At 61.0% G+C, this 116,192-nt stretch overlaps 5 protein-coding genes across 8 annotated transcripts; 3 read left to right on the top strand and 2 right to left on the bottom strand.

Annotated features, from left to right (window-relative positions):
* Window positions 1–7,138: 7,138 nt before the first annotated feature.
* On the bottom strand, window positions 7,139–8,411 carry LOC119245091 (SNRPN upstream reading frame protein-like). The gene has a single exon (XM_054695444.1). The coding sequence runs from the start codon at window positions 7,437–7,439 to the stop codon at window positions 7,224–7,226; it is 216 nt and encodes a 71-aa protein (XP_054551419.1). The 5' UTR covers window positions 7,440–8,411; the 3' UTR covers window positions 7,139–7,223.
* A 1,603-nt stretch (window positions 8,412–10,014) lies between these two features.
* On the top strand, window positions 10,015–27,150 carry ZNF10 (zinc finger protein 10). Of its 3 annotated transcripts, none has more exons than XM_037509880.2 (4): window positions 13,194–13,227; window positions 15,091–15,217; window positions 15,505–15,600; window positions 19,405–27,149. In XM_037509880.2, exons 1-4 carry the CDS (start codon window positions 13,198–13,200, stop codon window positions 20,859–20,861), a joined length of 1,710 nt encoding a protein of 569 aa, XP_037365777.2. In that variant the 5' UTR covers window positions 13,194–13,197; the 3' UTR covers window positions 20,862–27,149. The 3 variants fall into 3 exon arrangements, with proteins under 3 accessions (XP_054551418.1, XP_037365777.2, XP_054551417.1); XM_054695442.1 differs by lacking the exon at window positions 13,194–13,227 and adding an exon at window positions 13,250–14,989; XM_054695443.1 differs by lacking the exons at window positions 15,091–15,217; window positions 15,505–15,600 and adding an exon at window positions 10,015–10,508 and having other exon boundaries at window positions 13,139–13,227; window positions 19,405–27,150.
* Window positions 27,151–28,267: 1,117 nt separating this feature from the next.
* Window positions 28,268–46,390, top strand: ZNF268 (zinc finger protein 268). Of its 2 annotated transcripts, none has more exons than XM_037511355.2 (5): window positions 28,268–28,335; window positions 30,464–30,664; window positions 35,383–35,509; window positions 36,020–36,115; window positions 40,980–46,390. In XM_037511355.2, exons 1-5 carry the CDS (start codon window positions 28,303–28,305, stop codon window positions 43,358–43,360), a joined length of 2,838 nt encoding a protein of 945 aa, XP_037367252.1. In that variant the 5' UTR covers window positions 28,268–28,302; the 3' UTR covers window positions 43,361–46,390. The 2 variants fall into 2 exon arrangements, with proteins under 2 accessions (XP_037367252.1, XP_054551416.1); XM_054695441.1 differs by having other exon boundaries at window positions 28,304–28,335; window positions 30,457–30,664.
* Window positions 46,391–48,350: 1,960 nt separating this feature from the next.
* On the top strand, window positions 48,351–54,800 carry ANHX (anomalous homeobox). Its single transcript, XM_037509879.1, has 9 exons — window positions 48,351–48,599; window positions 49,766–49,893; window positions 50,422–50,545; window positions 50,847–51,045; window positions 51,342–51,456; window positions 52,008–52,298; window positions 53,918–54,124; window positions 54,533–54,623; window positions 54,714–54,800. The coding sequence occupies exons 1-9, from the start codon at window positions 48,351–48,353 to the stop codon at window positions 54,798–54,800; spliced, it is 1,491 nt and encodes a 496-aa protein (XP_037365776.1).
* Window positions 54,801–68,716: 13,916 nt separating this feature from the next.
* FBRSL1 (fibrosin like 1) lies at window positions 68,717–101,444 on the bottom strand. The gene is made up of 20 exons (XM_054694684.1): window positions 101,166–101,444; window positions 94,732–94,944; window positions 87,364–87,468; window positions 86,510–86,545; window positions 81,993–82,022; window positions 76,140–76,167; window positions 74,257–74,551; window positions 73,979–74,187; window positions 73,438–73,625; window positions 72,954–73,010; window positions 72,729–72,824; window positions 72,260–72,328; window positions 72,118–72,150; window positions 71,956–72,027; window positions 71,330–71,462; window positions 70,548–70,625; window positions 70,279–70,362; window positions 69,969–70,170; window positions 68,879–69,332; window positions 68,717–68,797 (listed from the first exon to the last, which is right to left on the bottom strand). The coding sequence occupies exons 1-20, from the start codon at window positions 101,442–101,444 to the stop codon at window positions 68,717–68,719; spliced, it is 2,742 nt and encodes a 913-aa protein (XP_054550659.1).
* Between the last annotated feature and the right edge of the window lie 14,748 nt (window positions 101,445–116,192).

Genomic DNA, 116,192 nt, shown 5'->3' with positions numbered 1-116,192 from the left:
TATCCTACTCCCCAGCCACGTGGAGCACAGCTCCTGTCGGAGTCCACTTATGATGCCCTCATGCCAGCACCACATGCACTGGGTCATGTTGAACTGCTGCTTGTTCCCGCGGCACACTTAGGGCGACTATAACGAAACACATACTTCCCCAGCCTGACTGCCGGGCTCTCCTGTCTAACCTGCATGTGAGTCCTTGAACCCTATTACACCTAAGTAGCTGTCATCTTTTCAGAGCCTTGTAGGAGTTAATCTTGTTTTTTTCCCTCGCTGCGGTCACATCTGAGCCCCAACTCTGGTCTCGCGTCCCCTAACTGCCGCCATCATGGCAGTCCTCTGTGTTCCTGGTGCCTGGCCGCATAATCCAAGCACACCTGTCCTGGACGTGGTTTCCCCGTGCCCTCTGAGATTCCTGGGGAATTAGAAACTCCTTCATGTCCTCAACAACATCCCTAAACATTCCCTCCTTTCCTGTGCATTAACATAGTTGGCTGTCCCCTGAAAGAAATGTATTCAATATAATCACATCATAGGCCGTTGGATCTCCCCCGTGGCCTAGGGGGTTAAGTAGATCTCAGCATGTCGCAGCAACAGCCTGAGTTCTATCCCTGGCCAGGGAGCTGGCCCACAGAGCGCAGCAGACCTCTCCTGTCTCCCCGCTGCTCCCCTCAGCAGTGGATTTCAGTGGATCCGCTTGCTCTGCTCCCTGCTCTGTCTCTGGTGAATCCTCTTACCCCTGCACCTCCGGCTTATACCCCAGTTCGACGCAAAAACAAAACTGGGTTCTTTCAGTATGAGGAAACGTGTATTAGATTAGCAACTATCAGTGTCTCGGTAATAGCATAGTAAAACCAACCAAGGATGTGGTGGAAGTACCCCTTCTTATAGCAAATATCAGTCCTTCTAGCTGTTCTCTTGACACCTACATCCCTGTCTCAGGGACTTCATGGATTGGTCTATCCTCCTTGTGCCTGTACGTGTAATCTGTCCATACTGGATGTCACGCAAGGATTTCCATGTCCTATTTTCTTGTATTCCCCTTGACCAACTTTCTAGCTGCTAACCTCTCTTTTTTTTTTTTTAAGATTTATTTATTTATTTCTACAAGCACTGGGTACAGTCAGAAGCGCAGGAGGGTGAGAGGATTCACCAGAGCCAGAGCGGGGAGCAGAGCAGGCAGAAGGACCGAAGTACACTGCTGAGGGGAGCAGCGGGCGGCAGGAGAGGTCTGCACGCCATGCGGGACCCTCCTCTGGTGGCCGGGGAGCAGTCGGGGATCGAACCGGCGCTGCAGAGGCTGCGGGCAGCTTCGCAACCCAGCGCTCAACCACTGTGCCACCAGGGAGGCCCTGCTAACCTCTCTTTCTCATCCCAGTCAGATGCCTTTCACGCCATCCTTTCCCCATGTACAATCTTAGTCAATGTATTGATGTTGCTCCATCTTTTCTCTCTGGTTCCACCACCTCGAGCTGCACTTCACCTGTCCACAGGGGCACCTCCAACTGCGATGTTTGCGTGGCTGTAACTACAGCCGTTGCCTCTTGCCATCACAAGCAGCACCTTTCAGTTTTAGTTTCTCAGTAAGTGAGAAGTAATCTGGTCAGTATCTGTAATACCAAGTAGCAAAATCCTAAAGGCTTCATTCAGCACGTAAAACTGACAACTTAAGAAACTACATTTCCAGTGCAGAAATGTTGGGTTTTCCTTCTTATCAATGCCCTTAGCTCCACCTCTAGCCTAACCACAAACATCCCGTCTACACTTTTTTCTTTTTCTATGTTCCTATTCAGATTTGCACATCCAACATAGAACATTTAACTCTACATGCCTCAGAATATTACACATACACACACAGTTGCTTTATTGACTAAATTAATATACTGCTTTAACAAACATCTCCAGATATTAGCACGGTGCCAGCAGAGCTATTTAAAGATGTCTTTGGGGAACCAGGATTACTTTCTTCTACACCATCTCTCGGCCATGCTGTCAGTTGTAGGAATTGTAAATTAAAAAGGCAGAAAGGCAAAGTGCAGAAGGCAAAAAGGGGAAAAAGTTTGTCTCCAGGGATATTGCCTATCTTTGATTATTCAGGAATGACAGATACAGCTACACTTTTGAGAAGGTTTTTGTAACTAGTCATAATGGTTTTGTGAACTGCAATAGCGTTGTAAACAGGGAGGACTTACCTGGATATTCAGTGGCTACTCTGTCACACAAGGCCAGAAAGTAACTGTAAAGAAAGCACCAATGAAGTAGTAAACTGCAGTCCAGATACTCTGATTGTAAGGTAGATAAATCAACAGTAAGAGATGGAAAATCTTACATTAAAAACTCATCATTCGGGCCTCCCTGGTGGTGCGAGGGGTTAAGGTGCAACCTGTAAAACTGTCTGCAGTCACTGCAGCTCGAGTTCCATCCCTGGCCACGGAGCTGGCCCACGTGGCGCAGCAGACCTCTCCTGTCTCCCCGCTGCTCCCCTCAGCGGTGGATTTCAGTCATTTCTCCTGTTCTGTTCCCTGCTCTGTCTCTGGTGGATCCTCTTACCCCCCGCACCTCTAGCCTGTACCCCAGTTCTTGTGTGTATAAATAAATAACCCTTTAAAAAAAACTCATCATTCGAAATAGTTATGGGTCAAAAGTGTCATAATGATCAAATCTTAGCAAAGAGAGACAAAGACGAAAGGTGCTGTGTAGCTAGAAGGGTGTTGGAAGGACTAGTTATCGTAAATGCTTATTTTTGAGAACAAAGGCTGACTGATGAGGCTGGCGTCCACCTTGAGACAATGAATGTGGCACGTCCACATTTAGCACTTACAGGGTTTCTTTCCCATTGTGCATTCTCTTGTGTATAGTCAGTGAAGAGCTCTGACTAAAGGCTTTTCCGCACTGAATACATTCATAGGGTTTCTCCCCACTGTGAGTTCTCACATGTCTCCTGAGGGAAGAGGAAACACTGAAGGTTTTCCTACATTCCTCACATTCATAGGGTTTCTCCCCTGTGTGAGTTCTCACATGCATTCTAAGGGAAGAAATACCACTAAATACTTTCCCACAATCGCTGCATTCATACAGATTCTCTCCAGTGTGTATTTTCTTGTGAACTTTAAGGTGAGAGCTTGTGTTGAAGGCTTTTCCACAGTCACTGCATTCATAGAGTTTCTCCCCAGTGTGTATTCGCTTGTGTACTGTAAGATAAGAGCTTGTGCCAAATGACTTTCCACACTGGCTACACTCATAAGATTTCTCTCCAGTGTGAGTGCTCACGTGAGCCTTAAGTGATGTTTTCTGACTGAAGGCTTTTCTGCATTGATTGCATTCATAGGGTTTCTCCCCGGTGTGAGTTCGTGTATGTCTCCTTAGGGTTGAGGAATCACGGAGGACTTTCCCACATTCTTTACATTCATATTGTTTCTCACCCACATGACTTCTCTTGTGTAAAATAAGATTAGAAATCCTTTCGAAGGGTTTCCCACAAAGACTGCGTGCATAATGTTGCTCTCCAGTTGGAGATTGCTCCCGTTGCTTAAGGGGTGAATGAGGACAGGAGGTTTTGTTTTTATTATATACACAGGAATTCTCCACCGTATGAAAACTGTTGCGTATAGAAAGCATGTCATGATGTGCAGTGTGTATGGAGCCCGTGCTTTATTTCTGTGTTTGATTTTTTTCAGGATGCTATAGCGCTCCATCATATCCCTGCCTTTCACAGAGGTTCTCACTTAAAGAATTTTTCTTGTAATTGTCTAGGATTGGATTATGTTTCAAACATTCAGTATCTTAGTAACACTTGCAGGAATGTTCATGGGTAGAAACTCTCTGAAAAAACAGTATTTGACCTAAATGGAGAGCTTTCCTCTAATCCCTGACAGGCAGAGAGTCTCTCCGAGATGCTCTTTTCTTGTGGGTAGATGTCACTTGCCTCCTGTTTCCCTCTGGCTCTCATGCTGCTTTCTGATCTTTTGGCATTCCAGTCTTCTCTCACTGCGGAGGACGTATCATCCTTTCTTGTTAGTTTCACCCCACTGAATGATTTTTCCCAAAAGATATTCTGCTTAGGAGTTGGTTCTTCAGCTTTAGGTTGACTCTTCCCCTCTGGACAAATGTCTTGGGGAATTCTTATCACAGTTCTTACCTCTTCTTGACCCGACGGAGAGGTCATGCCAGGGCTGCATAAATGATATTCCACTGAGGTGAGATTTAGGTAGTTTTCCAGCATCCACTTCTGCACATACTTCTTCTTCTATTTTTTTTTAAGATTTATTTATTTATACAAGCACCGGGTACAGTCAGAAGCGCGGGAGGGTGAGAGGATTCACCAGAGCCAGAGCAGGGAGCAGAGCAGGCAGAAGGTCCGAAGGACACTGCTGAGGGGAGCAGCGGGCGGCAGGAGAGGTCTGCGCGCCATGCGGGACCCTCCTCCAGTGGCCAGGGAGCAGCCGGGGATCGAACCAGCGCTGCAGAGGCTGCGGGCAGCTTCGCAACCCAGTGCTCAACCGCTGCGCCCCCGGGGAGGCCCTGCACATACTTCTTTAGCGGAGTCCATCATCATCCATTCCTCTTGGGTAAATTCCACAGCCACCTCTTTGAAGGACACTGGTCCCTGTAACCAGGATGCTGAAAGTTCCAGCACCATCCTTTCCACCTCAGTGTTTCTCGCAGAGAAACAGGCAGAGTTCAGAAGGGACTGTATTAACGGCTGCCATCTTATGAGTCTGAAAATGACATCTGTGTGCACAAAAGGGTAGAGATTGGGATGTTTCTTTTCTTGTTTCTCGGATCCAGTCAGCAGGGGTGCATTTCATTGCATGTTCTTCCTGTTGCCGAAGAGATGAGTTTAGGTAAGAGAGGTGCAAGCAGGGTCCCATTGGAGGCAAAGTTAAAAAAAAAATTGCAGCCCTTTCCCCCATTCCTGTAAGGTGTGACTAGCTTAGCGTCTTGACTGGCGCTTCTGCTGACATGCAATATAGTCATCCTTGGACCGCTTGCAGAACTGTCATCCTGGTATTTGTAAATGGCTTCTCTGCAGAATACTGCTCAGTCCTGGGTGAAAGGCGCATGCATTATTGGTACAAAAACACACAAAAAAACTAAAGCTAAAGAGAACTGGTCAAAAAGGCATGGTTGTTTAAGTAAATTTCAGGCAAACTTTGTTACTTTTTTAGTTAACTTGGAAATGGAAAATTTTCCCACTAAACATAACTGTTTTAGGTAAATTTATTCTTTCTAGATATAACTTGGTGTTTACCTCAGTAACCTTACCTATGATTAATAGGGCTGATCATTTGGCTGTTTCTCTACTTAAGAATTTTATGGTAGTTGTTAAAGGTAGACCTGTGACTTTGAAACAAATATTCATTTGATTATCTCCAATCTGATCTATCGATATCTCCCCAAGGACTATATTTTCTCATGATCATTTATTCTATGTGGAACTTGAAATCAACCTAGGAAGTTGCATGGCCTATGTTCAAGCTTTGGAAGCCTTAATACTGTTAAAAATATTAGATCATATAGTACTTCATTGAAGAGATTTTATAATGTCCTTACTTTATAACAAAATAATATATAGTATGAATACAATAGATGAATGCCTGAATTTTTTTAAAAAAGATTTAATTTTTTTTTATTTATACAAGAGCTGGGGTACAGGTCAGATGCACGGGAGGGTGAGAGGATTCACCAGAGACAAAGCAGGGAACAGAACAGGCAGACTGACCAAAACACACTGCTGAGGGGAGTGGTGGGCGAGACAGCAGAGGTCTGCTTCTCCATGTGGGCTTCTCCCTGGCCGGCCGGGATCAAACCAGCACTGCAGAGGCTGTGAGGCTGCGGACAGCTTCACGGTGCAGCGCTCAACTGCCTGCACCTCCAAGGAGGCCCTGAATGCCTGAATATTTTAAGGACCAGTATTTTGGCATTTTTATTTAGACAAAAATCTCTGGCATGCAGATTCAACCAACAATGTGTATAAATCTGCCACTTTAGGGTAAATATAGAGAAAGAGGTTTTTGTCTTGTTTGTTCATTGCTATATTCTGAGAAATTAGAATATTTCCCAGCACATGACCGACATGCATGAAATATTCACTGAATAAACTAAGTCCCCTATGACAAGGTTTTGTGGGGAAGGTATTTTTTTACTTCTAGACCCTTCTTTCAGAAGTAAAAGTCAGAAAGTTAGGCTTCCTCTCAAAAAAAGGAAGTAAGTTTGCCTTAACTTAAAATAGTTAAGCTAAGAATTGTACTCTGGGATCATTCTTTGATTCACCATAGTTTTCTTTCTTTTCTAGTTACAGTACTAATTTCAAAATCTATACAATGTTACTAAGTAGGAAAAAATATCTGACTAAATGGAGAGATTCACCATGCTCACGGATGTAAGACTCAATATTAATATTTCCATTTTTCTCAAAGTAGAATTATATCGGGACTTTTACTAATCAGTGATTTCATGAAATGTGAAAATCTGATTTTGAAAGATTTATAGAGAAATGAAGGTATCTGAACAAGGCAATTAGTAAAATAATTCTGTGCCGTACTCTATTTGAAAAAATGCATTTATAAATCCCTAGTAACTTAAAATTTATGTTTTACGTATACCTTAGTGTTAAAATTTATTTGTTCTATATATAACCAGTGTTTACCTGAATAACCTCACTGAAGATTTGGCTGTTACCCTACTTAGAAATTATACTGGTGCTTTTTTCAAAAAGATGTATTTTTTTTATGCATACAAGAGCTGGGGTACAGGCCAGATGTACGGGAGGGTGAGAGGATTCACCAGAGACATAGTGGGGAACAGGACAGGCAGACTGACTGAAATACACTGCTGGGGGGAGCAGCAGGGGAGTCAGGAGAGGTCTGCTGCGCCATGTGGGTAGCTCCCTGGCCGGGGATTGAACTCATGCTGCAGTGGCTGCGGACAGCTTCATAGGTTGCGTCTTAACCCCTTGCGCCACCAGGGAGGCCCAATTTTACTGGTGTTCTTAAAGGTAGATTTGAAATAAAAAGTCAGAATGATAGTTGGGCAATAATGGGAAATAGAACATCTCAGAAACAGGTTCATGTGTAGCTAGACATCTAGTACATAGTAAAGGCAGCACTTTATTTTTTTATTTTATTGTTTTTGAAAAATCATGGATAGTATCTTTATTACATTGTTGGCTGATTCAAATACACTTGTTTTTTGCCTGGAATCAACTACCTTGATCTTCCAATATTGCTTTAACCACCTCTTGGTGTCTCAGCTAAGAATGCCTGTCTCAGTTCTGCCTGGAAATCCACCACAGGTACTTGCTGCAGCTGTGATCGCCTTGGGTACAGCTGACACTCTTGGTTGCTCAGAGAGGCGGTCCTTCTGCGTTTGACTTGGACTTCCACCTCTGGTACGTGCTGTTCAGTTGTCCGTCTCAGGTGTAAGCGGTCTCTGGCCTGCTCCATCGCGCCGCTGGCTGCTCCTCAGAAAAGCGCGTCAGGCATCTCCCGCGGGCACTGGCATCTAGCACTTTATTTTTGTTTTCCCTTTTATTTAAAAATTTTTTACATTGATGTTCATTTTGTACAGTTTTTGATTTCTCCCCTCAGGTATAGTCCCTGTAAATACCCACCACAGCCTTATGAGCCATCACCGGTCCCATGTGCTCTTTCCCATTTTCATCCCTTTTCCTCCTCCTTCCCAGCGTGTACCCTCAGATCTATAGTGCCTATGGGTTCTGTCTTTTTTTTTTTTTGACCCTTTGTTCATTTTCCCTATATTCCTCCTATTATAAGTGATAACACCTGATATTTTTCTTTTTCTAAAGGCAGCACTTTGTAAATCAGTGAGAGAAAGGAGCTAATCATTAAGTGGTATATGGGCAAATGACTAACAGGGAAAGCCATAGATCCCACCTCATACATTCAGAAATTTCAGATGGACCAAAGACATAAATATGAATCCAATAGGAATTCCAGAAGACAAGGTCAGAAGTAGAAAAGAAGCAATGTTAGAGATAGTGGTTATTTTTATCCTACGCTGAAGTTAAGATCCTTGATCTGCAAGTATATATACCATAAGCCATACTGAATACATTTTAAAAATTCATGGGAAACACTGAATAAAAACTGTAGACTATCAGAGATAGTAAAATTTAGTTAGTAGGAAGAAATGCAAATTACCTTCAAGGGAAACCAATTATACTGACTTGAGACTTCTCAGCTGCAGAGATAGTGGCCAGAAGATCACACAATAATATCTTCAGGGTATTAAAGGAAAGTGCTGGCAAACCAAAATTCATTGGTATGCTAATATAAAAGACAGTGACATATTTCTAAGCATCAATAGCATCCTCATAAGAGAAATAAAAAGATACTGAATCAATATTGATTCCTTTAAGGCACACCTTAAAGGAGACAAATGTATGAAACTTAGTTGTAATGTAAGTCAAAGTTTTAGAAAAGAATTTTTGAGACAAAAATTTGAGCATTGCCTATATATTTGACATTAAGGAATTATTAATGCTAATTTTATAGGTATGACAATATCCTGATTATGATTTTCTAAAGGAACCCTTATTCAGAGAGGATTCTGAAGTACAAGCAACATGTCATGTTTAAGATCTACTTCAAAGTGCAGTAATAGGCACAAGGATGTTCACATTTTTTGTATATATTCGATAATTTCTAAATTTTTCAGCTAGTTCATTCATAAAATAGAATGTTACACGTTTAAAAAACACAGTAATGTCTTCATAAGTTAAGTTGCAAAAACAAAAAATTCAGAGGGCAAGCCTCCCACCCAGATGAATTACACGATCAATTCAAAGGCCCGGCGCCCCGCGGCTCACATCCCGGCAGCGGCAGAAACGGGGGGCCGGAAGGCACGCGCCTGGAAGCGGGCGGCCCCCGGACAGCCGGGCCACACCCGCGGGGCCCGTCCGCGGGGGCGCGGCGGAGGCTCCCGGGGCCGGGGGGTCGGCGCCGAGCGGGGTGCGGGGCGCGGGGCCGAGTCCGCCAGGGCATCAGAGGCCGCGCGCGCGGAAACGGCGCCGGGGGGGAGGGGGAGCCGAGCGCGCGCGGCCCGCGGACCGGGAGAGGCCGGCGCCGCCTCGCAGACCCGGGCCGGGGAAGGCAGCACGCCTGCGCGCGCCCGTCCGGACTACATCTCCCAGGAGACCCCGCGCGCCGCGCCCGGCAGGGCCTCGGCAGGCGTCACGGCCGCGGCGCCCGGCGGAGGGGCGGTGGCGGCCCCAGGGCGCGTGCGCGCTGCCGGCCTGCGTGCCTGCGTGCCTCGTGCGTGGGGCGGGGCGGCGAGGCGACGGCGTGGGCGCGTCGCCCCGGGAGCCCGGCGGGAGCAGCCGGCGGAGGCCCGGCCCTGGGCGCCCGCGCCGGCCGCAGGTGGGTGTGCGGCGGGTCTGCGCGTGCGCGCCCGGCCCTCGGCGTCGGCGCGCGTGTCCGCCTGGGCCTGGGGCGGCCGCCGGGCCCGGAGCCGCGGCCCGCGCGCGGGGCTCCCGGCGGGGACGCGGCCGGCGCGCGCCGGTGCCGGGGGCGTGGGCGGCGCTGCGGCATCTGCGCGGCTCCCCGGGCCCGCGACGTCGCGGGGCTGCGCCCACCCGGCCCGGCCTCCGCGCCCGGAGCGCCCGGTGAGGACGCGCCGCGCGCCGGGCCGGAGGCGGAGCCCCGCCGGCGGCCCGGCCCCGGGGTGGGCGGCGACGACCGTCCGCCGCGCGCCGCTGAGGAGCCGCGCGCGGGCCTTTCCGGGCCTGCCGACTTGCGTCCCGGGAGCCGCCGCGCCAGAGGCGGGGGCGACGCGGCGCCCAGAGACGGAGCGGGGCGCGGAGCGGGCGGCGGCCGAGGACTCCGCTGAGGGGAGCCCCGCCGCGGGGGTCCGCCGCGCCCTCGGGCCTCTCCCGGCCGGGGCCGAGCCCGCGCGGAGGCCGCGGACGACTTCGCCTGCTCCGCGCGGCGCCCGCCGCTGCGCCCCGGGAGCCCCCGGTCGCTGTCGGGCGCCTGGGCCTGGCCTGTCAGCCGGAGCCGGTGCTCGCCCGGTGGTGGTGTCTTTTGTTGCCGCGCTGGAGGTGGACGGCGCGCAACCCGGCGTGAAATGCCCGGGATGAAAGTACTTTCGTGTCGTCTTCACAGACGCGCAGCGGTTGCGTTTTGTGACTTGACGCGTATCTTTCTGTCTCCGCTGACCCCAGAGCTCCAACTCTGACTGCTGAGACCTTTTGCTGGTCATTCCTGCCCACTGCACGTGTGAAATACGATGAACTTCTTGCCCAGAATTTGGGGACAACGGTTCTGTTTTATCAAGAAGCGCGGGTCCCTGGCTCTGCGCCTCACACAAGACTCTTCAAATGGGGACTTGAGGGCACTATGGGAAAGAGACAAGTTATCGTGGGGGGTTGACAGATGCCGGAGTGAATATGAAGTATAAAGTAGAAATGTGTTTGCCCCCCCAAAAAAACAAAATAGAATGTGGTTATCATCTCAGTTCCGCAGAGGCTCGTCATCTCCCGAGGGAGGGGGGTGGTAAGTATGATGCTGTCAGGTAGTGTTGGGGGCTGGAAGGATGGGCAGGGCGTCCATGAAAGACGGGAGCCTTTCCGTCGAGGGGGCCGCCAGATGAGGCTGGGCGAGCCTGGGAGAAGCGCAGTGAGAACCAGGGTGGAAAGGCGGCTGTCCAGGCTCAGAGTGTAGGTGGTCACGGAGCCGGGTGCGTGCTGCCTGGATGGGGCTGCGCTGTGGACCTCTTGTGCCTCGCACAGCGCCTTGCCTCATCCTTACCTGCTAGACCGGACCTGCTTTGGGCCTGTTTCTGCCCCGGGAGCACGCGGAGCAGTGGCTCCTGAAAGATACCCTCTCCCCAGTCCTCAGCCTGGGGGTGACTTACCCTGTGTGGCCAGAGGCGCTGGGCGCATGTGATTCAACCACTGACCTTAGAGGCGGAGGCCACCTGGAATGTTCGGGTGCACCCATGTAACTGCAGAGGCCCTTCATAGTGGCCTAGGGAGCAAAGGCGAGAGCTGGGAAGATAGGACCATGGAAGAGGGGGTTCGGGCTAGCGTCCTCCTCAACTGATGCCCATCTGGGCTTTTGAGCGCATCTGTCCCTGACTTGTCTCTTGTTCCAGTTCCTCATCTGTTACTGCATCCCTCTCAGCTCTGCTCCACTTCCGGGCCCTTTGGTTTCTTCATCCTCTCATTTCTTCTCTCTCCGCCGGTGCCTTGTCCATTACTTCTGCTCTCAGCTCATCTCCCTTCCCCTTGTCTGTTCTTCCTGGCTTTTCTTTCTCCTGTCTTGTCCTTACTTTATTCTTCTCAGCATCCACACCCTCTAACACTCTCCAGTGTGACCCCAGCGCTTTTCTAGCTCACCCCTTTTTTCTTTGCCTCCAGATGTTGATACCCTCATAAGATGTTTTCTGTTCTCACCATTCTGTGGAAACTGTTCTCCCCAGATTAGCAGTTAACCTTTATCTAGTCAGCCCAGAATAACTTCATCCTTATTTTATCTGCTCTTTTAATCCTCACTGCCAGGGCATCTTCAGTTTCTGGTGTGCCTCTCTTCTGACTCCTCTCATTTTTTAGTTGGTCGTTGTCTCCTGTTGGGCTTCTTTTCCCTGTATTTGCTTCCTAAGTGGTGATTTCCCCTACGGCGTATTTTGCTAATCCGGGTCCTGCCATTTATGTCACTCTTGCAGTTACATACTCTTGCAGCTTGGTTGATACTGACGTCTTACGCTGCCGCGGTTTCATGTGATACCTTCCTCTAGCGCCCTCACATCTTACTGTTTTTTAGTGGGCTTCCGAGGAGTCTTGTCATAGGGTGTTGACAGAAAATCCTGTCCCACCAGTCTTCTCTGTCCCTCCGTGTTCACCTGCATCACACAGCAGGAGCCTGCAGTCACACTCACCCTGGCACCCACGGCCATCCCCGCCTCTTTGGCTGTCCTGTCGGGAGAGTAGCTGAGCAGCTTAGGTAGCAGAAGAGCAAATGGAGGCAGATGGCACAGCCTCAGACCTCAGCATTGGCTCTGCAGTGACCTCTGCCCAGGCACTATGTCCCACACCAATCCTACTGATACATGATTGTCCATTCGGTCACCCAGAAACTGGGACGTCATCTTGAACCCCTGATCTGTTGTCACGTCCACTGCCAATTTCCAGCACGTAGCAGTCTCCCAAATCTGCCTGCTCCACATTCCTCCTCTTACAGCCCTAATCTGTGTCCCTCTTCTGGATTACTGTGTTAGCGTCCTGCTGGCTCTTTGCAGCTGTGTCTTTTTATACCACACAAGAAGGCTTTTTTTTAAAAAGATTTATTTATTTGTGCATACAAGAACTGGGGTGTAGACCAGAGGTGCGGGGGGTGAGGAGATTCACCAGAGACAGTGGGGGAGCAGAACAGGTGGACTGACTGAAATACACTGCTGAGGGGAGCAGTGGGGAGACAGGAGAGGTCTGTGGATTGAACTCGTGCAGAGGCGGTGGAGAGCTTAACCCCTTGCGCCACAAGGGAGGCCCACATTTGTTTTCTTGTTTGTGAAATGAAGATGTTAGATCAGGCCAGACTTGATTTTTTTTAATAATTCTTTTTTTAAAATTATTTATTTTTATACAAGAGCCAGGGTGCAGGCCAGATGCGTGGGAGGGTGAGAGAATTCACCAGAGACAGAGCGGGGAGCAGAACAGGCAGACAGAAGAAACACACTGCTGAGGGGAGCAGCGGGGAGACAGGAGAGGTCTGCTGCGCCCTGTGGGAATCTCCTCAGCCACCCAGGATCAAACATGCACTCCAGAGCTGCGGACAGCTTCACAGCGCTGCGTTCAACCCGCTGTGCCACCGGAGAGGCCCCAGCCTTTGTTTTTTTTTTTTTTTTCCAACCTCAAAAAACAGGATTTGTAGTTGTAGAGCCATTTAATTCCAAAGGAAATTTAACTTGGAACTCTGGAGATTACGGTGAAAAAGGCAACCCGTGAGGCTCTTCCCTTCCTCCTGGGTCTCAGGTGCTGCCAGTGTCCTGGAGTGTCTTTCTTGCTCCACTTTGTTAGGGTGCGGGGTGGGGGCGTGCAAGTTTGTGTGTCACACCCAGCGGCGCTGCTGTTCCTGCTGCTTTCCAGTCACAGCACATTCTCCTCATGTTTGTTTCCTTTCTCCAGTGCCACCTGCCCTGGGCTTTCCCACTCCTCACGGAAGCACCAGTGCACCCGCTGTGGGCATGGCCGATCTGCTGACCGCCCCATCCCCAGTAAGTGGAGCTGCCTTGTTCTCCGTTTTCCAAATGGGAATCTCGCGTTGCCTGAGTTCTAAAGTTCCTTTGCTTGGAATTTGTACTCCTCAAGTACTCGAGGAGGCCGGCGGTCTCTTGTCTGCAGTTGCGGCTTTAGTTCCTCTTCTGCAGAAGCAGCATCTGGTGGTGACGGTGAGGTCGGGGGCGTTGGGATAAGTTCTGTGATTACCAGAGATGGACATGCAGAGCCAGGAATTGGGGGGGGGGTGCTCTGGGAGCCTCAGGATTGAGACTGGGATCCAGGCGCCTCTTTCAGCTTCTTTCCTTAGAGGATCCCTCCTGCAGGTCTGGACAGGTGGTCTGGGGCACAGGTGAGAGTGGGCTGAACTCGCCGGGTGCTCTGCGCAGGGCTCCATGCCCACGTGTGCTGGGGAGGGGTGTGTTTTGTGCAGGTAACACAAGGAGGTTTAAACAGCTGAGGGGCTCAGGTGAAAACTTGTTGAAATAACAGTTATGCCAAGACGTTAAGGATGACTTGTGACTGTCCAGGTAACTGAGAGGTAATGGACTAGCACAGGCCAGGTTGGGGGGCATGGCCTGCTGGAGGAATTAAAAGCAGCCCAAACACAGAACCCAGGGGTGTGGGGCAGAGCTTGACCTGTTGCCTGACTGTGAGGCAGATTCCAGCACCGTACCCAGGAAGCGGGCACGGTGGCAGCAGGCTAGATAGTGGGAGACGGTGGGCAAGAGGCTGGCAGAGCAAGTGTGGGTGAGCTTGCTGAGGAGACGGAGGACCTTCTGGGAGGGGAGAGCTGAAGGCAGGCATGAGCACAGGTGTCCGTGAGCACACAGGCGTGAAGTGCCAATGGAGCCAGGCTCCCCACTGAGCACAGGCCATTGTGGTCCTCACCAGGCTCTGGTGCAGACACCTCAGGGTAGAGCACACCGCCCCAGGTCGGAGGGCCCGGGACACTGCACAAGGGGATGAAGTGAAGAAGCAGACAGTGATGAGAACAGGTGGCAGCTGTCGCGTGGCACAGAGCTGAGCATGTGGGAGCCCCTGAAACAAGAGAGGCCCCAGTGTGTGCTGCTCTCGGGAGGTGAAGGAGCAGAGCTGAGAGGAAGGGAGGGTCTGAAGACTCTCAGCAAGGGAAGGTGCCAGTGTGTCACGGATGAAGCCATGACTGTGATGCAGCAATGGCCGGGTGACAACATTAGGACAGATGAGCAGTTCTTGCTAATTAAGTTTCAGAAACAAATGCAAGCGGTATGATTTACAGCTACTTCAGGTGAGGGAAAACCATGAAAAACAACGACTAAGGAACAATTCAAAAGGCTCATTTCCAACAGCACATTGGGGCACACGAGAGGCCCCCAGCCACTGTGGGGCGCTGATGCCTGGGGTCTGCGTCCTGTCCTGGGGTGGCAGCTTTGCTCCAGGGATCTCACTCTTGGTGTTGAAAATGTCGGGGCTCACCCAGCCCAAGTGCTACTTCCCAGTCCCTCTCACACCTTCCTGCTTCTGGTCTCTGCGTGACCTGCACTGTCTGGGAAGGTGCTGGCAGTGCCCTGAGAGTGCACCGGGAGCTCCAGCCAGAAGCCAGTTGCCAATTAATGGTGGGCAGCTTTCTGAGAGAAATGCACCAGATGGCCAGGCCAGGACTTGGTGGGAGCAGCAGGACAGAAGCTGAGTGATCCTGGACGGGGTGGGGAAGAGTGCATCGTCTCCGAGTCCCAGGGGCAGGTGAACCCTTCAGGATGAGTGCTGCTCATGCCAGGGGTGAGTCCTGCCCATGCCCTGGCCTGCCTCGAGCTCTGCCCCTTCTTCCTTGTAGGAGTCAGGGATGGGAGGGGCTTACGCACATGTGCTTGCTATTGCAGACACTGGTGACCTTCAAGGATGTCCTTGTGAGCTTTTCCAGGGAGGAGTGGCAGCTGCTGGACACTACCCAGCAGACCCTGTACAAGGATGTGACCCTGGAGAACTATAGGAACCTGGTTTCCTTGGGTAAGACTCACTCTGCTAGGAGACGCACTTGTTATGTGGATTTGGTTCTGGGCCTTTGGCCCGAAGGCGGGAGGCCTGGCGCCTCCTCCAGAGTGGGGGCTGCTGGTTAGGGCCTTCATTGTCTTCGGGCACAGCATGATGTTTTCACCCTGCTTTTGTCATAAGCGGGCTTGGTTTGTTGAATGTTTAAAAATGTTTATTTTGCTGCTGCAACCTCACTAGAGGGGAGTCTTGGCGCTTCCCGGTGCCTTGCCCTCACCCAGTGTTTTCTGTTTCCCTGTGAACAGGGCTTCAGCTTCCCAAGCCAGAGGTGATCCTGCGGTTAGAGAAAGGGGGAGAGCCATGGCTGGTGGAGAGAGGGGTTCCCCGCAGGATTCATCCAGGTGAGCATGGTGAGGCATGGCAGGTGCCAGTTAGGGGTAGCACCCCCCCTAGAGGGTGGACACTAGTGATCCCAATGTGCTGTTGGAAATGAGCCTTTTGAATTGTTCCTTAGTTGTTGTTTTTCATGGTTTTCCCTCACCTGAAGTAGCTGTAAATCATACCACTTGCATTTGTTTCTGAAACTTGATTAGCAAGAACCGCTCATCTGTCCTGATGTTGTCACCCGGCCTACTTCTGAGGAGCCTGAGTCACCTGTCTCCTGTGCCTCTTTGCCAGTGCCTCTTTGCCAGTGCTTCTTGCCCACTGGTCTCGGAGACAGGATCTGCTGCTTTATTTCAGACTGACTTTTTGTTGACATTCATGTTTCCAACACTGTTTCTGGTGCTTTTCTGATGATCCTCACTCCCTTATGCTCTGTTCTCTCATTTTCTCGAACCATTGTTTGTAAGCTTTCCCTTTCACGTGTTCCCTTCCCACAGCCTCAGTTTTGTTCTTTGTTGAGGCTGCAGCAACCACTCAGTGCTGCCCACTCAGCGCACCATAGTCACAAGCCTTAACTGAGCCCAGCAGAGTCAACAGCCCCAGACGCCCCGCTGCCTTGGCATGGCAGTGGGTGGGGCCTCCACACAGGGAGTTTGGCCTTGAGCAGCTGGTGTGGGAGGCCAGAGAGGACGCCACTGTACATCGCGTGCTCTGTCAGTACCAGGGGGCAATGAACAGTGGCTGCCAGAGAATCCAGAAGAGCAGGATGCAGAGGAACGTGTCTCGAACTAAAGAGCAAGACAAACTCCCAGAAAAACTTAAATAGGGCCTCCCCTGGTGGCGCAGCGGTTGAGTGCTGGGCTGTGAGGCTGCCTGCAGCCTCTGCAGTGCCGGTTCGATCCCCGGCCACTGGCGAGGGTCCCACAAAAAACAAAAAAAGAAACTTCTTAAATAGATGAGCAAATTATCTGATTAAGAGTTCAAGTTCATGGTTACAAAAATGCTCACGGAACTTTGGGAGATGATGGGGTGCACTAGGAAATTAAAAAAGTTACACAGCTGAATACAGTAGAACTGGGAAGCCCAATACAAGGATCCGCAGCCGACTGGACCGGCAAAGGAGCAGGTCCCTGAAATGACAAGGCCGCAAACTGAGGTAAGGATGAAAGTGTGAACGCCCCTTAGGAGACACTGGGGACATCAAGAGAAGCGATGCTGGTAACTGGGGTCCCAGAAGGAGAGGAGTGAGAGAAGGGCCCTGGATACCTGTGTAAGGAAATAAAGCCCAAAAACGTCCCTAACCTGGGCAAGGAAGCCAAATCCAAACAAAGGAGGCCCAGAGGGCTCCAGGGGGAACTGAGGGGGGACCTGAGGAGGCACTTCCCCGTCCCCCCCAGGAGAAGCTGGAGATGGGGCTCACGCAGCAAGAGGAGAAAGTCTTACCAGTTAAAGGGAAACTGTGAGACTGTCAGGACCTTTTCAACAGAAACTGTAGAGAACAGCAGAGAATGGCATGAAAGGAAGCACTTCTGACCAAGTGTTCTGCGTCCAGCAAGTTAATGTTCAGAATCGAAGGAGAGACGAAGAGCACCCAGACACGCAGAAGCTGACGGGAGTCACCACCACTAAACTGGGCTTGTGAGAAATAGGACAGGGACTTTTCTAAACTGAAAAGAAACACAATTAACGTCAAGAAAACACATTACCGGGCCTCCCCTGGTGGGAGCACAGCCTCCGCAGTGCTCGTTGGATCCCGGCTAGCTGGCGAGGGTCCCGCATGGCGCGGCAGACCTCTCCTGTCGCGCCCACTGCTCCCCTCAGCAGTGTACTTCGTCACTCTGCCTGTTCTGCTCCCCGCTCTGTCTCTGGTGAATCCTCTCACCCTCCCACGCATCTGAACTGTACCCCGGTTCTTGTATAAATAAATAAATAAATCTTTTAAAAAAAGCCACATTACAGGAAAAAATAATATCACTGAAAAAAGTAACTACTGTAAAAGTATTGGCTCAGTAACTTACGATGATGTAGCTGAGACAAAAGTATAAAGGGACGGAGGGAAAAATATGAAGTTTTAGAATGGGCGCAAATTTAAATATGTCAATCCAAAACAATGTCATACACATAGAAAGTTATCTCTGAATCTCATGGCAACCATAAAGCAAAAACTTAAATATACGGAACAAGATGAAAAAGGAAATTAAACATACCAATAAAGAAAACCATCAAACCTCAAGGAAAGAGAGAAAGGAAGGAATAGAGGGGAAATGTAAAATAAGCCAGAAAACAACAAAATGGCAATAAGGAAATATCAACAATCAGGCTTGAAAAGGCAGGAAATTCTGCAGTAATCTACAGCTGACCAAATCTTGAGAACATTCTGCTAAACGAAGAAGCCAGTCACAAGACGACAAATCCTTTACAAGTACAATTTAGTGAGGCACTTGCAGTCATCGGAATTATAAAAATCATAAAAACAAAGTATAACAGTAGAGATTTAATGTCACAGTTGTAGAGGCCAAATGTCTGGGATCAGAGTGTCGTCAGGCCTTGCTCCCTCCACAGACTAGAAGATTTTGCCTGTCCCGTCCAGCTTCTGGTGCTCCAGGCGTTACTTGGCACATAGATGGCTGGCTCCAGTCTTGTCCCTTCCTCTGTGTGTGTGTGTGTGTGTGTGTGTGTGTGTGCATGTGCACATGTGTGTGCTGCTCCTTAGAAAGACGCTGGTCATCGTGGAGCAGGGCCTGCCCTACCCCAGCACTACTTCACCTTAACTGAGGGCATCTGCAGTAACCCCATTTCCAGATCACATCCTGATACATTGGGGCCAGTGCTCCCGCAGAACTCTGGGCAGGGGAGGGGGCAGAGGGTGCAACCCATAACATCCCACTTATGTAGGAAGAGGTGGTATTGTGTAAGCAGTACTTTTTTCTAGGTTCAGAACCAAATATTTCACCTGAAGGCACAGAAAACAGGTTATTATGTGGGGAACATAATCTTCAGTAACAGGTAGGTATGCCTAAGCTGAGAGCAAGTGTCCAGGAGAACCTGCGTTTGGGTCCCATCTGTGTCAGTACACTGAGGTTTTCTTCCTGTTAGTGGTTATGTCTTAACGTCTCAGAACAGAGGAGTCAAAGTGGAAGGGAGGAGTGGAGACTGCCAGCAGTGGTGTGCTGTGGCCATAATGATGCAGCTCTCGTTGAGCATGTGGCTCGCGTGGGCTGATCTCACTCACACAGGCAGGTGCAGCCATTCTTGGATCGAGTTAAGCAGAGTGATTTTTGAAAAGGTGAGCGACTTGTCTAAATTAATCACTAGCAGTGATAAAGTTTAGATGACGTCTGTCCCTGGGAAACTTCTGTGCAGCTGCTCATCTAGTCTGTCTTGTGTCCTTTCTGAGAGACATGGGCCTCTGTGACCTGCGCATCAGACTGGAGACCTGGATAAAAGGCATTGCCTGATGTGGCTGTTTTCATGGTTTAGGAATCTTGAGTTGGCAGTAGTGTGACACGTGCACGTCTGGGTAAGGGCTGGTCTAAATAGATGCAATAGGTCATCAATCGTTGGATTAGTTGTTGGAAGTGTCACCCTTCGAGTGTGGCTTCATTGCCACCCCCACCACTGAGTGTCCTGATTGCAGGCATCACACCCAGCCACATGGCTTCTCCTTACTGTCCTTGTTCCTCTTGTGTACTATCTGCATCATGCATACCCTGTTTACAGGAAAGTAGTTCTACGCAACATACTTTATATCCACATACCGTCCACCCTCCCCACTAACTAATACTGTATTTAGTTATGTGAAGCTTTCTCATTTCTTTCAGACTCCGGAAGTACAGTTGACATTAAGTCTTCAGTTTTCAGCAAGAGCATTTCTAAAGGTAAACAACCTGATGGCATTAAAATGGAAGAAACGGCAAAGGATGATCTCTGGCATTTGTCATCTGAAGAAGCCTGGAGGTGTGACGACCTGCTGGACACGCACCAGGAGAGGCATTCAAGGCGAGTGTTATTAACCCAAAAGAAAGTACATATTCAGGAGAGAGTCTGTGGACATGGAAAATATGAGGAAAATTGTCTTCTTCCTGCTCAGCTAGTACTGAGAGAGTATTTCCAGAAACATGACTCACACACAAAAAATCTAAAACATGATTTAGTTTTCGGTGGTCATCAGGAGAGCTGTGCCAGCAGCAGTAATGAATGTGCTCAAACCTTCTGTCCAAGCATTCACCTTATTCAGTTTGCAAGAGCTCAAGCAGGAGATAAATCCTTCAGGTGCCCTGATAACAGTAACTCCCTTACTCATGGTACATCTGTCAGTATATCGAGGGGTGTACATAGAGAGAAACCCTACGAATGTAAAGAATGTGGAAAATTCTTCAGCTGGCGCTCTAATCTTACCAGGCACCGACTCATTCATACAGGAGAAAAGCCCTATGAATGTAAAGAGTGTGGGAAATCCTTCAGCCGGAGTTCTCACCTTATTGGACACCAGAAGACTCACACCGGTGAGGAGCCCTATGAATGTAAAGAGTGTGGCAAATCCTTCAGCTGGTTCTCTCACCTGGTCACCCATCAGAGGACTCACACCGGGGACAAACTGTACACGTGTAATCAGTGTGGGAAGTCCTTTGTCCATAGTTCCAGGCTTATTAGGCACCAGCGGACTCATACTGGAGAGAAACCTTACGAATGCCCTGAATGTGGGAAATCTTTCAGACAGAGCACACACCTCATTCTGCATCAGAGAACTCATGTCCGAGTTAGGCCCTATGAATGCACTGAGTGTGGGAAGTCTTACAGCCAGCGGTCTCACCTTGTCGTGCATCACAGAACACACACCGGGCTGAAGCCTTTTGAGTGTAAAGATTGTGGAAAATGCTTTAGTCGAAGTTCTCATCTTTTCTCTCATCAGAGAACCCATACTGGGGAGAAACCATATGAATGTCATGATTGTGGGAAATCCTTCAGCCAGAGTTCTGCCCTCATCGTGCATCAGAGAATTCATACGGGGGAGAAACCATATGAATGTTGTCAGTGTGGGAAAGCCTTCATCCGAAAGAATGACCTCATTAAGCATCAGAGAATCCATATTGGAGAAGAGACCTATAAATGTAATCAGTGTGGAATTTTCTTCAGCCAGAATTCTCCATTTATAGTACATCAGATAGCTCATACAGGTGAGCAGTTCTTAACTTGTAATCAGTGTGGGTCGGCGCTAGTCAGTAGTTCCAACCTTATTAGATACCAGACAAATCACATTAGCGAAAAGCCTTACTAATGTAATGGACGTGGGAAATTCCTCAGTAAGAGCAGTAACTCTCACTGGAGAGCTCCTTTTGGAGAGGTGTATGGATGGGATCTCTGGAGATGCCTCAAATCCTGTTACGGCCCTATAATGCACTACAGAATTGGTCCTGATGACGGGAGAACCCACAAATTACATTCCAGTTGATCTTGGTGCATTTTGATCAAGTTCAGTGTTAAAATCCGAGAAGGAACCATAAAGTAAGTGACTAGTTAAGGGAGAATGCTACTTCAAAAAGATAAACAATAGTTAACTGCTGAGAAGAATAAAAAGTCGATAAAATTATTGTGACAAACATGGAAAATAATATTTCATTGAATTAATATGCCATTTTTTTTATTTGATTGTCCTCTGGGACACTTCGTAGTGCTTAGTCTGTGTTATGTGTCAATATAACATACATTTTGGTTAACCACAGGGGAAATATTTACAGTGTAAAGCAGAGAAAGAACAACACATTTACATTACTAGTAGTGCCCATTTTTGAACACATTTGCATGTGGGCAGGAAATGGAAGGGTGTAGAAAAGGAACAAAATTGATTTGCTAGGTAATGGGTTTATGAATAAGTTTCATCATCTATTCAGTGTTACTGTAACAATTACTTAAAGACATTTTTAATACAGAATAAAAGAAGCTCCAGTTTCTCCGTTTGTCATCAAGGAAACTTGATAACCATAAGCCACTCAGCCTTCCCGTTAACTGTAAGATGTTTGGGGCTATAGAGTTCTGTTCTTTGAGACTGGGTGCTGAAGGCCCCTAGAATCTTAAAAACAGTGATTTTGTGGACACCAGTATATAGAGAAACACTCGACATTGGACATGTCAGGAGGGGCCTGCATTTGAAAGGAACAGTTACCTGTGTGATGCTCAGAGCAATTACGCTGTGAGACAAACAGCACTGCCCAAAGCCGCCTTCTCTCCAGGGTAATCTTTTCTCTTTATGATGAGGGCGTGAGCTGAAGCTCAGCTGCCCATTTGAAATCTTGCCTCTGCCCTTAACTCGCTGGGTGACCTTAGTCATGCAACCTAACTTCTTTGTGCCTAATTTATAGACACCTTCCTCTGTAAGTTAGGGGTAGTGCTGCTCACCTCATAGGGTGTGGTAGTTATTAAATGAGGAAACATATCAACAACTTAGCACTAGTGCCTGACCAACATAAGTGCTTGATAACTGTCAGCTGTGGCTTTAATGTTGCCCCTTTTTATTTTTTTAAGATTTATTTATTCATACAAGAACAGGCATACAGGCCAGAGATGTGGGAGGGCGAGAGAACCCACCAAAGACAGAGCGGGGAGCAGAACAGGCAGACAGACTGAAAACATTCCTGAGACAGGAGAGGTCTGCCACGCCATGTGGGCATCTCCCTGGCCGGCCGGGAATTGAACCTGCGATGCAGAGGCTGCGGACAGCTTCACAGAGCGGCGTTCAACCCGCTGCGCCACCAGGGAGGCCCATAATGTTGCTCTTACTAACACTGTCCCGGCATCTGTCTTTTAGTTTAGACTTGCTTGAGTGCTAATAGCTCATCAAGGCTTGCTTCCCACCAGCTGCATGCTCTTCCCTTTTCCCCATCTCAAGACTTACCCTTGGGATATCAGTTGGTACAGGATTATTTCTCAATATCAGTAACCAACTTGTAATATTGTATATGTGAGATCATTCTGTGTGTACAGAGGTTTCCCTTCTAGGGGGAAGGCCATAACCTTCAGGTGCTCTGGTAAGTGCATAACCCAAAAAATATTTACCAAAAGAATATTTTAATTTGTGTTTCATAAAACAATTTTATGTTTCAATCTATAATGGATCTCCAGTGTGTAGGGACTACTTGCCCTTTTCTAGAAAACTGTACATTAGATGCTCACTGATTTTTTTTTTAAAGATTTATTTATTTATACAAGAACTGGGGTACAGGCCAGAGGCACGGGAGGGTGAGAGAATTCACCAGAGATAAAGCGGGGAGCAGAACAGGCAGACAGACTGAAAACACCACTGAGGGGAGCAGTGGGTGAGACAAGAGAGGTCTGCCATGCCATAAGGGCATCTCCTGGGCCGGCCGGCAATTGAACCTGCGCTGAAGAGGCTGCAGGCAGCTTCACAGCACTGCGCTCAACACACTGTGCCACCAGGGAGGTCCACTGGTTTGATTCTTGAATGATAAAAAATTTTTGTTGAGAACAGCAGGACAGATTTTGATGTCTCTCCCAGGAAAAGTCTAGAAATGATTGTTAGACTCACAAGACTTGAGACTACTGCATCCTCTTCATTGTACAGTTGCCATGAAGTGAGTTGGCCCCGGTCAGTGGTCAGACCCAGAGCTCCATCCCAGGGCCTGAATGACTGCTGTTCTCAGTGCTTACATGCTGTTCACATGCGTAATATGCTCTCTTTAGGAATAGTTTTCATTATGAGAAGTAGTGCTTTGTGGGAGTAGAAAAGAAGGCCCTTAATGGGGCCTCTCGCAATTTCTGATTTGACCTGTGGTCCAAGTTTCCTCAGCTGTAAAATGGAGACACCACTACTATCTACCTCAGAGGGATGTTGTGTAAGATTAAAGGAGATGAGGTTTGTAAAGTATTCAGAACAATGTGTGCACATAGTAAGTACTGTATGTTCCTGTTAATAATGATACTACTACGTTTAGCACCCAAAGGAAAGAATAGAGTGAGTGATTGTATGAATGATCTCTGAATCTTTAAAGTGGTACAAATTTTGCATAATGGCTATAGCGTGTCATAGAACGTTAAACAGACATTAAAGTTGTGAACACAAAAGGTTTGGTAACAGGGAAAATGTTGATGCTGTCCAGTGTTATAAAAAAACCATGATAAATGTTAATATGGCGTATACTCAAATATGTAAAAATAAATGAATTTAAAACACAAATGAATCTTGCTCAAAACTCTAAGGAAATTTGGCAGATTAATAGCTCCTCATGTTCAAATTGGGAGAACAGGCATCTGCTTTTGTATGTTTTTGTACTTTCCAAAGTTCCTTCAAACAGTATATATTTTAGCATCAGCAAACCAGTCTCTTCAATGATGGAATCTTTTCTTTTGAAAAATTCACATCTACAAATAAACTTCTAGAACCGTAATGAAGGAATTTGGCAGGGCCACAGGAGACACAATCAATATATAAAAAACGGGTTTCACACCTCTGTACCAGCAGTCAATAATTTGAAAGTGAAATCAGAAAAGCCATGATCAGGATGGGAAAACTCAGTATTGTTAAGATGGCAGTTCTTTACAAATTAATCTTTATATTCAGAGACATTTGTGGAGAAATGGACAAGCTAATGAAAAATGTACATAGAAATGCAGGAGACCTAGTAAATAAGACCAAAGCCTCATGTGTTTATTAAGTACCATTGTTTTACATGCTTATTAGTATTTTGACAGTATATGGTCAGCTTTCAGGGGTTGCTTTTAAAGTTGTCTTTATCTGACCCTTTGTTTGGTTTCTCTGTTCCACACATGTGACACCATCTGGTATTTACCTTTCTCCTTTTGCCTGATTTTGCTTAGCATAATGCCATCCAGCTCCATCCATGTTGCTGCAAATAACCAGAGTTTATCTTTTTTTGTTCCAGTACTGTGCTGTCTGAATTATGACTATATAGTATAGTTTGAAGTCTGGAATTGTAATCCCACCATTTCCTCCTATTTTCTTCAGGAGAGCTTTGGCTGTTTGGGGTCTTTCATGGTACCAGGTGAATTTCAGTTAATATCTGCTCCATTTCTTTGAAGAATGCCATTGGGATTTTTATTGGGATTGCATTGAATCTGTAAATTGCTTTGGGTAGGATGGCCTTTTTGACAATGTTGATTCCTCCAACCCATGAGCAGGGAATATCCTAAAGCTGTTGTTAAAAAAGAATGGTAGAGGGCCTCCCCGGTGGCGCAGCAGTTGAGCGCCGGGTTGCGAAGCTGCCCGCAGCCTCTGCTGCACGGTTTGATCCCCGGCTGCTCCCCGGCCACCAGAGGAGGGTCCCACATGGCGTGCAGACCTCTCCTGCCGCCCGCTACTTCCTTCAGCAGTGTGCTTTGGTCCTTCTGCCTGCTCTGCTCCCCGCTCTGGTGAATTCTCTCACCCTCCTGCGCTTCTGACTGTACCCAGTGCTTGTATAAATAAATAAATAAGAATAAATCTTTAAAAAAAAGAATGGTAGAGGGTTTTCACCCTCCACCAAAAGTAACTTCAAAGCTTACAGTAGAACTACACTGATAAAATGTTCACATGAAGGCAGACAAACATCAGAAAAATAGGCTATGGAATCCAGAAGTGAGCTTAAATAAACATTTAATTTTCACACAAGTACCTAAATAATTCAGCATGATAAGGAGTATTTTTAAATGAATGGGGGTATAACTTACTGGATATCTGTAAGATAAAAAACATTCAGAAATTACCTCAAGGGGCCTCCGTGGCACGCGGGGGTTATGTCTATGAAGCTCTCGCCAGCCACTGTGACCTGGTTCGATCCCCGGCCAGGGAGCTGGCCAGGGAGAGGCCGGCACAGCAGGCCTCTCTGCCTCGCCCACTGCTACCCTCAGCAGTGTATTTCAGTGGATACATCTGTTCTGCTCCCCTCTCTGTCTCTGGTGAATCCTATCATCCCACTACACCTGCGGCCTACACCCCAGTTCTTGTATGCATAAATAAATTAAAAAAATGAACTCAAAATGTATCACAAACTTAAATGCTGAAGTGTTTAAAACAAGAGAAAATGTTTCACCCTGGACTTAGCAAAATATTTCCTACAGCACAAAAAGCATGAATAAAAAGAAATTGCACTTCATCAAAATAAACTTCAGCTCTTCTGAAAACACCATTAAGAACATAAGAACGGGCCTCCCTGGTTGCACAAGGGGTTAAGTTATCAAGCTATTGGCAACCACTGCAGCGGAGTTTGAACCCCAGACAGGGAGCAACCCACATGGCACAGAAGACCCCTCCTGTCTCCCTGCTGCTCCCCTGAGCAGTGTATCTCAGTGGACCCACCTGTTCTGCTCCCCACTGTCTCCAGTGAATCCTCTCACCCACTGCATCTCTAACCTACACCCCAGTTCTTGTATGCATAAATACATAAATCTTAAAAAAAAAAAAAAACAGCAAGCAACAGACTAGTGTATGTTCATAGCTCCTGTTCCCAACAGACACTTGTGCATTGGACATTCCTGATCTGTTTGAGTCTGTTAGAGGTTAGAGTCTCGGTTGCTGCAGTCAGCAGTGGTCCAAAAACACAATAAATAGTAAGAGATTTTGAGATGGTGGTTCCTCTTTAACCCTCAGTTGTGTTATACCCACATTTGTACAGCTTTTGGCCACAGGCCATTAAAAAAAAAGAAAATTTGGGGCCTCCCCGGTGGTGCAGCGGTTGAGCGCTGGGTTGCAAAGCTGCCCGCAGCCTCTGCAGCGCTGGTTCATTCCCCTCCTGCTCCCCGGCCACCAGAGGAGGGTCCCGCATGGCGCGCAGACCTCTCCTGCCGCCCGCTGCTCCCCTCAGCAGTGTCTTCGGTCCTTCTGCCTGTTCTGCTCCCCGCTCTGGCTCTGGTGTATTCTCTCACCCTCCCGCGCTTCTGACTGTACCCAGTGCTTGTATAAATTAAAAAAAAATAATTTGTGAGAGCACATTCATGTAAGTTTCACGATATATTGTTAAAATTGTTTTATAATTGTTAACATGTCCTGTGCTTGTGTTACCAACTAAACTATCAGGTGTGTATATGTAAGGGAAAAAATAGTATACATAGGACGTGTACTCTACATGTAATGTCGGGCATCCATTGGGGGTCGTGGAACATGTCCCTCACAGAGAAGAGGGGATTACTATATCTGGAATACAAAGAACCCTTATAACTCAAATGTTAAGACAAACCAATAAAAAGTAGAAGAGGTTTAACAGATGCTTCAGTAAGTAATACAGGAGTGGCCGGTGAACCCATGGGAAGGGGCTCAACATCACTCGTTATTAGGGAAATGAGCATTAAAACCACAGGGACACGCTACTTCAGGAAGGCTAACTTGTTAGTGAGGATTGGGACCCTTGTATATTGCAGGTGGGATTACAAAACATTACAGCCGCTTTGGGAAATAATTTGGCATGTCTTCATGCCCACGCGGTAACACCCATCAATTAATTCCACGCCTACGCATATGCCCAGGAGAATTGAACACACGTCCGCGCAGAAACCTGTGCGCATACAGGAATGTTAAGCATCACAGTGATCCAAAGCTGGACCAAATTTAATAACCACAGCCGATGTCCGACAAGTCAGAGTGGACAACCGGCTGCGATGCAGCTCTGTAATGGGGCGCCAGGCCGCACCCCCAGGCATGGGCCTCTCAGGCATTCCCGTACAAGGTCAGACGGAAGGCGCACGCTGCACAACTCCGCTTACAAGGTTCTAGAACGTGGTCTCTGACAGGCAAGGCCGGGGTGGGGGCTGTGGTTCGGGGCGGGCGCCGGGAGGGATCTGTCCACACTGGTGCTTACTGGGCCGGGTTCACTCGTGAAGCTCCTGGCGCCGCTCACCGGGCGGTGCGCCGCCCCGGGAGGCAGGGGGATGGCTGCTGGGAGGCGCCCGCGTCCTCGCCCAGCCCTCTCGAGGCACAGGGCGCGGGTCTGCTCCGGAGCCCCAGGGTCCCGCGGCGCGCGAGTGCCGCTGCCCGGCTCCGGAGACAGGACCGGCCTCTGGAAAGGCCGCGGCCTGGCTCGGCCGGGGGTGCGCGTGACCTCCGGCCGCCACGCCGCCCGAGCGCGCTGCCGGCCCTCGCTCGGGCACAGGCGGCGCCCGCCGGCGGGTTCCGTCCGCAGCGACCCGGCCGGGCTGCGCGGGGGCCCGCCGGTCTCCCCGGTCCGGGCACGAGCTCCTGCGGGGCCGCGAGGGCAGCTGACGGGGCGCCGGCGCGTCCCGCGGCCTCGCCCGCGCTGGCTGCCGGGGCGGGGGCGCCGGAGACCTGCCGGCCGCCGCGGGCCGCTCCGCGCGGGCGGGGGGGTCACCGGCGGGGCGCGGGCCCGTCTCGGCGCGTCGGGCGGCGGCCCGGCAGCCCCGGGGGAGGCGCCCCGGCGGGGCGCGCGAGACTGGACCCGCACGGCGGCGCGGGCGCGTCCCTCGTCGGGGGAGCCGCCCAGGAGGGGCGCGCCCGCGAAGGCGGGGTCCGCGCCGCGAGGCCTCGGCCCCCCGAGACCGCAGCTCCGCGCCGACGCGCGCGCCCCCAGCCGGAAGGGCGGCCCCGCGCGGCCTGCCGGGAGTCGTAGTTCGCGCGGCGCGGGCCGGTGACGCGCTTCCGGTGCGCCCGCAGGGCCGCCCTCGGCGCGCCCGGGTGCCGTCCGCCGGGGTGCGCGGCGCCCCCACCGGTCCCGGACGGCTGGGTCTCCTCGGCCCGACTCCCCGCCGGGCGCGCGGGCATGGCCTCCAGGGTCCGCACGGCGGCCGTCTGGGTGAGTCGGGCCCGTCCGCGCTGCGTCCCGACCGCGAGGGCGACCACCCGCGCCGCCCTGTCCCGGAGCGGGCGGGCTTGGGCCGGGTGTTGCGTTTCTTCAGAAAAGGCGGCGGCGCTTTGGGGGGCCGAGGCGCCTTCCCGTGCGGGGGCCTTTCCCGTTCTTCTCCATGGGGTGTCCCCGGGGCTGGGCCCTGCGGGAGCGGGACGCGGGACCCGGCGTCGGGAAACGGGCGCCGCCCCACCCCCCTCAGGGCCTCCTTCGGGCGTGCGGGGCGCGGGCGCTGTTCTCCGGCTCTCCCGCCTCCGTGTCGCCTGACTGAGTGCGGCGGGTGTGCGCGGAGACGAGCCGGCGAGGCGGGAGGCGAGGGCGCGCGGGCTTCCCCGAAACGAGTAGAGCGCAGAGAAGGTGACTTGCTGGGCTGAAGCTACCAAGAGATTCATAAGCGGTCTAAAGAGGTGACTGAGGTGAGCAGAGGGCTGAAGGTCATCCTAGGAAAAGGAAGCAGCATGTGGACTCGAGAGACTTGTATTTCCTTGTTAAAATTATATTGTTACCAGGCAGGGTGAGGGACACCCCGGGACCCCCAAACCTGTGTGCTCTAAGTGGGTTCTGCCATCGGCCCCATCAAGACAAAACATACTCTAGTGCATAAGCCCTTCATTAGAAAAAGAACTTTAATACAAATGGGGTGCATAGAGAGCAGAAAGAATATAGTTTCCAATCAAGCACCCCAAATTACCCATCCCCTCCTGGCTAAACGTCCAGCCCAACAGGATGAGCCCAGAGCAGGGCCACTGAGGCCCGAGAGCCCCCCCAGTCTCAGGCCCGTCCTGGGGGACACACAGAAAAGGGCAGAGGGGGCCAGGCGGGTCTGGGAGGAAAAGACTCAAAACCCAAGTCCAGATAAAGGCTGCCACGGTCACCTCCCCATGGGGCCCTCGCCCACGTCTCTGTGTCTTCCAGGTGTCCCTTCCGGTCCCCCAAGTCCCAGGTGCAGGTCCAGGGCCGAGAAGCCATCGTGGCTTCTTACATGTCTTTCTGCTCCTTGTGCCTCGGTGCCTTCTCTCCTGTCTCCCCTCGCTGCTGGGCTCCTCCCTTCCTTATGGTGGGGCAGACAACCTGGAAACTCACTGTGTCTGAGCATCACACTGGTGCAGTTTCTGAAATAGCTCTCCTTTGGGCCCTTCCCTCCTGCTATCCAGTAATAGCTTTCCTGCTCATGCCCTTCTTTGGGGAGGAGATTCACAGCCTGAATCTTTTTTTTTTTTTTTTTTCTATTCCTGGTCTCTTATTTTTAGCAGCTTTCCTTAAGTGAAGGTCAGTGCTTAGGGAAGGAAGCACAGGCCAATCATTCCTCAGGCCCTGGAGACCTTAGGTGACCATGGCATTGTCACTTGTCACCTGCAGGCCTGTGCCGTGCCGTACAGGCTCAGGCCCCACTCCAGGGGTGCTCTCCTGGTGGGGAGGCACATTTGTTGGTGGCTTTGGAGCCCTGCAGTATAAGGCCCAGCAGCAGCCCCCTCGCTCCCCTATTTCCGTGACTGAGAACTGCCCTGGCAGTCAGGTCATATCTGTGTGGCCTGAAGTTTGTGACAAGACCTTGTCTCCTAGTTTTTTGTGCGCTGGCTTGTAGGTTCCTGTGGGCCTTGTCCTTTATATTCTGGTAAGTCTCATTTGTTCTCATGGGGAGTTTTTTGGAGATTAAAAAACTATGCTCCCAACCCGGTCTCATCCTTCTTTCAATGTTTTAACAACAACAAAAAGACTCAGAGCAGCTAAGGGACATGTTCCTGGGCATCTAAATGGTGAGAGCTGGAGCACAGCCTTTCATGCATTCAGAAGTCTCATAATACCTGCGTTCTCCCCCAAAGCAGGTTGTTGAATCTCTAGCATCTGGTATGATTTCTGTGTAATGGCTGCCTGAAGGTTTTTAAATCTCAGGGTGGTGGTTGCAGTCTTGGGATTCTTGCAGGCCTGCACCTGTGCAGGAGGGCATGGTATGAGGGTGCTGCTTCTCCATTTTCACTTTGTCTCACCTCTGCCCTGCAGCCACACTGACACTGACTGCTCACAGCCCAACCTACCTCATGGAGTCACTAATGTAAGTTTGCTCTTGAGTCTGCAGGTCCCACCTGTCCAGGAGCAACACAGTTCTGGTGGCAGGATCAGGAATCTTCCAGGTCAGGAACCCATCCTGGGTCAAGGGACCCCCGACCAGAGGCCTCTCCCTGGAGGACCTCAGCAAAGGCACAAGGGCCGCTGGACAAAGCAGGTCCTAGAGTGGCTGCTCACGTCACAGGCGCAGCCGAGAACCACTGAGCCCCAGGTAAGTTGCAGGCTCATTCCCATTTCTTTTACTTATTATTTTTTTTCTTTTTGGCAAGGAGAGGACTGGAGGGGGGGTGTCCTTCGGTTCAAGAGGTAATATCTCCCGTTTGTGATCTATTTATCATCACTGGTTTGTGTGAAGTTCTGCTTATCCTTCTTCCTAACCCTAACCCTTGTTTTCTCGTATTTCACTACCCACCCCCATATGTTGTGTTTTATGGGTGTCCTTGTGTTTACATGTGTTTACAAAATGTGCATTGTTATTGCTCTGTGTGTATTTTTAATATATGTTTTTGGTATGTGCACATATGTATCTTGCTACATTGATTACATATTTTGTTAAGCTCCCAGGCTCTTGTACATCATTTTCTCCAACCATCACCAGTGTTTGAGTGTTCCATTTGCTTCACATCCTTAGCCAACACTATTGTTAATCTTTTTACCTTGAACCATCTTGGTGTTTGTATGGTGATATGTCAGTATGAGTTTAGTTTGCATTTCCTATTGGTTAAAGAGGATGAGTAACTTTGTTGTGCTTACTTGTCATTTTGTAACCTTTTTGTCACCATGACTTTAATTTTCCTGTTTTCTTTTTCTTCTTGATTTAAAGAAATACATTATATTCTGAAAGCTTGTTAGAAATGCAGACTCTGGGCCACCCTGGTGGCATAGGCAGTTGAGTGCAGCACTGTGAAGCTGTCTGCAGCCTCTGCAGTGCCGGTTCAACCCCGACCAGCCAGGGAGATACCCACATGACGCAGCAGACCCCTCCTATCTCGCCCACTGCTCCCCTCAGCAGTGTATTTCGGTCCTTCTGCCTGTTCTGTTCCCCACTCTATCTCTAGTGAATCCTCTGACTGTCCCGTACATTTCGCCTGTACCCCAGTTCCTGTATGCATGAATAAATAAATCTTTAAAAAAAAATGCAGACTCTTAAGGTCCCACTTCAGTCCTGTTATATCAGACTCTTATTTTTAACAAGATGCAGTCACTCTTGGATGTTAAAGTTTAAAACAAACTTGATAACCAATCCACATCAGAATTTACCTTGGGTGTTTCTTTTACTCCAACTTGTATTGGGAAAATTTTCAAACATAGGAAAACATTGAATTACAGTAAACATCTGTGCAGCCATTACCTAGAATTTTTCCATACACATTTTATTGTACAGGTGATCCTTGAGCAACATAGGCTTGAACTGAATGGGTTCCACCTATACACAGACTTTCTTCGTATTTGAAATTTTTTTTTTATTTGCTACAGTTTGAGAAAACTTACAGATGAACCATGTATACTAGAAATATTGAAAAAATTAAGGTAAAGGTAGGTCATGAGTACATAAAATACATGTAGGTAATAGTCTAATTGGTCACTAGCATAAAGCACACACAAATTTATTATAAAAAGGTAGTATTTATCAAGTCACACAAACACAGATGGTACACGGTCCCATTCACAAGAGTAAGAAACATAAACAAAGATGCAGCATTAAATCATAGCAGAACTCACTGTAGTGCATACTGTGTTGCTTTAATAACTTCATAGCCGCCACCTGCTGCTGTTGAGGTGCTCTCAGGTTTTAAGAACTTATGCCTGTGGTGCCGGGCATTTGTGTGAGCAGGTGGCTCCAGTAAATTGTGTATGACAGTCGTTTAGTGCACCGCCAGAAACCCGAAGTGACACGGGACCCATCTGAGGTGCTCCCAGTGATGCTGGAAGTGCTCCCAAGAAAAAGAAGAGTCATACTGGAAGAAAAGTCAAGTTGCTTGGTACACACCAGAGACTGAAGTCTATAACCGTGTGGCCTGTCATGACCAACGAATCGAGCATGAGGCCATTGTAAAAATAGAAAGAGAAATTCAAAAAGCTGTTACTGTAGCAGTGCCAGCAAGCACGAAAACCTTACGCTTTTTGTGAAAAAGTTTTTTTTCCCTTTTTTCTTTTATTATTTTCCCACCACCACTGTCACTGTGTCCCCTTTTTCCTTGCCCTCCCCCTTTCTTAACCTCAGAAACATCAGGGTGTTTGTTGACATCCACTGGTTTTTCAGGTGTTTTATGTTGAATTGTCTGTCCGATGTTTATTTTTATCCTTCTGACTTTTCTGCATGTAATTTTTTCAAATTCCCTCCTTTTTGTTGAAAATGGCTGCGTGTTGGGCCTCCCCTGGTCGCACAGCAGTTGAGCGCTGGGCTGTGAGGCTGCCCGGAGCCTCTGCAGCCCAATTCATTCCCCGGCCGCCGGCGAGGGTGCCACCAAAAAAAAAAAAAAGAAAGAAAGAAAATGGCTGTGTTTCATCTTCCTTGTAGCTGTGTAATACTTCATGGTTTGTATTTACCACATCTTTTTGATCCATTTGTTCTTTAAAAATTTAGATTGCTTCTGTGTCCCATTGTATGATGCAGGCTTTATTTTTTTGTTGATCATTGCATACTCTATACGTGAATATAGGCCCAAGGGTGGTCAGTGTTTCTATTTTTAACTTTTTTAAGATTTGTTAATTTATTTATACAAGAACCGGGGTACAGGCGAGATGCGTGGGAGGGTGAGAGGATTCATCAGAGACAGAGTGGGGACCAGAACAGGCAGAGTGACCAAAACACACTGCTGAGGGGAGCAGCGGGGAGACAGGAGAGGTCTGCCGCGCCATATGGGACCCTCGCCGGTCGGCTGGGATCGAACCGAGGCTGCGGACAGCTCCACAGCGAGGCGCTCAACCACCTGTGCCACCAGGGGGAGGCCCAAGATTCAATATTTTAATTCAATTTCTTTGGAAAATACTGCTGGGATTTAGTTAAATTTGTGTATCATTTTAGGCAAGATCACCATTTTGATTCTCTTGGTTCTCCCCATCCATCTCCTAATGTTATCTCAGTCGTTTAATAATAGCTTGAAGCTCTCATTGTGCACGTCTTCTACCTCCTTTGTTAGCTTGATTCTGAGATTTAATTGTTTTTAAATCCGTTATAAATGGAGTGAACTTAAGAAGAATGCGTATGCTACTGTTGGGTAGAATGTTCTAGATATGTTAGATCTAGTTGGTTCATTTATTTTTTTTTACCTTATAGTCTTTTCGGTGTTTTCCATTATTGAGTATTAGATAACAGTTGACAACTGTTATAAAACTACTTCACTTCTGTCACAGTTTACTTTGTATATTTTGCTGATCCGTTATTAGTTGTCTCACTCTTTAGAGTTGCTATATAATCTGTGTTGGACTTTAAATAATAGGTAATATTCTTTATCTTCTATATCCTCTTTTGTTTTGCAGTCTTGTCGTATTAGCTCAGCCATACATGCTCTCTTTGGGCTGTATTTAGATGGAGTATCTTTAACCATCCTTTTTCTTTCAGTCTTTTTGTCTCTTTGGATCTTGAGTCTCTTGTAAGACAGCACATTGTTGAATTGTGTTTTTATCCATTTTGCTAGTCTCTGTTTTTGTTTTTTAAATATTTTACTTTTGTTTTGTTTATGCATCCAAGAACAGGGTTATAGGCCAGAGGTGTGGGGGGTGAGAGGATTCACCAGAGACAGAGTGAGGAGCAGAACAGGCAGATTGCCTGAAATACACTGCTGAGGGGAGCAGTGGAGAGACAGGAGGGGTCTGCTGCGCAATGTGGGTCAGCTACCTGGCTGGGGATTGAACTGGTGCTGCAGTGGCTGCCAGTAGCTTCATTGTGCTGAGATTTAACCCCTTGCACCACCAGGGAGGCCCTTAAAGATTTTATTGTTATTTATTTATGCATACAAGAGCTGGGGTGTAGGTCAGAGATGGGGGGGTTGAGAGAATTCAGCAGAGACAGAGTGTGAGAAGCAGAACAGGCAAATTGCCTGAAACCCACTGCTGAGGGGAGCAGCAGGTGAGACAGGAGAGGTCTGCTGTGCCTTGTGGGTCAGCTCCCTGGGGATCAAATTCAGGCTGTAGTGTTGATAGGCTGAGAAATAACCCCTAGACCACCAGAGAGGGCCTAGTCTCTGTCTTTTTTTTTTTTTAAAAAAGATTTATTTATTTATGCATACAAGAGCTGGGGTACAGGCCAGAGGTGAGGGGGGTGAGAGGATTCACCAGAGACAGAGTGGGGAGCAGAACAGGCAGACTGACGGAAATCCACTGCTGAGGGGAGCAGCAGGAGAGACAGGAGAGGTCTGCTCTGCCATTTGGGTTGCTCCCTGGCCGACCGGGGATCGAACTCGTGCTGCAGAGGCTGCAAATTGTTTCATAGTGCGGTGCTTAATCCCTTGCACCACCAGGGAGGCCCCTAGTCTCTGTCTTTTGATTGGAGATTTCAATTCATTTTACACTAAAATTAATTACTGATGAGGGACTATTGTTGTTATTTTGCTGTTGTTTTGTGAATACTTAACAGCTTGTTTCTCTTTTACTGCATTACTATGTTGGTTTAACCAATTCTTTGAGTGAAATGTTTTTCTCATTTCTTTTGTACTTTCATCTCAGTTTCTTTGATTTCCCATTACATTTGCATGTGTCTGATTTTGCTTCCTTTTGCAATGTTGGATGCTGCTTGTGGGCATGATTGTTACCCATTTTTATATGTGTCGAATGAAAACGTGACTGATTTAATGCACATTTATGGGATGTTTTCAAAATGTTTTTACTTTTTACACACAAAGAATATACTAGACATCATTTGCTGCCCATTGTTTTCCACAAACCCAGTAAAATAATTGGAGATTGAATGGGCATATGCTTTTTCAGGGACCGTTGTCCTTCATGGATGTGTTTGTGGACTTTACTTGGGAAGAGTGGTGCCTGCTGGACTCCGCCCAGAAGCACCTGTACCGGAATGTGATGTTGGAGAACTATGGCAACCTGATATCCCTGGGTAAGTGCCACCGCCCTGAAAGGAGTGTGTGAATTCTGCAGGCTTCCTGTTCTTGACTGCTGAAGGTGGGGTGGCTTCTATGAAACATTTTAGAGGTCAGAGTTTCCTGTTCTCCCTTTGGCATTTGAATATAACAATGAAACCATCTACTTCACAGCTTTATCAGGCAGTCACTGATCTGAATCCCCCCCATTCTTTTTTTTTAATAGTTATTTATGCATACAACAACTGGGGTACAGGCCAGAGATGGGGGTGGTGAGAGGATTCACCAGCGACAGAGTGGGGAACAGAACAGGCAGTGAAGTACACTGCTAAAGTGAGCAGCGGGGAAACAGGAGAGGTCTACTGCGCCATGTGGGACAGCTCCCTACCTGGAGATTGAACTTGTGCTGCAGTGCCTGCGGACAGCTTCACAGGTTGCATCTTAACCCCTTGCGCCACTGGGCAGGCCCCCCCATACTTTAGAGATCCCGAATCTAAGCACTTGAGTCTGTGATTTTCCATTCACAGGGTATCAATGCACCAAGCCCAATATCATCTTCAAACTGGAACAAGGGGGCGAACTGTGGATGATGCAGACACAAATCCCAAGTCAGGGCAATCCAGGTAAGTGACGAAGACATTGGATCCCTTCCTCCTCCTTCGGAGTAGGTATAAACTCTCATGTGATGTTCCTTTCCTTCTTAGTTAACCTCTCAGCCAGTCTCGGCTTCCTTCTTTCCTTCCCTAGGAAGACTCATTTTATTAGGCACTTGAGCAAGCTTTCCTTTTTACCTCATTTAGTGGAACTTTTATAACCCCTGTAGTGTCTTTCTATTGTTTTTTAAAATTATATGTGTAAATGCTTTATAATCAACCTGACTTCCTTCCTTCTTAAAACCCATCAGGAGATTCTATCTCTTCTAGAGTGTCCCATCACTTTGATGTTGTCAGCATGTGCACTTTAATGCACTGTCCTTTCTAAGTGCATTCTTGCATCATTTCCTGATCAGTTACTTTGTGTGAAGCCTCCGCCACTTAGACCTTCCCCACCCCTTATTCAGGTGACACCCCACTGAACCCACTCTCACCCTGTATGATGAAATGCTTATCCCTGTATGATGAAATGCTTATCCTCATGCTTGACCAGTCTTCTGTTGCTCTTCCTCTGCATCCAGAGGAGTCTCTCTTATCCTCCACTTTCCTTTTGTGTTGTAAATCAAGAACTGGGGTAAAGGTTAGGGGGTGAGAGGACTCACCAGAGTCAAAGTAGGGAGCAGAACAGGCAGATTGACTGAAATCCACTGCTGAGGGGAGCAGCGGGGAGACAGGAAAGGTCTGCTGTGCCATGTGGGTATCTCCCTGCCTGGGGATCAAACTCAGGCCACAGTGGTAATAGCACTGAGACTTACTCCCTAGGCCACCAGGGAGGCCCTGCATGTTGTAACTTTTGTAAAACTTCTGGTATGTTAGTATTTGTGTTTTTAAAATAAGTCTTTTTGGGGGCCTCCCTGTTGGTGCAAGGGGTTAAGTGTCCATTGCAGTCTGCAGCCCCTGCAGCGTGAGTTTAATCCCCAGCCAGGGAGCTCACCCACATGGTGCAGCAGACACCTCCTGTCTCCCCGCTGCTCCCCACTCTGTCTCTAGTGAGTCTTTTCATCCCCCGCACCTCTGGCCTACACTCCAGCTCTTAACATGCATAAATAAATAAATCTTCAAAAAAAATAAAGTAAGGGCCTCCCCGGTGGTGCAGCGGTTGAACGCTGGGTTGCAAAGCTGCCTGCGGCCTCTGCGGCACCGGTTCGATCCCCGGCTGCTCCCCGGCCACGGTGCGCAGACCTCTCCTGCCACCCGCTGCTCCCCTCAGCAGTGTGCTTCGGTCCTTCTGCCTGCTCTGCTCCCCGCTCTGCCTCTATTTAAAAAAAAATAAAAATAAAAAAAATAAAGTAAGTCTTTTAAGGTTCTTCTTATCTTAATTTTCATCTGAAACAGGACAATCTTATCTCATTTTTGAATCATTCTATTTACTACCCAGTTTTGTTTCTTTTACTCTTTCTGTAATAGTTTATTGTGATGTTGCTATCAGATAGGTTATTCTGAGCATAAAATTATTCATGACAAGCATGGCAGGATAAATCAGTGGTCTTTGTATCATTAAGATTGTTTCAGCTGCAATTTTTGAATAATCCTAAATCAAACTCTAAGCAGAAGTGATTTATTTATCCCAAAAATTCCTGAAGTAGGGGATCCTTAGGGTTGACTAAGTGATTGACTCAGTAAGTCACCAGAAGTCCATTTCTACCCTGACATTCTAAGTATGCCAGCATTTTGCTCTCGTCACCTCCCTTCATGGTCTCAGACGGCTGTCACACCCAGCTGGCACACAGAGGTACCAGTGATGTACTAGGACATGACTGTTTCTTCCCGCATAATTTTTTAAAGATTAATTTATTTATGCATACAAGATCTGGGGTACAGGCCAAAGGTGCAGGGAGGGGGCTGGTGGTGGTGAGAGGATTCCCCAGAGACAGCAGGGAACAGAACAGGCAGACTGACTGAAACACACTGTTGAGGGGAGCAGTGGGTGAGTCAGGAGAGGTCTGCTGTGCCATATGGGGTAGCTCCCTGGCCAGGGATCGATCTCGTGCTGCAGTGGCTGCGGACAACTTCATAGGTTGCATCTTACCCCTTGCGCCACCAGGGAGGCCCCATAATTTTTTTTTTTAATCAGGCCTTTCCCAGGAAGCCATAGCAGATTTACCATGTTCATATGCTAGATTGTTACCCACATCCCTGTCAGAAGACTCCAATAAGGGAAATTGGGGCCGTCATTGTTTGTTCAGATAAATTGGTTGGTTCATGTTTCATCTTCTAGGATTTAAGGTTAGGGTGGGGGTGCAGGTGGATTCCCATTTTCCTTACTAAAGCTCATGACCTTAAAGATGGGTTGGGGGGGAATACCAGGTTTGTGCTCACCAGGGAAAGGGCATAAGAACCACCAGGTAGGTAGCATTATTAAACTGCAGCTACCTCTGGTTAGGCAGCACCCAGTCACTCTCCCATCTGTCCATCTTTCAGAATACTCTGCTTGGACCTCTCTGTGGCCTAGAGGTCAGTTGAGTGTCAGCCCTATCATCTCTGCAGCCTGAGTCCATCCCCGGCCAGGGAGCTGACCCATACAGCGCAGCAGACCTCTCCTATCTCGCCCGCTGCTCCCCTTAGCAGTGGATTTCAGTAGATCCACCTGTTCTGCTCCCCACTCTGTCTCTGGTGAATCCTCTCACCCTCCCGTGCTAGCTTCATTCTGGGAGTGTACCGGCAGTGCACCCAGGGAGATCGCAGCTTGCAGTTCAGTGACACATTGGGTGGGTAGCTTTGCCAGGACTTACATGGCCGTGGTCTGTTGACTTGTTGACTGTGTTCTCTGAGCATGATTTCCTTTTCCATTGTCTTCTGTGGCTAAACTCGACATGCCCATTGGAGAGAATGTTTTCTGTAGATTCAGAATATCAGAATATTGTATTTAATATAAAATTTGATTATGTTTACTCTTTACACTTAACAACTCATGTCTCCTAGCCAATGGCTTTGATACTTTTTCCTAGTATTTTGAATTTGATTAAACCCTTGAGATGCCAAGGGATCTTAATTTCTGTCACTTCCTTATTTTCTATCATTACTGGAAAGAGAAAGCTTAGCAGAAAATGCATTATATTTCTTGGGAAACCAAATGATGGAAGCCACAGATAAGGAAACCTAGCAAATAAGCATGGGTATGAACAGCAACAGAAGACTTGGAAGAATGAAATACAGGAATTATTAGAACAGCTTTAGTGTCTATGAATCCTGAGAGCCTATAGGGCACAGTACGACAACCAAACACATAAGTAAATCAGATTCTAGGATTCTAGGACAAAGATTAACTTATTAGCTGACCTGTTTTCTTCTTGATGGAAATGTTTCTGATTCGGACCATGTCATTGGCTAGTCACACTCTCCCCATTTGTGATAGTCAGAAGTTCCCATACTCATTTTTCAGTGCATTCAGCAGGAATTGTTGGGGAAAATAGAAGATTGTTTCAAAAGAATAAGGGTCAAATTACATAAATCTTTTTTTTTTTAAAAAGTTATTTTGGCTTCTCTAAAAGATTACTAGCAGTTTCTGGTCCTCTGTTCCAAAATATGATGTTTCATGTGAATTTCTTTTCTTTTTTTTTTTGAGTTTTTTTTTTTTAATTTATGCATACAAGAACTGGGGTGCAGGCCAGAGGTGCAGGGGTGAGAGGATTCACCAGAGACAGAGTGGGGAACAGAACAGGCAGACTGACTGAAATACACTGCTGAGGGGAGCAGTGGGAGAGACAGGAGAGGTCTGCTGCACCCTGCGGATCAGCTCCCTGGCCGGGTATCAAACTCATGCCACAGCGGCTGGCAATGGCTTGATAGCTCTGAGAAGTTTAACCCCTGCACCACCAGGGAGGTCCATGCGAGTTATTTTCATTTATTTGTGTGAGTGCTCAGTGTAATTTTATCACCAGGAGGAGTGGAAACTAATCTGTGATGTTTACTGCTCTTTCTCCAGAGCTCTGGTGTGCTTGTACATAATAGATGTTCAATAATTATTTCTTGAATGAATCTAATGCTTAGAGTCTTTCCTACCTTTTTATATTTTGCTCATTTTCCCTTGTACCTGCTTTGTTATCTTTATTATGCAACAATTTTATTTTATTTTTGTAAAGATTTATTTATTTATGCATACAAGAAATGGGGTACAAGCCAGAAGTGTGGGCGGTGAGAGGATTCCCCAGAGACAAGAGTGGGGAACAGAACAGGCAGAGTGACTGAAACACACTGCTGAGGGGAGCAGCGGGCGAGACAGGAGAGGACTGCTACGCTATGTGGGTATCTCCCTGGCTGGCTGGGGATCAACTTGTGCTGCAGAGGCTGGGGAATAGCTTCACAGTGCTGTGCTTAACCCCTTGGCCACCAGGGAGGCCCTATTATGCAGCAGTTTTAAACTCAGAACGTATTCATTGTCAGTTTCTAATAGCTGTCCTCTTTTTTTTTTTTTTTTTAATAAAAGGGCAGGTTTATTATAAAAAGGGAAGTCAGGGATGCTTGTCCAGACACAAGTGGGCAGAAAGAGCTGCCTCTGAAAGGGTTTGTTCGAAGAGAGGCCTATATCGTCACAGGTGGGCAGTCTTGGAGGAGAGCTGCCTATGCTGCCTTGCAAAGGAAGAAGGTTGGTGAAGGGAAACACATCTGCATAGTCACAGGCAGGCAGGAGAGCTGCTACCTGTCTTCACTTTTTGTTTAGCTTTGTGTTTGCCTGTGCCCCACAATTTGGGTATATTTACTCTTTTACTTATAATCAGACTTGGTATCAGCAAATAAAATAATCTCATGAGATGACGTTTTTAAGTGAATTTTACGCTATGCCTGCATCATATTGTTGTTTATTTACAACATGGTTAATTCTTTTCATTTCTAGACAAAGTCTGGGAAATTGATCATATGGAATGGTATCAGGAAAATCAAGGCAAGCTGGAAAGTATGGCAAAAGGCTATGAATTTACAACATTTGGAAAATTGTGTCTTCTTAGTACAAATCATGTTTCTTCAAGACAAAAGTTTTATACAGGTGGCACACGTGGAAAGAGTTTGAAATATATGGAATGCACTAGTTATGCTGAAAAGAATCCTAATGGGTTTAATATGCATAGAGAACCATTCTTCCATTCTAAACATGAGCAGACTGTTACTGGAACAAAATACTCTGAAGGTGAAGAGTCTGGAAAAACCTTCGATAGGCAGTCACAGTTAATGTGCCAACAGTTGTGTATGGAAGGACAACCCTTTGAATGCAGTTACTGTGGGAAGACCTTCAGCAGCAAGCCATATCTTGAAGTGCATCAGCAGACTCATGCCAGAGAGCAGCCTGACGCATGTAATGGATGTGGGGGAGACTTCAGCAGCAAGTCCTACCTCAGTGCACATCAGAAAACTCATGCGGGAGAGGGACTACATGAATGCTGTGAATGTGGAAAACTCTTTAGTAGAAAAGACCAGCTTGTTTCACACCAAAGAACTCATTCCAGACAAAAACCCTATGGATGTAATGAATGTGGGAAAGCCTTTGGCTTGAAATCACAGCTCATTATACATCAAAGAATTCATACGGGAGAGAAACCCTTTGAGTGTAGTAAATGTAGCAAAGCCTTTAACACAAAGTCAAATCTTATGGTACATCAGAGAACTCATACAGGAGAGAAACCCTATGGTTGCAGTGAATGTGGGAAAGCCTTTACTTTCAAGTCACAGCTCATTGTACATCAAGGCGTTCACACAGGAGTCAAACCGTTTGGGTGCACTCAATGTGGGAAAGCTTTCAGTTTGAAGTCACAACTCATCGTTCATCAGAGAAGTCACACGGGTATGAAACCTTATGTATGTGATGAATGTGGGAAAGCTTTCAGGAGCAAATCGTACCTTATTATCCACATGAGGACTCATACAGGAGAGAAACTCCATGAATGCAGTGAATGTGGGAAAGCCTTCAGTTTTAACTCACAACTCACCATACATCAGAGGATCCACACAGGAGAGAGTCCATATGAGTGCCGTGAATGTGAGAAAACCTTCAGTCGGAAGTATCAGCTCATTTCACACCAGAGGATTCATGCTGGGGAGAAGCCCTATCAATGCAGTGACTGTGGAAAAACTTTTGGTTTGAAATCACAGCTCATCATACACCAGAGAACTCATACAGGAGAGAAACCCTTTGAATGCAGTGAATGCAGCAAAGCCTTTAATACGAAGTCAAACCTTATTGTACATCAGCGAACTCATACAGGAGAGAAACCCTATGGTTGCAGTGAGTGTGGGAAAGCCTTTACTTTTAAGTCACAGCTCATCGTACATCATGGAGCTCACACTGGGATAAAACCCTATGGATGTAGTCAGTGTGGGAAAGCCTTCAGTTTAAAGTCACAGCTCATTGTACATCAGAGAAGTCACACAGGAGAGAAGCCCTATGAATGCAGTGAATGTGGGAAAGCTTTCAGGAGCAAATCATACCTCATTATCCATATGAGAACTCACACAGGAGAGAAACCACATGAATGCAGAGAATGTGGGAAAGCCTTCAGTTTCAACTCACAACTCATTGTACATCAAAGAATCCACACAGGAGAAAATCCCTATGAATGCACTGGTTGTGGAAAAGCCTTCAACAGGAAAGATCAACTCATTTCACATCAGAGAACTCATGGAGGGGAAAAACCTTATGGGTGTAGTGAGTGTGGGAAATCCTTTAGTAGCAAGTCATACCTCATTATCCATCTGAGAGCTCATTCAGGAGAGAAACCACATGAATGCAGTGAATGTGGGAAAGCCTTCATTTGGAAGTCACTGCTAGTTGTACATGAACGCACTCATGCAGGGGGACGCCCTTACAAATGCGGTCAATGTGAGAAATCCTTCAGTGGAAAGGTACATCTTATTGTGCATCAGAGAATGCACACAAGAGAGAGACCCTATGAATGCAGTGAATGTGAAAAAGCCTTCATTAGGAAGTCTCAGCTCGTTGTACACCAGAGAATTCATTCAGGGGAGAAGCCCTATGGATGCAGTGAATGTGGAAAAGCTTTCTCTCAGAAGTCAATTCTCAGCGCACATCAGAGGACCCATACAGGAGAGAAACCCTGTAAATGTACTGAGTGTGGGAAAGCCTTTTGTTGGAAGTCACAGCTCATCATGCATCAGAGAACACATGCAAATGAAAGATGTGATGAATTAAATATGGGAAACTTCCTCTCAAAAGCAAGTTCACAAAGAATGCCAGCAACTTCATATAGAAAAGAAACTCTCTAAAGGGGATTATCTCTTACACCAGAAAACTCCTACGCAATAGAAACGTAATGAATACATACCATGTGAAAAGTCATCCACAGATAGGCGTGGTTTTTTACACATAAACATATAAAACGCTCAGTAGAAACTGTAAATTCAGAAAGCCCTTAAAGGTTTTCAGCAGCAAGTCACACTTTTTAAAATGCATATATAGGTGAGGAATCATGAATGAAGTGAATGTTGGAAATTAATTGTACCAATGTAGCATTCATCAAACCAACCAAACCAAACGTAAAATACACTGTTGGACATTGGGAGTTTCATCTTATTGAATGTATTTTAATGAGTGAAAATAGAGAACCAAATGAATGGCCAAATTATTAAAATTACAAACACCTTAGGTATCAGAAGCCCATACCTTGGCAAAACCATGCTGTTACTTAGGGAAATTTTTCATTTAGAAAATGACAAGCCTCTAGCAAAATAATCCAAGTGATGACCTGTGACTGTCCAAATGGAGTAATGTCTCAGCTGGAAAGTTCGCTTCAGTATTTTTACTAGTTTTGAGTAATTCCCCTAAAAGCTATCCTAAAGGAAGTTTTGTTCCAGATATTTAAAACTCTGAGGAAAACCTTAGAGAAAGTATCAACTAACGTGGTAAGCGCGTTCATAACAGACTAGATACTCCTTTTTAGTGTGTAAATAATTGTAATTATCAGGGCAAGATGTAAATTAAATCCTTACCTAAAGTCTTTGGTAGGTTTTTAGTAACTGATAGTAAGAAAAATGGTATATAATGAAATCAGGTTCTTAAATAATGTTAATTCTTTCAGTGTTCACTGTGATCCTTTCTCAGTGTTACTGTGAACGATGTTGAATAAGGCAACCTTATTCAAGGACTTGCTACACTTTGTAGGACTTACCTTCATGTCTAGAGCTATCTTGCTCCATCAACTGTATGGCGTTTCTGTGCTCTAGCATTTTAATTATGAATGCCATATATGGTAGATAAATTAGGTGCCACACCATTTGTTAGGTATTTCTCCTTTGTAACAACATTCTCAACTAGCACGTTTTTTTAAAGATTTATTTATTTATGCATTCAAGAGCTGGGGTGCAGGCCAGAGGTGTGGGGGGTGAGAGGATTCACCAGAGACAGTGGGGAATGGAACAGGCAGACTCACTGAAATACACTGCTGAAGGGAGCAGCGGGCGAATGAGGAGAGGTCTGCTATGCCATGTGGTGGCCCTCTGGCTGGGGATCGAACTCATGCTGCACTGGCTGCAGGACAGCCTCATAGGTTGTGTCTCAACCACTAGTGCCACCAGAGGCCTTAACTCGCACATTTTGTTACTAGAATAACATCATTAAACATATTAACACATTTCAATATGACAAACCTCTTATTTTCTGTCTTTTGTAACTTGGCCAGGCAGCTATCTCTTTAGTTACATAGATCAACATTCTACACACTTACCTTTGTGTGCCAAGAACTGCTCATGTTCTTACTGGCTAGGATAGCCTGATACCCTTTAAGAGCAGTACTCCTTCACCATGTGTGCTGTCACGACTGGATCTTTCAGGTGTCCCAGGAAGTCAGTTGCATGTTCATCAAAGTAGGTTTTAGATGTTTGATATAGTCTTTTTTTTTTTTTTAGAGGCATGCTTTATTTATTTATTTTGTTTGTTTGTTTTGTTTATATAAGCACTGGGTACAGTCAGAAGCGCGGGAGGGTGAGAGAATCCACCAGAGCCAGAGCGGGGAGCAGAGCAGGCAGAAGGACGGAAGTACACTGCTGAGGGGAGCAGCAGGCGGCAGGAGAGGTCTGCACACCATGTGGGACTCTTCTCCGGAGGCCGGGGAGCAGCCGGGGATCGAACCGGCACTGCAGAGGCTGCAGGCAGCTTCGCAACCCAGCGCTTAACCGCTGCGCCACCTGGGAGGCCCCTGATATAGTCTTAAGTACAGCAAAGCAAACTGAGCTTGTATTTTCAGGAAGGATCTTGATGCACTTATTAGTTCCTTCACTTTACATTACCTAAGAAGATTTTGTTGTTTTCAGCCTTTATTCTAGTTCACTTTTTCTCTAATTTGAGCTACCTGGTATCCTTTGAAAAAACTTTAGTGATACATTTAAGTGATACTGCTGGAATGTGCATGTATAGCTGGAAAGTCAGTGTTTTGAAGTTTTCTGCCAGGTGCTTGCCTACAAAGTTTTTCTTCACGGTCTCACCAACATCTCTATGTGAATGAACACTCACCTGGAGCGTGGGGCCTTTGCAAATACATCAGGGCTATCTTGGGGGAGTATGAGGATTCACAACTGAAAATAATTCTGAAGGATTCTCCACTTTGTATTATTGAGGGGATCTCATTTCTTACCCAGAGAAGATGTTTGTTTCTCGAAGGGTTTATGTAATTTGTCTAGTAGTAATTGTGTTCAGCTCATTGAACAGGGTCAGTATTCTCACAGACACCTGAGGTGAATGATGGTTCACAGAAGAGGTTTATCTAAAGAGGGAGTTTCAGATATTTGCTGAAGTATGTCCCCTAATCGGGAAAAGATCCGTAGTATGTGTTCTGTCATTGACGTTCCAACTAAAGAGCCCGTGTAATGAACAAATGTAAGGGAAGTCTGTGCTCAGTTTGTACACTGCTGCCCTGGCACACCTAGGCTGTCGTGGCTGTGTCCCATGATGCAGCGTTCACCCGCCGTCTTGCTCAGAAGAAGGCTTGGCTTTGCAAGTAACTTCCATGGATTCTCTGGTGTAAATTTTGATTTTTTTTTAAATATTGCACCAAAATACTATCTATCTTGATGATTGAGTTTTTGATGCCTCGCCCAGCCTACTCCCTGCCTTTAAAGAAGACACCCGTGTACAGCTTGGGCCTCGCGGATCGGGGTGGCAGGGACTGGGCCCCGCCTGCTGCCCTGTGAGGTGACGTTGGAGCCCTGGTGATGGTGGGCACGGTGTGGGCACTGCTGGGCCCTGGCCCCCTGGGGACGGGTGGAGAAGCTTGTCCAGCTCTCGAGTAGGGCCGCCATCGGAGCTGCCCCAGGAGGAAAGGAGCCACTCCCTGGGCCCCTACTACCCCGTGTGTTTGCTGGCGTCGGGGCGAGGGTGCCATGGCCTGTCTTCCGCACCCGTCTGCTCAGCCCGCCGGGCGGGCAAAGACCAGCTGCCAAATCCGCAAGCTCTTGCTGACCGTCCGTCCCTCCCTCGGTGCCGCCCTTGAAGAGGTTCTGGAAACCCACTGGCCCGAACGCCGCCTCCCACAGCGATAGCTCCGCCCTGGGGCGCAGGTGGACCCTCGGCCAACCCCGCATCTCCGCGGAGGGCCTGACCGCGGCCCGGGGCCGTCCTGACCGGGCGGGAGCGAGCCCGCCTGCCGGCTGCTGAGAGGAGCGCAGCGGGGAGCGGGGCTGCCGCGGCCGAGGCCTCTGACACCGGGGCCTCCCTGGGGCGCGGGGGCCGGGACAGCCCGGGAAGGCCCCGCGGGCCCTGCGGCCCCAGGTCAGCCCCGGCGGGCAGCGGCCCACGGGCGCCCCCGGCCTCTCCTGGCCGCGCCCCCCCGCCCCCGGCAGCGGGCTCCCGTGGACCCGCCCGCTCTGCGCGCGCTGCGGCTCTGGCGGAGCCTCTCACCCCGCGCGTCTGGCCCGCACCCCAGTGCGTGTGCCCGAATCTCGGAAAAATGAAAAATCAATCTTGGAAGAAAGACAGAAGCGCCTTGGCGTGTTCACGGCACGGAGCTGGCGTGAGGATGCGGCTGCCAAGGCCTGAGGACGGCCCTGGGGGCGCGGGGGGCGGGGGCCCTTGGAGCTGCGGTGCCCGCGCGCGAGCAGCCCCCGGCTCGTCTGAGGGAGGGACGGGCACGACCAGGGCTCCCCGGCCCGCAGCGGCGCGTTCCGGAGCGGGGGGGGGGGGGCGGGGGGGGGGGATAGAACCTTGAAAGCAGAAAACCGTAAAGTTCATTTTATGAAAATCGAGAAAACATGAGTGAACAAAACGTGAATTCGAATAATTGGAAAAACCCCCGGGGGCGCGTCGCCCTGCGCTGCGCTCTGGAGACCGCGGGGCGCCCCCGGGCCGGGCATCGAGAAGCCGCACGTGCCTCCCCCGGGGCCGCCGCGCCCCGCCCCGAGCGGCGCCTCCGCGGGCCGGGCCGGGCCTGGGGGGCGCGGGGGGCCGCTGCGCAGCACGACCCCTGGCCCGCCTCGGGCCCCCCGCGCCCCGCCTCCGCCGGAACCCGCGCGCCGGCAGCCAAGGCGGGGCGGGGCGGGGGCGGGCGCGGGGGCCCATTGGCCGCGGGTGGACACTTTGTAGCGCCCCGCGGGCGCAGGGGCGGGGGGCGGAGCGCGGGGGCGCGGGGCGGCGGCGGGGAGCGGCGCGGCGGTGAGTGGGGCTGGGGCGTCGGGGCTGGGGGGCGGGGGGCGCGGGCGGGCGCGGAAAGCCCTGGAAGCCGCGGCCGGGAGCGCGCGGAGCCCCCTCGGCGGACGCGGAGGTGTCGGCGGGCGGGTCTGCGGCGCGGGCGCCCCGGGGGTCCCCGCCTCCTCTCGGGCCCCGCGGGCCCCGCCGGCCGGCGCAGGGGCGGGCGGGGCGTCCGCGTCGAGGGGGCCTGGGGCGCGGGGGCCGCCTGCTGGGCCCGCCCGCGGGTCACCTCCCCTCGCCGCCCGCCGGGCTCACTGGCCGGGTCCTCTCCCGCCGGCGGCAGCGGGCGAGCGTCGTCCGCGTTCCTCGAAGGTTTGGCTTTTCCCGAAGTCAAGGGCGTTAAACCCGCGGTTGTGCCCCGCCCGGCTTTGGCTGCCCAGCCCCGCCCCAGGTGCCCTCCAGCCGCGCGCAGGGGCCGTGAGGGCCCCCCCGGCGCTGCCCCCAGCCCCCCACGCGAGAGCCGCCGCGGCGGGCGCCCGGGAGGAGAGAGCCCCGCCCAGCGCTGCCTTGGCTTGGGAGGCGACGGCCGGGGCCACCGCCGGCCCCTGACCGCGCGCCGTTGGCCGCAGGCCCGCGAGCATGCAGAGCTTCCTGACCCTCCTGCGGGCGGGCGGCGGCGCAGGCCCGCCCCTGGCCGAGCTGGCGGCCCTGGCCGGCCGGCTGTGTCGGGACATGCAGGACGACCCGGCCCAGGTGCAGCCCTTGGTCACCGCCGTGCTGGACAGCCAGCTGCGCCTGCAGCTCCTGGACAACGTGGACGTGGCCCTGGCGTGTGCGCGTGCGCTCGCGCGGCAGGAGCAGCACCAGGCCGCCTGCCGGCTGCTGGAGGTAGGCCTGGGCCCCGGGTGCTCAGGGAGGTGTGCGCGGACCCGGCCAGGACGTCGGCCACCCCGCTAGAAACTAACCGCGAGGGTCAGGCTGCCCTGCCCAGAATCCTCCACTGACCAAATCTGAGCCGGGGGTGCTCTGCTCCGGGAGCTGGCGGCCGGCAGGAACAGGAGCTCTGCGGGGGACTGGGGGTGGCCAGGCAGAGCCCAGAAGCCAGGGGATCTCTGTCAGCTGGGGGTCACTGGAGCCTGCGCTCACTGGACACCAAAGACTGGCTACATGGGCGTGTGCCCACCTGCGGTCTTCAGCCCACGCGAGGTGCGTCCAGGCCGGGGCTGAAAGGCAGGCTCTAGCCCAGCTGCTCTGGGGCGGCCATCACGTCCTGTGCTGCTACCTCCAGCAGTGGGGGGCTCTGGTCCTCCCGCAGGCCCAGAGGCTCCCAGTCAGGGCTGGGCCTCCCTCCTGACTGTGGCACAGTCCTGGACAGTTCATGGGGAGCCCACCTTCAAGATGCTCCCTCATTCCAGCTCTGTTTCTACTTCTCCCCAACCCCATGAGGTGACTCCTGCCCACTCTCGGGCAGCGCCCAGAAGCAGGAGCTGCACAGGCGTGGGGGGCAGCCAGCGCCTATAGGGCGGCCCAGCTCCAGGCCCTGCCCGACGTGCTCCAGCTGCATCTGACCTCCTTGATGCTTCCTCTGCCTCAGGGCCTTTGCACGTGCCACTCCCCTTGCCCACTGGCGCCGCCGCCTGCTGACCCGCGGTGTCTGGAAGCTGTGGCCGGTGCAGGGGCAGACTTGGACACACAGCAGGGCCGGCGCCCCCTGGCTATGCTGGCCCCCAGGGTACTGCATGCCCCCCAGCCTCTGGGTCCTCCGCAGTCCGACTGTGTCTCCGAGTGTGGGTCCCGTGCTCTCCCCGGGCGAGACCAGGCCTCCCTCCCACTAGTCCGCAAGCGGGGGCAGCAAGGGGGCCGCCCTGGGGGGGAGGCGCTGCCCCCCTCCCCGACTGGGGCGCGCCTGGCCCTCCGCTTCCCGGGCAGCGCGGACAGGCTTGCTGGGGCCGGTGGTGGCAGCTGGGGACCAGGGCGCGCGAGTGGTGGGGGTGGCGGCCAAGGGTTCGCAGCCTCGGGGCGCGGGGGCGGGACTCAGCAGGCCTCTCTCGCAGGGCTGCCGGGCGCCCGGGGGCAGCCAGGAGCTGGTGCAGCTCTGGCACGACATCCACTACCTGCTGGCCGCGCGGAGGCTGGGCGTGCCCACCCTGACGCCCGTGCAGCGGTTCCGCTGCCGCAAGAGGTAGGTGGGGCGGCGGGGGCGGGCGGGGGGCGCGGGGCGGGCTGGGGCGGGGGGGGGCGGCCGCGTCTGCCTACGTGAAGGGGGGCCGCCGGGAGCCTGAGCCCCGGAGGCCGAGCGAGCCGGCCGCCCACCCCGTCCTCCAGGTGCTGGCGGTGCCGGGCGGCGCCCCGTGGTCGGCGGCTCTCGGGGTGCGGGGCAGCTCAGCAGGGCCAGGGCGCTGCGCCCGTAGGCGGCTCCGGGGGGCTCAGGGGGGCGGGCGTGCTCGGCGGGGGCGGGCCGCTGCGGGCCGGCGGTCGGGGGGCCGGGGTGGGGGCGCCGAGGCCGCAGTTCTGGGGTCTGGCGGGAAGGCCCCGGCGCTGTCGGGGAGAAGCGGCGAAGCTGGCCGGGGCCGGGCGGGGCGGGCCGCGGGCTGTCCTGGCGTCGGGCCGCAGGTCCTGCGCGGGAGGTGCCGGCTCGCGGCTCGCCTCTGACGGCAAAACCCAAACGCGGGCGAGACCGCGCGACCCAGGGGCCCCTCGCGCCCCGCAGGAACCCCCCGCCGCCCGCGCTCTGCCCCGACGGCCCGCGGAGCCGCACCTTCCCCAGGGAGGTGCGCCAGAAGCTGCAGGACTTCGCGGCGGGCGTGAGCGCCAACCCCGGCAAGGCGGAGCGGGTAGGAGCGCGCCCCGGCCCGGCCCGGCCCCGGCCTGCCCCTCGGCCCCACGCTCCCCGGCCCCGCCCGCCCCGGGCCCCACGCTCCCCGCCCTCCCGCCAGCCCAGGGGCACCCCCGCCGCGTCCCTGGGGCGCGCCCCCGACCCGGGCCGCCCCAGCCCCGGACGGGCGCCGCCGCCCCCAGCTTCCCGCCGGCCGCGAGCAGGGACGCCCCCCCCGCGGTGGCTTGGGGGTCCCAGCGCCCCTGGGGCGGGGCGGGCGGGGCGGGCGGGGTTCGCGGCAGCGGGCTGTGCCCGGGCAGGAGCGGCTGGCGCGGGAGACGGGCCTGCGCGCCGAGCAGGTGTCCAACTGGTTCGCCAACTTCCGGCGGCGCCGGCGCGCGCGGGTGCGGAGCTCGGAGGCCCCCGCGCCGGACCCCGGCGGTGGAGAGCGGGGCGCGGCGCCCCTGCAGCCCCAGGCGCCCCCCGCGCCGGCCCCGGGGGCGCGGACCGGCCTCAGTGGTCAGGTGAGTGGCCCCCGCCTCTGAGAGCTGCTCCCCGAGAGCCCTTGGGGTGTCCTGCGTCCGGCCCAGCTCCCCGCACCCCGCGCGCAGCCGAGACCCGCCCCCGGAGGCCGCGCTGCGCTGGCGGGTGTGGCCGGCTGCGGCCCGGGCTGGCGGCCGCCGTCGCTGCTGGGGCCTGAGACCGGCCTCGGGGCGCATGGCCGGGCGGCCCCGCTGCCCCCTCGGTCCCGCCGCGGCCGCGCTCGCGGCGGGGGCCGGGCGGCTCCTCGGCCCCATCTCACCTGCTTCCCGCAGGGCGCGAGGAGAGCGGACCCGCGCCCGCCGCGGAGCGCCCCGGAGGGTCGTGGGAGCTGCGGCCGCCGGCCCCGGCCTTCCCTGGAGCCGAGACGCTGCCGGCGCCGCCGGCCAGGTGCTGCCCCGGGAGGGGGCGCGGCCCGGAGCCGAGGGAGGGGGCGCGGCGGGGCCGGCGTGGGGGCGGGCGCTGCGGGGGGGGGGGGGCCGGGGAAGCGCGGGCGGGGCTCACCCCAGGGCCGGGCACCTCCCGCGACCGGCTTAGCGCGGCGGGGCCGGAGATGCCAGCCCCGGTCCCCCCCCCCCCCCCCCCGGCCCGGAGGCTGAGGGAAGGGGCGGGGGGCTGCGGCGGGCAGGGCGCCAGCAGAGGCTGGACACAGCCCTGGGGCTGCGAGAGCCGCGGCCACTTTCCCGCTGGCCTCCAGGGCCGGTCCTGCCGTCCAGGGCGTCCCCACCGCCGAGCACTTCACCGGACACAACCGCCCCGAGTCTGCGGGAGCAGCGTAGATGGGGCCTCTCTGGGGCCACGCAGGACGGCCGTGGGGCGTGCACGGTGCCCACTGCGGGGGGGCTGAGTCTGAACCCGGATTCCCTCGCCGGGCTGGAGTCTTCTCCAGGCCTCAGGCCCGCCCAGGGGACCTCGCTAACCCCCGCGTCCTGTGTCCCCAGGCTGTACCACGAGGCCCCTGGCCATGAGCCGGCTGCTCTCCCTCCGGTCTGCCCTGGCCCGGGCCTCTGCCCTCTGGCTGCCGGCGGTGACCTGCTGGGGCCCCCTCTGGCTGCCCCTGAGTCGTGGCTGATGCCTCTTGCTCTGGCGTCCTGCACAGAAGTCTCCCCAGCGCTGGTCCCCGGCCCTGTGTGGCCTGCGGACACCACTGCCGCCATGGCCACAGTTGCCCGGAGCCAGCTGGGCACCACAGGTGGGTCCACACAGAGGAGCTCACGAGTGCCCCAGCGGCTGTGACCACCACGGTCGATTGAGGCCGCTTGGCTGGGCCCAAGGAGGGGGTTCACCCACACACACCCCAGGCGTCCTTCATTTAATTTATTTTGCAAATTAAAGCTTGCCAGCAGCAGACTAGGGGAGGGAGGGGCGGAGCGGGGTGCTCTGCAGCGGCTGCCCAGGCGCCCCCTCCCCATCTCTCCACCCAGGGGGGCCCTGACGTCAGTCTGGAGGACACCTGTGCAGAGCGCCCGTGGGTGCAGGCCCCCCCGGGGGCTCTCTGATATCCCTTCGAGGGGAGGGCTGGGCCTGCCCCCTCACTACCCAGAGGGCTCCGTCCTGTGCCCTGTGCGGGATTTCCAGGCGTCTCTAGTTGCCCTGCTGGAGAGTCAGCTTTGCAAGGTCACCCTGGGGTCCCTGCCTGTCCTGAATTTGCCGTTGATGCCTGTGCTGTTCAGCCGTGGAGACAGAATCTGGGTCTGGAGGCGCATCCTTGCGCTGGGGGCTGATCTGGTCCTGTGCAGCTTCCTTTGGGGCTCACCTGGCCCCCTTCTTTGGGGCTTTTTCTCCTTAAAGCCTGCCGCTCTGAAATTTCACAAGTCGGTCCTAGGTCGGAAGCTTGGTAACCCGCCCAGCCGTCAGTCACTTACAGAACAACTTTAAGAAAAACAGAGCAGCCCCCACCCAGACCATTACGTGCTGGCGTGTCCCAATCCCTGGGCCAATCCCAAAATGTTAGCATTTTCTTTCACGCCTGCGTTTCGTAACTCTCCTGTCTCCCTGCGTCCCCCTACCACGGCGGACTGTGCCAGCTCTTTGGAGACAGCTCCATGCTGAGGGCCCGGCATCCTGCCCGAATCTGCAGGCGCCCACTGGGCCCCGTTCTGTGATTTTTCGCTCCAGTGGGAAGAAGGCGGGGGCCGGGACCAGGACTGGACCTGCTGTCCCGAGGCTCCCATGGGCACAGGCTCACGTCTGCCCTGCTGGCGGCCAGCCCACCCGGCACCGGGGTCCCGCACGTGTGGGGTGATGTTCTCTGAAGCCTAGGCCGCCCCCCAGGGTCCTGCCCTCTGCCCCCATGGTCTCCACCCTGGGGCTGCACTAAGGCCTCTGCTGACCTGTGGCCTCCCCTCACCAGGGCTTGGGCCTCTTTCTTCTGTCCTGGGGGCATGGAGAACCCTTCACCCACCCTGTGAGTGGGGATGCTCAGGGAGCGCAGGGGCTGTTTGTCAGGCAGTGTCCTTGATGTCTGGAGGGGTGCAGCTGGCGGGCGCCTGGATGCCCCAGGGCAGAGGTCGGGGGGCCTGAGGTCTGGGCAGTCGGCCTGGGGCTGCGGATAGGGTTGGGGGGTCACTCTGGCAGAGAAAGGGTGGACAGGGCACCCTGACCGCCTTTGGCTTTGGGCAGAGGTCGGTGGCTCCGGCCTGTCTTGCAGGGAGACCTGGGGCAGACCCGGGCGCGGGGAGGGGAGGGGGCGGCTGCGCGAGCATCTTGAGGGGGGGCAGAGATGGCAGCTGGGTGAAGGGAGAAACCCCAAGGCTAGTGGCCTGGCCCCAGGGCGGGGTGTGACCGTGGGCCGGAAACCGGGTGGCCAGGCTGCACGGGCGCGGTGTGCGGCCCCTGGGTCGGGGGACAGGAGGCCGCTGCAGTCCGGGAGGGCCCTGGACGACCGAGCCCCGCGGGGGCGGCGGGATGGGGCCGCGCTCTGCCCGCGCCCCCGCCCCGCCGGGCACCCAGGCGTGCGCTCGTCCCGTGCAGGAGCCGCGGACCCGCCGGGTGGTGGCCGCCCCGGGGCCGAGACGGGGGCCTTCCTGGGGGCGCCTGGACCCGCCCCCGGCCCGAGGTGAGCCCCGCGGTTTCCGGCTTGGCGCCGCGGGGGGCGGCCTTCCCGGTTGTGGGGGGAGCGCGGCCCCCGGGGCGCCGGGGGGGGGCGGGGGGCGGCAGCCGGGGGCGCGGCTCACCTGCGCACGCCCCGGGCGGGAGACCCGAGTGCCCGACGCTCAGGCCCCGGCGGCCCGGCGGCCCCGCCGTCCTGCGCCCGAGGCGGCTTCGGTGCTGGGGCGCCCGGCCGCCCGCGCTCTCCGGTGGAGGCTCCTGGGCGCGGCTCCGCCCTCCGGCCCCGCCGCCGCCCGAGCCTCGCTGCCCGCGCGACGGGCCCCGAGTGTGGCCGCAGCGCCGCAGGCTGAGGGCGCCCGGGCTCGTGGGGTGGGCGGCGGGCCTGTCCCCACCCGGCCCTTCTCCAGCCCCGCAGCGCTGGCCCCGGCCGCGCCCGCCCCCCGCCGCCCCGAGTCTGCCGCGGAGCCGACCCCGCCCGCCCGCCCCAGGTGAGCCCCGCCGCCCAGGTGAGCCCCGCCGCGCCCGCCCGTGGGGGGAGCGACCCGCGCGGGCCCGGGCAGGCCGGCTGCGGGCGCCCCACGGACTCGTCCCCGCAGGTGCGGTGGCCCGAGGGCCAGGCCTCCAGCGACGCCTTCTGGGGCGCCAGCATGCTGCTCGCGCTCGCGGGGGGCGGCCTGGACTGAGCCGCCCCGCTCCCGCCTCGGCTCAAGTTTGCTTTCGGCCCCGCTGTTGGGGGAGCCCTTGACAGACGCTGGGGGGGCCGGGGCCGAGCTCACACTCCGGCCCTGCGCTTCTGGGGGCGCGCGGGCCCCCGACGGGGTCTCCCCCGGGCTCCAGCGTTGTTTGTGACGCGATGTTCTGCTTGATTAAAGTCCATGTTGCCAGCGCCCCGCCTTCTCCTGCGCCCCTCCTGGCGGGACGGCCCGGCTTTGGGGTTTGCGGGGACAGGGGTGGGCGCCCCGCCGGGAGAGGGGGACGCCCCAGCCTGGGGGAGCCTGCCACCCCCGCGGTGTCCGTGGGCAGCGGGGGCGAGCCCGGCCTGGCCCGCGGGGCCCAGGGGCAGTGGCGGGGCGCCCCCTCCCGCGCTGGCCTCCCCCGCGCCGCCCGGAGCCCCAGTTCCCCGCGGGCAGGACCCGGAGCCCCAGTTCCCCGCGGGCGGGCGCTGGGCCCTGCGGCTGGACCCGAGAGGAGGGCCCGGCGGGGAGGACGGAGCTTGGCCTGTCCCGCCGGTGGGGTGAGGCCGAGGGGCCCAGCAGGGGCGGTGGCCCTGTGGGGGCTCCTGCCCTGGGTGCACCCGGCACCGGCCTGCAGCGGGCGGCCACCAGCCGTTCCTGGCCACAGCGCGACTGTGGATGAGGCCTGTTGCCCTCCCCACCCCCTGCTGCAGTCATTGAGCAGATTTGGGTGCCACGAGGCCCACGGTTCGGTTGCGCCGCGCCTGCCTGCCCCCCTGGCGGGCCTGCAGGGCTGGGGTGGGGGCAGCCCTGGTCTGGAGGCCACGGGGTCCTGGTGGCCAGAGGTGGTCAAGCAGCACCTGGTGCCTCTTCCCAGCCTCCGGCAGCCAGTGCTCTTGACACGGTGTGCGTGGCGCCCGCCTCAGGGGCACCTGCCAGACCCTCAGGTCCACTGAGGCGGTGGGGAGGGCACAGCCAGGTAGGTGCATGACCCCAGGCTGCCCCCGTCCCTGGCCAGAGGCCTCCCCCTGCCCCGGTGGTGGCCCTGCAGGCCCCCTGGGGGGACACGGAGGCTTCATGATTTTTCCTTTATTTAATGAATCCGAGCAAGGTCCAGCCCGGCCTCCTGGATCCTGGCGCTGCAGGCAGGGCCTGGCCGCCCGCGCCCGGGCAGAGTCCTGGTGTGGTCTCGGCCTTGCCTGTCCTCTGGGCCAGCAGTGGGTCCCACGGACCCGCCTGGGCTCTAGTGCAGGTCAAAGCCGGACTCTAAAGAAAGAAAAGAACGAAGACAAAGATGGGCTTTCCTTTGAACCCCTGGGGACCTGGTTGCCGACTGAGGCCCCTCAATTCTGCTGCGCCTCGTGCTTCCTCCGGGCTCCGCTGGATTCCCCGCCGGGGCCAGTTCGAGGCCTTCTGCCTCCTGCTGCTTCACTCTCCGCAGCCTCCCTCCGGGGTCTCTCTCCTCCTGCTGGGGCCACCCTCCCCTTGCCCTGGGGATCCCTCCTGCAGCATGGTTTGGAAACATTTTTGGGAAGTTTACAAGTTCATTTAGGAAGGAAGCTGGCCCAGCGCTGGCTTCTTATTACTGTTGTTTTCAGATGTTGGCAGCAGTTGGCGATCCCCTCATAAAAAATCAGCCAAGTCGTTTTGGGTAATTTTCAGACCTGTGGCGCTATGGGGAAGGGACCTTTTCCTTTAAAAATCACACCGCGCTGGGCCTGCCTGGTGGTGCAGCTGGTTGAGCGCAGGGCTGTGGAGCTGTCCGCGGCCTCGGCAGTGCCGGTTCCATCCCCGCTGGCCGCGGAGCTACTCACAGGGCGCAGCAGACTCTCCTGTCCGGCCCGCTGCTCCCCTCAGCAGTGGATTTCAGTCCGTCTGCCTGTTCTGCTCCCCGCTCTGTCTCTGGTGGATCCTCACCCTCCTGCACATCTGGCCTGTACCCCGGTTCTTGAATAAATAAATCTTGAAAAAAAATAAATAAAAATCACACTGAGCTGACCAATGCTGTTTGGGGGTAGCGAGGCAGGAAGCAAGGAATTGGATCCAGGAGGTCAGGAGCAGGGTGCCCCAGCCCCCAAGTCCACTTCTCTGCCTGATTGAGAAACGCTGGGCTGGAACCAGGAGGGTGCCCTTACTGGCCCCCCAACCCCACTGACCACCCCCCAACCCTAGGTCACTTAATAGTCTGGAGGGTCCAGGCAGCAACACTGTGGCACTGCGCTGGCATGGGAAAGGCTGCTTTCAGGAAGGCTGGCCAGGTCGTGTGGGTACTCTCAGTGGGCCTGGGTAGCCCAGGAGAACCCCACAGAGGACATGAGGGCTGAGACAGAGAAAGGGGAGCAGAAGAGGACCATGCAGTGGGCAGCAGCTGAAACCACAGTAGGGGGATGTAGGGCGCGCAGGGGGCTGGGAGTGCAGAGGGCCCGCCTCTGCGCAGGCGGCCAGCCCCACTCCGGGGGCCCCAGCGGCTGGGGTTCACTCTAAACCCCTTGCCCTGCGGCTGGGGCGCCCCTGGGCAGATGGCTGGCCCGCCTGGAGGGGCCCCCAGTTGGCCGAGGTTCGCCCTGGGGGTCTGACCAACACTTCTGGCAGCGTCAGTTTGTGTCCCCGCCGGCGCCTGCCCACGGGTGGGGGGTCTGCAGCACCTGGGGCTGCACCTGGCGGCTTCTCAGCTCTGCTCCGTCAGGTGCGGCCTGTTCCCCATGACAGGTGCCGGCGGCCCGTGCCTCTCTCGGAGTGGGGGTGTCTGGAGGGGATTTGAATTTCCTGGCAGCGGGCGCGGTCACGTCGGGCTGCTGCCCACGGTGTCTTCGGGGCTCACGCTGCTCCTGGAGGTGAGTGTGCGCGGAGGGTGCGGGTGACGCCCGCGTTGGACACACGCTGTGCAGGTACGTTTTTCGATTCTGGGGGTTGCCTTATGGGTTTTTGGGGTTTTTTTCAAGGTTTATTTATTTATGCATACAAGAGAAGCCCCGGCCCGGGGTGGGTCTCAGGCAGGCAGGCAGCCACTGCCCACGGAGGGGGAGCTGGTGGACAGGAGGACGCTGCCTTGAGTTTGTTCTCTGCATCATGATTCCAATGGCAGCGACATCTCTCATGCAGCTCAGGCTGTGCTCAGCTTCCTGACAAGAATCTGGTGACCATTTCAAGTGTCTCCCATGGGCTTCCCTGGGACGCAAGGGTTAAACACAGCACCGTCAAGCTGTCACCAGCACGAGTTCCACCTCTCCTCCGCGCCCCCCCACTCCCCCACCCCAGGAGCAGCCCACAGGGCGCAGCAGACCTGGCTGGGCATCGAACTTACGCGCCCGCAGTGGCTGCTGCTACGCTGAACCCCTGCGCCACCAGGGAGGTCCAGGCTGACTTTGGGCCTTTTTTTTTTTTTTTTTAAGATCTATTTATTTATTTATTTACACAAGCACTGGGTACAGTCAGAAGCGCAGGAGGGTGAGAGAATTCACCAGAGCCAGAGCGGGGAGCGGAGCAGGCAGAAGGACCAAAGTCCACTGCTGAGGGGAGCAGCGGGCGGCAGGAGAGGTCTGCGCGCCATGGGGGACCCTCCTCTGGTGGCCGGGGAGCAGCCGGGGATCGAAAGGGCGCTGCAGAGGCTGCGGGCAGCTTCGCAACCCAGCGCTCAACCGCTGCGCCACCGGGGAGGCCCCTGACTTTGGGCTTTTTGACTGTGATCTCTGCCTAAGTGGGGGGTTGCAAGCCAACAATGGAACAACAGCATTTAGAATAGCAAATGTCTGTCTGGCTGCAAGGTCAAAGAGCCTTCAGAGTCACTGGGAACTGCTGGCAGCACTAATAATGCATACTTGGAGATAACCTGGGTTTTTGCAAGGTCTGGATCAGAAAAATAGACTTTGTCTGCATTTGCAATGATTTGCTGTTGGTAAATTGTGGCTACATCATTTGTTTGGGCACGTTTTCCATTCCAGTTCTGGATCTGGTTGATTGCTGGTCTAAGATTCCAAGGGGGACTCCCTGGTGGCCTAGGGGTGGAGTCTCACCAATACCAACCAGCAGGCCTGATTTCTATCCTGGCCAGGGAGCTGACCCACAAGGCACAGCAGACCTCTCCTGTCTCCCCGCTGCTCCCCTCAGCAGTGGATCTCAGTGGGCCTGCCTGTTCTGCTCCCCGCTCTGTCTCTGGGGAGTCCTCTCACCCCCACCTCTGGCCTGCATCCCAGCTCTTATATGCATAAATAGATCTTTTAAAAATGATTAAATATTGTTGTTGCTGCTGTTTTCTAATACTTATGACAAATCTTCCCAACAATCTAAAGCATAATTTGGTAGTCTGTCGCTTGGTTGATCAGAGGGGATTTTGTGAAACCTCAGTAGAGCTCCTGAGACAATTGAAAGAGGTTCCCCCTTTCCTCCTGGGAAAGGCATTAGATAAATTTGTCCTATTTGGTTTACCTGGTAAAGTAAAACTAAAAGGCAAGCATTTGGTTTTCTGAAACGTGTATAAAATCTTTCAGTACCTGATCTGTATACAAATTGTCAATTTTGAGTGTTGTCCTGCAATAGTATATACTTCATGGTTTAATAGCTGGAAAAATTGTTTCTTAAAGAAATAGTTTCTAGGGTGGCACAGTTGAGCGCAGCACTGTGAGGCTGTCTGCAGCCTCTGCAGCGCGTGTTCAATCCCCGCCAGCCTGGGGAGATACCTGCATGGCACAGCAGACCTCTCCTGTCTCGCCCGCTGCTCCCCTCAGCAGTGTATTTCAGTCAGTCTGCCTGTTCTGCTCCCCGCTCTGTCTCTAACCCTCCCTCAATTCTGGCCTGTGGCCCAGGTTCTTGTATGAATAAATAAATCTTAAAAAAAAAAAGTTTCTATAAGGAGACCTCAATTGAGTCCACTTGATAGACCTTTGACAAAGAAAATTTCCTGCAAGGGACTAAATAGAGATAAACCTGATTTTGACACATTTTCCTTGACATAATACAGGTGATTTTTTTTTTTTGCATTTTGTCTTGACTTAAAGTTTCCTTGTTTTAACTGACTAGGATAGGATTCTGTAGCAATGTTAGATTTTTTTTGATAAGCAGAGCTAACTTGTGTTTGCATTTTCTCTCCCCTTAATGCCAACACATATGGAAAAGTGGTAGTAATTTTTACTACTCATGGCAGAGTATTTTTGCATAACTTCAATAGGGAATTTTGTCTGCTTCACCTAGAAAATTGGAAACATGTTTCATTGGTGACTTTGGTTGGAATTCTTCCGTAAAGTTGAATTTGAGCTGAACCAAGAGGAGGAGAACCAGCTGCTTTGTCTGTGGGTTCCAGAGGCCTCCGAAGAGAATGAGGAGGCTGCCCCCATGGGCAGGATTGAACAACCCAGAAAAAGAAAAAATCTTGGTAACCTCAAGAAAAAGAAACCCCAGGTGAAGCTGATGAAACCGACTTTGTTCCTGCAGCAGCCTGCGTGGACTGGCTGTCACATGTTCACTCTGATCCTGTATGGAGTATTCTAGCAAAGCCAGTTAAAATTGCTCTTTGGTTATTCTGCCCTGGGGATTTATGCAAAAATAGGTAAAATGGTCTGAAAGTAGATTTAGTTTACAAATATTTTGCTGGACTGTTTGATAAAATTGAGGTCAGAGTGGAAAGAAATTGTTTTCAGATAGGTTGAACCAGTTTCAAGATTTTTTCTTTCTTACAGTAATTGAGATACATTTGCTGTTTCGTTTTGGCTAATGCCTCCTGGTGCTTTTTCTTTCGCCATGGACTAATAGACTAACTCCCAGGAATGAAGGACTGTCACACTGGACATTCATGGACAATACTGGTGACTGGTTGTTTCTTCTCTAGCATACACTGAAACCCTGCAAAAAGCTGTCTCCTAAGGCTCCATCCTGGGATGTGCACTTGAAAAACAACAAAGGGGGAGTCTAGAGGATAATTTGCCCCTAGGTACTTATTCACAAAGTTTTATTTACTTTAAATTTTTTTAAAGATTTATTTAATATTTATACAAGAGCTGGGGTATAGGCCAGATGCGCAGGAGGGTGAGAGGTCTCACCAGAGACAGAGCAGGGAACAGAACAGGCAGACTGACGAAATCCACTGCTGAGGGGAGCAGCAGGGAGACAGGAGAGGTCTGCTGCGCCCTGTGGGTAGCTCCCTGGCTGGCTGGGAATAAAACCCGCGCTGCAGAGGCTGCGGACAGCTTCACAGCGCTGCGCTCAACATGCTGAGCCTCTAGGGAGGACCAACTCTTGTTATTTTAAAAGCCCTGTCTGCCTATTGCAGAAAACTCTTTGTGTTGAGGCCAGGCTGATCTCCCTGTAAAAGGGGGCCACCCTATCATTCATTATACTAACCCTTGTTTTTTCTCATCTGTGACTCTGCATAGTCCAGTACAAAAGCAAACGAAGAAGCTGTGGGAGCGGAAATAACTGAACGCCGCCGCCATATTCACTGTCAAGGCTGCATTAAAGAACAAAGAAGGGGGGAATGTTAGAGATCCCTAAGGCGGGAAGTGCTGAGACAAGGAGAATGTCGGGGTCGTGGCTGGAAGACTGGCCCGTGTCCAGACCACAATGTCCTTTCCTGTGTCGGCAAAGCTAAGCCTGAGAGGGAGGCAACATTAGACAGGGAGTAGAATATACCTGATAACACAGAGCCTTGGCGGTGAATGTGTGCCTGGACCGGCCAAACGCTGAGAAAATGCTTCACTGTCTAGTAACTAGCCAGGAGGGGAGGGGGCGGTTTGTAGCAATGAAATTGAGTTGCACCGGGCGCTAGGGACGCCTGAGCTCGGAATGAGAGGCCCAGCGTGCCCTGGGTCCTGCTTCTCTCTCTCTTTTTTTTTTTTAATAGAGGCATGTTTTATTTATTTGTTTGTTTTTGTTTATACAAGCACTGGGTACAGTCAGAAGCGCGGGAGGGTGAGAGAATTCCCCAGAGCCAGAGCGGGGAGCAGAGCAGGCAGAAGGACCGAAGGACACTGCTGAGGGGAGCAGCGGGCGGCAGGAGAGGTCTGCGCGCCATGTGGGACCCTCCTCCGGTGGCTGGAGAGCAGCCGGGGATCGAACCGGCGCCGCAGAGGCCGCGGGCAGCCTCGCAACCCAGCGCTCAACCGCTGCGCCACCGGGGAGGCCCTGGTCCTGGTTTAAGAGAACTTAAACCCTATTTTGTGTCTGTCATTTATTTCAAGGTTCTTTCGGGTTCCTCACCTTAACCCTGCTCACTGGTCTCCAGCAGTTAATGATAATAACGTCTTGTAAAACCTTCACAAGGAAAGAAGAATATTTTTGTGGACCATTTGGTTTCTTTCGTGTGGTAGCTTTAAGCTATTTGTTATTTAAATCACTATTTTTTTTAAAAAAAATTATCTATTTAGGGGCCTCCCCAGTGGCGCAGCGGTTGAGCGCTGGGCTGCAAAGCTGCCCACAGCCTCTGCAGCGCCGGTTCCATCCCCGGCCGCTGGCGAGGGTCCCACATGGCGCGCAGACCTCTCCTGCCGCCCGCTGCTCCCCTCAGCAGTGTCCTTCGGTCCTTCTGCCTGCTCTGCTCCCCGCTCTGGCTCTGGGGAATTCTCTCACCCTCCTGCGCTTCTGACTACCACTGCTTGTATAAATAAATATATAAATCTTTTTAAAAAAATTATTTATGCATACAAGAGCTGGGGTACAGGCCAGAGATGTGGGGGATAAGAGGCTTCCCCAGAAACAGAGTGGGGAGCAGAACAGGCAAACTGACTGAAATACACTGCTGAAGGGAGCAGCAGACAAGACAGGAGAGGTCTGCTTCGCCATGTGGTGGCTCCCTGGTTGGCCGGGGATCGAAGAACTCCTGCTGCAGAGGCTGGGGATTGCTTCATAGAGCAGTGCTTAACCCCTTGTGCCACCAGGGAGGCCCTAAATCACTATTTTTTAATGGAAGCAACTTGACCCAAAACCTGTCAGAAGTTTGAGACACATTAAAAGTTTAATGAGACCCCGTGTCTTCTCTTGGTTAACACTGTAGTCTAGGACTAAGATAAGCTTTCAATAAGAGTTGCTCCAAGTCCTGATGTCTCATCCTGGGTGGGAATTTTTGGGGGTTTCCTTCATTTTAAGGGAGAGAATCCGCCATAGAGTTAAATTATGGGCTGACTGCTTTTAGTGGTAGCACATTAGGACAGATGAATCGAGTAACTTTGCTTATATATAAGCTCAGGAGCGGCCAACATTTATATTGTTAAATGCCATTTTTTAAAAAAAGATTTATTTATTTATTTATTTATTTATTTATGCAAGCACTGGGTACAGTCAGAAGCGCGGGAGGGTGAGAGAATTCACCAGAGCCAGAGCGGGAGCAGAACAGGCAGACTGACGAAGAAATCCACTGCTGAGGGGAGCAGCGGGCGGCAGGAGAGGTCTGCGCACCATGTAGGACCCTTGCTGGTGGCCAGGGATCGAACCGGCGCTGCAGAGGCTGCGGGCAGCTAAGCAGCCCAGCACTCAACCCCTGCACCACCAGGGGAGCCCTTTTTTTTTTAAAATGCCATGTGTTTCTTTTAAATTTTTTTGTAGTTACATCAATATTGAGTAAATTGTTGGTATAGTGTCCACTTTTAGTTTCTCAGTTACTAGAATGTGCATCCCCACAAATAGTGAAACAGTTTATAAAGAACCTAAAGTGATATAACAGGAATATAGGGAAACTGTAGGGTAAAGAAAATGTCAGGCTTTTCTGCCCTCCCGCCATCAGGATAGATGATGGATCCTTGTCCTGAATGCATGCCTGATGGCGGCACCTGGAGTAGGGTGTGGGCCTAGGGAGATGGGATTCAGCTGAGCTAAGACTGTGCTTTTTAAGGGCGGTGTCATGGGGACGCCAGCAGCAGCAGTAGAAGCCGAAGCCGAAGCCGAAAGAGAAGCCGAGAAGCAGCAGAACCAACGCCAGAGAGCCCAGATAGAGTAAAGACTTGCTGGGGGCTGGGAGGCCTGTCAGCCTCCCAGCCCCCCAGCCAGCACCCCTGCCTGCCATATGCCTGGTGAACCCCAATAAAAGACCTGCAAAAAAGCCACTGAGGACTCTGACTCCTCCTTTACCCGGTCTGCATGGGGTCAGAGAACCTGCACCGTGTCCAGTTCTGACCCTTTACAGAAACCAAATCCATCAGTGTAAAAAAAAAAATAGTACAAAACACAACAAAGCAGAAACAGGTAATTATAAATCAGAGACATACTGCAGAGGAGGAGGAGGAGGGAGAGGGATCAGAGGGGAGGAGGGAGGAGCACAAGCGACTGTGGTGATGGTGCCGGGTGCCCTGGCGAAAAATTCTACGGGGACTCACCCTGAGGGGGGGAGCATATCATTTAAAAAAAAATGGGAAAAAATATTATGTGAAAAAAAGAACCTAAAGTGAGACTTAAATAGTGTTGAGTTAACTGCATCCAGGTGACAGGAAAAATAAAACACACTGGAAGATGGAAAAAATACTTCAGAGAAAATATTTTATACAAGTTTACGCAGGCGCGTTCTCCTAAGCACCAGGCATCATGAAGTGGTCAGTGAGCTCACCGAGAGGTCAGTCCTAATTGCTCTGGGGTCATGAAGCGGTCAGTGAGTTCACTGAGAGAGCAAATCTAATTACTTGGGGTCATGCAGAGGTCAGTGAGTTCACGGCGAGGTCAGTGAGCTTGGGAGAGCCCTCACTGAATTCTGAGTTGGATCTCCTAGTCACTGGGGTCACGCAGAGGTCAGTGAGTTCACAGAGAGGTCAATCTTAATGACTTGGGGGTCACGCAGATGTCAGTGAGATCACAGGTTATTCCTAATTACTTGGGGTCTTTTTTAAAAAAATATTTATGCACACAAGAGCTGGGGTGCAGGCAGAGCAGGCAGAAGGACTGAAACCCACGGCTGAGGGAGCAGCGGGAGACAGGAGGGGTCTGCGCGCCATGAGGGTCAGCGCCCTGGCCGGCCGGGGATCGAACTCGTGCTGCAGCGGCTGCGGGCAGCTCCACAGTGCGGTGCTTAGCCCGCTGCGCCCCCGGGGAGGCCCCTACATTTCTTTCAATGTTTTTTTTTTTCTGTTGTCACGTCCACGGTCGCCGTCAGTCGCCGCCGCGAGGCGGGAGGCCCCGGACTGCCTCCACCGCGCGTCGCTATCGCACCTGTCCTCGCGGCCCCGCGGGCCTCGCTGCCCGGACGGCGGCCCGTCCGCCTCCGCCTCCGCCGCCTTCCGCTGCTGCGCGTTCGCCTCCCTTCACAGACCGACGGGGGCGGCGTGATTTGGAGCATTTCCGCCTTTATTTTTGATTTTTAAACTACTTCACACGAGGCATCCGTCGCCACTGAGCCGGCGCCTCCACCCCACGCGGGCCGCGCCCCCCGCGCCCGCACCTCCCTCCCGAGGCGCCGAAAGGCCGAGGCCGGAGCCGGGAGCGGACGCCGCCGGGAGCGCCGGGCCAGGGGCCGCCCGCCCGCCCGCTCCGGCCCCCGCGGCCCGCGAATCCCGCCGGGGCGCAGTCGCGCTCCCCGCCTTCGAGGACCCGCCCGGCAGGCGGCGGCGGGAGGAGCGCGAGGCCGCCCCCCCGCGGCCCCCCCCCGCCCACAGGAGTCCGCGGGGCGCGGGAGCCGCGGCCGAGGAGGACCCGAAGGAGCCGGGAAGGCGGAGACCAGACGCGCCGGGGTGAGGGGCGGGCGGGGCGCGCCGGCCGGGGGTCCCGAGGGCCGGAGCGCGCCCCCGCGCCCGGCCCCGCCCCGCCCCCGGCCCCGCTCCGCCGGGGGGGACGTCGCGCTGGACACGGGCCGGCCCCGGCCGCGCTGGCCCGTCTCGCGCCGCCCTCGGGCCCAGCACCGCCCCTGGGGCCGCCCCTCGCTCTGCCCAGAACGTGCCGCCCGCGCGGGGCTCGGCCCGCGGCTCCCGCCGCCCCGTCCCGGGAGGCGCGCCCCGCGGGCCCCGAGCCGGCTTCCCTGGGCGCCCGCGTCTGCGAAGCCGCGATGGCCGCGGCCGGCCGGACACCGCCCCCCGCCCCCCGCGGGCGCCGTCGGGGCGCGGGCACAGGCGCGGGGGCCGGGGGGTTGGGGGGCGCCCCGCGGAGGCCCCGCCGTCCTGGGACGCGCCCGCCTGGCGCGCGCGGGCCGCGGCCGCTGGAAGAGGCGCTTCTTCCCGGCGGGGCGACCTCTGGGCCTGGCCTGGGGCCCCACGAGCCTCCCCCGCGGCGGGGAGGGGCGCCTCCGGGCCGCCGCCCGCCCCCAGGGCTTCTCGCGGGCGGACCCAGGCCGCGGCCCGGGCAGGGCGCGGGGCTCCGCCTCCGCCGGGCTTGTCGGGCTCCGCCGCGCGCCCCCAGCGTCCGCGGCGCGGGAGGCGACCATCGCGCGGCGAGTCCCGGGGCGTCCGGGCCCCGCGCTGCCCCATCTCGGGGTGCGGCTGTGCCCGCGGAGGCCGCGGCAAGTCCCGGCGCGGGAGGGCGGGGGCCGCGGGGCCGGCGGCGGCGGAGACGGGCAGGGACGCCGGGAGGGCCGAGGGGCGGCCGCGCCCGGGAGGCCCGGAGGGAACCGGAGAGGCGCGGGGGCGGCGGGGGGAGCCCGGCCCCGGCGGGCGACGGGCCCCGCGCGGGGGCAGCGGTTCCCGCGCCCCAGACCAGCCCCGACGGGCCCTCGCCCCGGCCCGGCCCGGCCCGGCCCGGGCGTCCCGGCGCCTCCCGGTCACCGGCGCCCCGCGGCGTCTGCGGTTCCCCGCCGGCTCGGGGGTGACCGGCCTCCCCGGGCCTCCCCGGGCCGCGCAGCCGCGCCCCCACCCCACGAGCCCCGCCCCTCCCCGCGCCCCACCCTCAGCCCGCCGGCTCCGCCCCCATTCACCAGCCCCGCCCCTAGCCACGCCCTTGCGCCACGAGCCCCGCCCCTCGCTGCGCCCCACCCTCAGCCCGCCGGCCCCGCCCCTCCACCAGCTCCGCCCCTCATCACGCCCAACTCTCAGCCCGCCGGCCCCGCCCCTCGCCGCGCCCCGCCCCTTGGTCGGCCCCCTTGCCTTGCCCCCCCAGCACACTGGGCCTGCTCCTCTCTTCGCCAGCCCTGCCCTCCTTCGGTAGCGCCGCCCATCGCCACGCCCCCGCGCCCTACTCCGCGCGCCCCGCCCCCTCAGCCCGCCGGCCCCGCCCCTTGGTCGGCCCCGCCACGCCCCCGCCCCACCCCTCGTCGGCCAGCCCGCCCCAACCCCGCCCCTCGCCCACCGGCCGCCCCCCCGCCCCCCCCGCTGGGGTCAGGTCTCCTGCCCAGCCTCCTCCCGGGCCGGGCCGGGGCCTCCGAGGTGCCGGCCTCGTGTCCTCGGTGTCGCCCTGGTTCGCCGCTCCCGCAGCACCCGGAGCCCCGCCCCGTCCCGGGCGACCCGCCTGAGCCGAGGGGGCTGCGCCCGCTCCTCAGGCGGCGAGGCCAGGACGCGGACCCGGCGGGGTGGGGGCTCCGCGCGCTGGCGCTGCCGCCGTCGGGGCGCGGCCGGGGGTGCCCTGCCGGGGCCCCGGCCCAGCGGGGCGCGTCCGCGGGGTGGGGGCAGCCGAGGTGGGAGAGAGAAGGGGGAGAGGCCGGGGAGCTCAGGGCGAAGACTTGCGGGGCCTTGGGGGCCTGCACCCCGAAACCGCCGCCCGCGGGCGCTGGCCGCTGCCCACCGGTGAAAGCCCCATGAGGGCCGGGAAAGCCCCGGGGGCTCCGCAGCCCCTTCCCCCGCGCGACTCAGGGACCCCCAACCTGCCCCTCCTGACTGCGCGGGGTCCGGGCACCGGCGAGGGCGCCCCTGCGGGAGTCCCGGGGCGCGCTGGGGAGAGCGACGAGGACACGCGGGCGCGGGGCTCCCGGGCCGGGCGTCGCCCGAAGGGTCGCCTGGAGGCCTCGCCCCGCGCCCCAGGCCGCGCGTCTTCTGGGGAGGCCCGAGGCGGCAGGGCCGGGGTCCCCTGGGGTTCAGAAAGGAGGAATGAAGCCTGGGGGGCCCCGGGGTGGGGGCTCCCCGCGCGGAGGGCAGCTCGCCAGCCGCAGGCGCCCTGTCCACGGCCGCGCCGGGCCGCCCGTGGCCAGCCGGCCACAGCAGGACGCGCCGGCGCGCCGCGGGCTCCTGGGGGGGCTCCTGGGGCTGCGCGGGGACGACGCGCCGCAGGGTGGGCGCATCCGCCGGGGCAGCGACCCCCCACGCGCGCCCGCCCGGCTCCGCGGGGGACTCGGCCTTCCTGGGAGGGGCGGCGCCCCCCTCGCGCGGCCCCGCTGCTTGGTCACGGGCAGAGCCGCCCCGCGCTCCCTGCCCCGCTCGCCAGGCCCCGAGCCGCGGCCGTGGGGCGGGCGGCCAGGCCCCCGCGGGGGAAGGCGCGAGGGCGGGCGCGGGCCCCGACGGCCCCAGGACCCCGCCTCGCCTCGCTCGCCTCACCCACGCGCGTCTCCACCCAGGCCGGCGCCGCCCCGCCCGCGAGAAACCTCCCGGGGCGGCGGGCGTGGGCGCGGCCGGGAAGGGCACCGCCCCCGGCCCGCCCCGCCCCGGCCCGCCCCGCCCCGCCCCGCGCCCGGCAGGCTGGGGCTCGGCGGGCCGGGCCGGGCCGGGCCGGGCCGGGCAGGGCGGGCCAGCGGCCCCGCGGGCTCTCGGGACGCCGAGTGAGTCCACCGGGCCGGGCACTCAGCCTTCTCGTGGCTTTATGTCAACGGGCTCTGACACTCGCTCACTGTGTGTTCAGGAACCACCGCGGCGGCAGCGCGCGGACACGCCTGCGGCCGGCGGGGCGGGGCGGGGGCCGGCTCGGGCACGCGCGCGCCCGGGCTCTCCATCCACGAGGCCCGGGCCCGGCCCCAGCGCCCGCCCGAACGGAAAAGCAAGAAGCTCTTTCCTCTGAATGTCTACAGAGCATAAAATTAAAAAAAATACAAATCTCTTAAAAACGCTCCTCACCTGCGGGGAAGGCGCGAGCTCGAGTCTCCCCGGCGCCGGGGCGGGCGCGCGCGGCTACCGCGCCTCCACCTCGGGGGCGCCCAGCGCCGGGTAGTCGCGCGCCTCGCCGGGCCCGGCCCCGAGCGGCGACGTCCTGGCGCGCGCGGGCGGCGCGGCCACCAGCGGGGGCGGCGGCGCGGCGGGCCCCGGGCGCGCGCCGTGCGGGGCGCCCCGCGCGGGCATGGGCGCCCCGCCGTCCGGGCGCGCGTCCCGCCGGCGCTCGGGGCTCCGGGCCAGGGGCTCGCGCTCGCGGTAGGCGCGCTCGCGGGGCTCCGGGCCGCGGAACGGGTCGCGCGGCGGCTCCCAGGCCGGGCGCTCGCGGCCCGCGGGGCCTAGGCCGAGCGCCGGGGACAGGCCGCCCCCCGGGGGCTCGGGCGCGTCGCCGCCCTCCCGGCGCTCCTCCTTGACCCTCGCGTCGCTCCGCTCGGCCAGGAGGCCGGCCAGGCGCAGGCCCGAGGGCGAGGGCGCACCCCGGGCCGGAGAGCGGCTCTCCTTGGCGCGGGCGCCCGCCTCGCGCTCGCCGGGCACCCCGGGCGGAGCAGGCTCGCCTTGGCCTCGAAACAGAAGGCTGCAGATGGGGTGGCCCGCCGGGGAGGCCCGACTCAGCCGCAGAGTCTTCTCCAGGAGGTCCCTGGGGAGGGACGAGACAGACGCCCCGCTCAGCCCAAGGGGGGACCCCAGCACCTCCCCACTCCCAGCTCAGCACCCAAGGGCCCCCCTCACTATGCCAGCCCCAGGCCCTGGAGGGGTGGGGCCCCTCAGCAGCCTGGCTCCCGTGGGCACCACTGCCCCCCCAACAACTTCCGGGCAGGGCCACAGGGTGCCTGCCTCCCGGTGCCCCCCTCCCGGGCCTGTGACAGCCCCTCCAGCCAGGCCCACGGCCACACCCAGGACTCCTGTGTCCCAGCTCGGGCTGGGGAGGGAGTGGGATCCGGGGCCCCTGGCGCCCCCGAATAGGAGTCCTGCCTCCCCAGCCCGGTTTGGGGGGCTCCCCACTGGTGCCCCTCCTGGCCTGGGCCCCTGGTGGTCCAGCAGTCCCCACCTGGGCAGTGCAGCACCCCCTGCGCCTGCCGCACCCCCTTCGCCACCCAGAATTGCCCAGTGTGGTGGACAAGCGCCCGCCCTGGACAGCTCCTGTCCCTCGGGTTCCCCAGGGCAGTGCAGGGGCTGGTGTCCCCCCACGGCCCTGCCCCACACTGAGGGCGCCCCTTGGGTGGAGCGGGGCCTGACCAGGGCGGGTGGGCAAGGGGTGGACGGGCCCACTCACCGCTCACGCTCCTCCCTGCACTTGTCGGGCTCCTGGTCAGGGCTGGTCAAGGCTGAGGCCCGCTCGGCATCCACGGGCTTGGGCCACAGGGGTGGTGTGGGGAAGGAGGGCGGTGCCCGGGGCCGGTCCCAGGCCTCGTGGGGGCTGGGCAGGCCGGGCAGCCCGGAGCTCTCCTTGGGGGCGAAGAGGCTGCCACCTGGAGCTGGGGGGAGGGCGCGTGAGGCCGCGGCTGCCCAGCCCCACGGGACCAGGCCTGCCCGAGGGTGGGCCAGCTCCACAGCACCGGCCGCGTGGGGCCGCGGTCACTCACCTAGTGCCGGGCTGCCCAGGCCCCCGAAGGCGTTGCTGCCCAGGCTCCCCAGGCCTCCAAAAGTGCTGGATCTGCCAAAAGGGTCTGTGGGGGACAGGGTCAGGGGCCTGTGGCTCAGTGGCCCCCATGGACCTCCACCTGCCCTTGGGTCTCCCCTGGGACTCCTGAGCCTGGCAGGAGCCCTCTCTGCCATCTGGGGGTGCCCTGCCCCCAGCCCTGAGGTCTTTGGAAGAGGCCAGCCAGCCTGCACCCACCTCAAGGGCACCTACCTGCCAGGCGGACGGCGGGCAGAAAGCTGCTGGGATGGACGGAAGGCCCAAACGTGGTGACGGCAGGGTGGGTGGCACCTGGTAAGAGGCGGGCTGCTGGGGGTACCCATTTAGAGCACTCACCAGTGGGGACGCCCCAGCTTCCTCTGGGAACCCCTACCGCCAGGACCCAAGGTGGAAGGGCGGGCGGGTGGGGGGGCGGGTGTGTGCAGACATCTGGTAAGACCAGAGGCGTGGACACACCTGCGCCCTACACTGGGTCTCTGAAGATGATGCCCTCAGCCCTGCTGCCATAGGTCCCTTGGGGCAGTGCATGGCTACAGCCTGGGGCCAACCCCGAGCCCAGGACACAGCCATCCCCGCACCACACCAGGCCAGCCAGCTCGGGACACCGGGAGCCCGGAGGCCGGCCGGGTGGGGCCCCGCGTGCAGGCAGGAGCAGGCGCGGGAGCCCAGCCGCCTCGGTAAGCCCGCTCGGAGCCGGCTGTGGGGGCCTGCAGTGCTGGGGGTGCGCGGGGCGCCCCCACCAGAGCCCCTGGGGCGCCCTGCCCCTCCCCCCACACACAAGCCGGAGAGCTGTCTCAGGGCTGAGGCAAGTCCAGGGAGGGCTCCTCACAACTCAAGCCGGGGTGGCACTGGACCCCAGTCAGCTGGTGGGGGTGCGAGGTGTCTGGAGTGAGCTGGGGGAGCAGTTTCAGGAGGTGGGAGGGGGCAGGCCCCCGAGTGAGGGCCTGGAGGCCAGCTGGGGCATCTCCCAGGGTGTGACCCGCTCCGCCCCTTACCGGAGCTGGAGAAAAGAGGCCTGGCCAAGTCCTGCGGGTAGTGGAAGCCAGTGACCACACTGGGGGCAGGGGGCCTGCTGAACAGGTCCAGCTTGCCGCCCATCTCCAGCTTGTGTGGGTCCAGCTGCATCTGCTGGGAGGGACGGGGTGTCGAGGGGCTGCCGGGGATCAGGACCCCTGTTCTGCTCCAGGCTCCCTTCACCGGTCACGGGAGCCGCCCTCGTCACCAGCAAAGGCAGGGCCCCTCCGAGCCAGGGCACGTGTCCAGGGGGGCAGGCAGCCACCCTGTGGACTCGGGAGTCCGGTCCAGAGCAGCTGCTGCGTTTCCCTCAGTGCCAGTAATCCCCGAGCCCCTCCCGGCAGGAGCCAGCCCTGCCTGCCCCCGAACGGCGCTGGTCTACTAGACGCCCCCAGCCACCTCCTCGCAGCACCTGGACGGACCAGAGCCGCCGCCGCCGCCATCGGGGGCTGGGCTCAGGACTCTGTGCTGCACCTCAGGGTCCTGCCTGCCACCAGAGCCCCAGCCCACTGCCCCCAGGGCTCCGACGCCCAGCGGAGGGCCCTCGTGGTCCCCGTCCATGTCCACCCAGGCCCCCGCCCTGGCCACTGTCCAAGCCCCAGCTCACCTTCATCTTCTGCTGGTGGCGGAAGGTCTGCCAGGCGATCTGCACGTGCATGGCACACCACCGGCCCGGCTTCTGCACGTGGGGGTGGGGGGACACTCAGCGCCGCCCACCCCGGAGCCCCACCCGCCCCCGGCGCCTGGCCGCTCCGCCTATCTTGCTCACCCTGATGGCTGCCGTCCTGTATGTGTCAGGCACCTGCCACAGCAGAGGAGGGCGCTCAGCCAGGCTCCGCTCAGGCCGGGGGCGCCCTGCCGCCTCCACCCACCTGGGGACCCGACGCCTGGGGGGAGGGGCTGACACCTACCGCGGGGCCTTTCGGGAGCAGCGTGTGGACAGTGCTAGCCCGGCCTGTCAGCTCGATCGGGCTTGAGGTCTGGGAGGGGGGAGTGCGGGCGTTGGAGAAGCGGCAAGCGCAGGAGCTGCCGGGCCGTGCCCGCCGCCCCGAGGCCAGTCCCTCACAGAACCTGCAGGCGGCCTGCCAGCAGGCCCGGCCCCGAGACCCTGCGCCGGGTCTGGCAGTGTGGACAGCCCGCTGCTGGGAGACTCCTTGCCGCCCACCTCCGCGACCCCATGGAGTGCAGGGCTAGCCCGGCAGGAAGGCCGCCCAGACTGGGGCCTGTGAGGGCCTGTGATGTCTCCCTGGAGACGGGCTGGGCAGGGAACCCTCCCTCCAGGACGCCCACCGCCCACCCCCACGGGGGGCAGGGGCCCAGCCCGGCCCAGGCACACACACACACACACACGCACGCGGCACCCCTCCCGTGCAGAGGTACCTTGGGCTGGAAAGCGCCCTGCAGGGACCCAAAGGGGCCTGGGTGTGGGAGCAGGGCGGGCAGTGCTGGGAGGGCCGGAGGGAAGGGCGGGAAGAACTGTAAGAGAAGGAGAGGGGCCTTCCAGGGGCCAGGCGGGTGCCCGGACACACCTGTGCCGGCCTGGAGGCCGCGGGGGCGCGGGCAGCAGAGCCCCTTCCCTCTCCCCTGCCCGCCCTGCGCCTCGACACTCACGCTGGAATGTCGGAAGTAGGGGCTGTCCAGCTTGGGTGTGAACTTGCCAAACTGCAATGAAAGGCCAGAGTGAGGCGCCCCGGCTCAGGCAGTGCCCCACCCGCTGCCCGCGCCAGCCTTCGCCGCGGGGGGCGTCCTGCCCGGGATACAGACGCGCCCAGCCCTGGGGCGAGGGAGCTGAAGCCGAGGGGCCCGGAGCCCGGGCTGGGGACACCCCAAACCCGGCACCTGGCGGTCCCCAAGGCAGAGCCCAGGGGAGCAGGGACTCCTCCTCCCACGGCCACCGGCTCAGGAGGGGCCAGGCCAGGAGGGGCTGCCAGGCGCGTGGCCAGCCCTCTCTGGAGACGACCTGCGGCCCCACGGCCCGCCTGGGCGCCGAGGACGCCCCGAGGCCCAGGCCAGGCCAGGCCAGCGCGCGGACAGGGGGCCGCCCTGGGAGCCCGCGGGAGGGGGCTGGGCGGCCGGCGGGCCCACGCACCGGCAGGGGCGCGGCGGGCAGCCCCGCCGGCAAGGGCGCGAAGGTGTGCTGGTGCTGGTGCTGGTGCGTGTGCTGGTGCGTGTGCTGGTGCTGGTGGAACTCGGCGCGCAGCAGCGCCCCCGCGCCCGGCCGCCCCGCGCTCTGGACCAGGAAGCGCGCGTCCAGCTCCTGCCTGAGCAGCTCGCGGTCTGCGGGAGAGGAGAGGCCGGACAGGGGGGCGCGTCGGCCGCGGCCCGGGGGCGAGGCGGGTAGTCACCTGGCACTCGCGGCGGCGGCAGGCCAGGCCGGGGGCCGCTCGCGGCGGGGGCCGAGGGAGGAGGGGGAGAGGCGGCTGCGCCCAAGTACCAATCAGGATCCCCGCGCGGGGCTGGCAGCGCGCGACGGGCGGGCCGAGCGGGACCAGCAGGCTGGCGTCTGCGGAGAGAGGGGTCAGCGCGCGCCCGGCCCCGCGCCCCCCGCCCGCAGCAGCGCGCGGGCCTCCCCCGCCGTCGGGGCGCGCCCTCCTGACCGGCCACGGCGAAGCGGGGCCCGGCGGACCTACCCGCGGGGGGTCCTGGGAGCACCAGGCCGCCGGCCGGCAGCGCGGGCAGCGTCGGGGGCGCGGCGAACATGGCCGCCGCGGGGTGCTGGTGCTGGGCCTGCGAGCGGAGCGCCGAGTGTGAGGTAGAGAGGTGCGGGCGCGGCCCGGACGGCGCCAGGGACGCGGCCTTGGCGAGCCCCAGGCCGGCGCCGCCACTGGCGCTGCTGCTCCTGCGGGGGACGGGGGCTCAGTGCCTGCGCGCGCCCTGCCCGCCCGCCCCGCGGGCCGCCCGCGCCCACCTGAGGCTGTGCAGACCCGGGTGCGCCGCCGGGCCGGGGCCGGGGCCCCGGGGGGCGCCCGCGGGGAGAGGCACGTGCGTCGGGAGCGGGGCGCGGCGCGCCGGGGTGGGGGCCTCCTTCTTGACCAGGGGGCTGGCGGGGGGCGCTGGGCTGCGCGCCGAGGGCGGGAAGGGCGGCCCGGTGCTCAGCTCGCGGCTGCGCTCCAGGCCCGAGACTTTGGGTGCTGCCCCAGCCTTGGCCTCGAGCTTGTCCCGCGGCGTGGGGCCTGCGGAGACAGGGTGGGGTGAGCCTGGGACTTCCCTGGACCCTGTGCCCAGGTGCCACTGGCTGCGATGGGGAGCACGCGGGTTGTGGAGGGACGGCCCGGCCTCCTAACCCGCCAGGGGCACACCAGGTGTGCCAGGGAGGGCGGGGCGCAGGCCCCCAGCGTGTGGTGTCTGTCACCAGCCCCCTCTGCAGGGGCTTTGCCGGAGTGACTCCTGGCGCAGGGCTCTTTCTGGAGGGCCCAGGAGACCTCAGCCCTCTTTGGACCCAGGCCCTGGGGGAGACTTTCTGAGGTCACAGCCACCCAGGCCCTCCACACCCACATTCCTCACAGCGGCTCTGAGTGGGCCCTGCCAGGTGGGTCCCCAAGGCTGCTACAAGCAGGGCCTCAGGTCACATGTCCAAGGAGTCAGGGCTGGAAGGCTGGCTGGGTGTTCTGGTGAGGACCACCCACTGGCGCGCAGCGGAGCTGGATCCTGGCGCCAAGTGTGGCTGCGGCGGCTGAGCAGAGGGACACAGCCCCTGCCTGGGGGCCCTCCCACTGCAGCACCACCTTCAGCATCCACACAGCCAGCCGAGGACGGGGGCCACGGCTGCCGGGGCGAGCCCGCCTCTGGGAGGCCACCATATGGACACCCGCGGGTCACTCCAGTAGCCTAGGCCCAGGGGACAGTCGCAGGGGCAGCAGCTCGCAGGCCTGCCCCGCCCCTCATGTGGTCTCCTGGCCTGTCCCTCCCTCTGCTCAGTTTATCCAACTGGGGGGATGGTGGCCATGGCTGCCTGTCACCCCCCATCACCTCCCCACCGTCCACACAGCTGTCTGCACGCACACCCGGCTGCTTCTCTGCGCTGGGCTGGGAGTGCGGGCGTGTCCCCTCAGGACCTGCGCAGTGACCTCGCTCAGTAGAGAGGGCCTTTGAGAAGTGACCAGGCCAAGAGACCCGGAGGCAGGGAGGGGGAGGGCAGGTGCCGGGAGGCGGGAGTGCCCCAGAGCTGGCTCCGGGCGGGGAGGTCACTTCAAGGGGCCCACCTGAGGCCACTCCCCGACAGTACAGTCCCGGGCCATGCCTCTCCCCAGGTGTCTGCCCCAGGGACAAGGGCCCACTCTGCAGTGAGATGCCGACGGGGGCAGGCCTGCCCGCCCCACCCAGCCCTCTGGGCCAGAGGGTCTCTGCAAGGGGCCTGGTACCCAGCAGGCTGGGCGCCCACTGGCCTGGGCAGCGCTGGCCCGAGTGCCCTCTGGGAGCACGACAAGCGGCACCCGCACTGCGCACGGCAGGCCCCTGGCCGGGAGTCCGGATGACGCCCACCCCACCTCTGGGGAGCACCGCTCCGGGCCAGGCCCCGGCTCTCCTGCTGCCCTCGTGGGCTGCTTGCGGGACAGTCCGCAGCAAGTCGCGGCAGCACCTGCCTCAGCTCCGCACCTGGAGCCCGAACTGCCCGCCCCGCGAGGCCCCGCCCCGCGAGGCCCCGCCCCGCGAGGCCCCGCCCCGCGAGGCCCCGCCCCGCGAGGCCCCGCCCCGCGAGGCCCCGCCCCGCGAGGCCCCGCCCCGCGAGGCCCCGCCCCGCGAGGCCCCGCCCCGCGAGGCCCCGCCTACCTGCGCCGGCTGCTGCGGGGCCGAAGAGCCGCTCGGAGCCCACGGACGCCTGGAAGAGAGGGGCGGGCGGCGGGGTCAAGTCCCGCCGGGCACGGGGCCACCCGTCCGGCCAGGGGCCAGGGCGCCGTGGGGCTCGGGCCCGCGGGCGGCGGACTCGCGCGGCTCCGGAGGCCACAGCCCCGGCGCCCCACAGGAGGGGTGCGCGGTGCCCGCCGCTGCCCGCCCGCCCCGGCGCCCGGGCAGGGCCTGCAGGGGCCGCTCGCCGCGGTCAGCAGCCCGGCCGGGGCCGGCCCCGCGGAGGGAGGGTCCCCTGGCGGGCACCGTGCGGGCGCGGCCATTCCCGGAGCCCGGGGCCGCCGGGAGCGTGTCCGGGAAGATGGGCGCGCGGGCCGCCGGCGCCCGCAGACGGCGCGGGGGAGGCGGCCCGGAGGGGACCGACTCGCCGGAGCAAATCAAACACGGGCTAGAGACGCCGGAGGCGCTCCGGGCGGGCCGCCCTCGCCAGGCCGCGCCCGACACGGGCACGTCTCCTGCCCTGAGCGCCGGGAGTCCCCGCTGCGCTCGGACACGGCCGCGCGGGCGTCCCCGGGGCGGACGGCCCCTCCGCGGAGAAGGGCGGGTGTCCGGGCACAGGCCCGCCCGGCGGCTCGCCTGCCCGCCAGGGGCTCCGCGGCTGCCCCATCGGGGCCCGCTGAGGGCCCCGCGACGCCTGCCACCCCGGCCCGCTCTGCTCCCACCCGCGATGACCCTCCACCCCTGCCCACGGGAGCCGCGGGGGGGCCGGCCAGCGCTCGAGCGGCAGCGGGCAAGTGGGGGCCGGCCCGGAGGAGGCCTGGCGGGGGCGGGGGTGCCCGTGGGTGCGCGGGCGGCGGGGGCTGGAGCGGGGCTGCCATGCCGGGCCCGCCCCCCTCCACGTTCCAGGGCCGGCTCCGCGGGCGACCCCCAGGAGGAGGCGGCGGTGGCCCTGCCCCCGGGGAGGGGGGCGGTTTCCCACCCTTCGGAGCCCCTCCCAGGCCAGGGCAGAAAGCTCAGGTCCATCCCGCCCCACACCCCGCTCAGGCTCAGGCTCGCCCAGGGAAGCCGGGGCACCCGGGGGCTGCAGGCCACACCTGCTGGGGAAGGCACCCCGGCTGGGGGAGGGCAGCAGTGCAGCCTCCAGCACCCCTCCAAAGGCAGGGGGTCCCTCCAGCTCTCTCCAGCAGGAGGGGCCTGCGGGCCCCAGGGGAGCCGCCCCGGCCGGGGGGACAGGGCCGCAGGCCCCTGATCAGGGGGGGACGGGCCCAGGGCCCCGCGCGGGGCGGGGGCGCGAGGCACTCGCGGGCGCAGCAGGGCTGCGGGGCTCGGGCCCGCGGGGGCCCGCCGGGCTCCCACTGCGTCCCGGGGCGGCGGCGGCCGCAGGTGGAGTCGCGGCGGCTTTGTGCGCGCTGGCCCCGCGGGGCGCCGGCCAGACACGCGGCGGACCCCGCGGGCCGCAGACAAAGAACTCGGGCTCGGCAGGTGAGCGCGGGGGGCGCCGGCCGGGGGCGCGGGCAAAGGCGCCCCCACGACGCCGGGCCCCTCGCAGGGGCTGCGGCCGCCCGGCGCCACGTGCGCCCGGGGGTGCAGGGCGGGGCCGGGGCTGCGCGCGCCCGGCTCCCGGGGGCACTGGGCGGGCAGCGCGCCCGGCCCCCCCAGGGCGGGCGGCGGCCCCGGAGCGCACTCACCGCCCCGCCCGCCGCGGCGCGCTCCGCGGGGGTCGCGCTGGTCCCCGGCCGCCTCCCGGCGCCTGCCCAGCCGGACCGGGCCGGGCGCTGCGGGCGGCTGCGGGCGCTGGGCCTGGGCGCCGGGGCGCGGGGCGGGCGGCGGCGCGGCGGGGCGCGGCGGGGCGGGGCGCGCGCAGCCCCGACTAATCCAGCCCCGAGGCGCGGATCTGCCGGGCCGCCCGCCGGGCCAGCTCCGCCCGGGCCACCTCGCCGGGGCCAGCTCCCCCGGGCCCCCCGGGGCCAGCTCCGCCCGGGCCACCTCGCCGGGGCCAGCTCCCCCGGGGCCACCTCGCCGGGGCCAGCTCCGGGCCAGCTCCCGCCGGGGCCAGCTCCTCGCCGGGGCCAGCTCCCCCGGGGCCACCTCGCCGGGGCCAGCTCGCCCGGGCCAGCTCCGGGGCCACCTCGCCGGGGCCAGCTCACCGGGGCCAGCTCCCCCGGGGCCAGCTCCGCCCGGGCCAGGGGCGTGGGGTCCGCGCGCGCTGGGCCATCTTGGCCCCCGACGCCCCATCCTCGCCGCCGCGACTTACGGGCGACGCTACGCCGGCTGACACCGGGGAGACTGAGGCAGGGGCGCCCCGAGAAGCCGGGCGCCGCGGCAGAAGCCCCGCTTCTGTCCGAGTCCGCCCGCCCCAGGCCTCAGTTTCACCGTCAGCAACACGCGAGGCCCCCGGGGGCGGGGGCGGGTCCTCGCGCCCCGAGGCCGGGCTCCTCTGGGGGGAAGCCGAGTGCAGAGGCGCGCGAAGGCGGGGGCTGCCGGCGCCCCCAGCCGCCTCTCTCCAGGCAGCTCCCGGCCGCCAGCCTCCAGGAGCCCCGCAGGGGCCGCTCGCACACGGCGGGGCGGGGCAGGCCGCGGCGGGGGAACGCGAGCCCCTCTCAGGCCACCGGGCGGCGGGCGCACGCGGGGTGCGTCCTGGGCAGGGTGGGGCAGGAGTATGTCCCAGCGGATCCCAGGGATAGAGGGTGCCCTTGCCGGGCCCAGGGCATCTCTGCGGGCAGAGGAGAGCAGTGGGCATGACCCCTTCGTTACGCTTGGGTTACCCCCAAACACGGCATCCTCTCTACAAGCCCTCTCCGCCCGCTTTCTGCTATAAAACAGCAAACACTAGCTCGGCCCCGCACCCAAGGCCGCTGGAGGACACCGGCGGACGCAGGAGCAAGGGGCCTGCGGGGCGCTGGACACCTGTCCTCCCGCAAGGCCTCAGCGCCGGGGCTGGGAACAGGGATCCTGGGGGAGGGCCGAGGGCCGGGCTGGGGTCTCCCCTGGCCGTAGGCCGCAGGGCCTCCAAGTGGAGGGCAGGGTGCTCACCCGCGACCCCAGCAGAGCCCAAGCGCCCCACCTGCATGCTGTGAGGTGAGAGGGCGGGCCTGTGGCCGCTCATGTGCTGACCTTGAACTGGGGGACAGTTGGGGCCAGGGGCCGCCAGCGGAGGAGGGGCAATGGGGGGTGGCTGTGGGAGGGAGCAGAAAGGGCCAGAAGCTGGGTGCCCGGAGAAGCCTGAAGAGGCCCACGTCCCTGGACGGCCGGTGCCCACTGGCCCCAGCCCAGACACGACCATGGTAACACGCAGACCCCTCCACACCCCGGTGCCATTGACGCAGGAGCAGCTGGGCGCCCACAGCAGCCCCACGTTGGCCCCCGAGTGCCCATCAGGGCTTGGGTCAGGCTCAGGGCCTGGAGGGGCGGGCAGAGGGAGAGGGGCAGTGGGTCCTCCAGCAGGGGTGGCTGAGCTGAGCCTGGGAGGAGCGGGACCAGGCCGGGGCAGGGGAAGAGCCCTCGCCCACTCAGCCGCGCAGCCAGCCTGGGGGGCGGAGCCTCGGGGTCAGAGCCCTGGGCCCGGGGAGCCGGGGCGTCTGTCCACCAACAGGAAAGGTGCCGTGGGGGCGAGAGGAGGCCTGTAAGGGGACCCTCCTCGGGCAGCAGGGTCGCAAGGGGCCAGGTCGGGGCGGGGGCAGACCAGACTGGACTGTGACTGGGCCGGCCCCACCCAACCTGGCCTGGCCAAGCCCACTGGCAGCCTCAGGTTCGGCAGGACCAGGCGTCCCCCCGCCCCAGCGGGATGCCCCCCCAGGAGCAGGAGCTCCGGCGGCAGTGTGGGTGCAGAGCTGTGGGGACGGCACAGCCCCGGCCTGACCGAGGCCTCACCAGCGGCTCGGAGCCCCGCCTCCCGGGCCAGGGAAGGCAGGTTCTGCCCAGAGAGGACAGCAGCTGAGATCAAAGTCCAGAGGGCGCGCGGCCAGGTGATGGAGAGACCCGAGGCCGGGAACCCAGGGACCCTAAATGTCAGCTCCAAACCAGACCCGCGGGCAGGGGGCACCCAGCGCTCCGCCCGGCCATGCCACAGCCACCGCATGTGAGAGACAGTGCCCCCTGGCGGCCCCCGACAGGGCATGTGTGCGGTGGGGCATGGGACGGGGCAGCCTGCCCCCTGTAAGTCCCAGCCAGGCTGGGAGTGGGGCCTGGGCGTGGACAGGCCTCAAGGCAGTGCCCAGGGCAGGCATCAGGGACGCCCCAGGGAGCCTGCCCAGGCAGTGATGGGGCCCCGCCTGGGCCGGGCCAGCAGGCAGCGGGGGCTGCCCAGCGTGCGACTGCAGCGTCCTGGCCAGAGGGGTCAGGAGCTGGGGCAGAGCTTCGCAGGGCATGAGGCTGAGGCCCGAGGCTGGATGGGCCGGAGCACCGAGGACAGGCCTGCAGCTGCCCGGCTCTGGCCCAACAAGGCCATTCAGGCCCTGCGGCCAGCAGACACAGTGCTCGCTGGGGCCAGGCCAGGCCGGGCCGGGGGACATGGAACCCACCATGCCAGGCAGGAGCCTGGCTCCTTGGGCCAGAGGCTGTGGCTGTGGAAGGGTGGGCGCACCAGTCAAGGGCAGCACCGTCCGCCTGGACCCCAGCAAGCGCTGGCGGGAGGGAAGGCCTGTGCGGTGGGGCCTGCCCACAGGTGGCTGGAGCATGGCGTGGGGGAGGGCTGGGGCACCTCCAGCCTCCCAGGGCCCTGAGGGCCGCCTGGCAGCCCAGAACCTGAGCGCTACTGGGCCGTCCACAGGGCCCAGAGCGGCAGCCGGTGAGCAGGTGAGCAGGTGGAGACGGGCAGCCAACCTGGCCGTGGCAGTGGGTGGGGCCCACCAGGCACAGAGGCAGTGCCCGGGGTCTGCAGGGAAGAGCTGTGCCTGCGCCCCCAGGCATAGGCCCACGGGATCCCAGCTTCAGCCTCTTGGCGTTCTCCAGGGCCGGGGCCTCTCCTGGCCACCTGCTGCTGGCTGCCCCCGCCCGCCTGTCCCTGTTGTGAGAGCCAAGGATGGGCCCCCTGTGGGAAGTCCAGCAGGTGGGAGGGAGACAGCCCCTGCAGGAGGGTGGCAGCCAGCCACCAGGCCGCTGGACAAGCAGCAGCAAGGTCCAGACGGGTACAGAATGACCCACCCAAAGTTTTGCGCCCACACCCGCAGAGAAGCCACCAGCCCGCAGCCCGGGCCCCAACCAGGCACGGCCACCCCCAGGCCATGGAGTGGGCCCCACAAGGTGCTGGGCAGGGGAGGGGGGCGCAGGGCCCTCTGTTGGCCTGTCTGCAGGAGCACAGAGCCGGTGGCAGTGCCCAGGACCCTGGCCGGGAGGGCGGGAGCAGGGAAGGGGACCTGGGGAGCTGCAGTGGGGGGGCTTGGGGCGAGCCGGCTGGCCAATGAGGAGGAGCTGGGTCTTCTGGCTGCCCCGCTGCAGAAGCCTGGCCAGGGGCCGTGGCCATGTGGCCACACCAGTGAGTACAGACCAGGACCTGAGGCCCATTTGTCTCTCCCTCCTGGCCGCTGGCCGGGGGCCTCTCACGCCTGCAGCCGGCGACACCCAGGCCAGCGGCACCACCAGAGCAGAGCCTGGACCCGGGTGCCCATGGTGCCTCAGTGGCCTGTCCTGTGGGACACCCCACCCGGGCCCCTGCCCCGCTGCTGCTTTGCACCAACCGCACCCTGCCAGGTGGGTGGGCCACAGGGAGCAGAACGCTAATCAGGGGCTGGGGCAACAGCCGCCCCCGGCTCACAGCACCCCCAGCGGGCACGCAGCAGGCAGTGCGGGCGAGAGACAGGCCTGCTGCGCACCCCCACCCCAGGAAGCGCATCCTGCCTTCCCGCCTGCCCGCCGGCTTACCTCGTCGTCCCCGCCGCTCTCACTGTCGCACTGTGGGGAGAGAGAGGCGAGTTGGCGCAGCCCAGCGCCACCCACATAAGCGCTGAGACCCCTCCCCAGGCCTCTCCCTGCCAGTCAGGACACAGAGCCCGGGAGGGAGCTCAGCCCCTTGGCCCTAACTTGGGCCGCACCCCCGTTTCTCCCCCAAGGTTACCCTCCGTCTGCGGACACTGAGCTGGTGGCCCCTCATCTGGAGAGCCCAGGGCCCCTCTAGGCTTCAGCTGGGCCCTGGGTATCCAGTAGGCCGGAGCTGGGCCCTGGACCCGAGTTGCACAGCCACCTCGCCGAGCCTCCCGGGCAGGAGCTCCGCTCCCCGTGCTCAACTCGTGCTTCTGCCCAGGCAGACCGCAGCCGGGGAGCCTGGGGCGCGGGGGGACTGCCACCCCTCCACGGCGACCAGCAGGCACACGCGGGCAGGGCCCTGTGAGGTCGGGCGAGGCAGAGCTCAGCCCCGGGGCCATGCCACCCACAGGGCCACCAGAGCAAGCCCGGGTGTCAGGGGTCAGCCACGAAAGGCCACTCCTGTCTCTGGTGTGAGCGGCCTCCTGAGCTCCTGCTCCCGGGCCAGCCGCCGGGGCGGGGCTCACTGCACCTCACTGTGCCCCACCCCATGCATGCCGCCTCCACTGTGCAGCGCCAGCCTTGTCAGCCACGGGGCCTGGGTTCAGCGCTTGGCGTCACTGACTCGGGGCTGACTTGGCGTCACTCGCTCTCGGGGCTGGCGCTGGCACGCGGGCTGCACGAATCTTGATTTGATTTTCAGACGAAAATTTTTTTCTGTTGTTGTGTGTCCAGTGTCTTTGCTGCCGCTCGGCAGAGCCGGCCCAACCTGAGTGCTGCCAAGCTGGATTCCCCAAGTCGGGAGGTGGCCTGGAATAAAAATCCCCCAAAACTGGATTGGGCGGCCGCCCCCCTGCCTGCCCTTTCACACCTTCTGCCCTCTGAGGCAAGTCGTGTCCACTGTGACGGCGGACACGCAGCTGTCTGTCCCCAGCCGGCTCGGGCTGCCTTGCCGTCTCCACCCCTACTGCTGCTGCCCCCACAGCTCGCCAAGCTTCTCCCCACGTGTTAAGAATTTTAGCTAAAAGTCTAAGTCATCAGGAGCGTTTCAGACACATGACTCCAGGGATAGCCCCGCCAGGGCAGATCCCCCAGCGCTCTCCTCAGGAGGCTGTGCTGCCCAGCCCGGCATGGCAGCCGTGCCACCCGCCCCCCCGCCCCCCAAAACAGGTGCTCAGGCTTTATCATCACAGCGTTCCGAGACGGCTGCTCTAGAGAAAAACCATCACTGCCACCTCCATCACTGCCACTCCCTTTCCTCACAGCACCCGACCAGCCTTTGGCAGCATGGGCCTCGGGGAGGGGGCCGTGGGGCCAGTGCAGGCGGCCTTTGTGACGCGGGCCCAGCACTGTGGGTGGCTACCTGGCTGGTGGGCAGGGCCGAGAGCTGCGTCCAAGCCCTCAGCGCCATGTCCACCTGCCTGGCCCCTCATGCCTGGAGTTGCAGCCTGGGGCCAGGGCAGAGCCGGTGGGACTGCAACGGCTGAGCCTGGACCAGGTCCCAACATGGCGCCTGAGGGCCCTGCCACCTCCTCAGGGCCCAGGTACTCACTGGAGCCTGATCAATTTCCTGGTCAGGACAGGATGGTGCCCATTTCACTTCTGTTTACTCAGTTAATTTGCTTTTTATGAGCGTTTGGGCTTTAAAGCAAAGCAAAGCAGGAATCACCCAATTAAGGAGCAATGAAGTCACCACAGCCCAAGGCCTGGGAACACGTCACACAGCAGGATGCACGGCCAGCCCAGAGGGCCCAGCATGGATTGGCGGGGCACAGTGGGGTGGACGGACAGGCGCAGGCCCCACTGCCCGGGGCTCCCCCAGAGAGGGCGCCCGCCCCAGGATGATGGGGGACCTGCAGCCCGTGCCCACCCTCCTCCCTGCCTTGGGCCCGACAGGAAGCTGCTGGCCGGCAGTGGGATGGCCCTGCCATGGCCACGGAACCCAGCTGAGAAAAAGGGGTTCTGTGGGGTTCTCTGAGGGACACGGGGTGGCATCCCTGCCCCCAAGTCCCAGGGCGCCTCCTGCACTTTTGCACATGGCTGAGAGTGGCCTCCGGAAGCCCACGCTGTACCTGCAGTCCTGCATCGGCCACGGTGGCTCTCGGCCACCACCCACAACCCCACACAGGGGCCTGGCCTCTGCCCCCGCGCCCTCCAGGGCTGGACGGGACCCAGCGGCTCCCACGACCCTGCCCGCTGCCCGCCTGGCTCCTGAGGAGCTGGGGGTGCTGCACCAGCCCGCTCGCCCCAGTTCTCTGAAGGAAGACTACACAGCCCCAAGATCCAGAGCCCGATGCGGCCACTGCTGGACACTCTGCTGCAGGCCCCGGTGTCTGAGGGCGTGGGGCGCCCCCACACACCATCTGCACCCCACGACTGCAAAGTCCCAGGAGACGCCCCCAGCGCCATCCTGGCCTCGCAGGGAAAGCAAATGTGCTGGCGCTTTCTGCGGTCAGAGGCCACATGGCCCAGGAAAGGGGGTGCTTGTGTGGGGCCCGGGGGTCTGTCTCACAGGAGCCGCCGTGGGAGGTGCCGGAGTACAGCCCGCTTGGGAGCCTCCCTGCACCCGCGCTCAGCTCCACTCAGGAGCAGACCCTGCCCGGTGGGGCCCAGTGCGGCCGCCTCAGCGCCCAGCAAGCCCAGGCCCCGTCCCCGGCCTCCACGCCAGGTGCCCGTGCACCTGTGCACGCACGTGCATGCAGGCCGCGCCGGGCCTCACTGCCCTCGGCCTGGGGGGAGGGTCTCGTCAGGCCCAGCGGCACTGGCCTCGGCCGGCCGGGACCCCTACACTGAGCAGCCTCAGCACTCTGGGTCAAGCAACCTTGTGCGGGCAGGGCACTGGGGCTGTAAGGCCACCTTGGGAGGCGCTGGGGGCGCGTGGCGAGGGGGTTCACTCCTGACCTTCTGAGCCACCCGCCCCCGGGAGGGCCCCGTGCTCCCCGCCCTGGTCCACGTCCTGGGCTTGGCGTGAGGCGGGTGCCGCACAGGCTGGAGGGGTCACGGGGCATCCACAGGCTCCTGCCCCACCCAGGGCCACGTGTGAGGTGCGGGTCTGGGCGGCAGGGGGAGTCCCGCGGGCGTGGCCCAGCGACCCTCCACACACAAGCCCGAGGCGGCTGCTGGCCATACCGGGCTCCCGACAGGCGTGAGCATCAGCCGTGGGGGAGTGTCCTGGTGGGATGACCCCCCGCTCAGCCCAGGTCAGATGACATGTCCCATGGCAGGGCATGCGGCCGGGCAGGGAGCCCAGTGCATCACACACCCCGCAGAACCACTCCCGCCGTAGCCCAGCGCGGGCCTCCAGGGGGAGGTGGTTGGAGCTGGCGGCCCAGCAGGGACCCGATGGTGGAGAGTTGGGTGCCGCCTTGTCCGCCCCCCACGCCTGGCCCCAGTCCCGCCTGGTCCTGGGCAGGGGTCACCTCCACACTCGGCCTCCACTGCCCCCCTGTGCTGGCAGGCAGCCAGCCCCACCCCACGGCTCCTCCCCAGATACCTGAACGCAGCTTTGGGGAGAAGACAGGACACGTGGGGATTCGCAGCAGAAGTGGCTTCGCCGGCCTGGCGAGACAACTCGGCAGAGAGACCCTCACTGCCCCAGGGCCTGCTCCTGGGGGATGGCACCACCCCTGCTCTCCCCTCCCCCTGCCATCTTGTCCAGTCTAGGCCCCTAAACCCTGCCCCTCATCAGGAGAGAGAGGCCCGTGGCACTGTGCTGACCACAGAACCGGTGCTGCCCAGGAGCAGGGCCCTGCGGGGAGGCCCCCTGGGGGTACAGCGCCCAGGTCAATGGCTCAAGGGCTGGGCTGGTGGACCCTGGGGCTCAGGTGAGGCCAAGAACCCAGTTTAGTCCCCCCAAAGGGGAGCCAGGGGGGTGGCGCCCCGTGAGAGCAGCTGCGGCTCAGGGAGCTGGCCGTTGGGCCTGGGAGCGCCACTAAATCAGGCTGCGCGGTCAGGCAGGGCCAGGTTCCCTCTGATAAGCCCCACGGCTGTCAGGCTGCAGAGGGCCTCGATGGAGCTGAGGGCTTCTGGCGCTCACAGGGAATGGATAAAGACACGAAAAGGGGCCAGGGCCGCTCCCCCAGGGCTGGACCCACCATGCTGGGGGCCCTCGGTCCCCAGACCCAGCACTGGAGCGAGCAGCCCAGGCCTCACCCCGCGTCCAGCCTAAGCCAGGCCTCTGGCGGTCGAGCGTGTGTGGGGGTCAGGACACCGGGGAGGCTGGACGCCATGGGGGCCCCACTGCACAGACAGGCGGTCCGGCCCAGCCCCTCCCTTGTGTGGGTCGGGCAGCAGGCCTGCCAGTGGCCGGACCCGGGGGTGGCACCATGGTGGGAAAGGCCTCGCAGGGGTTCCTGTGGGGCGAGGCCCCCCTCGGGGCAGAGCCAGGGCCAGAGGGCAGGGCCAGGGCGCACACTCACCGAGTAGCCTCTGCCTGAGAGGGCCTGCGCTGAGCTCTGCGGGAGGAAGAGGCCGTCAGAACGGGGCTGCCCCAGGACTCCCCACCCGCGCACTGGGGCGCTGCGGGCCCAGGCAGGCAGGTACCTCAGGACCACAGTACTGAAGCCACACAGGGCAGCCGAGAGCCTTGGGGCTGGAGACCCACACTCGGAAATGCCAGCCCAGCCCTGGGGTGTGTCCACGGGGCCCTCACGCCGGGAAGCGGGGCGAGACCGGGAGCCCACCCTCTAGCCCCCAGGGTCACTGTGTTGGGGGCCTCGCAGGGGTTTCCTGGAGGAGCTGGACAGGTCACTGTGGGGGTTCCGTGGGGTGACCCCGCGTGCCATGCGCTCCCTCAAGCCTCGGGTGTCTGGGCGACCCAGGCACAGGCTGGCGGGAAGGTGCAGGGAGGCCCCCGAGGGGGTGCTGGCTGTGTGTGGCCCGGAGGCCCGGCCGGGAGGAAGGCTGCACTGCACAGTCGGCAGGCGAACGAGGGCAGCCTCTGGCACTGACCAGCCCATTTCCCACCACAGCCCAGCCATCAGGCCCCTCCAGGCGGCGCCCCCAGGGCCTCCACGTTAAGTGCCAGCGAGGGACGACTCATCCCACTCGGTCCTGGACGGTCCCGAAGGGGCCCTTTCCGCTCAGGCCTCCATAGCTGGGGCCGTGGGGACAAAGCCCACGCCAGGCCCCTCCTCCTCCCCCGGCCTTCCCTGCCAAACCCCCAGGGGGGCGCTGCGTTGCCCACAACCGTCTCCTCCCGCCCGGCCCGGGCCCCTCAGCGTGCGGCCAGCGGCCGCGGGGGCAGGAGCAGCAGGCCAGGCGGGGCACTCACGTCGCTGAGTCGGTCCCGGGAGCTGCTGCGCTGGGAGCTGGTAGCCTCGTGGACGCTGTCGTCGTCACTGTGGCGGCCGCCCCCTCTGGACACGGAGACCTTCATCTGGGGACAGGAGAGCCAGGCTCAGCACAGCCCCGACCCCGCCGCCTGCCCTGGCCGCGGCCCCAGCCCTGGGGCGGCTGGGCCTCCCGAGCGGAAACCCGGCGGAGGAAAGGGCAGGGACGCGGGCGACAGACCCCACCGGGCGGGCGGCGGCCAGGAGCACAGAGTGGCCTCCACAGAGCGGAGCGAGGGCCGCGGCAGCCACACCACCCGTCCTGCAGAGGCCCCGGCCCCTCACACCAGAGCCCGGCCCCGCCCGGCCGGGAGGGGGCTGAGTGGTGAGTGACGGCTGGAGGGGCTGGCATCCGCCCCGGGCCCCGTGGGGCACGCACACCCTCGCCACGCCCCTCGTGGCCAGACTCACCACCTGGGCCCGGCCTCCTCAGCTCCTGCTGCCCTCCCGGCCTCCCCACAGGACCTGCTGGGCTGCCGCCCCCCACCCCCCCCACCCCCCCGCCCGGTCCCTGCGGCTCCGCCTTCTGACTCCAGACACACCCTGACCTCAGCTCCGCGCACCCCTGACACCTGGCCCAGCTCCAGGCCGCCCCACCCAGGGCCTGCAGGTGGTCAGAGTGGCTCTGCCAGGTGCACCCCAGAACCGCTCGGGGACCATCCTGAGCCTGGGAAGCCCACGCCCCGCTGGGCCCTTCTGCCCACCCCTGCTGGGCTCAGCAGGCCGCTCCCAGGACAGCCCAAGTCACGAGCCCAGCCCCCCGGTCCTGGGCCCCGGGCTGTGTGGCCAGCATGGCAGAAGGGGTGACTCTGAAGGGGCCTGCGCTCAGGGCCAGCAGCCTGGGGGCCACCAGACTCACCCGCTCCCTCCTAACCGCCGGCCTGGGGCGTGCTGGGGCCAGGCCTGGGGGACAGAGAAGACCCACAGGGCACTCGGATGAGGGGAGGCCCTGGCGTGCCCCACCCGGTGTGCAGACAGGCACAGGTGCCTTCCTCACCACACGCCTGCCACATGCCCAGCCGGCTCCCCCATGACCCCCGGGCCCCGCCTGCCTAGCAGTGGCTGCCACACACCCCCACCCGCCTCCTTGGGCGTGGCGTGTGCGCTGCTCCAGGCCAGCCAGCGGTCACTGACACTGGCCTCACCAGGCCATGGGCACGAGGAAGGAACTGGCTTGGCCCCTGCAGACCCGGGAGCCTTGCAGACCCCAGGAAGCCTTGCAAACCCTCACAAATGCGCCCCCAGTGCCAGGGCACTGGTGAAGCCCCGCCTCGCCCTCCTGAACTGTGGGCCCAGGAGCTCCAAGCCCTCCCCCACCAGTCAGGAGGCCCCATGGGCCTGCAGTGGATGCCTGGCTTTGGCCACAGGCCAGGGGCACCCTAGGGGGTCTCTGCCCGCTGGCCGAGGAGCCTAGGCTGCTCTGCCCGGTGGCCCGTGTCCCATGTGCCTGCCTCCTCACCGCGGCAGCAGGTGTCCAGCAGCTGTGGGGGTGCAGCCCCCAGTGCAGGGCCCAGGTTTTGTGGGAGTCCTTGCCCCCAGCGCCCTCTGGCCGCACCCCTACCTCCACAGCTGGAGACCTGACTCTGCCCAGGAACCCTGGGGGTCCCCTGGTCCCTGACTACCTGCTCTTTGTACTGGCAACAGGGGCCCAGTTCTGAGGCCCCTCCCCACAAGGGGGCACAGCGTGCCCCCGGGCAAGTGTGCCCTCCAGCTCTGGGGTGCCCCTCCCCAGCCCTACAAAGCACCTGTGGAGCCTCCCAGTCCCTCCCTCCAGCGCTGGGTGTCCCCACAAAGGCGCCTGGCCTGGCCCGGCCCGCCGCCCTACTGGGGACGCCGGTGCTGCGTGGCGGTGGGTGAGGGGGCCGTGGGCACCATCCGCCAGCACGGCAGGAGGCCCTGCGCTCCCCTGCGGTGCAGGCTCGGGCTCCGAGTTGGGCCTGCTCCCTCCAGAGGCCCCTGGACTCTCGCTCCACTCCGAGGCCGGGGGCCCGCTGCCAGGAACCAGCCCTCTCCACCCGGCGGGCACAGAGGGGTCAGGCAGGGCCGGGCTGACCGAGCACAGCCCACAGGGTCGGGGCAAGCCACCCGAGGTGGACCCCAGGGTGTTTGGTGAGGGGCCGATGGGCAGCGAGGCTGGCGGGGCCCAGCGTGGACCCCTTTGCTGGGGTTGGGGTGCAGGGCTGCCGGGTTGGGGCTGCAGTGAAGCCAGGCTTGGCCTCAGGCCCGGCTCCCTCCAGCGGCATTTGGCTGGGCCCCTCCGCCCGCTGCCCCGGCTTTCCAGGGTGCCCGGGCGCTCCGGCCCCCAGTACCTCCCAACAGCTGCACCGACCCCAGTGGCCCCAGGCCGGGCCCCTCTGGCACCTGCACTGCCTTCTGCGGCCCAGCAGGGCTCGGCTCCAGAGTGCCTCCTGGGGGGCCTGACCCCTGGGCTCCAGAAGGCCCCCCAACCTCCCACCCGGTTCCCAAGGGGGTTCACCTTCCCTGAGGGATTGCTGCTGGGGCCCAGCAGGGGCGGGGCTGATGGGTTCAGGGGAGCGTGCGGCAGGGCGGGCAGGGGCAGGCAGCCACCCTATCCCAGGGGGGCAGTCAGTCCCAACACTGAAACCGCTGGGCCGTGTGCGGGTGGGGCTCCAGTGCCCCACAACCCAGCCTCCGCTCCTCACGCCTACAGGCCCCACACACAGGCAGCTGAGCCATCCCGAGGCTGCCAGGAGAGGAGAGGCGGCCCCAGGGCGAAGGAGAGGGTGGCAGTGACCCGGGAGCCCCAGGCCTGACCCCAGCCTCAGCCAAGATGCAGCAGGTGTGACCTAGGCTCGGCCGGCAACCTGGAAGCACCGGCGCGACCCCACTGCTCCGGAGGGCCCTGCTCCAGGGGTCTGATCTCCCGCCCACAGCACAGGACCGCCCGGCCCAGCGGGGCCTGAGCGAGTGAGCAGAGCCCAGCGCCCCCGGCCCCCCCGGAGTGCAGGCAGCACGGAGGGGCCTCAGGGCGGGGCTGGGGGGTGCGGGCCGTGCCCCGAGGGCCCGTCTACTCCGCCCCAGGGTAATGATCAGGGCGCGCCCTCCACTGCCCATGCGGGGCGCCCCTCTCGCTCAGCTGCTGTTTGCAGACAACGCTGGCTGCGCTGTTCGCTCTGCTGCCTGTGCCCCCACCCTGGGGCCCACTCTGCCCTTGCTACCTGCGTCGCCCCCTTTCTCCGCGGCACGGCTGGGGCTTGGAGCAACCTGCACCTTCACGTGCCTGAATAACCTGCTGATGTCCTGTCCAGACGATGTCAGGAAGCAGCCTGGCGGGGCCGGGGAGCACGGGGAGGGGGTCCTGCGGGGATGGGGAGCACGGGGAGGGGGTCCTGCGGGGCCGGGGAGCACGGGGAGGGGGTCCTGCGGGCCTGGGGAGCACGGGGAGGGGGTCCTGCGGGGATGGGGAGCACGGGGAGGGGGGTCCTGCGGGGCCGGGGAGCACGGGGAGGGGGTCCTGCGGGGATGGGGAGCACGGGGAGGGGGGTCCTGCGGGGATGGGGAGCACGGGGAGGGGGTCCTGCGGGGCCGGGCAGCACGGGGCGGGGGGTCCTGGCGGGGCCGGGGAGCACGGGGCGCCCCCGGCAGGGCTAACTCGGAGCACCCTGTGGTGAGGCGCAGGCCGCAGGGCTGCCGGGCGGCAGGGAGGTGCGGAGTCCTGTTCCGCCCGGCACTGGCTGGCAGGGCGGGCCGGGACAGGGCGCTGCTGGTGGGCAGAGAATCAAGGGGCCGTGGTCTCCTCGCGCCCGGGGCTCGCTGCATGCTGGGAAGGGCAGCTTGGTCTCCCGCGATTTTTTGCTTTTTTCATTTTTCTTCTCCAAACCACACACGCGTTCCCTGAGGCAGCGCCCGGACACCGACAGCGGCGCCGAGCCACTGCACCCCTCACCCCTGGCCTGCGCGGGGCGCGGGCACCCTGCTCCTTAGAAAGGCCCCCGGGAGCGCAGCCTCTGCTCAGGCACCGTCCAGGGCAGCCCAAGAGGCCAGAGTCAGCAGGGCCTCTCTCCCCGCACCCCTGCCCTGCACTGGCCGCGCCCCCAGGGGTCTCCCGACAGGGCTGCCTGCGGGGCAAGAGGAGAGTGGGCGCCGGACGGGCGCACCCGCGGACACACTCTTCCTGGGCGCTCTGGACGGCCCAGGCCCTTCCGGCACTGGGAGCTGCCAGCCCACGGGATCGCCTACCTCCCCGAGCCTCCGAGACCTGCCGGAGCCTGCAGGGACAGGCCCGCGGCCCGGGTCCCCAGCAGGAGAGGCCGCCCCCAGAACCCAGGACGCCCGCCATCCCCGCTGCAGGCAGGGCCACCCCCACACCGGCCTCATGCCTGAGCTCCACCACTGGGCTCCCCGGCCCACAGCCAGATTCACTCAGGCGCCCGAACCTTCAGGAAACTGGGTGCAGGCCCCCGTGCCTACGGCCCCCAGCGTGGTGGGGCCCTGGACGCAGTCCCCACTCCCACCGCAAGGCGCTGCTGCCCTGAAGCGCGGCCCTCGGAGCCCGAACCCCCTTCAGCCCTCGATCGCGCGGGCCGTGGAGTGAGGCCCTGGTGCCCCAGGCCTGCCCCAGCCATCTGCACCGAGACCGGCCCCCCCCACAGAAAGGAGAGCTCCCGGCATCCGTGGCACCAGGAGCCGCCCCCGAGCCCCAGGCACGCCCTGGTCCCCATCAGCTCCAGATGGGCCCTCGAGGCTGCCGCCCCCCAGGCCGGGCTGTGCCCCTCCCCAGCTGCCATCCTGGGAGACAGCAGGACGCGCGACCCTCCCGCACCCCCCCCCCCCCCGCTGCTGCGGACACGGTGGCACGTGGCACGGCACTTTTTATTTCCTTTAATCAGAAAAGTAACCCCGCCGCGCTGCTGGGGGCCCGGGAAGAGGGCCGGCGCGCCTGGGGCGAGGGGACAGGCGCCGTCCTCCGGAAGGGCAGTGCTGCCCCCGAGGGACGGGCACGCCGAGCCTGACGGAGCCAGGCGGGGCGCTGCGCTTGGAGAGGGCAGCCCCAGAGGCCCTGAGGTCCGCAGTCAGAGCTGAGCCCCTCCCGGGGCCAGGATTCCAGGTGCACTAGGTGGGCCCGGCGCCCCCAGGAGGGGCCCCTCTGAGCTCGGCCCAGGCAGGGGGAGGGGCGCGGCACCACCGGTGAGACCTGGCCCGCCACAGCCAGCTGGAGCGCACCCGGCGGGCCCCCAGGGCCAGGGCGTGTGAACAACACGCCCCCGAACCAGCTCGCCCAGCCGCAGCCGCAGCCGGGCAGGCACAGGCGGGCGGGTAAAGCAGGGGTCCTGCCAGGGTCCTCTCCTCTCGTGGGGTCCGGCAGCCCCAGCCTGGAGCCCTCCTCCTCAGAGCCTCGGCTGCACTGCCAGCGGCCAGGCCCGCAGGGACAGGGCCGCCAGCCGGTCCGGCACACGGCAGGCCGCGGGGCCGCGATCCTGGCCTGGCCCCGGCCCCCGCCGCCACACCGGGCAGGCCGAGAGGGGACCTCAGGCTCCAGGGCTCACGGATGGGGCCTGGCGGGCCGCGGCGGGGGTGGAGGATCTAGTCCGTCGGGACCTCAGCAGCCGGCCAGGCCGGCCCAGGGTCAGGAGCGAGAGCCGAGGCTGATGACCCCGACCCAGGTCCAGGAGGGACCGCCGTGGCTGGCCCGGGGGCCCCAGGAGAGGCCGGCGGGAGAGGGACGGCCGCCCAAGCAGCGACGGGCGCTCGGGGAGGGGGAGCAGCGGCTGGGGCTTGCAGGGGTGGCCCGGGCCCAGGAGCGACTGCAGGGGCTGGCCGGGCTGTTTTGAGTCCAGGAGTGGCCGCTTTCGCCGACAAGGCTGTTCTGGGCCCAGGAGCGGCCGCTTGGACGGGTGGGAATGTCCTCGGCCCAGGAGCGGCCGCTTTTGCTGGCTCGGCCGCGCGCAGCCCAGCAGTGAAGGTTTGGGAGCCGCGAGCTGCTCCGGGGCTTCGCCTGACTGCTGCGGCTGACGGAGGCCCAGCAGCGTCCGCCGGGGGCGGCTGGGCTGGCCCAGGAGGGACCTGCGTGGCTGGCTGGGGGCCGGGAGTGTCCGCTGGGGGCAGCAGCACTGGTCTGAGAGTGGACTGGAAGGCCGGCGACGTGGGCAAAGCATGAAGAGTGACCGTGGGGGCTGGCACCGCGGGCACTGCGCTAGCAGAGACCGAAGGGGCCGGCGCCTCTGTCCTGAGGATGCCCTACTGGGCTGGCCACGGGGACACGGAGACCCCCATGACCGTGTGGGCCAGCAGCGGTGCCAGAGGGCCAGCAGGGGCCAGCAGAGGTGGCACGGGCCCAGGAGGGAGCGCAGGGGCCGAGAGAGGTGGCATGGGCCCAGGAGGGAGCGCAGGGGCCGGTAGAGGTGGCACGGGCCCAGGAGGGAGCGCAGGCGCCGGCAACGTTGCCGGGGGCCTAGAAGTGCCCAGCGTGGCCGGCAGGGCTGAGCCAGTAGTGACCGCTGGGACCGGCAATGCTGATCTGGGGCTGGAAGTAGCTGCTGGGGCCGGCAGGGCTGACCTGGGCCCAGAAGTGACCGCCGGGGCTGGCAGTGCCGTCTCGGGCCCGGAAGTGACCGCTGGGGCCAGCTGCGCTGACCTGGGGGTGGCCGCTGGGGCGGGCAGGGCTGCCCGGGGTCCGGGAGAGCCTGACGGGGCTGGCAGCGCCGACACGGGGTTGGGAGTGAGCCCTGGGGCGGGCTGGGCTGGAGCTGCTGCTGGTGCTGGGCCGGGCGGTTCTGGTCCCAGTGGTTGGCTGGGAGCGGCCCCCCTTCGGGGGAGCACACCTGCATGGAAGAAAGAGCACGTGTCCACCTGGGCAGGTGCGCCCACAGCCCCCCGTCCAGCCCAGGCCCGAGACATGCTGCCCTCACCAGCAGCCCGATCCCCAGCGAGGAGAGGGAGGAGCGAGACCAAGAGGAGCCCCGCAGTGAGGCGTGTGCCCGAGTCCAGAGGGAATGGGCAGGGCCAGGCCCCGCGCTGCACCCCGCGCACCGTGGCTCCCAGCCACCAGCACCACCGGCCACCTGGGCCGTGCTGCTGCGCAGACACTGGACACGCAGTCGGCGCAGCTGACAGACGCACGCAGACGGGGCCGGCCTACCAGCTACGCCCTCCTGCCCGAGCCCAGCGCACACCGCCCGGCCCCGCTCGTTGCCCCGTGTGGGCACCCGCCCTGGCGGGCCTGGTCGGCTAGGAGCGGGTGGGTTTGCGTGTCCCCACGCCCGGCCCCACGACGATGGGCTCGCTGCCCGGCAGCCTGGTGCCCAGTGGCGTCCAGGCACCGCAGTGGTCAGGGCCGGGCCCAGTCTCACCTGCTGGGCGGGCTGCAGGGGCGACTTCTTCGGGCCCCGCTCGCAGGCGGGCTCCGGGTCCCGCGCAGAGCCGCCCACCTCCGGGGGCCACCCGTTCTCGCTGGGCCCCGCCGCGGCTCCCGCCGCCGGGCAGCCCTCCGACTCGCGGGGCTTCTTGACCAGGCGACGCTCCCGCTTCTCCTTGCGCTCGTGGGGCTGCAGGGCCATGTCCTTCTGCGGGGGAGACAGCCAGTGAGCGGGGCCGGCACAGTGCCAGGGGTTCCCCAGGGAGAGCCGACACCCGAGCTCTTCAGCCCTGCCTGGGAGCGCCCCTCAGAGCTGGGGGGGGGGCAGGTGGTGGCCGAGCTTCCCCAGGGCCCCGCAGACGCGCCCTGCTGCCCTGACCCAGGCCGCCCCCAGAGCATCCGCCGAGCCCAGTGCGGCTTCCTGACCGGGCCGTGGGGAGCGCGTGCTGCCCCCTGGGGCGCAGCCCCACCTGCCGCGTGACCCTGTGACAAGGCACCTGGACCTGCGCGCAGGGCGGGAGACACCCGCCAGCTTGCACTGGGGTCACATGGGGACAGAGTGGCCCTCACTGCAGGAGGGAGAACAAGGCTCAGAAGCATCTGAGGTGCTCCCCACGTAGGGGCGCCCCCAGGAGCTGGTCGCTGGGGCTGCAAAATGGCGTGGCCTTGGCCCACCTGGCGGGTGGCAGGAGGGACCTATGTCCTGCTGCCGGGTGGGTCTCCGCAAGTTGAGCGGCAGCCGGTTGAGGCCAGACCACGCCCCTCCTGCGGGGACAGCCCTCCAGGCACAAGGTCCCCAAGGCGCCCGGACGTGGTTCACGGTCGCAGGAGCCACAGGCACGGGGCAGAGACCTCCCTGCTCGGGGGGACAGCCCCCCCACCTCCGCCACATCCTGGTACCTGCCACCTCCCAGCCACGCTCAGGCCCCGCCAGCGCTGCCAGGGCTCTCGGTGCAGGCATGGCCCAGCTCAGTGGGCACCGCCAAACCCCCACTGACCGGGGAGCAGTGAGGCCCAGAGCCCCCATGCTCGCTGACTGGCCAGCCCCATGGTGCCGGGGGCCAGCGGCCGGAGAGGAGACAGTCAGGGTGCAGGCCAGGCTCAAGGGACAGGCTAGCGGGGGTGCACAGGCTGTGGAGCAGCAGCCAAGGCCCCCACGTGGCGCGGCACATGCTCCCACGGGCTCAGCCAGCTGTGGCCGGGGGTGGGGGGACCAAGCAGGGTGTCTTGACCTCGGGCGGGTGGGTGACTCCTGAGCACCCATGGGTGCTGACCTTCTTGTGGCCGGCAGGACCCAGCTTGCCCCGCTGACTCCCCAGGCTTCTGAGTCCCTGTGGTGTCAGCCCCATGAGGGAGCAGCCGGTCTCGAGAGGCCCAGCTCAGCCGGCCCTGGCGCTGCAGACCCAGCTGCTGGGCTAGGGACTCTCGGGCGGACAGAGCCGAGCCAGCAGCAGGGGTGCGGTACGGCGCGGCATCTCCCACACCCTCACCAGCGCTCACAGGCCACACAGGGCACCCCGGGCTCAGCAGCACCATCTCACCCCACGGCGTGCTTGGCGGGCATGGCCTGAGACACGATGCGTCCCGGGAGCCTGAGACGCCAGAGCTGGCTCCTTTCCAGGGTTCAGACTCTGGGTCCAGGCCTGGCGGGTGGCAGGTGGGGTTCCAGGCAGGGCCTCAGGCACTGTCCCCCACACAACCAGCCACCCCCCTGGTCAGCACACACCCACGGGCAGACGGGGCCACGCAGACCCCTGCCCCCTGCAGAAGGGCCCACGAGCCCCACAGCCTCTCCCCAAGATGCTTCCGCACCGAGCGCTGCTCCCCGGCAGGGCCAAGGGCCGCACGGCGCCCAGGAGGCTGAGCACGAGAGGAGACAGGTGTGCACCGGCACCACCTGACCCACGCCCCCTGGACAAGGGCAAGCCCAGCGCCCCTCTGCCGAGCTCAGGGGCTGGGGTGGCCGAGGTCTTGTCTCCACACCTCCCAGACTGGGCCCCCACAGGCTGAGATCTGGGCGACCGCGCAGCCTCCAAGGGGTGGGGTGCAGGCTAGACCGAAGGAGGACCCTGGATGCCAAGGTTCCCTTGAGTCCCTCTGAATTGTGGTCCTCGGGCATTGAGGACCTCAGGTTGCTTGGAACTGGGTCCCCTGTGTTGCCCCCAGTTCCTAGCCCAGGGCGAGCGGACAGCCGTGCAGGGCTGGGTCTCCCGTGGAGGTGGGTCTCGGCACCCTCCTGGGGACTGGCCAGTCCAGGTGCCTCAGGGCTCCCAGGGCCCTTCCTCCCGCTGAGCCCACCTGGCCTCACATCTATCCCCATACCCCAGGGCCGGAGCTCCCAGAGGGGCAGGCTCAGAGAGTAGCTGGGGCCACGGCCCAGCCGTTGTGGGTGGCGGGAGGAGATGCTGGAGGAAGGCCCCACACCGAGAGCAGGGGTGGCTGCCGTGGGAGGCCATCCTGGGCCGATGCAGCTGCTGCCCACAGCTGTTGCTAGCTTTGCCTGACGCCGTGGCAGGCACCTGCGTCTCCTCACTTGCCAAGAAACGGGGAAACTGAGGCACAGAGCAGGCATGGCCAAGGCCACAAGTTGACAGTGGATCTGGACAGGGCCTCGAGGACACGCCCTGAGTCTGCTCTGGGGATGGGGGGGGGGGCACGCGCAGGGGCCCAGGGCAGCGTGCATGGGCGCGGGACCCGGGTGGGAGGCAGGCAGGGACAGGCCTCACAGTGGGTGGCAGACGGGGCCCTGGGGACCAGATCAACCACACGTGATCCCAGGAGCCAGGTGCCCCGGTCAGCCTGAGACGAGCCACAGGCACCTCCCTCAATGAATGCCCTGGAGCTTCAGAGGCTGCTGGATGCGAGGACCAGCACACAGGGCCAGCCCGGGGCCCCAGGGGTGAGGAGACTTGTGGGAGGACCTCGCGGGCCCTGCAGGACTCTGGCTCTTACTGGCAGCGGGTGTCCCGGGACCACAGCTAGACTGGGAGTGGCCAGAGAAAAAACGCAGGGGGCTGCCCTGTCCAACTCAGTGTGACCGGCAGGATGACACAAAGAGGAGCTTTCAGGCAAGGGATGGCCACACGGGACCAGGGCCCCTGGAGATGCAACTGCATCTCTGATCTGAATGCCGGCCACGAACCAGACAGTCTAGTGGGCTCTCAGCATCGACTCTGGACTCTGCGTGATGCTAAGCCTGCCTCAAGGCCAGGAAAGGCCAGTGGCCAGAGCAGCTGGGAGGCCCGCCGCTCCCTGGGGCGCAGAACCCCAGCCCCAGCTCCAGCTGCCCTGCGCTGGGCATCACCCTCCCCCCACCCCGTGACAGCCTGTAGGGGACCCTGAGCCCACCTGGCCTTGGCCTGATGCCATGTCACCACAGGTCAGGTGGCTCCTCTCCCTAGAGTGGCCCCCCTGAGGGTCAGGTGTGCACCTGCAGATGGCCGCTCAGATTCCACAGCTGCCCACTGACCCCTGGCCGATCAGCCCGTGGGCCCCACCCACCAGCACCCTACGAAGAAGCAGAGCGGGGCCCCAAGACCCTCTCCAGGTGGGCCCGGCAGGGGTACTGTCGGGGGACCCCCCACAATCCGCATAGGCACAGACAGGGCGGAGGATACCGGCCAAGGAGGCGCCGACCAAGCTCTAGCTGAGCACAGCCAGCAACTCCACAGCGGGTTTTATGCCAGGAACTTCTCAGACAAACCAGGGCACCGGACACCCCACGCATCCAGAGGAGGCTGATGCACCGGCCTGAATCCTGGGGCAGCAGCTCGTGCCCTTGTGCCCCTGCCCCGCCCAGCAGCCCCTCCTCTCAGAAGCCCCAAGCGAGCATCCCCCTCCTGAGTCCCAGGGGCAGTCTAGAGACCAGAGCATGTGCGCTCAGAAGGAAGGGACAGGTCAGGGCCCTCCTGCTGACCAGCAGTCATTTCCAGAAGCCCGCCCCACACATAAGCCCCAGCACCAGCGGGGCGCCGAGCGCCTGGCCCACAGCAGGGGCTCCAAGCACAGGCTGGGGCGAGGCCCCCTGGTGGCCACTCTGGCCCCTGCACCCACCGCCAGCTGTGATGGCCTCCAGCGCCCCGTCCTTCCTGCAGAACAGTGCTCCTGGGACAACACAGCGAGGCCTCCCCGCCTGCAAGGGCAGTCCCTTGCCCCACACCCCAATGAGGCTCCCCAGCGGGGCCCGGGCCCGGGAGCTCTGGCCGAGCATGCAGAGAGCCGGCCCAGGAGCAAGGCAGCACTGGGCAGAGCGCAGCCGTGCAGACCCAGCCGCCAGCGGTCAGGACAGAGAGGGAGGCCCCCAGACTGCCCAGGAGCTAAGAGGTGGGCAGAGCAGGTGCCCCCACGACAGCAGCCCAGCCCAGGGAGAGGCGTCTGGGCAGGGGTGTTCCTGGGAGCGCGTGGACACCACCGTGGCCTCGCCGGGGCAAGGGGCAGACGGACTGACCTGTCAGGAAGGGAGCGGCGCACAGCTGATCCAGGCTGTGCGAGACAGAGGGCCTGGGCCCCTTGGGGCCATGTGGGTCCAGACTGAACCGGGAGCCCAGAAGTGATGGCCCCAGCAGCTGGGGGGTCAGGGACAGGCGCTGGCACAGCCCAGAGCGGCGACGCGAGGCCCTCTGCCCGCACGCTTGGGCCCCGGCAGGCCTGACCACGCGCCTCAGGACACCTGCCAGCCAGCCCCGATCGGCGTCCCTAGCTGGGGTCTGGGTGGGCTGGGCCGGTCAGGGCCAGGCAGGCAGGCCGGGGAAGTGAGAGAGACAGAAACGGGGCTGGGGAGGCCCCAAGACCAAACGGACACGCGCACACACGCCCTCCTGCCTGGGAGCCGCGGCCCGCCCAGCGCTCAGGGCGGAGGTGGTGGCGGCCCCGCGGCAGAGGCCCCTCCGCACAGCAGACCCAGCGGCGAGCACAGAAGTGTACGGGGGAGGGGCAAGCCGGCCACGCTTGCAGAGCCAGGACAGGGCAATCAGGGAAACTGGGGCGCAGAGGCCTCCCCTGCAGATGGCCACTGCCCAGCCCAGGAGGCTCCAGGGGGCGCCATGCAGCACACGGGCACGTCTCCAGGGACACCCAGGGGCTGACACCTCCTGCCCAGTGACCACGGGCAGCTGGTGGCACCAGGGAAGCGGGGACCGGGCAGAGACCCCCAGCTAGGCCCCAAGGGCCTTCCTGTCACCCCTGGTCAACGTACCAGGGAGCAGAGCCGCAGCGGGAGCCGCCTGTCCATTCCAGATGGCTCAGGGGTCCTCGCCCAGAACAGGAGCAGTGGGGAGAGCCCAAGAGCTCCACACTACAAGCCCGCTGTCCACGGCCACCTGCTCGCTGCCCCCACCTGCCAACAGAACTCAACAGGGGCGGGGGCCTCTGTGGCCTCTACACACCTCCCACTCAGACAACATGCTCCAGCCACCTAACCCAGACCGAGTAGACATGACTCACCCCTGGGCTACAGACAGCCCCCCCAGCCAGGCCAGAGCCTCCACATCTACAGAGCGCCTGTGGCACCCTCCGTGCTGGCCAGTGGCTGGGGCATCTCTTGCGGCCCCAAAGGCAGGGACTCGACCTGCCGACACACACTCCCCAGAGTGTGGCAGAGCCAGGCTGGCCCCAGCGCCTGCTCTGTGCAGGGGGACGGGCAGGCCGAGGCAGCCACATCCACCACAGCAAGAAACTGGGCCAGAGGAGGCACTCCCGAGCACAACTGTGAGTCGGGGCGAGCCGGCAGCTCCAGGACCTAGGAGGGCAGCAGCACCAGGTGGCAGGCTGGCCCAACCTACAGCAACCCGCCCGGAGGCTGCCCTTCAGGTCCCTGGTGCAAGAGGCCGGCCAGTCCACTCCACCCGGGCCAGGGGTGCCCTCCAGGCGGCTCCCCGAACCCTGGCTCTCCTCTCACTCCCTTTCCCTGATACTCCAGGGAGCAAGGGGCCGGCCGGGCCACACAGGCCACCAGGACCCGCTCTCCTCCAGCCGACAGGTCCTGGGGGCGCCAGCAGGGCAGGGACAGCTGGGGAGGAAGGGCTGACCAGCGCCAGGTCGGGAGGCCGAGTGACATTCGGGGAGAGGCCCCGCGCGCAGGAGGGTGCCTGGGAGAGGCCCCTGGAGGAGCCTCCCAAGGAGGGCGGGTGCTGTCGGCACGCGGAGCCGCGCGACCAGCCGGGAGGCCGGCGAGACCCCGGGCCATTCGCGTCCCACACAGAGCCCGGCGCCGCGCCGGCCCGGCGGGAGCCGTCTCCCCCGCCGCCGGGCGCACGGGAGGACCCCGGGCTGGTGGCCCCCAGCTCCCCACAGGGGCCCAGCGGGCGGGCCCGGGCTGGGCCCCTCCGCGCGCACGCGGGCCGGGCAGCCCCGCCGGCCGCTGCCCACCCCGCCGGGCCCCACCCCCGCCGCGGAGGGTGCGCGGAGCCGGGCGGCCGGGCGGGCGCCTACCTCCAGGGCCTCCAGCGTGCTGAAGCTGGCGATGGCGAAGCCGTCGATGACCTCCTCCTCCTGCGAGCTGGACTCGCGGCGGCGGCGGCGCGGGGGGCGCGCGGCGGCGGCGCGGGGCGCGGGCGCGCGGGGCAGCCCCGCGTTCTCCTTGCCGGGCCCGGGCTCGGCCTCGTCGCCCGACGACGCGCTCCGGTCGCGGGCGTCGCGGGCCGCCTCCCGGCGCCGGCCGCGGTCCCGCTGCGCGCGCGAGCGCCGGCTCTGGCGCGCCTTGGCCTCCATGGCGCGGTGACCTTGCGGCCGGCGCGGCCTCGCGGCCGGGCTACGCGGCGCCGCCGGGGCGGGCGCGGGCGCGGGGCCGGGGCGGCGGGCGGCGGGCCGGGCCGGGCATGCCGCGGGGCTCAGCCCCGGGCCCGGCGCGGCCGGGGCGCCCCGGCGCGGGCGGCCGCGCGCCTGGCGGGCGGCCGGCGCTCAGCGGCCCGGGGGGCGCGCCCCATGGGGGGCGGGGGCGGCGGCGCGGCGGCGGCGGCGCGGCGGGGCGGCGGGCCGGGCCCAGGCGCCGGGCTCGTGAGGCGGCGGCCGCGGCGCCCCGAGCGGATAACAACTGACGCACTTCCGGCCGGACGCCCGCGCCACAGGAAGTGACGCGCGCCGAGCCCGCCCGCCGCCCGCCGCCCGCGGGCCACGCCCCTGGGCGGGGCCTGGGAGGCCGCGCCCCTCCCGCCCCGGGCCCGCGCCCCTCCACGTGCGCGGCGGGGCGGCGGGACCCCGCGCGGCCTGGGGGTGCGGGTCGGGGCGTCGGAGCCGCGCCCGCCGCGGCCTCCCTCCGAAACGACCTTTGTGTATTTGTTTTTTGACATCATTGTTTTTTCATTTTTTTTTTTATATATTTTTTTCCATAATTTTTTTGTTACTTTATTATTATTCTTTTTTAAGATTTATTTATTTATTTACACAAGCACTGGGCACAGTCAGAAGCGCGGGAGGGTGAGAGGACTCCCCAGAGCCAGAGCGGGGAGCAGAGCAGGCAGAAGGGCCGAAGTACACCGCTGAGGGGAGCAGCGGGCGGCAGGAGAGGTCTGCGCGCCATGCGGGACCCTCCTCCGGTGGCCGGGGAGCAGCCGGGGATCGAACCGGCGCTGCAGAGGCCGCGGGCGGCTTCGCAACCCAGCGCTCAACCGCTGCGCCACCGGGGAGGCCCAGTTTTTTCATTTTTTAAGAAGATGTATTTATGCGTACAAGAACTGGGGTACAGGCCAGAGATGAGGGGGCGTGGGAGGACTCCCCAGAGACAGCCGGGAGCAGAGCAGGCAGACCGACTGAAACCCACGGCTGAGGGAGCAGCGGGAGACAGGAGGGGTCTGCTCGCTGTGTGGGCAGCACCCTGGCCGGCCGGGGATCGAACTCGTGCTGCAGAGGCTGCGGATCGCTCCCTAGTGCGGTGCTTCACCCCTTGGCCACCAGGGAGGCCCTCTTTCATTTTAACAATGTTTTGTTCCCCCCACCCAGGGCCTTTAAAATGGGCGCATGTGAGCTGAAAAGTGGAGCCTCCTGGCACACTTTGTGGGGGGAGGGCGAGCTGGGGGCTGGCAGGGGTGTGTGAAGGGCGCAGGTGGGGCCTCGGGATCTGCACTCCTGACGAGGGGCCTGGTGTGGAGGGAGTGTGGAGGTGTGGGCCCTTTTCAATTCAGGGCAGGAGTGGGGTTCACTCTGGCACCCCTCAGACATCTTGCCCATCAGGTGTGTGGCAGGGGGAGGGGCCACCTGCAGGGAGGGGGGCTGGGAGATTGCCGAGGAGGCCTCACCCCCTTTCTTGTTCCGGGACTCCCTGCCCCTCTCCCCAGGGGTTGCCCTGCAGGGGGGGTCCTGCCCCTCTCCACTGCCCCTGGACTTCCAGCTCTAGTCTTGGGGGATGTGTGGCACAGAGTGATCTCCTGACCCTCCCCTGGTAAGTGGAAGGTGGACACAAGGTCAGCCCCTCTGCCAACAGTGGAAGGGACCCCTGTCCTTGCACCCTGAGCTGGCTGCCAGGGCCTCCGTCCAGGCAATGCCTGCGATGAGAAGAAATGAGACACTGGCAGGAAGGACGCTGGCTGGAAGCCCCAGAGCCTCTCCAGGAGCAGAGACCCCGGTGAGGAGCGGCTGTGGTCCTGGAAAGGAGAGCCACCTCCCTGCCAGGGCACAGCTGTGCAAGGCCCTGTTGCAGGAAGGCCCGGCGGCTTCCTGGGTGTTGCTCAGAAGACAGTTCTGGAAGGTGCCCATTGACCGGGAGGTGTTGCCAGGCCCAACACCAAGTGGGGCCCCTGCCCATCCCCTTCCTCAGAGGGGTTGGGCCTTTCACCTCCCTGGCCCTGGCGCGAGCAGCACCAAGTGGGAGAGGACAGTATGTTACGTGGTGGGAGGCCAGGGCTGTCCTGGCACAGTGCGGGAGGCAGCTGCCAGCACTTTGAGATGCAGGGGTGGGAAGGCACTCAGGCTCCAGCTGGAGCCCTTTGCCTTCTCCCAGCTTCCCCAGGATGAGGGCCCTCCCTCCTGCCCTCCCCATTCCTGGTTTTGTTATGAAAACTCTTATCCAAGCCTCCCTGGTGGTGCAAGGGGTTAAGCATCAGCATCAACTACCACTGCATAAGTTCAGTCCCCGGCCAGGGAGCTAGCCACAGGGCGCAGCAGACCCCTCCTGTCTCCCGCTGCTCCCCTCCCCAGTGTATTTCAGTAGATCCACCTGTTCTGCTCCCCACTCTGTCTCTGGTGAATCCTCTCACCCTCTGCACCTCTGGCCTGTACCCCAGCTCTTATAGCATAAATAAATTTAAATAAAACCTCTTATCATCCCTTTTGATTTTTAAGAGGCTCACAAAAAAACCCAGAACAGATGGTTTCTTCCCAGGCATGCTGCGGTATCCCCTCCAGGATGGCTGGCCAGAGGGCGGGGGCGGGCAGGGGGTGGGTTCTTCGTGCAGGCCCTGGGGCCTGAGCACTGGTTCCAGCAGGTGGGAGAGGTTGCCCAGGGCCCCGCAGCTGTGTTGGGCCACGGGGTAGCCGTGGGCACAGGGCTTCCAGGGGGCCGGGCGCTCCGGGCTGGAGGTCTGTCTGCTCCCCTGTCTCCAGCCCTTAGGTCGCTGGGGTCGCGGGGGGTCGCGCTTCCCAGTGTAAGTGCCCCCCTGGGCTCCGCCCAACCTTCTCTGCCAGCAGCCCCAGCAGCGTCAGCCCCTCCCAGCCCCTCCCATTCCGCCAGGTAGTCTGGCCAGCGCCCCAGGGCCAGCGCGCCTCCCCGAGGGGTCAGGGCAGCAGCCGGTTTGCCTGCCTGGAGCTGGGCCTCTTGACTCCACCTGCGAGGCTCCCAGGCTGGGCCCCCCCACCCCGTGCTGGCCACTGGCGCTGACCTTTGCCCTCTTCCAGGAGGGGCTGGGGGCTCTGGCTGGGTTAGGGCCCCTCCTGTCCGGCGCTGAGAACCTTCTAGATTTCTGCTGGCCCACCCGGCTCCCGCCACTGGAAGCCGTGCACCCCTGAGAGGGGACGCTTGCTCGTGAATTTCAGCCCAGAACAAAGTCGCCCGCGGCTGCTGCCCTGACCGCTCAGGCCGGTGCTGGGGAGGCGCGCTGACCCTGGGGCGCTGGCCAGACTACCTGGAGGAGCGGGAGGGGCTGGGAGGGGCTGACGCTGCTGGGGCTGCTGGCCGAGGAGGTTGGGCGGAGCCCACGGGGGCTCTTACACTGGGAAGCGTGACCCCAGCCACCCAAGGGCTGGGGAGGGAGGGCAGCTCGCTGAGGGGTCGGAGTGTCCGGGCTCCGGGGGTCCAGGCTGGAGGCTGGGCCTCTGGGGGCAGGGCTGGGAACAGGCGGGGACTCCAGCTTGGACTCATCCAGTCCTACCAAAGGGGAGAATTTGCACTTCAAACCCTGGCAGCTGCAGTTCTGGGCCCCCCGCTTCGGGAACCTCAGGTTCCATGGCCCACGATTGGGGCCGAGTAAGCGGCTCTCAGTCGCCACTCCGCCTCCGGCCCCCCTCCAAGGGAACCCCCAGCCGGCCCTCCTCCAAGGGAACCCCCTCACTCTGTCCACACCCGCCGCGGCTGTCCACCGGCTCCCTCCCAGGCCCACAGATCCCAGCCAGGTGCCGCCTCTCCCTGCCACCCCTCCCTGGAGCCCCCCGGCCCCCGCCTCTGCCCTCCTGCCCAGGCGCTGCTCTCAGGGTGCTGCAGCCTCAGCAGAAAACTATACTCACAATTCAGGGTGCTCAGACCCGTCAGGCCCTACAACTCCGAGGCCGCTGTTCCTCTGGGTTCAAACACACTTTCTGCTTTTCCAGTGACAACCAGAAAATGGGTCTGCAAGCAGGGTCCAGCCAGGTCCAGCCGGTCCCAGCGCCAGGCTGACCGCGCAGGCGCCGGTGCCAGGCGGACACCGGGAGCCAGGCCCTCTCTGCAGGACCCCGGGCCACACCAGCCCCCAGGACAGGCGGCCATGCAGCCGGGCCTCCGTGGTGGAGTGGAGCCTCTCCGGGCCGGGCTGCTGTGCCAGAGACACTGACTGGGCGCCAGGAGTGACACCTGGGGCTGCTGGCGCCTGTGGCTGCTCCGGTCCTCACCACGGGTAGCCAGGCCCCACCAGCAGGCGTCCGCTCCTGGAATTAAACCTGTCTCTTGATTGAAATTTGGGGTGCCTCTGTCCCTTGTGTCCCCTTCCCCTAGTTCTTTCTCCCCCTGAGGCTGCCCCCTCCCTTTTCACTGAGCCCCGGCACTGGCAGGGGTGATCTGCATCCCTCGGGGGCAGAGGTGAGGCCCGCGTGTCAGGACCCCACCACCTGGAGACGCAGGCCCTGTCCGGCAGGCACCCCCGCCCGCCCGTGGGGCCCTGCTGGCTTGGCCAGTGCAGTGGGCTAGAGCCATGGCCTGGAGCTACGGGCCCTGCCCTGAGCATGGAGGGTTGCCCCGGGAGGACACGCATCTGTGCCCCAGCAGCAAGGTCTCTGCCTGTGCGGCCGCCCTAGGCCACAAGACCCTGGACAGGGGCCTGCTGGGAGGGCCACTCGTTCTTGGTCCCCCCAGGCTGGGCCGGAGGCTGGGGGTCTGCTGCCATCAGGAGCCAGCCTGCCCACACCGGGGCCAGCACAATGGTCTCCGTTTCCTCATGTGTGGGGCAGGCAGCCTGGTGAACTGGGGATGACGGGTCTCCAAGGAGCAGCATTGGGACGCGGGGTGGGGTCAGCACCCCGCTCAGGAGGTGGTCGTCTGGTGGGAGGGCGACGGGCAGGAGAGTCAGGTGAAGGAGGGAGGCGGCTTAGGGGACAGAGAAGGCAAAATCGGAACCCAGGACAAGGTCTTTAGAATTTTTAAAAAAGATTTATTTATTTATGCATACAAGAGCTGGGGTGCAGGCCAGAGGTGCGGGGGTGAGAGGATTCACCAGAGCAGAGCAGGGAGCAGAGCAGGCAGACTGACTGAAACACTGCTGAGGGAAGCAGCGGGCGAGGCAGGAGAGGTCTGCTGCGCCGTGTGGGTTGCTCCCTGGCCGGCCGGGGATCGAACTTGTGCTGCGGATTGCTTCACAGCACTGTGCCACCAGGGAGGCCCAGGTCTTTAGAATTGTGCCATCCTGAGGCCAGGACGGTGCACCTCCCTGAGCCTCCTGTGGGCTTCGGGGCTGGGGCCTCCTGACTGCAGGCCTGTGCCCAGCAGATGGCAGCAGCGCCCCACTGCCCGCACAGCCTTCCCAAAGCCCAGGAGGGCGGGGGCTGAGGGTTGTTACCAGGGTTGTCTCCAGGCAAATGGGAGGTTCCAAGAGAAGGGATTTCACTGAGTGATTAAATAAAAAGTAACAATTCTCAACTGTGGCCGGAGAGTGAGAGCAGTGACCCAGCCGGTGGCCGTCCTCACCTCCCCCCCTGCTGGGCAACAGCCCTCCATGGCTGCAGGTTCCAGCCACAGGAAGGTCCTCTGGCCCTGCCGCTCGGGAGGGGGCAGCCGCAGACGGACAGTGGCCGCTGGAAAGCGTGGCAGGGAGCTGGGCCGGCTCTGCGCACAGGGCACCCCCCGCCCCCGCCCCCGCCGTGCGCCCCAGCCAGGCCCTCAGCCAGTGCAGCCCATCGTGGGCATCCCTGCCACCTGCACCACTCTCTGGAGTGGGCCCCGCAACATGGCCAAGCTGGCAGGGCCGCCCCTTCCCCTCACTTCTTATGTAGCCTTGAGCTAGCTCAGAGTGGTCAGGTGCCCGCCGCAGGTGCCGCCCTCGTAGGCTGCATGAGACGGGTGTGGCCTGGGGATTCGGTTCTGTCTGTGGTGCTGACGGGGGCGCTGCCTTTCCAGCGTCTACACCAGCCGGGGCTGTCTACACCAGTGTCGCATCAACAACACTGCGCTGAGAAACGGGTGTCGTGGAGCAAGCTGTCACATGCAGGGTGCTGCTGAAAGGCACGTCCGGGCCTTTTGGTTCCTGGAATAATCGCACGGCACCAGCTGAGTGGGGCAGGAGGGCAGAGAGGAGAGGGAGGGTTGGCGGGAAGCTGCTCTGTCATCTGCGGTGTCAGGGGTCCTGAGTCGGCCCTGGCACGTCCCAGCTGCTGGGGGACTCGGTGTTGAGACTGCGATCAAGCCCCAGATCCCAGCCCTGGTTTCAATCTCATCAAGGCGTCCACTGAGCAGCTTCTGGGCGCCCTTGTCATACATCAGCCAACGCCTCGTGATGCTCGCCCTTCCAGGGTGACCCGCTTTCTGCTCTTGGCTGGTTTGAAAGGACCCTCATAGGGCTGGGTGACTGAGTGACTGGGCAGTTCTGACCTTGCAAAAATGGCGGCTGACCAGGCCGCTCAGGATTAGCAGACCCACACACCAGCCAGGGCCATCTACACCCGTGGAGGCCATCTACATCAGCGGAGACCAGAGCACCCACCCACCCGCACAGCCCAGGGGGCCCGCTGCCTGGTTACCTCCCCACTTGCTGCCTGGCACTAAATGGACACCTGCTGCTGGGTGGGGGTGTCCCTGAGCACAACTGGCCAGAGCTGCTGGCCTGGAGCTGGGGGCTCTGCCAGCGGCAGGCCCATGGCCGTGCTAAGGAGCCTGTTGGGGGGATGCAGCCCATGGCTCCCGGCCCTGGGCCTCCGGAGATGGGGGTGCCTCACACCCATTCTGCTTCCCTGGCCAGCAGGCTCCCCTTCCACCCTCCCATCTGCACGGGGCGCTGGTGGACTCCACGGAGCCCAGAAACACAGGCGGGCACCAGGCCCAGAGGTGACCCGCCTGGCCCCCAGCCCCGGCCCCAGCATAAGTGTCTCCCCTGCCCCCATCCCCCAGCGCTGCCTGCCCCGCGGCCGCGGACACCCTCCCTTCTCTGCTGAGAGAGCGTGGAAGTGCGTTCCGTCCAAGCGGTGCTGTTAGTATTTGGCGTTGGATTTCAAGTAAAGTAAAAATTAAAATTCCCAGCGCAGTTTCCTCTGCAGTCAAGAATCTGCTCTCCGTTTGCACCAGCACGTCTGGGGCCCGCGGAGGCACTTGCTAATGGAGGCAGAAAAGTGATTATATTTATAATTGGAAGCATAAATTAGCGGCTTTTTTGTGAGGCTGCATGTAAATGCGGGGTGGCAGGTGCACGGTGTGCACACATGTGTACATGTGCCATATGCTCTGTGCACGTGTGTGCAGAGACACACAGCACATGGCTGCTGTGCATGTGTCCATGTGGGTGCACACACTTATATGTGCATGGACTGCAGCGTGTGTGCTGAGCCGTGGGTATGCATGTGTGCTCATGCGTGTGTGCTCATGGCCCGCCTGGTGGCTGGGGCAGGCCTGGCCTCTGGGCTGTGGAGGGTGGGCGAGGATTGGGCCTCAGGAGGCTGGGGCTGGGCATACCAGCGTGGCAGCTTGTGCGGACTCTGCTCCGGGACAGAGGCTGACTACACAGTGCAGCCTGCAGGGGCTGGGCCCTGTGTGCCCCCAATGGCCTCTGGGGGTGGCCACCATGTGGCCCTGGGCCTGCCCTTGGCCGGTGGCCCTCGGACCTTTGTGGCAGCCTCCAGCTGAGACAGCGGTTGCAGGTGGCAGTCACCGCTGGTTGCCTAGGCAACCTCCTCCTGTCCAAGCAAGCCCAGTTTTGTGAGGCTTTCAGGCAGCGGTCACGTGCTGGCCAGGGCCCCGGGGGATTCTCCTCGTCAGCTCCTCCAACCGTGCGGTACAGCTGGCTGTGATTGGAGAGCCAAGTGCTGGCCACCCTCTGGGGGACGGGGGTATCCGCCAGGAGCTGCTGGGAATGTCCACGCTCAGAGAGGGGCCCAGAGGACAGGAGCGCCTCTGGGGCAGGGATGCAGGGAGCTGCAGGACAGGGCCACCCGCCCAGGCTGCCAGAGCCCTCAGGCGAGAGAGCAGGAGTCCCTGCAGTGCCGCTGCTCTTCCCTGGGCTCCCGGCAGCGGTTGGGGCGGAGGGTGCGCCCGAGGCCGGGCCTGCCGTCCAGCCAAGCTCATCCACCCAGGCGACACTGGCCAGGAAGGACTTGGGCAAGACCAGACTCCTCTCCCTTAACTGTGGGGCCAGCACCACGGGGCTCACAGCCTTCTGGACCCTCCCCAGTGCACCTCGAACTCCTCTTCAGCCAAAGCTGCTCAGGCCCTGGGAGGGCGCGGGCCCTGCTCAGGCCTCGGGGGCCTCCACGGGCTCTGGGAAGTGGCTACAGGACGGCCAGCGCAGGTCGGATCCCGGACCCACGTGTGTTTCTTTCTCAGTGTGCACAGCATGTTCGCGCGAATAATTTAGTCAGGATTCATTTCAAAAACCAGTGTTTCTGGTTTTCCTTAAAAACTTGGAGTGACATCTGCCTGGAGCCACTCCCTCTCCTCGGGCTTTCTAATTCTTTGCCACAGTCCCCACCGCTCCACAGTACCAGCCTCCGGCTGAGGTATCAGCTGGTGCTCACAGCACCTGTGCCGCCCCGACTCTGCTTCCTCTGCTCACACTCGCCCTCCTGGCAGCTCCGCTGGTGTCTGCTGCAGACAGGACGGCTGGGCCCCTCGGGAACCGCTTGGCACGCCTGGGGCTGAGGCCTGGGGTCCCGCCCTGCCCCACCCTGCAGCCACCGCTCCTCGCAGCTGGTGGGCGCGGGCGCTCCCGCCCCGATGGATGCTGGCGCCCAGGGCCCGGGGCCGGGCCAGAGCAGGCTCCCCTACACGTGGCCGCCCTCCTCGGCGCGGGGCTCAGGGGCGCGGGGCTGAGGGGACACGGGGCCGCCCCTCCCGGTGTCGTTCGAAGCTGCTGCCCGTGTGCTGGTGTCACCGCCGCACAGCTGGGCCCCGAGTCCCCAGGTCGAGGCCCGGGGCCGCCCTGCAACGCGGCCCCTCCTGCCCACGCTGCAGGCCCGCTCCAGCGCCCAGCTGCTTGGGGAGACCCGCGCAGGCCAGGCCTTGTCCCCGCGGCTGCAGCCCGGCCGGGGGCCGGGGGGTCGTGGCCACAGCGGGAGGGACGCAGGGCTCTGCCCGCCGGCTGACCCGGCCTTGCTCTCACGGCCCCCCGAGCAGCTGCTTGGCGGCTCCAGGATCTCATGGAGTTTGTAAAAATCTCTTTCCCAGCCGCGCCCCCAGGCCACCTTTGCCTCATGCACCCCAAAGTGACGCACGGCCTCCTAAGAGGCTTGAAGGAGAAGCTGTGGACAGAGCAGGGGAGGGAGCAACAGGCTCACGACCCCCCAGCCCGGGGGGTCAGAGCCCCCGCGCCCACACTGCCTTCTCGAGGTGCTGGGCGGAGCCCACGTGTTTGGGGGCACAGTCTGGCTGTGACCCCCCGTCGGCGCGGGGAGGGTGTGGTCCAGCCTGCCCTGGGAGCCACGTGGGTTTGGGTGTGGGGGAGCTGGTCACTGGCTTCTGGGACGAGGTTGTGGGGTGAGGCACCCCACGGTCTCTGGGGCCCCACCTGGCGGCATCTTCAGAGGCCGTGGTCGGGGCAGGGCTGGGGAGAGCCTCCCGGGCCTCCGTGCTCCTGTGGGGGCCCTGGCCCCCTCTGTGTGTCTCCAGGCCCGAATCCCCCCTTCACGGGGTCGCTGTGAAACAGGGCAGGGGGCAGAGCGTCCGTGGGCGGGCGGGGTCACTGTGGGCCTCACCGCCGCACGACAGCCAGGCCACTCGGGCTCAGGGGGCAGCAACACAGCGCGCATTTCACACGCGGGGACGAGGGGTCTCTGGCCGCAGCGGGGGCTGCCTCTCCCCACAGCGTCCTGGCATCCAGGGGACCCGAACAAAGGCCTCTTCCCAGAGGGCCCCGCCCCGCCCGGGGGCCTGGACCCCGTGGCAGCCAGAGGCCCCACGGGGCCACTGAGACCAGCGCAGCGGCCCTGGCCAGGCGAGGTCAGCACAGACGCCGCAGGGGACGGCAGTGGAGGCAGCAGCCCCAGGAGGCGGCGCCGGGGGTGCAACCAGCAGCTCAGGGAGATGCTCCAGGAGGGGCCAGTTGCAGGCCCAGGCTGGTGGGTGCCCTGCCCTGCAAGGCTCGGCTGCTGGAAGCTCCTTCCTCTTTGGAGACTAGACAGTGGGGGCCTGGGGGCCCCGGCTGCCTGCCCCCCCAGGCCTGGGTCCTCTTTCAGGGCCCCGCCCTCCTGACGCTCGCCTTCAGCACCCGCGTCCGGTTGGGCACCCGGTGCTGGGCAGCTCTCTCCTGAGCTGATGCACACGGCTGGTCCCTGGGCTGCACCTCCCTGCCCCGCCCTGGCCACACACAGAGGCCAGCGCCGGCCGCCGGCGGCCCCCTGCGCTGTCCCCGCAACCCGCCAGGCCCCGCAGCAGGAGCGCAGGCACTCCCGGCCCGGCGCCGCAGCTGCACGGCGTGGGCACCGGTCAGGGCAGGGAGGAAGGCCAGGGACACGGCCGTGAGGCAGACGGCCGCCTCCGCCCTGTGCGCCTGTGAAGCTGGGGGGCCGCCGGGTCCCCGACAGTGAGTCCCAGGAGCAATTTCCTTTGATAAGGTCATTAAGAAAATTATATGTCGTCCAAGTTATATAACTGTTATTATAGCCTGTTTAAAAATTATTTGGATTTAATTGATCAATTAGATTAAATTACATAGCAGGGAGACTTGGCAGGGGCCCCGGCCTCGAGCTCACGGAGCCCACCTCCCCCGGGCCCAAAGCAGCCCAGATTTTTAAAAGCTGGGTTGTCGTGGGTTATTCCGGGGTCTGGCTGAGGTGTGTGCAGAGGCTGGCGGCCGGGGCAGGTCAGCCCAGCAGGGGCTCGCTGCCCCTCCCCGGAGCAGAGCGCAATCGCCTGTGAGACCCGCCCAGAGGTGCGGATTCAGTGCCGAGCGGCCGAGCTAGGCCCATCCGTTCACAGAGGAGGAGCGTGCCCTGGACTCGCGTGGGAGGCCACGGGTTGCACCTGGAGTCAGAGGCCGGCCGGCCACCGCCAGCCGGGGCAGCGCTCCACCTCCTTCACTCGCCCCTTCCCCATGTTGCCCCGTCCAGGTGCACCTTTTCGCCTTTTCCCAGGTGCTTCCCTCCCAGAGGCTCCCCGCCCCAGGTGCTCCTCCCCCCAGGTGCTCCTCCCCCCAGGTGCTTCTCCCCCCAGGTGCTCCTCCCCCCAGATGCTCCCCGCCCCAGGTGCTCCTCCCCCCAGGTGCTCCCCGCCCCAGGTGCTCCTCCCCCAGGTGCTCCTCCCCCCAGGTGCTCCTCCCCCCAGGTGCTCCCCGCCCCAGGTGCGTGCCGGAGCCAGGGATGGGGAGGAGGTGGGACCCCCAGGACTCGGGCGGGTGGGTGGTGGAGGCGCCTCTGCTGGGGCGGGAGAGCCACGACAAACCGGACATCAGCGCTCAGGCCGCCGGCGGGAGGCCCTGGGGTGGGGGGAGCCACAGCACAGGTCCCCGGGGCGTTCTCCCCGCCAGGGTGGAGGAGGGGCCGCTCTCCGGCCCAGGCCCCGCCTCAGGCAGCGCCACTGGACATATATGGGGACGCGGCTTCAGGGGCCCAGCTGCACTCCCTGCTGCGGGGCGTGGGAGAGCCGGTCCTGGGGGCACCTGCGGGCGACCCCCGCCTCTGCCTGGGGCGAGGGCCCTGACACAAGTGGTGAGGGCAGCAGCGGGGTTGTCAGGGTGGGGACGACACACCCGGGGCACCCTGGAAGGCCAGCGGGGCAGACCGGCCAGCCCTGGCCTCGGGCTCCTCCAGGACATGGGCCTGAGACACCCGGGCAGCGGGGAGGGGACATTCAGCTGGGCAACTCGTACCCAGGAAGGCGGGTCTGTGGCCCCTGGTGTTTTGGGGAGAAAAGAGCAGAAAACAACACCATGAAAACCTTCCTCTCTGCCTGTCTCCCTCCCTCTGCCTGTCTCTGTCTCTCTCCGCTTCCCCTTGACGCTGATGTCCTCTCTGGCCCTCCCCTCCGACCCCCTTACCCGCTGGGCCGGCCTCTCCTGCCTGAGGGGGCGGGTGGCACTGGCCACAGCTCTCTGCCCTCCGCCACCGCCCCAGGACACCCTGCGGGTGGGCAACTGTGGGCCACCAGGCGTCACCCACGCAGGCCCCACTGCGAGTGAATGGACCCCACACAGCTCTGTGGACACCCGCTGCTCAGACTCAGACCACTCCCTGCAGCGGAGCGGGGGACAGACGTGACCCTGAGCGGGTCTCACGCGAGGCCCTGGACTTGGGAGAGCAGGCAGCACCCCAGAACCTCCACTGAGTGCCCCCAGACATCGTGTCTCCCTAGAGTGCTTGCGCCGAGGCAGCTGATAGAGTCAGGGCTCTCCCTGGGGCCTGGTAAAGGGAGGTCTGATACTTCAGATTTCCTGGAGGCTGAGGGGGTCCAGCGCCACTCCCCAGAGCAGCCTCAGGCCCCGCAGGCACATGCAGGGTTCACGCCCCACCCCACCCCCGCCGTCCCGCTCGGTCCACGGCACAGCGGCGCTGGCCCGAGGCACGTGGGGTCGCGGGTCTGACTGCCAGGCGGTGAGCTTTGGTGCCGCTGAGGCTCCTGCTCTCCCCTGGCCTGGGCCCCACCACCCACACTCCCCGCTGGCCCCAGGGGGCATGGACAGGCAGCCTTGCCTGGCCCCAGGCTGCTCCATGCGTCCAGCCTGCCCAAGGGCATGTCCTTGCCGAGACCCTGGAGACGTGGCCTTCCTTCCTGCGGGACAAGGATGCCGTCATGACCAGGTGCCGTCCACGCCCAGGCCAGGCCCAGGGCTCCGCCGTGACCCAGTGCTCCCCACTGGACGCCGGGCACGGCGGTCTGATGACGGGGTGGCCCGGTGCTGGGTCCTGCTCTCTCGCCTCTGCTGACCGCCCTCCCCAGAGTGTAGCCCCAGCCCAGGGCCAGCCCTGGCTGCCAGCGACACTGCCCTGCAGAGGGTGCCAGCTCCAGCCAGGCCCGCGGCAGGCTGGCGGGGGGCAGTGAGCAGGCTCTGTCAAGGGAGGAGGTGGGGCCCGGAGGGGCTGCCTCTTGCTCCCAGAGTGCTTGGGGAGTCAGACGTGCTGTTTGCTGGACATTTGACGCACCCCCTTTCCCGCAGAGACCCCCAGATCTCCCCAGGTCAGCGGGCTTGTTCTTGGAATGAAGTTTAGGCAAACTCGAGGTACATAATAGCCTGTTGCATTTAGAAGCAGCACAACAACGCACACGAGACCCCGCCTTCTCCCGCAAAACCACCTCACCGCCCGCTCCGACGACCACTCGCGAGAGAGCTGGTTTTCCTTGAGCGACGATGGCTAAAAAACTGGATTCTGGAGCCCCATTGCCTGGGCTTGAATGCCAGACCCAGGCTTGGCCGCCGCCGGGACCTTGAGCAAGGCGCGAGCCGCCTGCTGCCTGGGCTTCCCCGGCTGGGAAGGGCGCCGGCCGCCTGCCCGCCCCGCGTCAGGACAGGCCGAGCAGCGACTCCCGGTCACAGGCCGGCGCGGCCTCCTGCAGGGAGCACGGGAGCCCCAAACCCACCCCGCCCTAGGGCAGGTCCCTGAGCGTCTTGCAACAAATGTCCTGAAAAAGAAAAGAAAGTCTTGGCGGCAGAGCGAAGCGGGCGTCCCGGCCCTTCCAGCCTCTGCCGAGGGGTGCCGGATGCTGAGTTGCCGGGATGAGGGGTTGAGCCACGAGGGGGCATTGGAGGAGCATCCTGGGCTGGGGGCGGGTGGCTGGAAGACCTGATGTGCCGCCCCCAGACACACGCACAGACACACAGACGCACACGGGCACGGGGACGTGCACACCGCGGCCCAGAGCGCCGAGGCTCGCGGACCTTGTGTTCATCTCTGTGCAATAAACGCTCCTTTTTCAGTCACTCAGCAAACATTCGCTGAGCCCCGACCCGCCGACACCCCGAGTGTGTCATGAAGTGGGGAGCCAGACTCGCCAGCCTGCCCGCGGCTCTGGCCCGGCCCTCCCTGGAGGGCGGCGGCTTCTCCTCTGTGGAATATGCTCTGGGGCTGCAGCGGGCGGTGTGGCGGGCGCGCTCTGCTCCCAGGTCTGCGGCCCAAGCCCTGGCGGATGTGAGGCCCAGGGAAGGTCCCTCCCCTCCAGGGCTGGGTGTGGGGTTCAGCTGGAGGTGGCCCGCTGCCCCCCAACTTCCTGCTGTCCACCTGCCCTTGAATCAGCCGCGCGGCCTCAGCCTCGGCCGGAGAGGGGAGCAGGGGGCCCGCGGCTCCCTGGGCTGAGAAGGGGACTCTGACCGCCCGCCCCGCGCCCCCCCTGCGCGCTCCGGACACCCGCCTGACCCCCCCCCAGGCCCCGCGCCTCTCTCAGGTCTGGAGCCTTGGGAGGGGCGGGGAGGAGGTGCCCGCGCCCAGCGGCCGAGGACGCCCTCGGTTCAGGTCCCCAGAGCGCGCGGCGCCCCCCGCCCCCCGCCGCGCCCGGGAGCGCGCAGGAGCCCGCGCCGGACCCGCCCCGACCCTGCGGGACGCTGCGCCCCGAGTGGCGCGGGGGGCGGGCGCGGGGGGCGGGGGCGGGTGGGGGCGCCGGGGGCGGGTGGGGGTGCGGGGGGCGGGGTGCGGGCGGGCGGGGCGGGCGCGGGGGCGGGGTGCGGGCGGGCGGGGGCGGGGCGGCGGGGTGCGGGGGCGGGTGGGGGCGCGGGG

The sequence above is a fragment of the Talpa occidentalis genome, unplaced genomic scaffold (genome assembly GCF_014898055.3).
Source record: "Talpa occidentalis isolate TD23 unplaced genomic scaffold, MPIMG_talOcc4v2.1 talOcc4.14, whole genome shotgun sequence".
Taxonomy (NCBI): domain Eukaryota; kingdom Metazoa; phylum Chordata; class Mammalia; order Eulipotyphla; family Talpidae; genus Talpa; species Talpa occidentalis.
Note: the sequence above shows the minus strand (reverse complement) of the source record. Positions and strands in the feature narration are given on the sequence as shown.

Bases quoted from the DNA above. Each gene is read 5' to 3' on its own strand.
- LOC119245091 (XM_054695444.1), bottom strand. From the start codon at position 7,439: ATGGAGCAGGCCAGAGACCGCTTACACCTGAGACGGACAACTGAACAG.
- ZNF10 (XM_037509880.2), top strand. From the start codon at position 13,198: ATGGCCGATCTGCTGACCGCCCCATCCCCA. The intron at 13,228-15,090 runs GTAAGTGGAGCT...TTGCTATTGCAG, and splicing joins TGCTGACCGCCCCATCCCCA to ACACTGGTGACCTTCAAGGA. The intron at 15,218-15,504 runs GTAAGACTCACT...CCCTGTGAACAG, and splicing joins TAGGAACCTGGTTTCCTTGG to GGCTTCAGCTTCCCAAGCCA.
- ZNF268 (XM_037511355.2), top strand. From the start codon at position 28,303: ATGGCCTCCAGGGTCCGCACGGCGGCCGTCTGG. The intron at 28,336-30,463 runs GTGAGTCGGGCC...TTGAGTCTGCAG, and splicing joins TCCGCACGGCGGCCGTCTGG to GTCCCACCTGTCCAGGAGCA. The intron at 35,510-36,019 runs GTAAGTGCCACC...TTCCATTCACAG, and splicing joins TGGCAACCTGATATCCCTGG to GGTATCAATGCACCAAGCCC.
- ANHX (XM_037509879.1), top strand. From the start codon at position 48,351: ATGCAGAGCTTCCTGACCCTCCTGCGGGCGGGCGGCGGCGCAGGCCCG. The intron at 50,546-50,846 runs GTAGGAGCGCGC...GTGCCCGGGCAG, and splicing joins ACCCCGGCAAGGCGGAGCGG to GAGCGGCTGGCGCGGGAGAC. The intron at 54,624-54,713 runs GTGAGCCCCGCC...TCGTCCCCGCAG, and splicing joins AGGTGAGCCCCGCCGCCCAG to GTGCGGTGGCCCGAGGGCCA.
- FBRSL1 (XM_054694684.1), bottom strand. From the start codon at position 101,444: ATGGAGGCCAAGGCGCGCCAGAGCCGGCGCTCGCGCGCGCAGCGGGAC. The intron at 72,825-72,953 runs GTCGAGGCGCAG...CTTCTCTTACAG, and splicing joins TCCGACATTCCAGCGTGAGT to TTCTTCCCGCCCTTCCCTCC. The intron at 68,798-68,878 runs GCGCGGGGCGCC...CCCGCGCGCGCC, and splicing joins ACGGCGGGGCGCCCATGCCC to AGGACGTCGCCGCTCGGGGC.